The following is a 128,486-nucleotide window of genomic DNA, read 5'->3' on the forward strand; positions in this document are numbered from 1 at the left end:
ACCAAACTTCCATCCGAATGTGGGTGTGCCCTCTCAATTCTTGGCTTCTCCACTGAGACTATAGCAATAGAACCAGCTGGGATGATGGTTTTTGTGTTGTGCACACCACTTTCCTGAGGGCTGGATGCAGACCACTAACCACACAGTAACAACTTTCAGGCAATATGACTTGGTCCAATTTGTGCTAGGGACCTAGAGGAGAATGGCCGTACCATTGCAAGTTCCTTGAATAAGCTAGTTCGCTAACGTCAGGGTGTCCCAAACTGTTTTCATAGTAATATTTCTCTAAGAGGAATAAAAGTATTCTGATGTCTACCCACATGAACAATTTTTTAAAATGAAGTGCTGGACAATGGGTCTTACTGGAAAAAAAAGCTGTGGATTGGGAGTATTGTAATGCTCTGGATGAAGAAGGATGCTCGCTTTTTCTCCTTTCTTGTTCATTTTAGCAGAAGACTCAGCAATCAAACCCATAAATATTCAGCCTGTAATATTCAGTACTGGGTCTGACTCTGGCAAGTGCTAAAAAAAGAAAAAGAAAAAAGAAAAACCTCCTTTTTACTCAAAGAACTGAGAGGGAGGTTGAATTCAAACCCCTCCTGCTCCTGTTTACTTCTATTTTGAATATTATGTATTTGTATTACCATAGCAGCCAAGGAGCCTTAGTCTTGGACAAGAACCTCATTGTGCTTGGAGCCCAGACCACTGAGTTCAATGGGACAAGGCACTGGAATACTTTTAAGCATCTGGGCCCTGATGTCTTCAACAGGGATTCGGTGAGTGGGGCTTCTCCACCAGGAATATTAGAGTTCTCTAAGTATGGATCCTCCTCAACATGAGGCAACTTGGGAACGTAGGCAATTATCCACTTTTCCAGGTAAAGTAAAGGTTACACATCAGAGGAGATGTAAGTTACCCTTCAACAAGTAGGCCTTCCCTGTCTATTGACATATAACATCAATAAGCAGTGGAAGAAGTCTTAGTCTTGAGGCTAAGGCATTGGCTGGGGCCTCAAAAAATAAGGGTTCAATTCTAACTTTGCTACAAGCTTTGTGTGGGGCCCTAAGCATGTCATTTCATTGTGATTCAGTACCCCAGTTATAAAATAAGAAGAGTAATATTTCCCTATGTCATAAATATAAAGGGAAGGGTAAACACCTTTAAAATTCCTCCTGGCCAGAGGAAAAACCCTTTCACCTGTAAAGGGTTAAGAAGCTAGGATAACCTCGCTGGCACCTGAACAAAATGACCAATGAGGAGACAAGATACTTTCAAAAGTTTGGGGGAGGGAGAAACAAAGCCTCTCTCTCTGTCTGGGTGATGCTTTTGCCGGGGACAGAACAGGAATGGAGTCTTAGAACTTAGGAAGTAATCTAGCTAGCCCTTCCCTTTATACTTATGACAACAGGTGAAAGGGTTTTTCCTCTGGCCAGGAGGGATTTTAAAGGTGTTTACCCTTCCTTTATATTTATGACACCCTACCTCACAGAGGTGTTATGAGTATAAAATTTCAGATATTCCAGGAATGGGGCCTCTGAGACAAACAACCTTTACTTTCACATTCCTGTTGCTTATTTTTTCTTGCTAAGGCGGCATTGGGCTATGGACGGAATGGCTGAATACCCATATGGGGAGAGATGTGTCTGAGCTCATAGACCCACATAGCCATAGACTATAGTATCTCCAATTTAAAGTTGGCTAAACTGTCTCCTGAAGCTGGTGGAGCTAGATGTGGGTTAAGGTAGGGACAGAGGTAGATAAGGATGTTTCAGATACTGTAACTGTGAACTTTCATACTTTATAACATTGCCTTTCTTTTTGTGTTTTGTTCTGAATATAACTTCCATTAGAATGCCCTGGCTTTCTCATGTTTAGGTATTTAAAACTACAGTGTTCTCCCTTTTTATCTTTTAAGATATGGTACTTTCTCATCCTTAATTCCAGCTTAATGAAGTTTTTTGTCTGGGAATTGACACTAAGATTTATTCTCTCCCCCTCTAGTGATTCCCACTAGGTTCATTAGTAACACGGTGTACCATAAAAGGGAGATTTTCATTAATTTAAATGGTCACATTGCCCAGGCCAGAGGGTTTACAAGCTTCAAAGATGGGTCCAATTTAAGAGTTTTTTAGGATCTTGTCTCTTTGAAGAGAACAAATGAGCCATATTACAACACTGATATTCATGTTTCTGAACGCAAATAGGACTCATGTTCTTTTAATCAGATTAAAAACATGAGAATTCCAGGAACAAACTCCAGTAAATTATTTATGCTTGTAGTGAGTAGTAACCATGGTTTGGGGCCAGACTGTGGCTGATTGTATGCATATATGGTGACAAGATAAAGTGCAAGGGCCTTCCCATTCTGCCTGGGTCCTTGTGAAGGAGGTGAAGTGGAGTAGGGTGAGACCCAGCCTATAGCCCCCAATCCCTCTGAAGTTGAGAGCAGAGCTGCCTCTGGGCATGGCAGCCCACATTATGGCCTTTATGAGGGTAGCAAAGCTTCTGCTCCAGCACTCTTTTCCATAGAGTCTTAGGAGGAATTCTGCTGAATTATTCCTCCTCAGGCTCATAGTGCAGCATGGTCCTCCTCATCTCTCTGTTCACAGTGGCCAGTGGTTAACTCCACATGCTGGCCTGTCATAAATATACAGGGAAGGGTAAACCCCTTTTAAAATCCCTCCTGGCCAGAGGAAAAATCCTTTCACCTGTAAAGGGTTAAGAAGCTAAAAGTTACCTCGCTGGCACCTGACCAAAATGACCAATGAGGAGACAAGATACTTTCAAAAGCTGGCAGGATGGAGAAAAACAAAGAGTCTGTGTCTGTCTGTGTGATGCTTTTGCCAGGGACAGAACAGGAATGGAGTCTTAGAATGGAGTCTTAGGAAGTAATCTAGCTAGGTATGTGTTAAATTATGATTTCTTTAAATGGCTGAGAAAATAGCTGTGCTGAATAGAATGAATATTCCTGTCTGTGTGTCTTTTTTGTAACTTAAGGTTTTGCCTAGAGGGATTCTCTGTGTTTTGAATCTAATTACCCTGTAAGGTATTCACCATCCTGATTTTACAGAGGTGATTCTTTTTTACTTCTATTAAAAGTCTTCTTGTAAGAACACTGAATGCTTTTTCATTGTTCTTAAGATCCAAGGGTTTGCGTCTGTGGTCACCTATGCAAATTGGTGAGGATTTTTACCAAACCTTCCCTAGGAAGTGGGGTGCAAGGGTTGGGAGGTTTTTTGGGGGGAAAGACGTTATCAAACAACGTTTTCTCAGGAACCCAGATAAAGTTTGGTGGTGGCAGTGGAAGTCCAAGGGCAAAGGGTAAAATAGTTTGTACCTTGGGGAAGTTTTAACCTAAGCTGGTAAAAGTAAGCTTAGGAGATTTTCATGCAGGTCCCCACATCTATACCCTAGAGTTCAGAGTGGGGGAGGAACCTTGACATGGCCTTTCATCTTTAATGTGTCAGTTCTGTGTGGATATTCTGTCTGCTACCTTGTATTTTATCGAACTCACTAGTAGAGAATATTACAGAGCAGAGCATACCTTTGCATATATTATCCTGTAAGAAAGCACCTACCTCCTTCTTCCCTCCCACCAATATACTTTCCATGACCACAGTCCCAAATTGTGTGTATGCTCTTTTAAGCTATCAAAGAAAACAGGTCCTTATGTCTGAAATAAGACTTTGTTTAAAACCTTTCTGAGTCAAAGATTTTGATCCTGGCATTTTGATGTAGCATTTTACCACCAGCATCCACCTTTAACAGAGTTTGTTTCCCTGTTTTGGTTCCATTCTTCAACCTGTTCACCGAGGAGATCTTTAAACATGACATTTATAACTTGTATTTGTTTAGTTAGTTCACTGCTCATCTCTGAGTTTCACTGAAGATCGGTATTGACTGTACGTGAGAGACTTGTGACGGTTATTATTTTTGAATCTGTAACATTCAAATTAAGTGCAAAGTCTGGTGAAAATACACATTTTGTTCTCCCTTTCAACACCCGTCTGATAGGTAATCACACTCTTTGACCTTGACAAATTATTTTCTTCTCTTTTATATTTTCTGGCTGCAGTCTGGATAGAATTAAACTTTTGTAGAACTGTAGTGCTGATTTTGATGCTGTTGATCAAGCAACAGGACCAGATTCCTCTCTATATTGTTCAGGCACTTGGATATTAAGAGTTCTAATTAGGCTTCTAGCCAGTGATGGCTGAGTTGTGTCTCCCTGCACCATGAGGGACTTTCATGTCTAATGAGAATAAATCTCTAAGCAGTTTTTCTACAAGTTCTTTCCAGATTCCACTCTTTAAGGCTTATATCAAGGCCAATAAATCACAGGTTCTTTCACCATGCTCTTTTCAAGTTTTTGCACTGTATTGCAAAATTACAAAACTTTTTTTCTGGAAGAAGCCTCTCCATTGCTTTTTAGAGATTTTCCATTTGCTCTGTAGAGTTTTCCATTTGTCAAGCCTTTACAGGGATTATAAAAAGCTACCTGAATTCAAAAAGAATAAATAGATAACTATCCCAATTTCCCTATGAAATATAGATGGAAGATACTATTGCATAGTTTGACAATGGGATATGATGTTTTGATATAATAGGTGGGCTAAAAATACCCAGTATTTAATGCCCGCAGGAATCAACTCATTTGAAGATTAACCTTCAAGAGTATCTACTTAAGAGAATGAAACAAAACTAGGAATAATTTTACTATTTCCAAATCCAGATAAAACTTTTGACAGGGTGAAGTACATTGTTATTGGGTTTTTCAATAATAAGATATTATCTGGCCCTAAATTCAGGTAATGAATATTGATAAATAATATAATATGCTGATGAGCATGGTATCCAAATAGGTATATTTATGTTATTGAACTGTGGCTTTGTTTGAGATCCAAGATGGCAAATAATAGAGACAAGAGAGTCCCAACAAAAAGGATATTTGGTCTCTGTGATAGTCAAAAACTAAATGTGAGGTAGGCACTAAATGCTTAGCCAAGGAATTGACAAAGGAACACATTTTGAGGCCTTGTCAGAAAAACACGGGAAAGTTTTTTCAATATAACTTAAGGTGAGAATTTAAACCAATAAAGTTAAACTGGTATAACCCATGTTAGACATTCTTATTCCAATATAATAGGATCTTTTTTCAGGTTAATTTATATTGCTTAGGCAAGAGTTTAAGCTAAACTGAAAAATAAAAAAGCCATACTAAAATAAGAGTGTTCAAATAGGGAGTTATGCTTGTATACCTGTATAACTATATTGGTATAACTGGTAAAACTTTACTGTGTAGATAAGGCCTGAGAGGTACTGAACACCCACAACACCCACTGACTTTCATAGGAGGTGCAGAGGCTCTGCAGGTAGTGTTCAATACCCCGCAGCATTGATCCCACCATAGGTAGGAGTTAATATAGAACATAAACTTAGCCTAGAAGTGAAGTGGGGAAGCCACAAAATAGCAGAATGCTTAGTACCAACAGTTTGTAACAAAAGAAGACATTCTGAAGTAAATATCCACAATTGTTACAGAAAATGTCCAATGAATCACACAAGTCAGACTGCTATGAAACATGTGCTACTCCTGGGGGAATTCTATGCCATTGCACAATGCAGAATTTTGCAGAAATTAATGTGTGTGCAGAATTTCCCTTTTCCCCCCACAGAAACGGGCTGCAGAGATGTTGGTCACCACTAGGGGCTGTTGAACCCGGCAGAGCCCAATTTGCAAATAGAAGACAAGGCCTGGGACAGAGGGAGGAAACTGGAGGGTTCCCAGCAGCTGCAATTCCCAGCATACTCTGAAGGAAGGAGGTGGTGTGCAGGAAACTCCTTGCAAGCTCAGGACCCAGCATCAGGCTGTTTCTCCCTCTGGATCCCTGGGCTCGAGGAGGGTAGGGTCTGTGAGTGTCTGAGCGGGGGTGGGGACGGGATGGCTAGGCTCGGGGAGGGGAGAAAGGGGATACTCACACCCTCTCCCCCCTCAGAGCCCAGTCTGGGCCAAGGGGGCCCAATGGCTGGCCTCTGGGGGGTAGGGGTGTGAGTGTCTGGATGTGGGAGGGCGGGGGAATGGCTGGGCTCTTGGGAGTAGAGGTGTGAGAGTCTGGCCACCTGATGGAGCTCTGGGGAGGAGGAGCCAGAGAAACAGGAACTGGGTTGTCATAAGGGGTTTTTTAACTCTCTACTCCTGGGGGAATTTTCGTGCGTGTCTGTATTGTTACAGACCTACTGGCTGACAGGTATTCTGAAATAAATTACCAGAATAATGGAAACTGGTTATATAGTGATTGGTGTGATTATAATGATTATATAGTGTTATTTTGACAAATAACATTTGCAGAATTTTGCAGAATTTTAAAATATTGTGTGCAGAATTTTTAATTTTTTGGTGCAGAATTCCCTCAGGAGTAATGTGCAAAGTCTGGAGACAACCAAACGTGTTACCAGAATACAGGTGCATATACATGTGTGCCCATTTTTTGCTTGGGCTGTGGGACAATATGTATGGTTCTGGAATACTTGGATATTTAGCTTTGCCATAATAAATGTAAGCTGTAATGTGACTTACTTGTTCAAGCCACTCCTGCTAAGGAAGAATAATTAGCCTAGTGGGCGTGTTTAGGGGCCATTGCTGGGTCATATCAGTAGCAAATCTGCAAACACACTCCCTCCCACTTCCGCTCACACTCAGTTTTAAAAAATTCTTAATCTCCTGGGTCACAAAGTGACATAACAGAGCCTGACCTTTACTTAGTCACTCTCTTTCCTGAAACTGAACAATTTACTGAACACAGTTGCCTAGATGCAGTCAGATAGGAAGGAAAAGAGGGCTATTTCGAACAAACAGACTTACACAATGCTATCAGTGAGTGGAGGCATTGTCCTGGAGGGGTTGGGTTGTTTTTTTTTTTGGCTCATCCTAAATGGCTTAATCACCGGGAATTTGAAAACATAACCAGCTCTATGTAGTGTGTCTGTACTATGACTGGTTTTCCTATGGTGGTTCCATTGAGAATGAGTTTGTCCAATAAACAATAAAGTGAAGCAGTCTTTTAATTGGATACTGTGGGCTTTTCCATTTTTCATTATACTTTGCTGCACAGTGCATCCTAGAGTAATCAAATTGCTTTTAGAGATAATGTATATATTTATATATATAAGCTGAGAGCTACTAAAATTTCATCTAGACAGCCTTATAGGTAGTGTTGGGGAGGAGCCAGAGGTCTTGACATATGTAGGTGGTACATGTAAGTACCAGACATAGGGAAAAGTAAGAGAGAGGTCTTGGAGGCCAAATTTAGGTTGCTAGATAAGAGATTAAAGTTCAGGACTTCCACGATAGCATTTCTGAAATGCTTCCAGTTCCATGTGCAGGGCTAGTAAGACACACAGAACTGCAGTGTTTCAACGTGTGGACGAGACAACAGTGTAGGGATTTAGGTTTATTAGGAACTGGGGCATCTTCTGATGAAGGACTGGCCCATATGGGAGTCACAATGGAACATAAAATCAAAAAGGTTGCAGAAGGTTTTTTAAACAAAGGGCTGGGGGAAAGCCAAAAAGGTGTGGAGGAGCACATGGTTCAGGGAGAGAAGTCTGTGAGGAATGAATTTACTAAACAGAGAACTCTATATCCTAGTAAAGAGGACAGAAAAAAACTTGGTAAAGTACAGGTAGGAGCTAGTGAGGAACAGTCAAACAAACTAAAGTCCCATTTAAAAATAACACATGAAGGCAAATAACTGAATATTGACCAAAATGTACCTGTGCTTATATACAAATGCTAGAAGTCTAAATACTACTCGAGGTGAACTAGACTGCCTGTCACTAAATGAGGATATTGATATAATAGGCATCACAGAAACTTGGTGGAATGAGGATAATCAATGGGGGGCAGTAATACCAGGGTATAAAATATTATTGGAATGAGAGAGTAGGTCACCCTGGTGGGAGAGTGACACTATATATAAAAGGAAGCATATAGTCAAAATCAGGAAAAAAATCTTAAATGAAACAAAGTGTACCATAGGATCGCTATGGTTAGAAATTCCATGTGTGAATAAAAAGAGTACAGCAATAGGATTATATTACTGACCACCTCACCAGGAAATGCTGAGGGAGGTTAGAGAGGCTACAAAAGTAGAAAGTCCAGTAATCAGAAGTGATTTCCACTATCCTCATATTGACCGGGTAAATGTCACTTCAGGGTGTGATGGCGAGATAACATTTCTAGACACAGTAACATTTAACTTTAAAAAGGGGAACTACACAAAAATGAGGCTCTTTGTTAGGTGGAAATTAACAGGAGCTGTCACAAGAGTTAAATGCCCACAAGCAGCCTAGGAGCTATTTAAAAACTCCATAATAGACTCTGAGACTAAGTGTATACCCCAAATCAGAAAAGACAGGAGGAAGACCAAAAAAATGCCCCCATGGGTAAACAGTAGAGTAATGGAGGCCATGAGAGGCAAAAAACCCTCATCCTTTAAAATTTGGAAGTCAAAACCTAGTGAGGATAATAGGAAAGAGCACAAATTTTGGCAGATTAAGTGTAAAAATATAATAAGGCCAGCCAAGAAAGAATTTGAGAAGCAACTTGCTAGAGATGCAAAAACTAACAGTAAGAATTTTTTTAAGCACATCAGAAGCAGGAAGCCTGCCAAGCAATGACAAAGGTGCTAAAGGAGCACTCAAGGAAGACAAGGTCATTGCAGAGAAGCTAAATGAATTCTATGCATCAGTCTTCACCTCAGAGGATGTGGAAGATGCCCACATCAGAGCTATTCTTTTTGGATGACAATTCCGAAGTACTGCTTCACACTGATGTGTCAATAGAAGATGTTTTAGAACAAACTGATATATCAAACAGTAATAAGTCACCAGGACCAGATGGTATTCACCCAAGAGTTCTGAAGGAACTCAAATAGGAAATTGCAGAAGGAAAGGTTACTCACCCTTGTGCAGTAAATGTATTTCTTCAAGATGTATGTCCCTGTGAGTGATCCACTTCAAGTGTGCATATGCCCCAAGCGCCCTCAATCAGAGATTTTCATTAGCAACATCCATTCGGCTCACACATGCACTCTAAACATCCTCATGCCCCGTGCTGAAGCTCTATAGGGCTGCATGGGTGAACTGCCCTCAGTTTCTTTACTACTGCGAAGTCCCACCAAGAAACTCTGAAGCAGAGGTGAAGGAGGGCGGGTAGTGGAGCAGCCATAGGGACACACATCTTGAAGAACTACAATTACTGCAAAGGGTGAGTAACCTCTCTTTCTTCTTCTTCAAGTAGTGTTGCTTTGGGTGCTCCACTTCAGTGACTATGCCTGAGAGGAGGGAGCTTCAGAACAGAGACTAGTAGAGAAGTCAGAACTGCACTGCCCACTGCCATGTCAGATCTACAGGCATGGACCAAGGCATAGTGTTTGGAGAAGGTATGTACTGAAGACCCATAGCAGTCATGCAGATTTCAGATACTGGAAAGTCCTTCAGTAAGGTCACAGATGTTGTCTGCAACCTAGTAGAGTGGGGCCTGGTCTACACTACAAAGTTAGGTCGACACATACTGTGTTAGGTTGAGTTAATAATGTATATGTCTACACTACTGAGTCCCTTCCGCCAATCTAAAGGGCTTGTAAAGTCGACTTCTGTATTCCACCTCCGCGAGAGGCGTAGTGGTTCAGTTGACATCCACACATCAACATGGGGATAGTGTAGACACTGCGCTGTGTAATTTGAATGAATTGCTCTTCAGGAGGTGTCCCCCAGAGCTCTGCTGTGACCGCTCTGGAGAGCACTTTCAACTCCACTGCACTTCGGCCAGGTACACAGGAAACAGCCGCCCCCCTGTTAAAGCCCCGGGAACATTTGAATTTACATTTCCTGTTTTATCGGCCCGGAGAGCTCGTCAGCACAGCTGACAATGGATGCTCAAGGCCGCAGACATGCTCCAGCATGGAGCACAAGGAGGTAGTGGATCTTATTTCTGTTTGGGGAGAAGAGTCTGTGCAGGCAGAACTCTGAACCAGCAGAAGAAACACTAACATCTATGCCAAGATTGCGTGGGGCATGGGGGAGAAGGGCTACACCAGGGGGGCACAGCAGTGCCACATGAAGAAAGAGTTTTGGCAAGCTTACCAGAAGACAAGGGAGGTGAACAGTCGCTCTGGTTCTGAGCCACAGACATGCCGCTTCTATGAGGAGCTGCATGCAATTCTAGGCAGCAACCCCACCACTACCCCAAAATGCTCCGTGGATACCTCCCAGGAGCCCCAGGCGACCTGGGGCAACAACTAGAAGGACATTGTTGACGATGAACAGGAGGAGGAGGAGAATGCATGGCAGGCAAACGGAGGATCCATTTTCCCCGACAGCCAAGAACTTTTAAAAACTCTGGAGCCCATCCCCTCACAGGACCAACTTTCGGCTGAGTGTGGTGCCGGGGAAGGCACCTCTGGTGAGTACACATTTTCAATCAGACTGTAGGGGTTACATGCTATTATTTTTAATGTTGAATCTGAATTAAAAAATTGGGATAGAAGTTATCGGCGGCCACTCCAGGTACACAGAGGGTGCTCTCTGGAAAAGACTGTTTATGTGCCTGGGGATGGCCCAGGAATCCTCCCTTGAGATCTCTAGGAAGCTTTCGCTGAGGTACTCTGCAATCCTTTGCAGAAGGTTTCTGGGAAGAGCTGCCTTATTTCTTCCACCACGAAAGGACACTTTCCCATGCCACTCCAGTATTAACTCTGCTGGCATCACTGTGGCACACAGCATTGCAGCATAAGGACCAGGTCTGTACACAGATGCTTGCAGCATCTGCTCCCTTTCTGCCTCTGTCACGCTCAGGAGAGCAATATCGCATATGGTCACCTAGGGGAAATGGGAAGGTTTTAAATGCTAGCCCTTAAACTGCAAGCAATTCGATAAGTAATCTGCCCCTGTTAGGTGAATTCTGGTCAAACAACCACACTTTCCCGAGCGTGCCCTGGTTGTGCTTGGAAGGGATCACTGCGTATTGCAGGGGTGGGAGGCACGACGCTGTTCATCTCCCTGTTTATCTCCCTTCCACCCCAACCCGGTGCCACTTTTGTAACAATCAAACTATTTGTGGGTCTTTACGCTGGTGCCTGTCTTCAAGCACCATCCAGGTTGCTACGGGAAAGGGGGTTGTGCTGAGGTTGCAACCAGTGATCCCAAGGATGTCTTAACAAAAGCTACAGCACAAGACCTCTCGCCCAGGCCTCGTGGCCTGATTCACCATGGCTGTAGCAGCAAACCGACTCTTGCAGTAGCCAGCAGTTCTGCTTAAGTTGTGGCTTGCAGGGAAGTGCACTGAGGGTTTTTTCTTTTATAAAAAGATTTAACCTTGCACCAGAAACAATGTATGCACTGTCAATATTACCCTTGTGCTTTGTATTCTTTGCAGCTGAAACCTTGTCCGTAGGCACATCCTCCATGCTGAAACAGAGAGTTTCCCAGATTAGAAGGTGGAAAAGAAGGCTCGGGAGGACATGTTCAATGAGTTAATGCGTGCCTCCGAGAGTGACAAGATGAAGCTCAGTGCATGGAGGATTGCGCTGTCAGAGAGCCTGCACAATGACTGCGAGGACAGAATAGCATGCAGGGAACACATGCGTGACACACAGGACAAGATGGTACAGATTATGAGGGAGCAAACCGGTTGAGGTTCAAGAAAGGGAGCTGGACACTAGAGTCCCTCTGCAGCCTATGCTGAACCTGCTGCCATTGTCGCCAAGTTCCACATCCTCCTCTCTCAGACGTCATAGGATATGGGGACGGAAAGTCCGGTATCCCTTGCACTCAACTCCAGGGGAGGGTGCAAGGACCAGAAGGTGCCCATTCCCACACTTTTGATTGTTACTGCAGTGCAATTGTAAGCAAGCTGTCCTTGTTCCTCCTCCCCCCCCCCGTGTTATCAGCCCTTTTGCCCCAGGTTGTCTTACTTTTCTTTGCTGTTTCTCAAAGTTTGTGAGCATAATAAAAATCAATGGATTGAGGAGAAAAGACTCTTTATTCATTCAGCACACTGTGGTTAGCGGGGGTGTAATTTACAGGGGAGTACATGCAATGAAGGGGACAGCTAGGTAAGGAACAACACACGTAAGTGTCACATTACTGTGGGTCATTGATTAAACTAGTTTTCAAAGCCTCACGGAGACGCAGTGCACCTCGATGTGATCTTCTTATTGCCCTGGTGTCTGGCTGCTCAAAATTGGCTGCCAGGTGATCTGCCTCCACCCCCCACACTGCCAGAAACTTTTCTCCCTTTGTTTCATGGATATTATGGAGCACACAGCACGCAGCAACAATAATGGGAATATTGCTTTCACTGAGGTCTAACCTAGTAAGCAAACTACGCCAGTGGGCTTTTAAACATCCAAAGGCACATTCTACCACCATTCTGCCTTGTTCAACCTATGGTTGAACCACTCCTTACTGCTGTCCAGGCTGCCTCTGTACAGCTTCATGAGCCATGGGAGCAAGGGGTAGGCTGGATCTCTCAGGATCACAATTGGCATTTCAACATCACCCAGGGTTATTTTGCAGTCTGGAAAGAAATTTCCTTCTTGCAGCTTTCTGAACAAACAAGAGTTCCTAAAGATGCGTGCATCATGCACCTTTCCTGACCATCCTACGCGGGTGTTGGTGAAATGGCCCCTGTGATCCACCAGCACTTGCAACACAATTAAGAAGTACCCCTTTCAATTTATGTACTCTTTGGCAAGGTGGTCTGCTGCCGAATTAGGGATATACATTCTGTCTATCACCCCACTGCAGTTAGGGAACCCCATCATGGCAAAAGCATCCACTATGTCCTGTACATTTCACAGAGTCACTACCCTTCTGAGCAGAAGTCTATTGATTGCCCTGGCAACTTGGATCACAGCAGACCCCATGAAAGATTTACCGACTCCAAATTGATTCCACACTGACCAGTAGCAGTCTGGTGTTGCAAGCTTCCACAGAGCTATCACCACTCACTTCTCAGAGCAACTCTCATTTTAGTATCGCTGCGCTTCAGGGCTGGGGAAAGCTCTTCACACAGTTCCATGAAAATGGCCTTGCACATTTGAAAGTTCTGCGGCGACTGCTCGTCATCCCATAGCTGCATAACTGTGCATCCCACCAGTCAGTGCTTGTTTCCTGGGCCCAGAAGAGGCACTCCACCATGTCAAGGTGATACACAACTGTTGTCCGCATCTGTGAATTGCTCTGCTGCATGGCTTCCAGCAAGACTGCTTGCATGGCACCACATTTTCCACATGGCAGCTCCTGCTTCAACTGAGCAAATAAGCAGGATAAGGCATGAGGTGTTTGTAATGCTCACAACTACTGTGTACAGCTGAGCAGGGTCCATGCTTGCTGTGCTATGGCATCTGCACAGGTAACCCAGGCTTAGGGAAAAGGGCACAAAAAAGGCTTGGTTTGTTTGCCGTTGATTTCAGGGATGGAGGGAAGGAGGAAGGCTAATGCCATGTTCCCATAACTACCCATGCAAATGTTTTGGTCCCATGGGGCATTGCAAGCCCAACCCAACATTCCGCTCACCTCCATGCACTGGGGGATAGCTACCCAGAGTGCAGCGCTCCGTGAGTCGATGCAAGCCTTGCTAGTGAGGATGAGCTCTGCTGATACAATGTGCGTAGTGGGGACATGCAGAATCGACTTGCTTAAATCGGAGGCTCAAACTCAACTTAAATAAAATCGACTTAATTTTGTATTGTAGACATACCCTGTGCCAGAACCCTAGCAGGATATTGGGGGCATTGGCAACCTCATAGCAAGCAATAATACATTCCAAAATTCACTTTGATTGTCTCCAGGTGGAAGTGGTGGAACTCTTTGATCTGTCTGCAATGGATACAAATAGTCTAGGAGACTTCTGAAATAATTTGGTCCTATCAAGTTAGAAAGTCAATGCTCTTCTGACATCTAAGGTAGGGAAAGAAGCTTCCTGACCCAAGTTATGTGGTTTTGGAGAAAAAGGGCAGTAAACACATGGTCTGAGTCAGATGAAACTCAGATGATACCTTAGGAAGGAATTTGGGATGTGGATGTAGAAACTTTATCCTTGAAAATACTGAAAAGGGAGGACCCCTCATCAAGGTCCTGATTTTCCCCAACTCTTCAAGCTGATGTAATGGCTAAAAAAATGTTGTCTTCATGGATAAGTATAATAATGAGCAGATCACTAAGGTTCAAAAGGAGGCCCTCCGACAGCTCTGAGAACTAGTTTAAGATTTCAGATTGAAGTGGGGGCTTTTACTTGAAGGAAGAGGTTCCCCAGTCCTTTAATTAACTTCACACTTGTGCGGTGAAGGAATACTGAGAATTCTTCCACTGGAGAATGGAAGGCTGATGAACTTGATAAGCCTGTTTTCTGCTGTTGTATCAGGTAATCCAGCATAAGTGTCAGCAAGGCAGAATCAGGTGCAATTTGCCAGTATTCACACCAACAGCCAAACCTTTTCCACTTCTGAAGGTAGAACATGGGTAGATTCCTTCCTGCTATAGCTCTACTAAACAGGTGTACTGTAAGCCTGTGAACCATCAATGAGCCATGCTTTGAGGCAGAGAATCTTTAGTCTGGGATGAAGCACTCAGCCCGCATCTTGAGAGAGAAGATGAGGGAAGGATGAAAGATTGATCGCCGGACAAAGACAATCAAAACAAATAAGATACCATGCTTGTCTTAGCCACATAGGGACTATAAGGATAACCTTGTCCTTGTCCTGCCTGATCTTGTTCATCACTTCTAGAATTAGAGGTTTGGGGGGGAAATACATAATACAGCTCCTTCATCTAAGGAAGGAGAAAGCACCTCCCAAGGATTGAAGGCCTACGCATTCCCTTGAACAGATGAAGCAACACTTTTTGTTTGTGGCTGAGGCAAAAAGATCCACCTCTGGACGTTCCCACATTCAAAATATGTCTTCTAGGATCTATGGGTCCAGTGCCATTTGTAGTCTTGGGCGAAGCATCTTCTGAGACCATCAGCTGTGGTGTTTTGTACTCCAGGAAGGTACAGTGTCAAAATGTGAATACGATGGGTTGTGCACCAATTCCATAACTTTTATTGCTTCAGCATACAGAGAGAGGGATCTCGCTCCACCCTGCCAGTTGATATGAAACATGCAGGCCACATTGTCCATCAAGTTCTTTATAGACTTCCTTCTGATGAGAGGTAGAAAGTAGAGACAGGCATTTCTGACTACCCTAGTTCCAGCAGGTTGATGTGAAGACTGGTCTCCTGAAGTGACCATCTGTGCTGGACTACATGAAGACCGAAATGCACCCCCTCTCCCATCCAAACAGCAATACATCTGTCCCAATCCTTCCATCAGTCTAGGGAATCTTTCACCTGACACAAAACAGAAACTTATTTGTCAAAGCTGTGTCCATTTTGTGAATAGACTGTTCTGAGCTATGCTTGAAAGCAGTAAAGGCATAATCTTGCATGATTATGATTATGATGAAAGTGCAAGCTGCCATGTGACCCAGGTGCTGCAAACAGAACCTCACTGAGGTTTGAGAGCTTGCTTGAATAGTCTTGATGAAGTTTAATAAGGTTACGAATCTCTCCATAACAAGATAGGCCCTAGTAGTTAGTGAATCCAAAGACACCCCTATGAAGTAAATTTTCTGCATGTGGGTCAATGCAGACTTGTTGAAACTGAGCAGGAGGCCTAACTGCAGACAGTAATAGGGCCCTGTAGGTGGCTGACAGCACTTCCTTATAAGACTGACCCTTGAACAGCCAGTTGTTGAGGTATGTAAACATGACAATTGCCTCTCAGTGAAGGGGAGCAGCCACCACTGCCAGAACTTTTGAGAACACTCTTGGAGTTGGGGAGGGTATCACAATATGGAAATAGGCATCTTGGAGGTTGAGGGCTAAAAAATAATCCCCTGGGTCCAATGAAGGAATTATCACTGCCTGAGTCACTATCCTGAAATTTTGGGACTTCACTTGTTTAGGAAGTTTAGATCTAAAATCGGTCTCCACCCTCTGTTTTTCTTTGGTTGAGAAAGTACCTCAAGAACCCCTTTCCCCCCTTGTAGAGCTGGGACAAGCTCTAGCACTCCTAATCAAGTTTGTCTCCTGTCTTAGTAGGAGCTCATGAGAGGGGTCCCTGAAGAGGTGGAAGAAAGGTGGGAAGGAGGGGGGATGTGAAGTAGATGACATAGTCCAGTGTAACAATCTCCAAAATTCATTTGCCTGTGGTAACGTGCTCTCATGCATGCCGTAAATCAGAGAGCTAGCTTCCAAATGGCGGGAGAAGGCAAACAGTTGTAGTTGGCAGGCTAAAAAGCGTGGGAGGCTTCAAACTCTTAACCAGTCTGTCAAAACTGATGCTTTGAAGATGAAACTGTGTACCTGAACCAGATAGTTTTGTGTTTCCCTTCCTCTGGAACCTGTGCTTCTTTCTGGGGTTCAGTAGGTCTCTGGAACATGGAGAAATATATCACGTGGGAATCTCTGGGCAGTGGGAGATCTATTAAACCTTCTCTTGCTTGCAAGAATATAGATTCCCAGCAATCACAGAGTGGATCTGTAGTTTTTCAGAGTATGAAGGGACTCACCCATGTTCTCTGCAAACAACTTAGGCCTGTTGAAGGGAAGGTCCTCCATGGTACTCTGGAGCTTCTTTAGGAAGAAGCCACAATGACTTGTACATGACTACTGCTGTAGAGATAGAACAGGCTGTTGTGTCTCCAGCATCCAAGGATGCTTGGAGGGATGTCCAGGCTAATAATTGTCCTCCAGCAACAATAGTTTGGAATTGCTCTCTTTGTTCTGGAAGAAGGTGCTCAAAAAACTCATTAAACTATATAGTTCATGTGATTGTATTTGGACATAAAAGCCTGATAATTAGTGTCCCAAAATTGTAGGGTCACCGATGAATAGGACTTCCGTCCAAAAAGATGGAGATTCTTCTATTCCTTGTTTTATACGGCTGCCTTGGCATGCTGTAGTTTTCTCTGCTCATTTATTGCCTCTACCACCAGGGAATAGGAGACAAATGGGAGAACAAAAATTCAGAGCCTTGGTGGGAACATAGTCTTTCCTATCAGACCTCTTGCAAGTTGGTGGCACTTTCGCTGGGGTCTGCCGAACCATCCTCATGAGATCCAAGATCACCTCATTAATTAGAATGGTGACTCTGGTTGGTGTTGCTGATTGGAGGATATCTAATAACTTGTGTTGCAATTCTTTGACCTCTTCAAGCAGTATCTGAAGGGAGTCTGCCATGCTATTTGAAGAAGAACTATTAACTGAAGTATGTAACCTCTCGCTGAAACAAGCCTCTGTGTCAGAGGACTGGAGAGTAGCTAACGTAACACCGATTTTTAAAAATGTCTCTAGAGGCGATCCTGGCAATTAATGGCTGGTGAACCTAACTTCAGTACCGGACAAACTGGTAGAAACTGTAGTAAAGAACAGATCTATCAGACACCTAGATTAACATGATTTGTTGGGGAAGAGTCATCTTGGCTTTTGTAAAGGGAACTCATGTCTTTGAGAGTGTCAACAAGCATGTGGACAAGGGCGATCAAGTGGATATAATGTACTTGGACTTTCATAAAGCCTTTGGCAAGGTCCCTCACCAAAGGCTCTTAAGCAAAGGAAGTAGTCATGAGATAAGAGGGAAAGTCCATTCATGAATCAGCTGGTAAAAGATAGGAATCAAAAGATAGGAACTAATTATCAGTTTTCACAATGGAGAGAGGTAAACAGCAAGATCCCCCAAGGATCTACACTGGGACCTGTGCTGTTCAACATATTCATTAATGATCTGGAAAAAAGAGTGAATAGTGAAGTGGCAAAGTTTGCAGATGATATAAAATTATTCAAGATAGTTAAGTCCAAAGCTGACTGTGAAGAGTTTCAAAGGATCTCACTAAACTGGATGACTGGGCAACAAAATGGCAGATGAAAATCAACACTGGTAAGTGCAAAGTAACGCACACTGAAAAAAATAATCCCAACTACACGTGTACAATGATGAGTTCTAAATGAGCTGTTACCACTCAAACCATTAGGAAAGAGAAAATAAGACAGAAAATATCATAATGCCAGTATATAAATCCATGGTGCATCCACACCTGGAATAGTGTCCAGTTCTTCCCATCTCAAAAAGAATACAGTGGAACTGGAAAAGGTTCAGAGAAAGGCAACAAAAAGTATCAAGAGTATGGAACGGCTTCCATACGAGGAGAGATTAAAAAGATTAGGGCTGTTCAGTTTAGAAAAGGTATGATGAAGGAGGGATATGACAGAGATCTATTAAAATCATGAATGGTGTGGAAAAAGTGAATAGAGAAGTGTTATTTACCCTTTCTACCATACAAAAACCAGGGGTCAACTAATGAAATTAAAAGGCAGCAGGTTTAAAACAAACAAGAGAAAGTGTTTTTTTCATACAATGTACAATTAACCTGTGGAACTCGTTGCCATGGGATGTTGTGATGGCCAAATGTATAACTGGGTTAAAAAAAGAACTAATAAATTCAGAGAGGATAGGTCCATCAGTGCCTCTTAATCAAGATGGTCAGGGATGTAACCCCATGCTCGGGGTGATCCTAAACCAGGAGGGGAAGTGTGACAGTATCCCCGGGGTACAACCTGGAACTGGGTTACCACTGTTCCCCCTTAACTCTCCAGCCTGGGCTGTTTCTCCCAATGTTTTGTTAGTGACAAGCAGCAAACCCTCCAGGTGCTGTTATCACTCAGCACAACAACATGTGGAACCCCACACCCAGCTAGATTGCATGAAAGCTCCCAGAGCCACTCATGAATCACACAGAGAAAGGCACCAGAAAATCTCCCAAGCCCCCAGACTTGCACTCCAGAACTGTACCGTCTTGCCCTGGTCAGAAGCTTGACCAGTGTAAGTTTATTACCCAGTCTGCACCTCCCTCAATGTGGAGAGGAAATACACAAGCCTTTGTAAACTAAGCTGAGATTTCCCAAGCACTTCAACCACGTAAAATATAAAACAAATGTATTAACTACAGAAAGATAGATTTTAAGTGATTATAAGTGGTAGGCACAAAAGATCAGAGATAGTTACCAAAGGAAATAAAAGGTAAGTGCACAGTCTAAATCTTAAACCTTATTACACTAGGCAGTGTTTGGATCAAGCAGTTTTCTCACCCCAGTGGATTTTATATTTCTTTATACACAGGCTTCTCCCTTAAGCCTTGGACCAGTCTCCTCAGTTGAAGTCTTTGTCTTCCCAGCGTTCTTGTTGCTTCCTGTGTAGGTGAAGGAGGAGAAAGGCAAAGGCATGATGCTACTGTCCTTTAATTTATACCCTCAGTCAATGTGCTGGGAAAATACTAGCCTAGACATGTTCTGGTGGGCTTTGCTGAGACAGAGTTGAGCAATCCCCCTGGTGTGGTCTTGTGCAACTGAGTCACAGAGTTGAGAAGTCCCCATTGTATGGTGCCTGCACAACAACTCCCTGCTCATTAACAGTGATTTAACATCCTTCTGGCCAGGGGTCACCACCCTTGTAGTGGAGACTACAAGTGAATATACTTACAACATATTTCACTAAAATCATATAGCAAAATACCATAACTTCATATACACTAATGAAATACATATTTTGACAGAACAATGTGTTTCGGCAGATCATGACCTTTCACATGATATCCTTCATGGCATGCTTTGTATGAAATATATCATAATTATATATGAATGATGAATATAGGGGTTACAGGGTGCTGCTCTGAGGTACAGAGTGCCACAGAAGACAGGAGTGGAGTGCTCCAAAATTTTACTGTTTTGTAGACTCTCCTTGAACCTCCGGTACTGGCCACTGTCAGAGACAGGAGACTGGGATAGACAGACCATTGGTCTGATCCAGTATGACAGTTCTTATGTTCCAATCATTAATTGGTGTCATCTTAGAAATTGATTACTATTGTTGTTGGCAGCATGCTCAGTACTTTACAAGACACAAAAGTGGAGATGGACTACGCTCTGAAGCATTTTTAGTCTAAAGTGTAGCTATATGGTCTAATCTTTGCATTAGCTGGACCACACATATTTCACTTCCAATCATTTTTATTAAAAATAACATATATTTTACAGTACTACCTGAAGTGACAATAAAAAACCCATAAAACACTGATAACTACTCTGATTAAACCTTCCACAGAGAAGAAGTAATGGCCATAGATTATTTAAAAGGTCTAAAAGTCAGACACCATTATTGTAAGTTTCATTATTACAGTCTGAGCTTGTTTTATTGCAATGTAAATATTTGTTCTCAATGGTACAGTTGATTGTGATGAAAAAAATCTAAGCAAATGTGGGCAGACCCAGCTCCCAGCTCCTACTACAAACCACTGGAGGCTTCTCCACAGCAAACAAAAGGAAATATAAACCTCATTCTCAGGGTAAGCCTTCACAGCAGAGGTAACTTGGGTGATCTGCACACAGGTCTGAGCACCAGGATTAGCCTGTCCCAGGTGTGAGCAGACACAATGCAAAGCAGTACTTGAGTTACTGTCTCTTCACTGGTGCTCACTCAGGGGTGTCACTAGGATTTCTGGGGGCATATCCCCTGGTTCTTTGTGCTGCAGATAGCTGAGCTGCTCTATGATTCTTTCCCAGTGAATTGGGGAAGAATTTGTCCATCTTTCTGGGTACACCCGGGGGGCTGTGGGAAGGCACTGGAGACTATCAGCACTCAAATGATTCAGCCTGCATCCTCACTACAAAGTGGGCAGGATATTAGCTCGAATGAAAGCAGAACCCAGGCTCTAACCCTAACCCACGCCCCCAGCTATGCCAGCTATCCCAGGTTCAAAGCAGACATGCCAAACCTGCAAAAAAAAAAATGCAGAAATTGGGCTTATTTTTGGCTTAATTGGCTTGTGAGTTGCTTGTTGGCTAGTTTTTGGCTTGTAGCTTGTTGCTTGTTTGGCTTGTAGCTTGTTCTAGCCTGTTGTTTCTTTTTTTGATCGGCTCCCGGCAAGGGAGGGCAAGAAGGAGCAAGGTGGTGAGAGAGTCATGGGTGCACAGCAGACCCACGACAGTCCCAGATTGCACGCCGGGGGATCTAGTCATATAGAGTGTTGGGGTTCTTAGGGACTGGCTTGTTTTGGCCTTGTTTTGAAATGGGATTAGCTTGATTTTTGGCTTATTGTGAAAGTTGGGGGTGCTTATTTACCGTGTGAAAATTGGCAACTGTGGTTCAAAGCTCCACTTTGAATGTTTTTTGTATGTGGACAGGAGAGGAGTTAGGGGCAACACCCAAGTAAGAGCCCAGTGCAGTCTCTGCAGTGAAGACATTGCTTGAGAGTGACCTCACTTAGTTGTAGATATCACAAGACCAAAGGAATTGACTTTCAAATGCCCTGGTGATGGATCTGCTAAGTTGGGGATTATAACTCCAATCAGCCTCTTCAATGTACTTCCCCTTCTCCTGGGCAGGTAATGAGATGGGAAAGGTCCTGAACCAGCAAGTTGCCATGCTCTGGGGTGCAGCAAGTGCATAGCTAGCTAGGAGCAGCAGGGAAGCTGGATGCAGGGGCCGCATGCCTAGCCAGGAGCTCCAAGGAATCTGGAGGCAGCAAAGATTCTCCATGAACGATATGCAGAGCCATGTATGAAACAGGAGGTGGCTGACAGATATTACAGCTGTGTGCAGGTTTGTGTGGGACTTTTGGGGGAGAAGTAACAGTTGGGGAGGGAACCACTACAGAGGGGCCCCAATGAGAGACAGTAACTTAACCTGACCTAGTAAGTCATAGTAAGTTTTGGGGAGTTCAGTTTATATGTCACCAGTGCTTGAACCTGCTCCCTTTGAAGTTAATGGCAAAATTCACATAGACTTCAACTGCCTCAGGTTTGGACTCTAAGGCCCCAAACTAGCAAAGCATGTAAGCACATGCTTAACTTTAAGCAGGTAAGCACTCCTTTGACTTAAATGCGTGTGTTTAAGTGTTTTCTGGACTGGGGCCTAAATTAGGGATCATCTTCTATGCAAGTCATCTTACACACACATATGTAAGGAATGTATGTTAAAGTTTTATAAAACAAGGGTCCAAGTGCTTCCTCCAGTGCCTAGCAAGTAACCCAGCCAGCTGCTGCAGAACTCCACAGGGCAAAGCAAGAGTTGGGGAGAACCCTTCCTCAAAGAATCTAGTGGGTCACTACTCCATGGCCACTACTCCTGCCTAGCACTATTACAGAATTATGTCTGGATGATTACCAAAAGATCTGTGTGTGTGTGGTGTCTGTCTGTCTGTCTGTGTGTTGTATCACAACATGGTTAAAAGAACTGCTAATCCATGCAGGATACCTAACTTCCAACTGGCCAAATCAGACCAACCATGGAAAACCACGTTAAATCATGAGAATGCATTTAACAGGGACTGGGTGACCTAACCTCTCAGAACAAGCTGCGTTTTCCGTTTTTAATGACTCTTATAAATATTACCAGACATTACGCCAGCTGTGCCAGTAAAAGAATTCCTCACAAGATGGTCTTTAACAGTGAACATTTGCTTCTGAGATTGCCAAAATGAATATATTTATAGAAACATCTTCTCACTCTTAGAGGTTGAGCGTTCAGAACAGGGTTGAGCCTTAATGGCAGGATAGTGTCAGGAAAACTAAGACTATGATTATTATGATTTATTTGTATTATCATAGTGTCTAGGAGCCCAAAATATGGATGAGGATACCATTATGCTAGGTGCTGTACAAATACAGAACACAGAGAGTCCCTGCCCAAAGAGTTTACAATCTATCTGAACCTCAGTCTCCAGGACTAACCATCCATATCCTTCATGACTGCAGACAACAGTGATCTGGGGAGCTGGATAATTTGATAAAGAATAACAACATGTGCTATGTTTCAGAGTAGCAGCCGTGTTAGTCTGTATTCGCAAAAAGAAAAGGAGTACTTGTGGCACCTTAGAGACTAACCAATTTATTTTAGCATAAGCTTTCGTGAGCTACAGCTCACTTCATTGGATGTGTGAGATGGAATCATATGATGTAATAATGTTCACAGTGCCTCTTGCAGTGCTTACTTACTGCTTGGCTTCACAGTCAGTGGCCAACTAAGATATTTCTATTCATATCTCAGAACAGATTTTAGTAATTCCTGTATAACCATATTAAGTAGTATGAATATGAAAAAATAATCACAAAATTTTCTGTCAGCTAACTTTCTCTTCTACATAGGAGACACTGACTTGATATGCAGTATTAAGCATTAAAGAGGATCAAACAAAAAAAGATCAAAAATTCAAATGTTAGTCTTATTACAGTCCACTTCAGGGTTATTTTCTTGTTTTTCATTTCCTGTCAGAACTTGATTCTCAGATGAATTTGACATATGCAAACTCTCTACACATGCAGTAATCAGATTTAGATTTATGATTAGGATTAGTAGGTGGAACTGGGGCTAGATTGGGATCATCAGGACTTTGGTTGCTAGTCTCCTTAACTCTGGGCTTTGAAGAAAGATCTGGAAGCAATACATATTTAATAGCTATTATAATTCTGTATCACAGAAGTATTATTGAAATAACACATCACTATTAAAAATGAAAGCATTTCTGTTTTCCTGAAAAGTATATAATTATCTCCTGGAAAAAAGGAAAACTCAATGCATGTTACATTGAATGTACACCAAAACTGATATGGAAAATTCCCTTGTATACTAACAGAACGTTCATTTTGAAGGGAAAAAAGCCCCCCAAAACTGCCACCTTTCTGCAAGTTCTGAACAGGACTGTTTCAAAATTGCAGTATAGTATAGGGCCCCATACTTGCAGAAAAGGCCATTCTGAAGGCTGCAGGGTCCCTTTGGGAAACAATGGTTTTATTTAACAACTTGCCTTGATGAACTTCAGAACAAGGATATTTTTTTCTCACACCATTTGTTTTTAAATCATATAGGATGAAAGACTGGAATGTGCCATCAAAAATATGTCATATTCAGTATGTACTTAAAGTCTGTTGACATCTCCTAAATCCATTTTACCAGCATGAATTGTGTTGCACAGTATTAATTAGCATTCTGTGTAACATATGGACTCAAATCATCCCAATGGATGGAAGCCAGAGGGCAAGATTTTCTGTTCCTAAGTGACAAAAAGTATTGATGCTCAAGAATAAATATAATTAACTTTGTGCTGATGTGAGTTATTAAATCCACTCCGTGTCCCTGGTATAAGAGAAAATAAATAATAGTTTAATCCCAAGAATTAATTTCTTTATAACTGAAGTACTACGATGCAAAACAGTGTACCTGCAAAATGCATACTATTGAAATCTTACATTACCCAGTAAATCCAGTGTTCTGGAACCAGTTTTGTTAGTAACATAATAACTTTGAGATTAGGAATGCCAAAGTTAGGATAGTGCTATAAGAGACAAAGTCAGTGAAAGTGCTAAACATCATAAACAGCATATTCAAATTAAGTAACAAATATTCAGGATGCATTGATTTCTCTCTCTATATAAATCAATGCATATATAGACCATAGAATCTTGGAAGTGTAGGACTGGAAGGGACCTCGAGAGGTCTTCTAGTCCAGTCCCCTGCACTCAAGGCAGGACTAAGTATTATCTAGATCTATTAATTATATAGCTCAGCCAATGCAAATATATACATTTGGTTAGCTTGTTACAAATATATTAATTAATTGTTACTACTCCCTTTAACTCTCTCACACACACAGACAAATCTATATATATATTTGAATTTACTCTCCCAAAGACAACATTTAGGATAGACTGTAACTTGGACTCCACATTTGCAAAGAAGTGTAAGAGAGAGTAAGAGCCCTCACTTACAACCCTGCATGAGCTCACTAAATCTTGGGTCTGGGCCCACAGGGCGAAGTGGGTGCTGCACAAATTCCACTCCCACCTCCCAAGCAGGTAGATGAGATGTTGTGGGTGGAACCTTGCCTCTGCTTGCCTAATACACTGGACAGCACAATTATTCAGACATGCAGACAAATCAGAGAAACTATTGCAGCTCTTGGACACAAATCTCTGATGTGGTCCAGATCTGCTCTCATATATTGTATGAGGTGCCCTGAAGCAAGAGAAAACAAGGAGGAAATTATGCCTGCTTTTGTGGTGGTGCAGTTTATGCTTCGCCCTTGCTAAGGATTATGCCTAAAGGTACAATCTAGCCCTTAGCAAAGAAAAGAACACTGCGTTAAGAAAAATCAAGGAAGTTCCAAGGGGTAATTACAGGAGGATGGAGAGATGTGAAGAAACTCTCTGTTTAGGGCCAGTCTTGAAAGTCCTGATACAGGCATTTTTGCTTGTGAAAGGACTGTAAAACCAGATCGTTAGCAGGGTTCTCTTCAGGTTCTCTTTCTATTGCACTGTGTGTAAGATGAGTTTGTTGCTGCTTTTCCAGACAACTAATTACCTAATTCTGAAATATGACACAGTGAATCACATGAATTTGTTAGAGGAAGTAGTAACAATTAATTAATGTATTTGTAACAAGCTGACCAATTACTGACAAGCAGTAGTTCCTGTTTAACAACAGCTGTATATCAAGGAGAAAAGTAGACAGATATAGAAATACTGTATTAAACTTTGGCAACACGTATTCCTGCTTCCAGGAAAAATGAAAAGCAAACAAGTAGGGTGGAACTCTTATGACTATACAAGCTACATACGCACATGTAGGCAAAACAATCAGCTGTACAACTGAGAGCAACTATATACTCAGCATAAAAAAAATTACTTGGATTGTAATAATTATATAATGTTGGAAATATCTGGCTTCCAGGCCTTTTAAATTATTTATGGCAATTACATCTTCCCTGTAGAAGGTTTAGTAAGAGTAGGGTCAGGTTTTTGTTTGTTTGTTTGTTTTTATTATCACCTCTGGTGATATTGGTTAAATATATGTACATTTTTCATAAAATTTTCTAGAGTGAAAGGTGTACGATCCATCCGTGTGCACTACTTGTGTGTTTGGGTTTAAGATTTGCAGCTATTAGAAAGATTAAACCAGTTTTTATTTTCTTATTTTGTTGTTGCTGTTACATGCTTGATGCTTTTCTCATTATTATAGGTGACATAGGTATAGTTAAAGTTGTCCATGGTTTCCATTTGATTGCTCTATTTTCAGTTCCTTAAAACGGCATAAAACTTTTACTGTTCAGGATGAAATTTTCCATGGAGGTTTCTGCCTCAAGCTGATTTTTTTCCCTAAAGTTTCAGCTAAAATAGTTCAGCCATTTTCAAGCACAAAGTTAGGGAAAAAATACCTTGAAATTTGCCTAAACTAAAAAACTTCTTACACTTGTTTCATTGAGAAACTCTAGCACCTCCATGCATTGGAACAGGGTTTTAAAATTTGGCAGGGGAGTAGCCCTGGTGTCACAGATGTGTCTTTTGCTGTTCCTGTGAAAATTCTCCTCCAAATCATACAATGTCTCTTTCTGTTCTGCAGCCAGCTTCTCCTTCTGCTCTTTCCACAGAATAGCCAGTGAGAGTCCTTTCTTTTATAACCTTCGCGGTCCTCTTTGTCAGGTGACCCCTGACCAGCTTCATCAGGTGATCAAAGTCCCCCACCAAGTGATCTATTGCTTAGTTATCAGCTCACAGGGGCAGAACCAGTTTTCTTGATTTTTTTTAATCATAGTCAGTGTCAAAAACCTATGTTAGTGCAGAGTCAAGGTTGCTTGGTGGTATGTTTGCAGAACATTGAGTTGAGCAAAACTCAAACATCTTTAAAACCAGGAAATGCACAGTTAAGGTTGCCCATGCAAATTAACACACACACCCCCACACACTCCCCGCAAGCAGGGAATGCATCCCTCTGAAGTCTTTGCTCCCTGGTATACAAACATTTCTATTGGTCTTACTTCCCTCCCTCCTATAACTGGACTCACATGCAGTGCCTGTAGCAAAGGATGATTATCTTACAGTGGATTGGTGTTCCTGCTCATGTTTCATAATGGTTGGATGGTGAAGTTTGTGGCAAGGATGGCCTTCTGTTTCAAAATACTTAGTTTTACTTTCGAGAGAAAGATCCTCTGACCCCTGATCCAGGAATCGCTCAAAATCCACACAATGGCAAGACAGGGCACACATATTCCTTTTCCACCGGTGGTCAAGGTACCTGCACTGTCAGTTCCAAACCTCCATCCAAGGCACCTTTGGAAACATCACATTCACCTGCCTCAAAATCAGGAAGTAGCCACTCTATTTCCCCCTCTCCTGCTCATCCCATTTCTGCAGAGGCTAGTAAAATGCATTTTTCTCAAACAACAAATGCAAGGCTTGCCTACCACCTGTTCTCATTTCCCGTACCCTCCACAGCTGTAACCCTTCTTCAAGTCCCTGTTCCTCCAACACACACAAAGTCCTGTTCTCTGATTCCTCTGCACCCAAAATAACAAAATTGTTGGCTAGACCACCTGCTGACTAATCTGCTGTGTTCACAGTAAACCTACCCACAAAATAAAACATGTTATATTATAACAGAGACAACTTTCTGTAAGCAACATGAGCTATTAAATCTTTATTGCATAGGTAAACAAAGGTTCAGACTAGAAACATCAGTGGCAAGGTGTTCACCAGGAGTAATGGTGTTGGTATATTCCCTTGGACTACCCAGGCAATCATAAAGTGGCTGCATAGAAACCCTCTCATTTTTTTACTTTACTGGTGCATATGCACTGTAATCCTTCCAGATGGCATATCTACACAAGCAAAGAAGTGAGCATGTTTTTAAATACTATTCTCATTTGGATTTCCCAAAGATTTAGTGGGTAAAACTTGACAGAATGAGACCATTTTGACCCATATCAGATCAATAATTTGATGTCTAGCTCTGCTTAAATAACGATTGACAACTATAACAACAACCCTAGAAACTTTTTTGAAAAATGGCTATTTTGGGCTAGAGGACATATATCTCCACAACCCCTACCTCAAATGAAGCTACATTTGGGTCACTAATCCTATTCCACACCTGCCTGAGGTATACCAAAATTCAGAGGAATCCAACAAAGTTAGGTAGATGAAATTCGCCTTGCGTCGACCTATTCGTGCATGTGTCTACGCTAAAATTTGTCTCCCGCTGATGTAAGCACCCTGTCACAGTGATGCTGTAAAACCACCTCCCCGAACAGCGTGAAGCTATGGTTGACACACTGAAAGTGTAGACACAGTGCAACTTGTGTCAACCCTAATAGTCATCTAGCTGCTGTCCTATAATGCCCCATTCCTTGCAACAGTGACTGTTCTGGTCACATTTATAAACTCCTCTGCTCAGAGGTCATGGAGACCAGAAAATTTCCCTCCTTTGAACTCCACCCCATCCCCATTTTTGAAATGCATTTTTCTGATTGCCCGCCTTGGCGAGCACACCTAGCAACTCTCCCTTCTTGTGTGCAACTACTCAGCTGACCATGCCAGCTTCACACCAGGCATGCCAAACCTGCGGGAAAAAATGCAGAAATTTGACTTGTTTTTGGTTTAATTGGCTTGCGAGTTGCTTGTTGGCTAATTTTTTGCTTGTAGCTTGCTGCTTCTTTTTTTGATCGGCTCCCGGCAAGTGGGGCAAGGAGAGGCAAGCAGGGGCAAGGGTGGGAGAGAGTCAGGGGAGCACAGCAGGCCCACCACAGTCCCAGACTGCACGCCGGGGGGATCTACTCACATAGAATGTTGGGGTTTTTAGGGATTGGCTTGTTTTGGCCTTGTTTTGAAATGGGATTAGTTTGATTTTTGGCTTATTGTCAAAGTCAGGGTGCATATTTACCGTGTGAAAGTTGGCAACTGTGATCCACGAATTAAACATGCTCCTACCTGGAATAAGTGGGAGGTATTGGATCTCCTGGGCCTGTGAGGAGAAGTGGCTGTGCAAGCACAGCTACAGACCAGTCACAGAAACGTGGACGTCTGCGAAAAGATTGCATGGGGATTCAAGCAAAGACATACAACAGGAATCAGCAATAGTGCTACGTGAAAGTGAAGAAACTGAGCCAGGAAGACCTGCCACATTTACAACAAGCTGCACACAACCAGCATCCTGCAAACCACCAGGGATACCTTGGAAGAGCCTAAGACGAAGATCCTTACTGTGAACAGCAAGGCAGGGGAGGAGAGAGTCACCTTGTGTTGTGCATCTTTCTGTTGTGACTGTAAATCCAATGATACATCTGTCTGTTTTTTTCCAGCAGCTGCTGCTGTTACAGCCTTGAAGGGTCCACCTCCGTGCTTGCTGAATGTCTAACTCTGCTGAGGAGAAAGAAAAGGAGTAGGGAGGACATGTTCACTGAGATCTTACAACCTGCGCTGCATCAGACTGCAAATATACGGCCTGAAGTGCCAACATGACAGCATGGAGAGGGAAAGATCAGACAGGAGAAAGGCCCAGGAAAAAGTAAGGGAGATGCAAGATGACGCAGTGGACCTTCTCAGGCAGCAAACGCAAATGCTGCAGACCCTGGCTGCCCTACAGGTCCAAAAATCCCAGACTTCCCACCCTCTGTTCTCCTTAGAGAACTCCATGGTAGAAGCTCCCTGCAGCCCCCAATATTCTATGTGGCATCAAGGGCTACATCAACACCCCTACCATTCCCTGCGATGGGTCACCATGGAAGACTACAGTTTCTCATGAAGTGACCTGTGAGAGCCACAGTTGTAGTTGCATGGAGTGGAAAATACAGTAGGCAGGTATAAATACACAGCACATGAAAAGATGGGAGCTGCCTTACTAAGTGAGGGGTCAGTGCTAATGAGCCAATTCAATTAAGGTGGAAGTGGCCTATTCCCAACTCTGTCCACACATCTATTCAAGGGACACCATAACCACATCAGCTACGCCATCAGGGGCTCGTTCATCTGCACATCTACCATTGTGATATATGCCATCATGTGCCTGCAATGCCCCTCTGCCATGTACATTGGCCAAACTGGACAGTCTCTACGTAAAAGAATGGACACAAATCAGACGTCAAGAATTATAACATTCAAAAACCAGTCGGAGAACACTTCAATCTCTCTGGTCACTCGATTACAGACCTGAAAGTGGCAATTCTTCAACAAAAAAACTTCAGAAACAGACTCCAAGGAGAGACTGCTGAATTGGAATTAATTTGCAAACTGGATACAATTAACTTAGGCTTGAATAAAGACTGGGAGTGGATGTGTCATTACACAAAGTAAAACTATTTCCCCATGTTTATTTCCCCCGCCCTCCCGCTACTGTTCCTCACATGTTCTTGTCAACTGCTGAAAATGGCCCACCTTGATTATCACTACAAAAGGTTCCCCCCCCAGCTCTCCTGCTGGTAATAGCTCACCTTACCTGATCACTCTTGTTACAGTGTGTATGGTAACACCTATTGTTTCATGTTCTCTGTGTATATAAAATCTCCCCACTGTATTTTCCACTGCATGCATCCGACAAAGTGAGCTGTAGCTCACAAAAGCTTATGCTCAAATAAATTGGTTAGTCTCTAAAGTGCAACAAGTACTCCTTTTCTTTTTGCGGATACAGACTAACACGGCTGCTACTGTGAAAGTGGCCAGTGTATGGTTTCATGAGCCAGGAGAGCCAGAAGTAGGCTAGATCCCATGGAATCACTATTGGCATATCAGCATCACCAATGTTGATGTAGCCCTTGATGCCACATAGAATATTGGGGGCTGCAGGGAGCTGCTACCATGGAGTTCTCTAAGGAGAACAGAGGGTGGTCAGAAAAGAACGTCCCTGCTTGAAGCTTTCTGAACAGTGCTGTGTTCTTAAAAATGTGAGTGTCATGTACCTTCCCTAACCTGCCACACTGATACTGGTGAAGCGTCCCTGGGGATCCATCAATGCTTGCCTAATCAGTTGATGTTATCAGGGTTCATGGGTTCCCTGATGAATGTGGGCAGATATTTTCAGAAAACCATACTAGCCAAATCATGCTGTAGACTACCACATTCAGCATGTTTTTATAACTCCACTGTTAGACCAAAAACAGTCAAGGAACCCATGTTAAAATGCTGGTAGCAACAGCAGTGTTTTAACATCAGTATAGCAAGCGCAGTTCTGTCAGCCCTTAGTTTAATACTCCATATTAAAGAGCAATACCTCAAACTAAAGAGTCAGTATTGTAGATTTTCTGATAATGTAATTGATCTTCCAGATGAGAGTGTCTTACATAATAGGGCAATGTATTGTGATAACGTAGCCAACAAAAGAATTATAAAGTATGTTTTCATTTTTCAAAGTATAGTTTTTATCATGCATTTATAGTTTTAGATAGATAAGATAGACAGATGTGAAAGCCAGTTTTAAAAGAAATTTTTAGGAGCTGTGAGAAAAACAATTATATTTCAGAGTGTAACTCTGAAATTAATTTGGATGCTAAGTTTCTCACATTTATAAAATATAAATAGGGCAGATCTAAAGATACCCTCAGATTATGGGCTTCAATAACAGGAAAGATGGGAGTGTTGTCATTAGTGACATAGAACAGCGAGTAGGGAATGTTCAGAGGAAAGATGAGAAGTGCAATTACAGTTAGGTAAGTTTAAACTGATGGATGGTTGGAATTCAAGAGGAGGTGTCAGAGAGAGACAGGCCTAGATATGAAATTGGAGAGAGGGAAACAGGATTAGAGTAGAGAGGTAGATTTGTGAATCATAAGTATAATGAAGCCATATTTGAGGATGAGATCATACAGGAAAGGAATATAGACAGAGAGAAGAGTGGGGCCAAAGAGGGAGTGGGAGAGAAGCAGACTTTTTGAAAGAAAAGCTGAAGGAATGAGAAAAAGGTAGGAAAACCAGGAGAAGATTTGGTCACAAAAGACAAGGTTAACACAATATCAAGGAGAATATGATTAACAATGTCAAAAACATGAGAGAGATCAAGTAGGGTTAGGGTTGACAACTTGGTAATATTTAAAAACCAGACATTCCAACAGGAGTGCTGGAACCTCCCCTGCTCTACCTCTTCCCCTGAGGCCTCGCCCCTATCATGCTTCTTCCCCCGAGGTCCCACCCCTACTCCCAAGGCCCTGCCCCATCCACTCCTCTTTCCCTCTCCCCCAGTCGCTCACTGCTTTTTTCCTCCCCTTTCCCCTCCCCCTCCTGGATCAGGAGCCAGGGCTGGGAGCTGGGAACTACAGCCACCGGATTCAAGAAGAAGGCAGCCCCAGCTGAGTAGGGGCTGGTGTGGACCATGACCCAGTGCCTCCCTGCCTCCCTCACCCACAGTAACCAGACTTTGGGTGTCCGGTCAGTAGATATGACTGGGCTCTGTCAGGTCCCCTTTTTGACGGGACTTTCCAGTCAAAAACTGGGCACCTGGCCACCCTAAGTAGAATAAGAATAGAATGGAGACCCTGAGGCCCTATTTATGGCATGATATGAGATCAGGCATTCAAACAAGCATACTATGTATATCTAGGCTTGCATGTGGATATGTGTATCTGGAACTCCAAACCTGATTATGTTGTTTAAAGGTTAATGGGAAGAATTCTGACATTTATAACCTAGTTTTCTTGACCTTATGAAAGGAACTGAGTCTGCAGCAAAGCTGAGGTGAGGTTTTATAAAGAAGTTGTTCTCCTAGGGTAAAACATGTTAGCCTTGTCCCAAAAATTCATATGAAAAATGTCTTAATTGGTAAAACGTATTATTATTTTTGCCCAGGTGCGTTAAGATATGATGAACAGAATTTTACCAAACTTTATAAAAATTAATCACCTTGAGTTCCAAGAATAGCTCTGAAAATTTAAGACTCAATTTTTAAAAAATTATAATTGCCTTCTCCAGATAACTTACACGTTTGGTAGCACAATGATATAAAACAGTAACCTGATACCTGATACCTAACCTGATATGTCTGAGTTTTCATTTATAAAAATGAAGTAAAGCATTCTTATTCTTCACAATATCAGTTGGATCTGATCATGCACACTGTGTAATCTGTGTTTCTGTTGAGTAGATTTCTTACTTCCTTGAAGTTCTTTTCAATTCACGTTTTAAAAGAAACATGGATTAAAGTCTAATTAAATAAAAGAATAAATTAAAAATATTTTCTTATCTGCTTTTGGCAGGGACCATGGTCTGGTACTTTTAGCACAGGACTGAGTCAGGAGTTCTGCCCATGACTTGGAACCTGGCCCCTCATTATGAGATTTCAATGGGGCTACATACATTACCCATGTGAGTAGTTGTGATAAAGAGGTCTACTGGTGGTTCAGCACTCTGTTTCAACAACTTGTCAGGCCTGACATACTCTCTACACCTAACACACTGTTGCAATAATCTGTATCTAAAGGGTGTCAAGTAAGGCAGTGTTTCCCAACCAGTGTGCCGCATAATTTTTTGAAAAACTACCTGCGAGAACTAATATTTCCCTTGTATTTTAATTAGTGTCAGAACCAGACTGCATTCTGTACTTTTGTTCTCCAGAATGAGGCCCCTTTCAAATATTATGCATGTGTCACATTCCATTCCCCAAAGCAATGCTAAGAGGGATAAAAAGTAAACAAAGATGATGTGCCCTGATGAATGCAATGTGCTGCAATGAGCCTTTGATGATGATGTACATAAAAAAGACATAGAATTCAAGCCTAAGTTTTATATTTACATTTGACTTGGGATAAAAGCCAGAACAAGCCGGACCTGGAATGAATTATAATTAATTATATTGCATTTAAAAGCTGCGGAGAAAGTTATACACACTTGGGAAAACTATTTTGGGAATGAGAAGAAATTATTAATTATTAATTGCTTGTTATCCCAAAATATTATTCTCAAGTGTGTGCCACTTTCTCCACTGAGTATGCTTTTGCCCAGAGTTCTTATATTTAGCTTTAATGTTAGTTTCCACGGTTGAAAATGTTAATTCTAACACAAAAGATAGATCACGATCTAATGTTAGCCACCGTGGTTGTTTTGATTTTAACCCTACCAGCTTCCTTCTGGATTGGCTCATGAATATTCATGAGACAAAATTAAAAGTGGCCTGTGAAAGGCGCAACACTACGCTCAAATGAACTTGATGTTACTGGAGTCATCTGGTGGTCAGTGTGTTTTCCAAATCTTACAAATCTCAAAAGTTACAGCAGTGAATTTCAAATTTATGACCCAAAAATTGACAAATATTTGAAGAAAAAAGATTTTTGCAGTTCCACATGAACTTGTAGTGGTGAAGCTGAACACAAAATTAAGAAAGTGAAAGTGGTGAACCGACACTTCTGTGACAGCTATCTACAATACGGATATTCATCTACGGGGAACCATCTTGCTGTCTTCCACAATGTTCCATGTGTGGGGAGAAACTCTCGAACCATGCCATGGTGCCAAGTAAGTTAAAATGACACTATGCAAGCAAACATTCATTCCTTGCCAAGAAGGACATCATTTTTTTTAAGCGTCTGAGGGATCAGAATGAAAAGCAAGTCTGACTGATGATAGACTGTGCAACTGTTTCTGACAAAGCACTGGAAGCAAGCGACGTGGTCGCTGAGCTTGTAACAAAGGCAAAAAAGCCACCTACAATCTTAGAAACATTAATTTTACCAGCATGAATAGAAATCATGAGAGTAACATTAGGTGCACACAAAGTCAATGAAACTGAAAAACTTCCCCTTTCAGATTCAGTGCTAGGCTTGGATCTCAGACTTGGAGTTTGGCATTTGACGTTGCCCACTTCCAAAGCCATACAAAAAAGAAGTGTCTCAAAGATGAAAAGGTAATATCATAAGTCTTGATACATAATAATATTGTTAGTTTATGTTTCTCGATTGGCACAATTTTTGTATTATTTGTTGTTCATCATATAATAAAATTTGATGTGTTGTTGGTGTGCATGTGTGAATTGACTGAAAATACTTGTCACAGTGAATGGCAAGAGCAGTAAACAGCTGAAACTGAGGCGATAACAGGGTGAGTTCATTTGGAGACAATTTGGTGGTGTTCCTCAAAATAATTAAAGCTATCAAGGTGTGCTCTGGCAGAGAAAAGGTTGGGAACCACTGATGTAAGGTATCATATACAAACTGGTAACATGCTGGTCCTGAAAATCATTGTGTGGTGTATATACAGTGAGTACACAAAGACTTATAAATATGTGCTAAAATTATGTTTCTAAAATGTGTTTCGCAAGCAATACATAAGGCCAGTCTGTCCTAGACAAAGGAATGTGTATTTACTTGCCTGACCAGCCTGGCCATCAGCCAGAGAACAAGGAAGGTATATTTACATAAAACGTAAACAAAGCCGTCAAACTAACAAGTGGGGAAGTTTACTGTCTCGATGGGGGATGAAGACTGCACCCCCAGGAAGCCTTCCTGCCTCTTGAAGCAGAGTCAATGAATTTTGGGAAGACAGAAGGAGAGAGAAAAGGCCATTTTGGCATCCATCACTGGGGGAACTAAAGAGGCGAGAGCTCTTGAAATCAAAGAACATTACTTGGCTCCTTCAACCAAGGGGGTGAAGTCTCTGGAAACTGACAATAATTGAAAAACCTGCTTAGTCAAAGATTATAACTGACTGAAATTAAGTTTTAGTATTAGAAATGTATTTTTACTTTTGTTTGCTTGTAACCCTTTCTGTCTTTATTCCTTATACTTGGTATCACTTAAATCTATGCCTTTTTGATTAATAAGCTTGCTTTACTTTTAATAATAACCAATACATTGCTGTGATTGAAATAAGAATGTTTTTCAAACCACAATTACATTAATGAGCTGCTGTTTACTGTCTCTTTATAGGAGCAGTAAACAACTTATGTCAGTGTTCAGAAAAGAAGCTGGACACTGCAGGGAAATGTCTGTAGGGAATTTGGGAGTTAGAGTTCACTATTTCTTACCTGCAAGACTAGGTTTGGACTGCAAGAGTCCTGATGAGTTTGCCAGTAAGGCAGACAAGTTGGTGTGTCAAGGAGTTGTCACATAGCTCAGCAGTAGCAAAATTTTCACTTGCTGAGGTTGAGGCGTAATATAGTAACTCACAATTCTGGGAACTCCAGCAGGTCATCATAGTAGTGAGTGAGGTTACTCACATAAGGGCTTCTAGACTGCCCCCTTGTTTTGTGACTTTGGGCAAGCCACTTATTCTCTAACCTCAGTTTCCCTATCTGTAAAATGGGGACCATAATGTGTATCTGCCTCAGAGGATACTGTGAGGCTTAATTAGTGAATGTTTGTAAAGCACATTGCAGAGGTAAAGTAGTAAGTGTTATTTTTAATTTATATAGTTTGGGCCCCATTGATGAAAAATGTTACATGCATAGAAAATATTATTATTTTAAAGCCACAGTCCTGCAAGTTTGACAGCCACCATCTTAGCTGACACACACAGGGTTAAACTGGGGACCTCCAGAACTAAAAGCATGAGGTGCTACAGCCTGAGCTAAAGAGCCAAAGCCTCTGTTGCTGTAATAACAACGAGGAGTCCTTGTGGCACCTTAGAGACTAACCAATTTATTTGGGCATAAGCTTTTATGGACTAGAACCCACTTCATCAGATGCATGGAGTGGAAAATACAGGAGCAGGTATAAATACATGAAAAGATGTGAGTTGCCTTACCAAGTGTGAAGTCAGTCTAATGAGACAATTCAATTGACAGCAGGATACCAGAGGAGGAAAAATAACTTTTGAAGTGGTAATGAGAATGGCCCATTTTAGACAGTTGAAAGGTGTGAATAACAGTAGGGAGAAATTAGTATTGGGGAAATTTGGTTTAGGTTTTGTAATGACCCAACCACTCCCAGTCTTTATTCAGACCTAATCTGATGGTATCCAGTTTGCAAATTAATTCCAGTTCTGCAGTTTCACGCTGGAGTCTGTTTTTGAAGTTTTTTTGTTGAAGGATTACCACTTTTAGGTCTGTTATTGAGTGACCAGGGAGACTGAAGTGTTCTCCTACTGGTGTTTGAATGTTATGGTTCCTGATGTCAGATTTGTTTCCATTTATTCTTTTGCGTAGAGACTGTCCAGTTTGGCCAATGTACATGGCAGAGGGGCATTGCAGGCACATGATGGCATGTATCACAATGGTAGATGTGCAGGTGAACGAGCCCCTGATGGTGTGGCTGATGTAGTTAGGTCCTATCATGGTGTTCCTTGAATAGATATGTGGACAGAGTTGGCACTGGGGTTTGTTGCAGGGTTTGGTTCCTAGGTTGGTGTTTTTGTTGGGTGGTGTGTAGTTGCTGGTGAGTATTTGCTTCAGCTTGGGGGGCTGTCCGTAAGCGAGGACTGGCCTGTCCCTCAAGGTCTGTGAGAGTGAGGGACCATCCTTCAGGATAGGTTGTAGATCCTTGACGATGAGCTGGAGAGGTTTTAGTTGGGGGCTGTAAGTGATGGCTAGTGGCGTTCTGTTATTTTCTTTGTTGGGCCTGTCTTGTAGTAGGTGACTTCTGGGTACCCATCTGGCTCTGTCAATCTGTTTCTTCACTTCACCAGGTGGGTACTGTAGTTGTAAGAATGCTTGATAGAGATCCTGTTGGTGTTTGTCTCTGTCTGAGGGATCAGAGCAAATGCGGTTGTATCTTAGAACTTGGCTGTATACAATGGGTCGTGTGATGTGGTCTGGATGAAAGCTGGAGGCATGTAGGTAAGTATAGCGGTCAGCAGATTTCCAGTATAGGGTGGTGTTTTTGTAACAATCGCTTATTAGCACTGTATTGTCTAGGAAGTGGACCTCTTGTGTGGACTGGTCCAGGCTGAGGTTGATAGTGGGGTAGAAATTGTTGAAATTGTATTTATACCTGCTCCTGTATTTTCCACTCCATGCATCTGATGAAGTGGGTTCTAGCCCATGAAAACTTATGCCCAAATAAATTTGTTAGTCTCTAAAGTGCCATCAGGACTCCTCATTGCTTTTGCTGATACAGGCTAACACGGCTGCCCCTCTGAAACCTGTAGCTGCAATAACTCAGATCCTCTGTGGAACATCGCAGCAGGCAATGGAGATGGACCTGTAATGTGAATGGGTTACATATGAACACTCTTACACATAAGCTTAACTTCCAGCCTGTGAGTGGCCACACTGAAATCAATGGGACTACATGCCTACAGGTATGCATGGTTGCAGTGAATATAGGATCTGGGTCTAAATTTGTTAATGGTGATGAAATTTTATTTCTGCTTTATTCCTTAAGTATTTTTCAGGCTGAGAAACTATTGAAATGAGCAGATACAATAGTTTATAAAGAGCATCTGTGAGGTATCCAAGTATGTCATGCCAACTGTATATTTAATATACATATTATTTCTCCTAAATGTGTTAGCATTTCAAGAAAAAGGGAAACTTTTAGTATGTAGTTTGGTAGAATGAGTTGGGAAATTGGTTTCAGCACATGTTGAATTTTCTGTAGCTATTTTGGGGATTTGAAACTAATCTTTATATAAATTAGTTTCTTCTTGCAGGAAGCAGTTCCTCTTGAAAGAAAACTGTCACAGCACCAAAAATTCAAGAAAAGCAAAGAAAACATAAAACATAGGGAAGAAGAGCTTTCACATAAGATGTTACTTTGCAGGGAAGAAGAGGTTTCACTTAAGATGTTACTTTGCAGTTAGTATTTACTGAAGAGCTAGGTCAATGAAACCAGATAACATACACAGATTAAATGCTCTCCCACTTCTCTGTATTAGAAATTAGTATGAACATTTGGATATGAACAGTATTACAATTTATTACTCAATGCACTCTCTTATTTTGTAGAAGCCAATAAAAACACTGATGGAATCATGGAGATTTCCTTTATCTCTGTGTATCATCCCTGGTGTACAGTGGGATCAATTCTATAGTGGAGCAGGAAGGGCTACAATTATTAAGTCCCAAGATAGGGAAACCAGACAAAGGGTTTGTCTGTTTTTCAGAACATGACTGGGTGCTATTGTAGCAAGGACAGTGGGCTACATCTCTAGGCTAAGCCACAGAGCCCACCTGCGGGTGCAGCCCTACAAGCACAGATCCAGCCCATATACTCACTCCTTGTTGCAGCGGTAGACAAAGGCAGCCTGAATTCGCTCCAAGGCCCGGCTGTTCCTCCCATCACCATCATCCTCCCACAATGCAGTTCCACCTGTGTCATCGTTCCCCCCTGGAGGGGTGGGGCTGGCGGGTGGGCTCTCTCTGCCTCTAAGCCCTGCAGCCGCTGGCGGCAATTGACACCGCCCGGGGTCTGGGAGCGCACAGACACAAAAGCGGCCTCTCCCTTCGGACAGCACACCGCTGCGGCTCTCTTGGCGTGGCCCCTGGGGCAGGCCAGGAGATGCTCTGGGCTCGTCCCGCAGCACCTCGCAGGAGGCGGCGGTAGCTGCCTCTGAGCCGCAGTGACGTGCGCACAAAGGGGGAGAGGAGCCGGAGCCCTCGCTCCTGTCTGAAGCCGGCTGGACTCCAGAGGGGCCGGGTTTTAATACGATGAATACAGACACACGCAGCTCGGCCGCGTGGGTGGGTTATTTGGTGCGTGGCTCGTAGCTCTGATGCAAGCTGCTCAGCAGTGCTACAGCCCATAGGGGGAAGAAGAGGAGGAAGCGGCTTTCTCTGGTCCACGCTGCAGCTGAAGGTCGCGTCTAAGCATCTCCCGCCCGCTCCGCTTGCCCGCCTGGCTGCGAGGAGAAGGCGCCGCTTTGACCCTTCCTCCCGAGCGGGACACAACCCACGGGGCCTTCTCCGCACGCGGCGGTGGCCAGCGCCTGCCACGAAGGACAGCGGCGGGGACACCTTGGAGGCGAAGCCCATCCTGGCTGCGGAGGTGAGATGCGTGGCTGCGGCGCGCACTGCTCGGCGGGTAGGGGTGGGCCCCAGAATCGGAACGATCCCGATAAAACCGGGACATGTGGGGTCGCCCTGTCTGAGGGTGGCTGGGACTCAGGGCCCTGCGGTGGGGGAGCTCGCCGATGGCGCCGCAGCCGAGGGGAGCCCCTGTGGACAGAGCGAAGCAGCGTGGTCCCCGCTCTGCCGCGCGCGGGTGGCGGGGCTGGGTTTTGCTGCGGCCCGTGGCGGGGCTGGTCGCGGGCAGGGAGTAAAGAGGAGCACGTTTCCCACCCCCCTGGCTCTCCCCAGGATGTCTGAACCGGCGGGCGGGAGGCGAACGTGCCGCGGGCACATTTCGCGCTCACTCTGCGTTTCCTTTCCGTTCCCGCCCGCGGGTCGGGCTGTAGCTTTTAAATGAAAAGAACAACAATGGGGAGAAGAGATGCAGTCCGGGGGAGGGGCCCTTTGGGGAGAGACATTCTTCGTCCCTCACGGTCACTGCACAAAGGCTGCCCCCCCCCCATGGCCCTTGCCCGCACCCCCACCCGCTTTCATTTGTAATTTGACTTCTGATTTCAGTTTCTATCGCTCCCGCCAACATTTGAAAGCTATAAATAGGGACATTGGGTAGTAAAATAGGGATGCATCTTTTAACTCTTATTGAAATTCATTAGGCTAGGGGAGATTTGGGAGCAGAAACATAATCAGAGTATTCTCTTGAAAAGCAGAGACATCTCTGCCTGGACAGGGACAGTTGGATTGTGAGTATTTGCATTTTAATTCTGCCAGATGTTCATTTTGAATGAAATGTTGGGACGGGAGGAGTTGATTTTATCTTTTGGTTACAGCCACTGCAGTCGTGTATAATGCCCTGGTAGGGTTGCTGCTTTAACAATAAACCAGACTTTGTGTTTGTTTTTAAATATGGCCATTGATTAATAACCTTGCTGGTAGATTGCAGCAGTAACATTTTAAAATTAAGTCTTGGGGGGAAAACGAGTATCAGTCATCTGGGGAAGAAACTAAAAATATGATGTGAATGTGTGTGTGTCGGGTAGATCATATGCATAAATCAAAACCCACAATTACTGGCTTTTTGTCTAATCCTGCATTTCAATCATGCCCAATAGTCTCATTCGGTTCAGTGAGAGTTTTGTGTAGGCAAGAAATGTAGGCTGAGCCCACTATATGTAAATAAATCTAGCACCTTTGCTTTCATCACGATTAAAAGGGAGAAGCTTAGTTGGTATTGTTTTGGGCTGTTTTGTTGGCCTAGTTTCTCTTTTCCCATAATTGGTTTTCTCTAGACCAAAGGTTTTTGTTCCATTTGTTTTTAAAGTTGAGGTTGTAAATTAAAGCAAACTGTAATTATAATTTATCACCTTCATGAAAAAAGAGAGGTGGCATATGTAAAACCCTGTGCTTTGTTTATCTGATATTAGAAGGACAATTGAAATAAAATCCATCCTTTCCAGCTGCTAGCATGATGGTCATACAGTATGAACCTGCCAGATATAATTAGATTATTCAATTTCCCACTGTGCTCATATTGCTCTTAGGCATTTCTACTAACCTATATTTCAAAATATAGTGACTGCTGTTATATGGTGCTCATTCATTTTTTGTGAGGGGTAGTATTACTTGAAAGGCAACATAAAATGAACCTATCATTGTTCTGAAGTTAAAGCACTGGTCAGAATGAGAGACACCCTTAATTAATCCTTTTAACTCAGAAGTGTTTTTTAATTTAACAAATGTTTTTGCAAAAAGAACATTGTACTATAAATCCAAACTTTTACCAATTTCAAAACAATCTGGGAAGAAGTGTCATCTGTCAATGAAAAATAAATAAGTAATAATCAAAAGGGATCAGATTCAGACCTGGGGCTTGTTCCTCTCACTAAAATCGAATGAGAGAACTTCATTACATCTCAGGAATCACTTCAGTTGGAGCAATGGACCCTTGATGTAAAGTGGTGCAGTTCCACGAAGTAGTTCTGATTTGACTCAAACACTTTCTGTGTAAAAACATGTGAGAAAGGAACACTCACCTGAGCCATTACACACCAAGGAGGGTGGCTGAAACCAGTACATTTTCTCTCCTGTACAGTGGACCAGTTTTGGTATGGATGGGCAAAGGGGACTCTCAAGACTGAATAGTGCCCGGGGATCTGTGGGTAGCCAAAGGCAATACCCCATGAACCCCTGAGAAGAAGTGCAGAAAACCGTCATCCCGCGTGCCTCTCAGAACCCTTTCTCCTGGATGTCATAGAGCATGGAGGATGATCTATGCTTTATTACCTAATCCTAGTTTTTACAAGGACATTAATGCACATAGGAGGAGGAACAGGTCATTTAGAGAGGTTGCTCCTTGACTACTCCATTCTGTGTCCTTGCCACTCCCCTTTTTTCCCCACTTCTTTTTCCCATAGGGAAAAGTGGTGACTGAGCAGAGAGTGGGATTGTCCCGTGATACTACATTTTCACCGCATTTTTGCAGTTCTAAGGTGGTTTTGCTCATTCCTTCACAGCAGAAGCTAGCATATAAGCCTAAGTAAATATGATCTTTTAAAATATACATTATGCAGGAAAACATTATTTTAAGTAAAAAGTGTTTTAATTTATTTTTAAGGGACTCTCTTGCACATGATTGACCTTCAGTCCCGTTTACATAAAGTAGTATTGTGAACCAAAGAATCATTGGATGGAAAGCAAATTTGGTCTGTTGCGTAGGGTTGCAAGGCATCTGGTTTTCAACCGGAACACCAGGTCGAAAAGAGCCCCCAGCAGCTCTGGTCAGCTCTGCTGACCAGGCTGCTAAAAGTCTGGTCAGCAGGGCTAAGGCAAGCTCCTTGCCTGCCCTGGCTTCGTGCGGCTCCCGGAACTGGCAGGCACATTTGGCTCCTAGGTGCAGAGGTGGCCATGGGGGCTCCACACACTGCCCCCGCCCCAAGCGCAAGTGCTGGCTCCACAGCTCCCATTGGCTAGGAACTATGGCCAATGGGAGCTGCAGGGGTGGTGCCTGCAGGCGCAGGCAGTGCACAGAGCCCCTTGGCCCCTCCACCTTGGAGCCAGACATGCCGGCTGCTTCCAGGAGCCTCCTGAGGTAAGCACCTTCTGGCCAGAGCCTGCTCTCCAAACCCCGTCCTGCACCCCAACTCCCTGCCCCAGCCCTGAGCCCCCTCCCACACCCAAACTTCCTCCTGGAGCCCGCATCCCATCCTGCACCCTAACCCCCAGCCCTGAGCCCCCTCCAGCACCCCAAACTCCTCAGCCACAGCCCAGGGCCCACACCCCCAACCAGAGCTCGCACCCCAGCCCCCTGCCCGAGCCCAGAGTTCCCTTCCACATTCTGAACCCCTCGGCTCCAGCCCAGAGCCCCCTCTTACACCCCAAACCCCCATCCCCAGCCCCACCCCAGGGCCCACACCCCCAGCTGGAGCCCACACCCCACCCCCTGCCCCAGCCCTGAGCCCCCTCCCACACTCCAAAATTCCTTGGCCCCAGCCCAGAGCCTGCACTCCCAGTCGGAGCCCTCACCTCCTCCCACACTCCAACCCCCTGCCCCAGTCCAGTGAAAATGAGTGAGGGTGGGGGAGAGCAAGTGACAGAGGGGGGGGGATGGAGTGAGCAGGGGCGGGGTCTCAGAGAAGGGCCTTGGGGCAGGGGCGGGGCAAGGGTGTTTGGTTTTGTGCAATTAGAAAGTTGACAACCCTAATGTTGGGTCAGCTAGTAGAACCCTCTGTGGTGTGGAAAGATTTAAATATTCTAAATCTAAATGAAAAGCTAAAGTTACATTTTGTTACATATCTTGTTTTATTATAATCTAAATCCAATACAAGAAGTTTGAACAGCTGATCTTTTTTGTGATGATCTTTTCATTTTCAAAATGCCTTCCAGGCATTTTCCAATTAACCCTCACACTATCTCTGTGAGATCGGCATATAAAAACGATTTTTCCTATATTACAGATGAGGAAACTGATAGAAAGAAGATACAGGTGTACTACAAAAAGAAAACAAAAAATTGAATTAAGAACAGATTTCTGTGCAGACAGATCCTTACTAAAGAGTCTATCAGCACATTTAGCAGCAAATTAAATTTTAAATAACTTTTTCCCCTTTGTGAATCCTCTTGGTACTTACTTCATGTTTTATTGGTGGTATTCCACAATTTATCATTCTGTAATTTCACAATTATTATGGAATCCATGGTTTGAAATGAGATTTTAGAGATTTGTGAGGTTGCATTCTGAGATCTCTTCAGCAAAATGGAAATATTAAGAGGATTTCACAGGAAACAATAATGAGAAAAAAGTTAAAATGTATTTCTGTGCTGAATGCTCCTTATAGCTTGATTGCTGAGGGCTCAGAACTAATCTGTACCTAAATCTATTTTCCCTTTTTTGATTTATCTTTCAATCAGTTGCCTCAGGCCAAGCCATAAGTCAGTGAGAGAGTCAGAAATAGAACTTGGTGATTTTTGAGTTACAGTCCTGTGCTCAAATCTGCAGACTATGGTTTCTCAGTTTGGTGGGGGAAGGTTGCAACCAGACTTCAGGAAGTCATGACCATCCTCCTTTTCTTTATTGCTGGATGAGAAGGAGGCATCCCAAAAATTACGGAGCAGGGGAACCTGAAAGTTTTTCCTGTTGTAACACAAGGTCACAATATGGCAAAGGTTGAGAACCACTTCACTAGTCATAGAGTTTAGGCCCAGAAAGGACCACCTGATCACCTAGTCTGACTTGTATATCACAAGCTACGTACACCACCAGCACCCCCACACTAAACACAACAACTGAAATTAGATCAAGGTATTACAGTCCATGGGAGTCTAGACGATTATGTGACACAGGCAAAGAATAATCTCTATACCTCTGTTCCTCATTATAGCATCTCTTTCCAAACTTTGTTATCATGTCCTCCATACACACAACTTAAAACTCATTGTTTCATTATTTATATCCTTGGACTCTTACTGGTCATATTGCTGTTCCTTTCAAAGAACACCCAAAGGTATGGGCAAAAGAAAAAACACATATCACATCTCAAGTCTTTTTGTACATGAAGCAATTTGTGTGAAACTCGAGCTCTGGATTCTGATAGCTTTAGTAAACTTCACAGAGGAATTCTTCACAAGATTACCAACCATATCTATGAACAGAAAAGTGAATCAAATTTCAGCTTTCAAGCAAATTATCTTGAGTTCTGTAGTTAAAAGTACTAATTGTATCTTAGAGGTTTAATGTCCTATCACAACACGAAAGGACAATTTGATTACTGGGAACTCCACAATGAATCTGTGCAAGACCATGTGACTGCGAAGAAAGTCCTGTCCAGAGGTGAAAGCACACAAGCCACTCAGCTGCAAATACCTCTCAGATACCTCGCCTGCTTCTCAGGAAGTAGGCTCTGAGGTCACCATTTTGAATTATGTTATTTGAGGAAGAACTGTCAGTTAAAGGAGTATTTCAGTGAATGATGCCACAGCATCAAGCAATCACTTTTATCTCTTGCTGTGGTGACATTAATGCCAAAAGTGCCACTTTCAGGAGAGGTATTTTCTGAAATACATAATTTAGAAGAACCACCAGAGCTGGTTCATGCTTCTGTTGGGTAGTGAGATACAATGGGACTCTTTACATTGGGTTTTGTTTTTCCAAATACCTAGACTTTTCAGAAGAGTTAAACCCATCTCTAGTGTTATGATATTTAGACAATCCAGGAAACTGGAGTTGCAGGGATTCTGTTAGAAGACAGTAAAGAAAGTGGCTTGGATTCTTTGCCTGACAGATTTTGACAGTCTGTGAGGTTCTCAATATCCTTGAGAAAAAGAAGGGCATATCCACTCATGCTCATCTGTCAATCCTGCTTTTAAAATCTGACAAATTATAATCCTTTTCTATAATTTTCAAGGCAATGGTGTTCTTCTGTGAGCAGCAAAGTGTAAGCAAATTATCCGTAATAGGTTTTTCAAGATATGTCATGGGATGTCTAAAAACAAAGGCAAGCTTCCAGTCCAGTCACATAGAGACTTCAGGATACAAGTCAGAGGATATGTCTACACTACGAAATTAGGTCGAATTTATAGAAGTCAGTTTTTTAGAAATCGTTTTTATATAGTCGATTGTGTGTGTCCCCACACAAAATGCTCTAAGTGCATTAAGTGCATTAACTCAGCGGAGTGCTTTCAGAGTACCGAGGCTAGCGTCGACTTCCGGAGCGTTGCACTGTGGGTAGCTTTCCCGCAGTCTCCGCCTCCCATTGGAATTCTGGGTTGAGATCCCAATGCCTAGTGGGGCAAAAACATTGTCACGGGTGGTTCTGGGTACATGTTGTCAGGCCGTCCCTCCCTCCCTCCGTGAAAGCAACGGCAGACAATCGTTTTGTGCCTTTTTTCCTGGGTTACCTGTGCAGACGCCATACCACGCTCAGCTCACTGTCACCGTATGTCTCCTGGGTGCTGGCAGATGCGGTCCAGCATTGCTACACAGCAGCAGCTCATTGCCTTGTGGCAGAAGATGGTGCAATAGACCTGATAACCATCATCTTCATGTCCTAGGTGCTCTTGGACGCCTTGGTAAGGTCGGTCAGGAGCACCTGGGCAGACATGGGCGCAGGGACTGAAATAGGAGTGACTCGACCAGGTCATTCTCTTTAGTCCTACTGACAGTCCTATTGCACCATCTTCTGGCAAGCAGCCAGGAGATGAGGATGGCTAGTAGTCTTATTGCACCGTCTTCTGACGAGCAGCCATGAGATGTGGATGGCTAGCAGTCCTACTGCACCATCTGCTGCCAGCCAAAGATGTAAAAGATAGATGGAGTGGATCAAAACAAGAAATAGACCAGATTTGTTTTGTATTCATTTGTTCCCCCCTCCTTCCCTTCCTCCCTCCGTGAAATCAATGGCCGACAATCGTTTCGGTGAGGTTTGTCAGGGGCACCTTGAAAAGTTTAATGGAGACTCAGTCCTGCCTGGAATATGGGGGGAAGGGATAGCTCAGTGGGTTGAACAATGGCCTGCTAAACCCCGGATTTTGAGTTCAATCCTTGAGGGGGCCATTCTGTGTGACAGTTGTTTTTGTTTCTCCTTGATGTAAAGCCACCCCTTTTGTTGATTTTAATTCCCTGTAAGCCAACCCTGTAAGCCATGTCATCAGTCTCCCCTCCCTCCATCAGACCAACGGCAGACAATCGTTCTGCGCCTTTTTTCCTTGCAGACGCCATACCACGCCAAGCATGGAGCCCGCTTAGATCACTTTGGCAATTAGGAGCACATTAAACACCATGTGCATTATCCAGCAGTATATGCAGCACCAGAACCTGCCAAAGCGAAACCGGGCGAGTAGGCAACGTCAGTGCGGTGACAAGAGTGATGAGGACATGGACACAGACTTCTCTCAAAGCACGGGCCCTGGCAATGTGGGCATCATGGTGCTAATGGGGCAGGTTCATGCCGTGGAATGCCAATTCTGGGCCCAGGAAACAAGCACAGACTGGTGGGACCGCATAGTGTTGCAGGTCTGGGACGATTCCCTGTGGCTGTGAAAGTTTCGCATGCATAAGGGCACTTTCATGGAACTTTGTGACTTGCTTTCCCCTGCCCTGAAGCACCAGAATACCAAGATGAGAGCAGCCCTCACAATTGAGAAGAGAGTGGCAATAGCCCTTTCGAAGTTTGCAACGCCAGACAGCTACCGGTCAGTTGGGAATCAATTTGGAGTGGGCAATTTACTGTGGGGGCTGCTGTGATGCAAGTAGCCAACACAATCAAAGATCTGCTGATATCAAGGGTAGTGACCCTGGGAAATGTGCAGGTCATAGTGGATGGCTTTGCTGCAATGGGATTCCCTAACTGTGGTGGGGCCATAGATGGAACCCATATCCCTATCTTGGCACCGGAGCACCAAGCCGGCGAGTACATAAACCTCAAGGGGTACTTTTCAATAGTGCTGCAAGCACTGGTGGATCACACGGGACGTTTCACCAACATCAACGTGGGATGGCCGGGAAAGGTACATGATGCTCGCATCTTTAGGAACTCTGGTCTGTTTCAAAAGCTGCAGGAAGTGACTTTCTTCCCAGACCAGAAAATAACCGTTGGGGGTGTTGTAATGCCAATAGTTATCCTTGGGGACCCAGCCTACCCCTTAATGCCATGGCTCATGAAGTCATACACAGGCACCATGGACAGTAGTCAGGAGCTGTTCAACTACAGGCTGAGCAAGTGCAGAATGGTGGTAGAATGTGCATTTGGATGTTTAAAAGTGTGCTGGCGCAGTTTACTGACTCACTTTGACCTCAGCGAAACCAATATTCCCATTGACAGGTTTCAGAGTAACAGCTGTGTTAGTCTGTATTCGCAAAAAGAAAAGGAGTACTTGTGGCACCTTAGAGACTAACCAATTTATTTGAGCATACGCTTTCGTGAGCTGTAGCTCACTTCATCGGATGCATACAGTGGAAAGTATAGAAGATCTTTTTATACACACAAAGCATGAAAAAATGGGTGTTTACCACTACAAAAGGTTTTCTCTCCCCCCACTCCACTCTCCTGCTGTTAATAGCTTATCTAAAGTGATCACTCTCCTTACAATGTGTATGATAATCAAGTTGGGCCATTTCCAGCACAAATCCAGCTTTTCTCCCCCCACCCCGCACACAGACCCACTCTCCTGTTGGTAATAGCTTATCTAAAGTGATCACTCTCCTTACAATGTGTATGGTAATCAAGGTGGCCATTTCCAGCACAAATCCAGGGTTGAACAAGAACGTCTGAGGTGGGGGGGGAGGGTGCTGGAAATGGCCCACCTTGATTATCATACACATTGTAAGGAGAGTGATCACTTTAGATAAGCTATTACCAACAGGAGAGTGGGTCTGTGTGCGGGGGTAGGGGGAGAAAACCTGGATTTGTGCTGGAAATGGCCCAACTTGATTATCATACACATTGTAAGGAGAGTGATCACTTTAGATAAGCTATTACCAGCAGGAGAGTGGAGTGAGGGGAGAGAAAACCTTTTGTAGTGGTAAACACCCATTTTTCCATGCTTTGTGTGTATAAAAAGATCTTCCATACTTTCCACAGTATGCATCCGATGAGGTGAGCTGTAGCTCACGAAAGCTTATGCTCAAATAAATTGGTTAGTCTCTAAGGTGCTACAAGTACTCCTTTTCTTTTTGCGAATATTCCCATTGTTATTACTGCTTGCTGTGCGCTCCACAATATCTGTGAGAGTAAGGGGGAGACGTTTATGGCGGGGTCGGAGGTTGAGGCAAATCGCCTGGCCGCTGGTTACGCGCAGCCAGACTCCAGGGCGGTTAGAAGAGCAGAGGAGGGCGCGGTGTTCATCAGAGAAGCTTTGAAGACCAGTTTCATGACTGGCCAGGCTACGGTGTGACAGTTCTGTTTGTTTCTCCTTGATGAACCCCCCCCCCCCCCCCCCCGGCTTTGGTTCACTCTACTTCCCTGTAAGCTAACCACCCTCCCCTCCCCCCTTCTATAACCGCTTGCAGAGGCAATAAAGTCATTGTTGCTTCACATTCATGCATTCTTTATTAATTCATCACACAAATAGGGGGATAACTGTCAAGGTAGCCCAAGAGGGGTGGTGGAGGAGGGAAGCACCGTGTGGGGTGGTGGAGGAGGGAAGGACAAGGCCACACAGCACTTTTAAACTTTAAAACTTATTGAATGCCAGCCTCCTGTTGCTTGGGCAATCCCCTGGGGTGGAGTGGCTGGGTGGCCGGAGGCCCCCCCACCGCGTTCTTGGGCGTCTGGGTGTGGAGGCTATGGAACTTGGGGAGGAGGGCGGTTGGTTACACAGGGGCTGTAGCGGCGGTCTGTGCTCCAACTGCCTTTCCTGCAGCTCAACCACACACTGGAGCATATTAGTTTGATCCTCCAGCAGCCTCAGCATTGAATCCTGCCTCCTTTCATCACGCTGCCGCCACCTATCATCTTCAGCCCGCCACTTACTCTCTTCAGCCCGCCACCTCTCCTCGCGTTCATTTTATGCTTTCCTGCACTGTGACATTGTCTGCCTCCATGCATTCGTCTGTGCTCTGTCAGTGTGGGAGGACAGCATGAGCTCAGAGAACATTTCATCGCGAGTGCTTTTTTTTCACCTTCTAATCTTCGCTAGCTTCTGAGAAGGAGAAGATCCTGTGATCCTTGAAACACATGCAGCCGGTGGAGGGAAAAAAAAGGGACAGTGGTATTTAAAAAGACACATTTTATAGAACAATGGGTACACTCTTTCACGGTAAACCTTGCTGTTATCATTACGTACATAGCACATGTGCTTTCATTACAAGGTCACATTTTGCCCCCACCCTCCTCCGTGTGGCTAACCCCTCCCCGCACCGCATGGCTAACAGCGGGGAACATTTCTGTTCAGCCACAGGCAAACAGTCCAGCAGGAACGGCCACCTCTGAATGTCCGCTTAAGAAAAGCACCCTATTTCAACCAGGTGACCATGAATGATATCACGCTCCTGAGGATAGCACAGAGAGATAAAGAACGGATGTTGTTTGAACACCAGCAAACATACGCTGCAATGCTTTGTTCTGCAATGATTCCCGACGACGTGCTACTGGCCTGGCGTGGTAAAGTGTCCTACCATGGTGGATGGAATAAGGCTGCCCTCCACAGAAACCTTTTGATAAGGCTTTGGGAGTACATCCAGGAGAGCTTTATGGAGATGTCCCTGGAGGATTTCCGCTCCATCCCCAGACACGTTAACAGACTTTTCCAGTAGCTGTACTGGCCGCGAATGCCAGGGCAAATTAATCATTAAACACGCTTGCTTTTAAACCATGTATACTGTTTAAAAAGGTACGTTCACCAGAGGTCCCTTCTCTGCCTGGCGGGTCTGGGAGGCAGGCTTGGGTGGGTTCAGGGGGTCCTGGCTCCAGGTCCAGGGTGAGAAACAGTTCCTGGCTGTCAGGAAAACTGGTTTCTCTGCTTGCTTGCTGTGAGCTATCTACAACCTCCTCATCATCATCTTCCTCATCCCCAAAACCTGCTTCTGTGTTGCCTCCCTCTCCATTGAAGGAGTCACACGGTTGGGGTAGTGGTGGCTGAACCCCCTAAAATGGCATGCAGCTCATCATAGGAGCGGCATGTTTGGGGCTCTGACCCGGAGCGGCCGTTTGCCTCTCTGGTTTTCTTGCCTCAGCTCCTTAAGTTTCACATGGCACTGCTTCGGGTCCCTGTTATGGCCTCTGTCCTTCATGCCCTGGGAGATTTTGACAAATGTTTTGGCATTTCGAAAACTGGAACGGAGTTCTGATAGCACGGATTCCTCTCCCCATACAGCGCTCAGATCCCGTACCTCCCGTTCGGTCCATGCTGGAGCTCTTTTGTGATTCTGGGACTCCATCATGGTCACCTCTGCTGATGAGCTCTGCATGGCCACCTCTGCTGATGAGCTCTGCACTCACCTGCAGCTTGCCACGCTGGCCAAACAGGAAATGAGATTCAAAAGTTCACGGGCCTTTTCCTGTCTACCTGGCCAGCGCATCTGAGTTGAGAGTGCTGTCCAGAGCGGTCACAATGGAGCACTCTGGAATAGCTCCTGGAGGCCAATACCATCGAATTGTGTCCACAGTACCCCAAATTCGATCCGGCAAGGCCGATTTCAGCGCTAATCCCCTTGTCGGGGGTGGAGTAAACAAGTCAATTTTAAGAGCCCTTTAAGTTGAAAAAAAGGGCTTCGTCATATGGACCGGTGCAGGGTTAAATCGATTTAACGCTGCTAAATTTGACTTCAACTCCTAGTGTAGGCCAGGGCTTACTCTCAGGGGCAATTACACCACAGAGGATTGTTTTATTCAGCAGGGTGGAAGAGTGCCATGTGAAGGGAAGAAATCTTATTTCTTGGGCTAATTTTCTTTTTTCTTTTTAATTTTCATTAGTACCAATTAGAACACTGCTTTACTTTTTTTGGAGTTTAGGCATGGAGTGGGAACATAGGTAATGGCTGGAATTGGGAATTGGAATTGCTTAGTCACCAATCGGATTATTGTTCATATCTTTGAGAGTTAAGAAAAAGGCCAGGTCTACACTAGACATTTATGCCAGTTTAGCAATGTTGATTAGCTATGTGAGTTTTGGATATTTGTATGCTAGCTAAAGTCCTAGTGTGGATGCAGTTATACCAGCATAAAAGTATTTTGCCAGTATTTCACTCTCCAAACCAGTATAAGATATATCAGCAAAAACACTTTTTTGCTGATATAAGCCATGTCTACCCTAGGAAGATTTTGCTAGTATAACTGTACTGAGATTGTTATACCACCAGCAAAATTTTTAAGCATAGACTAGTCTTACGTTTCTTTGGTTATTAAACAAGGAAGTTCTGGAGTTTGCTTGGGAGAATAATAATACTTTGCCCTTATAGAGCATCTTTCAACTGTGGATCGCAAAGCACTTTACAAAGCTGAATAAGTGTTAGTATTATCCTCATTTTACAGATAGAGATACTAAGGATTAGATAGTTGTCACTTGCCCAAAGACTCACAATGAGTTAATGGCAGTCAGGCCAAGAATCCAGGTCTCCAGACTTCCAGTTCTTATCTGTCCTCTAGAATCCATAGTGCCTCATCACTCTTGTTTGAAAATTCATGTATTTGTTTGTTCTGATGAAAGAAATAGCCCCTTGTCTGAGTTGGAATGAATGACTCTATTTCTGTTGAGTTATTTTGTTGATGTTAATATGAATTTTTATATACTTAAGAATGAACTTCTTGATGAGATACTGTGGTCTTATAAGCATTATGGCCCCAATCCTGCAAGTTACAGCATGGGGTGGACCCTGCACCCATGGGGAGCGCCATGAGGTGCAAGTATATGCCCATATACACAGTGTTGCAGGATTAGGGTCTCTGGGTGAAATTCTGACCCCTCTGAAGTCAATTGATTTCATTGGGGCCAGAATTTCACCCTATATTGTTAAATCAATTTTCCATATAATCTAAATATTCATTTTAAAAAGGTTCTCGGCTTTTTCATTACTAAGAGAACCATCACAAATCAATCAATGCACTTCTGCCCTGTTAGTCCTGATTTGCAGCTCTTTAGCTCAACACTAGCAGAAGCAAGGAATGTGAGCTTTACCTCAGTGATCTGTGAATTCTGTTCCCCAGCACTCTGTTCATCTCAATGAAGTCTTAATTTCATCACTTAGTTGGGATTATTAAATGCTAACTTTATAAAGCACAGGCAATGTAAAGGCAATTCTGCAAATGCTTCAGTGGGACTACTCAGGATACTGTGGTCTGTGCTGGTTAACTAGTATTTGCAGAACAGGCCTTAAGGTCATGTCTGCATGAGAATGTTGCACCAATTTAATTTAAATCCGTTTTTAAATTGATTTTAGTCAAACTTGGGCAAACCTTTGTGTGGACACTTTTCACTTTCAAGATCTTCGTGGCCTATCCCTACCCTACCTGTCATCTCTCATTCAGGATCAGTAGGTTGACTCCTTTCTCCAGTAGGCCCATGGAATAAGGATGTCAACCTCCATTGTCTGCTTGTCAAACTTTCAAACAAGCATCTTTGTGCTTTCTCCTATGCTGCTCCACCCACAAATGTCCCTGTAAACATCTGCAAAGCACTTCACTGTTCTCCTTCAAATCCCTACTTAAACATTCTTCTTTGCCATGATGTCTACCAAAACTCACAATGGTTAGGCTTCTGTTGTGCTGAGACCAATGTCTATCATGCTTACCAATATTGACTCATTGGTGCCTTGTACTTCCCCGTCTGTCTCCATCTGTTGCCTCTGATTTTATCCTTAGGGTATGTCTACACTGGCAGAGTTACATCACCGGTAGTTACAGCGCCACTCAGAGAGCGCTGAAGGGAAACCACTGTTGTGTGTTCACACTGTCATCTGCCTGCGCAATAGCGTGTTCACACTTGTGGCACTTGCAGCGATATTCGGAGCGGTGCACACTGGGCAGCTATCCCACAGAGCATCTCTTCCTCTTCTGCCGCTATGAGTTGTGGGAAGGCGGAGGGGGTCACGGAGCATCCTGGATCCTGTCCCAATACCCCGTAATGCATTGCTTCGCATTCCAACAATCCTTGTTCTTCCGTTTGCATTTGGCACCATCTTTCAATGGTTTGTGTACTGCACGCTCTGCCTCTTCAGTCTACAAGAATGGATCCCGCACTGTTGAGCAATATGCTGCTCGCTCTCACTAACACGTCATGAGTGCCAGTAGAGTTATTCCTTAAACTGCAAAGGCAAGGGGAGTGCGATATTGATCTCGCCACGCGTAGTAGCTACGACATGAGATTGCTTGTGGCATTCACGGAGGTGCTTACCACAGTGGAACACCGCTTTTGGGCTTGGGAAACAAGCACTGAGTGGTGGGATCACATCGTCATGCACGTCTGGGATGAAGAGCAGTGGCTGCAGAACTTTCGGATGAGGAAAGTCACATTCATGGGACTGTGCGTTGAGCTCACCCCAGCAACTACAGCACAAGGACACAAGAATGAGAGTTGCCCTGTCGCTGGAGAAGCGCAAGGCGATTGCACTGTGGAAGCTGGCTACTCCAGACTGCTACTGATCGGTCGCTAACCAGTTCGGAGTGGGAAAGTCGACCGTTTGACTCGTGTTGACGGAAGTGTGCAGGGCCATTAATTGCATCCTGCTCCGAAAGACCGTGACTCTGGGCAACGTGCATGAGATTGTGGATGGCTTTGCACAAATCGGCTTCCCTAACTGCAGAGGGGCGATAGATGGCATGCATATTCCAATTCTGGCATCAAACCACCTAGCCCCCGAGTACATTAATCGGAAGGGGTATTTCTCTATGGTTCTCCAGGTGCTTGTAGATCACTGTGCATGTTTCATGGGTATTAACGCAGGCTGGTCAGGAAAGGTGCATGACACATGCATCTTTCGGAAAACTGGCCTGTTCAGGAAGCTGCAAGCTGCAAGTAAGAATTTTCTTCCTGGACCAGATGATCACCGTAGGAGGAAGTTGATCCTGGGAGACCCTGCCTACCCCTTAATGCCATGGCTTATGAAGCCATTCACAGGGCATGTCATAAATATAAAGGGAAGGGTAACCACCTTTCTGTATACAGTGCTATAAAATCCCTCCTGGCCAGAGGCAAAACCCTTTCACCTGTAAAGGGTAAGGAGGTAAGGTAACCTCACTGGCACCTGACCCAAAATGACCAATGAGGGGACAAGATACTTTCAAATCTGGAGGGGATGGAACAGTTCTGTCTGTCTGTGTGATGCTTTTGCCGGGAACAGATCAGAAATGCAAGCCTTCCAACTCCTGTTAAGTTAGTAAGTAATCTAGCTAGAAAATGCGTTAGATTTTCTTTTGTTTAATGGCTTGTAAAATAAGCTGTGCTGCAGGGAATGTATATTCCTGTTTTTGTATCTTTTTGTAATTTAAGTTTTTGCCTAGAGGGATTCTCTATGTTTTGAATCTGATTACCCTGTAAGATATTTACCATCCTGATTTTACAGAGGTGATTCTTTTACCTTTTCTTTAATTAAAATTCTTCTTTTAAGAACCTGATTGATTTTTCACTGTTCTTAAGATCCAAGGGTTTGGGTCTGTGTTCACCTGTACCAAATGGTGAGGATTATTATCAAGTCTTCCCCAGGAAACGGGGTGTAGGGCTTGGGGGGGGATGTTTTGGGGGAAGACGTCTTCAAGTGGTCTCTTTCCCTGTTCTTTGTTTAAAATGCTTGGTGGTGGCAGCATACTGTTCAAGGACAAGGCAAAGTTTGTATCTTGGGGAAGTTTTTAAGCTAAGCTGGTAAGAATAAGCTTAGGGGGTCTTTCATGCAGTTCCCCACATCGGTACCCTAGAGTTCAGAGTGGGGAAGGAACCTTGACAGGGCACCTTGACAGCAGCAAGGAGCGGTTCAACAAAAGGCTGAGTAAGTGCAGAATGACTGTTGAGTGTGCTTTTGGCCGTTTAAAGGCCCACTGACGCTGCCTATATGGGAGGCTGGACCTGTCCGATGACAATATTCCTATGCTTATAGCCGTGTGCTGTATGGTCCATAACATTTGTGAAGGGAAGGGTGAAAGCTTCACTCAGGGCTGGACCTCTGCGGCTCAGCGCCTGGAGGCTTAATTTGAACAGCCAGAGACCAGGGTTATTAGAGGGGCACAGCACAGGGCCATAAGGATCAGGGATGCCTTGAGGTAACAATTTGAAGCTGAGAGCCACTAATATTTGTTGCTATGCTCGGGAGTGCAGTGCTTGTAATGCTAGGAGGGGATTGTGATTGGTGCAGATAATGCACTGTGAAGGTTTAAGAAAATTGCCTGTTGCTTTGCAGGGCTCTGTTTGCTTTCAATTAATGGAATAAAGAGTGCTTTCAAACCAAAACAATTCTTTTATTAAAAATCAACGACCGGAGGAGAGAGACAACCAAAAAAACACATCAGCACTGAGGGGGATGGGGGAAGTGAGGGTCCCAGGAGGAGGTGGGGTCCTGGGACGGTTAAAGATTTGTGTATGTCGACTTATCATATCCAACCTTCTCCTTTGGAGTACAGTACAGCGGTGTACTGTACTTCAGCAGGGCTAAACTGCAGAGGGAGGGGTGTTGAGTACAGTGGGTACTGAGAGTCTGCAGGGCTGGACTGTGATGGGGGAGGAGTGGAATGCAGTGGGTACAGACTTGAACCAGGAGGTTGATAAGAGTGTGTGTGAGGGCGAATGGGAAAGAGTTTTGCGACAGCGGCTGCAGGGGAGGGTGGGCGCGGAGCTGCTCGATTCGAAGTGCTATTAGTGCCTGGAGTATGTCCGCTTAATGCTCCATAATGTTTAAGAGCTGCTCTTTGGCTTCATTCTGGTGCGCCATGTTCTCCTTTCAGTCCCTCTTCTTGCTGTCCCGCCACTCCTTCAATTCTTGTTTTCCAGCCCCGCAGTGCATCATGACCTCACGCAGAAAGTCCTTCGTGGCCGCTTTCTAATTCTGCGCAGCCGTTCAGCTGGCGATAATGAAGAGGGAGGCTGGGCTCCCAAGGTCATATCTGTGAAGCCAAAATGCAACATTTTACAGAAGCAGTATTGTTTGCAACACACATGGCCCCTTTCTGTCATGCATCGTGAAATCTGTCCATAGGTATCATAATTCCTATGGCTGGAGTGCAGTTGGGACTGGACAGCCTCCTCTCCCAAAATGCTGATGAGGTCCAGTAGCTCGGTATTGCTCCAAGCGGGGGATCGCCTGGTGTATGGAGTAGGCATGGTCACCTGGAAAGATGCGCTGAGACCACTGCACATGTCACCGAGCAAACAGGAAGGGGACTTTCAAAATTCCCAAGGAATTTAAGGGGAGGGGATGACGGTAGGTCACCTCAGGACAGGGCAGTAGAGTTCAAACTGATGACCGGAGAGGTGAGAACAGGCATTGTGGAACACCTCCCGGAGGCCAATAGTAGCGCTGTAATCAACCAGGGTGTCTACACTGGCACTGCGGCGCTGTAGCCCTGGTGCAGAAAGCTCTACGCCTCTTGTCGGGGTAGTTTTGTTACAATGCTGCAACTGTGCAGTTTCTGCGCACTAAGTGGCTTGGCAGTGTGTACACCTCAGGAGTTACAACGCAGAAAGATGCTTTACTGCGCAGAAACTTGCAAGTGTAGACACGTCCTTAGATTGTAAGTTCTTTGGGGCAGGACACTCTTTTTGTTCTGTTTTTGTACAGCTCCTAACACAGTGGGGCCCTGAGCCATTACTGGGGCTCCTACAAGCTATGATAACACAAACAATGAATAATAATAACTCCTTTTAAGAGTGGTTAATTTCATTTTAGCATAAACCTATTTCCAATCTATTTCAACGAAACTGGAGCGAGAGGGGAAAAAAGAGCCTGTTTTAAACCAAAATAAAAGCGTCCACACATGGTTATATGGGTTTAAGTAAATCACTTTAAATTCACACTTTAGGCTGTAACTGATGCAACTTTCTCACACAGATGGAAATATACTGGCATATTTATAATAGAGGAAGGATGGTTCAGTGCTAAGAGCACCACCCTCAGATTTGTGAGATGCTGGTTCAATTCCCTGCTCCACCACTGACTTCATGAGTAACCACATGCAAGTCACTTAGCCTCTCTGTACCTCAGTTCCTTATCTGTGAAATGGGAATAATAGTACTGCCTCAAAGGGGTATTTTGAGGTTAAATCCATTAAGGAGTGTGAGGTGCTCAGATACTGTGTGGCAGGGGCCATATAAGTACCTTTGATAGATACAAGTATAATTATAAGAGTGTCCACAGAGTGAATACTCTTATACTTGTGTAACTACAGAGATATAATTATGTTGGTATATTGCCCTGTGTAGACAGGCCTAAAAAAACAACTCAGCTGGAGTTGAGGTGCTTTCTTTCTAACTATTTTTAGGAGTGTGATTTTTTTTTTTTCAAATCTGAGATAGTTATACCAATACAGCCTGTAGCATGGAGGTGGTTATACTCATAAAAAGTTTTTCATACTGGTATAGCTTATTCCTCTTTCTGTATGGGAATAGCTATACCAGTATCAAAGTAGCTTGTACTGATATAACTTTAGGTCCACGCTGAGGGGTTTGTACTGCTTTAACTATTGAGTTGGTATACCAGAATAATTAAAGCAGTACAACTTTTGTGTGTAGATGCATTTAGGAGCCTAACTTTAGGCACCCATTTTTTAAACTTTTGGCTTTAGTCTTTTTTATCAGGAATTTTTATAGGTAGATCGTACTGTATTTATTAAGTAGCCCTAATTCATGTTTAAATTGTTTTTACTGTGTCATTGTACATCATGGGATAGATGGGTCTTTCTTTAGAATTAGCAAAAGCCACTTCAGCTAGGCCTGTTTACTTTTTCAAGTGCTTTTTTTCAAGGAAATTTGTTTGAATTAGGGGGATTCCTTGGTTTTTTTTAATCTTAAACTTTGCTCTTGAAAATTCAAAAGGCGGATTTTCAAAACCCCAGGGATAAGAAAATTATCTGTCTAACGACACCTGTGAAACTCAATATAAGATTTTATTATACCTTTGAAGAGATTTTGAGAGATTATTTAAAGTGAAGCTGCTAATCTCTGCTAAGTGTTTTCAAATACAATGAGGATGTAGGGTAAGCAGCAGCCTTGGATTCTGTTTATTTGATACAGATAGGAGGCAGTCATAGTTGGACAGGAATTGAAATAGGGCCTCACATATTCATGTAGGGTCCTGCAAAAACTAGGGACAGCCCTGATTCCTTAGTTATGCCTGAATATTCTGAGGGTTGCTTTTTTTCTTTTTCTTTTTTTTTGAGGCAGCTCTGACGGCTTCAGCGATCCCGCCCCCAATATCCTGAGGTTAGTCTGGTATCGTCAGTAACCCTAAAGTTTTGAAAACCTCTCATTACAGAAAAATTGCTGGGTTTAGAGAAGTTGCACAACATATCAGCCATTTACTGGAACTGTTTCTTAATGACACTTTATCTTCAAAAGCTTGTTGGGATGGTGGGGCAGTTGAGTTCCAGAGTTCTTTGATTCTCAAATACATATGGTCCTGGGGTGATGAATTGTAATCATAGAGGCGAAAGTATTTCCTTTCAAATTATCCACATTTCTGAAGAGGAAATGTATTTTATTGTAGTGGATTAAACCAATTCCACACAGGTGTTCTTTTTAGTTGCCTCAGGTGCTGCATCTTCTCCCAGTGGAGAGACTGATTTATTTCTCTCAGTTGATAGCTTAACAATTGCTGGATACAAGACGCAGATTATTCTCTCTTCAGACTGTCCATGAATGTAGGGATTTGATTTCTCAATCAGAGGAGTGTTTGTGGTCTGAATCTTTATCTCCAGATAGTAGCGTACTCAAATAACTGGAATGAAGCTATTTCATGGAAAGAAAACTGCAATGATGATATCCCTGTGTTGCCTTCATTTGGTACTAATGTGGACACTAAATAATGAAAATTATATTGAATGGGACCTTTTATATGTATATTAAAAGCAGGAGAGAGACAACATGAGAAAAACACAAAGGCGTGACAACTAGCTGGGGCTCGAACTAGCACACTAAGGGTAAGTCTACAGTATGAAATTAGGTCAAATTTATAGAAGTCGGTTTTTTAGAAATTGGTTTTATATATTCGAGTGTGTGTGTCCCCACAGAAAATGCTCTAAGTGCATTAAGTGCATTAACTCGGCGGAATGCTTCCACAGTACCGAGGCTAGAGTCGACTTCCGGAGTGTTGCACTGTGGGTAGCTATCCCACAGTTCCCGCAGTCTCTGCTGCCCATTAGAATTCTGGGTTGAGATCCCAATGCCTGATGGGGCTACAACATTGTCGCGGGTGGTTCTGGGTACATATCGTCAGGCCCCCGTTCCCTCCCTCCCTCTGTGAAAGCAAGGGCAGACAATCGTTTCACGCCTTTTATCCTGAGTTACCTGTGCAGACGCCATACCACGGCAAGCATGGAGCCAGCTAAGGTAACCGTCACCGTATGTCTCCTGGGTGCTGGCAGACATGGTACTGCATTGCTACACAGCAGCATCAACCCATTGCCTTGTGGCAGCAGACGTTACAGTACGACTGGTAGCCATCATCGTCATGTCCGAGGTGCTCCTGGCCACGTCGGCCAGGAGCGCCTGGGCAGACATGGGTGCAGGGACTAAATTTGGAGTGACTTGACCAGGTCATTCTCTTTAGTCCTGCAGTCAGTCCTATTGAACCATCTTATGGTGAGCAGGCAGCCGATACGGATTGCTAGCAGTCCTACTGTACCATCTTCTTCCAGGCAGGCAAGAGATGAGGATGGCTAGCAGTCCTACTGCACCGTCTTCTGCCGAGCAGCCATGAGATGTGGATGGCTTGCAGTCCTTCTGCACTGTCTGCTGCCAGCCAAAGATGTAAAAGATAGATGGAGTGGATCAAAACAAGAAATAGACCAGATTTGTTTTGTACTCATTTGCTTCTCCCCCTCCCCCATCTAGGGGACTCATTCCTCTAGGTCACACTGCAGTCACTCACAGAGAAGGTGCAGCGAGGTAAATCCAGCCATGTATTAATCAGAGGCCAGACCAACCTGCTTGTTCCAATAAGAACAATTACTTAGGTGCACCATTTCTTATTGGAACCCTCCGTGAAGTCCTGCCTGAAATACTCATTGATGTAAAGCCACCCCCTTTGTTGATTTTAATTCCCTGTAAGCCAACCCTGTAAGCCATGTCATCAGTCGCCCCTCCCTCCGTCAGAGCAACGGCAGACAATCGTTCCGCACCTTTTTTCTGTGCGGACGCCATACCAAGGCAAGCATGGAGGCCGCTCAGCTCACTTTGGCAATTAGGAGCACATTAAACATCACACGCATTATCCAGCAGTATATGCAGCACCAGAACCTGGCAGAGCGATACCGGGCGAGGAGGCGACGTCAGTGCGGTCACATGAATGATCAGGACATGGACACAGATTTCTCTGAAAGCATGGGCCCTGCCAATGCATGCATCATGGTGCTACCATGGCAGGTTCATGCTGTGGAACGCCGATTCTGGGATGGGGAAACAAGCACAGACTGGTGGGACTGCATAGTGTTGCAGGTCTGGGACGATTCCCAGTGGCTGTGAAACTTTCGCATGCGTAAGGGCACTTTCATGGAACTTTGTGACTTGCTTTCCCCTGCCCTGAAGCGCATGAATACCAAGATGAGAGCAGCCCTCACAGTTGAGAAGCGAGTGGCGATAGCCCTGTGGAGGCTTGCAACGCCAGACAGCTACCGGTCAGTTGGGAATCAATTTGGAGTGGGCAAATCTACTGTGGGGGCTGCTGTGATGCAAGTAGCCCACGCAATCAAAGATCTGCTGATATCAAGGGTAGTGACCCTGGGAAATGTGCAGGTCATAGTGGATGGCTTTGCTGCAATGGGATTCCTTAACTGTGGTGGGGCCATAGACGGAACCCATATCCCTATCTTGGCACCGGAGCACCAAGCTGGAGAGTACATAAACCTCAAGGGGTACTTTTCAATAGTGCTGCAAGCTCTGGTGGATCACAAGGGACATTTCACCAACATCAACGTGGGATGGCCGGGAAAGGTACATGACGCTCGCATCTTCAGGAACTCTGGTCTGTTTCAAAAGCTGCAGGAAGGGACTTTATTCCCAGACCAGAAAATAACTGTTGGGGATGTTGAAATGCCTATAGTTATCCTTGGGGACCCAGCCTACCCCTTAATGCCATGGTTCATGAAGCCGTATACAGGCACCCTGGACAGTAGTCAGGAGCTGTTCAACTACTGGCTGAGCAAGTGCAGAATGGTGGTAGAATGTGCATTTGGACGTTTAAAGGTGCGCTGGCGCAGTTTACTGACTCGCTTAGACCTCAGCGAAACAAATATTCCCACTGTTATTACTGCTTGCTGTGTGCTCCACAATATCTGTGAGAGTAAGGGGGAGACGTTTATGGCGGGGTGGGAGGTTGAGGAAATCCCCTGGTTGCTGGTTACGCGCAGCCAGACACCAGGGCGGTTAGAAGAGCACAGGAGGGCGCGGTACGCATCAGAGAAGCTTTGAAAACCAGTTTCATGACTGGCCAGGCTACGGTGTGAAAGTTCTGTTTGTTTCTCCTTGATGAAACCCCCCGCCCCTTGGTTCACTCTACTTCCCTGTAAGCTAACCACCCTCCCCTCCTCCCTTCGATCACCGCTTGCAGAGGCAATAAAGTCATTGTTGCTTCACATTCATGCATTCTTTATTCATTCATCATACAAATAGGGGGATGACTGCAAAGGTAGCCCAGGAGGGGTGGTGGAGGAGGGAAGGAAAATGCCACACAGCACTTTAAAAGTTTACAACTTTAAAATTTATTGAATGCCAGCCTTCTGTTTTTTGGGCAATCCTCTGTGGTGGAGTGGCTGGTTGGCTGGAGGCCCCCCACCGCGTTCTTGGGCGTCTGGGTGTGGAGGCTATGGAACTTGGGGAGGAGGGCGGTTGGTTACACAGGGGCTGTAGTGGCAGTCTGTGCTCCAGCTGCCTTTGCTGCAGCTCAGCCATACACTGGAGCATACTGGTTTGATCCTCCAGCAGCCTCAGCATTGAATCCTGCCTCCTCTCATCCCACTGCCGCCACATTTGAGCTTCAGCCCTGTCTTCAGCCTGCCACTTACTCTCTTCAGCCTGCCACCTCTCCTCCCGGTCATTTTGTGCTTTCCTGCACTCTGACATTATTAGCCTCCACGCGTTCGTCTGTGCTCTGTCAGTGTGGGAGGACAGCATGAGCTCAGAGAACATTTCATCACAAGTGCATTTTTTTTTCTTTCTAATCTTCACTAGCCTCTGGGAAGGAGAAGATCCTGTGATCATTGATACACATGCAGCTGGTGGAGAAATAAAAAGGGACAGCGGTATTTAAAAAGACACATTTTATAAATCAGTGGCTACACTCTTTCAGGGTAAACCTTGCTGTTAACATTACATACATAGCACATGTGCTTTCGTTACAAGGTCGCATTTTGCCTCCCCCCACCGCGTGGCTACCCCCTCAACCCTCCATCCTCCCCGTGGCTAACAGCGGGGAACATTTCTGTTCACCCACAGGCAAACAGCCCAGCAGGAACGGGCACCTCTGAGTGTCCCCTGAAGAAAAGCACCCTATTTCAACCAGGTGACCATGAATGATATCTCACCCTCCTGAGGATAACACAGAGAGATAAAGAACGGATGTTGTTTGAACGCCAGCAAACATACACTGCAATGCTTTGTTGTACAATGATTCCTGAGTACGTGTTACTGGCCTGGAGTGGTAAAGTGTCCTACCATGGAGGACACAATAAGGCTGCCCTCCCCAGAAACCTTTTGCAAAGACTTTGGGAGTACATCCAGGAGAGCCGCGAATGCCAGGGCAAATTAATCCTTTCACATGCTTGCTTTTAAATCATGTATAGTATTTTAAAAGTACACTCACCGGAGGTCCCTTCTCCGCCTGCCGGGTCCAGGAGGCAGCCTTGGGTGGGTTCGGGGGGTACTGACTCCAGGTTCAGGGTGAGAAACAGTTCCTGGCTGTCGGGAAAACCACTTTCTCCGCTTGCTTGCTGTGAGCTATCTACAACCTCATCATCATCATCATCATCTTCTTCGTCCCCAAAACCTGCTTCCGTGTTGCCTCCATCTCCATTGAAGGAGTCAAACAACACGGCTGGGGTAGTGGTGGCTGAACCCCCTAAAATGGCATGCAGCTCATCATAGAAGCGGCATGTTTGGGGCTCTGACCCGGAGCGGCCGTTTGCTTCTCTGGTTTTCTTGCCTCAGCTCCTTAAGTTTCAAATGGCACTGCTTCGGGTCCCTGTTATGGCCTCTGTCCTTCATGCCCTGGGAGATTTTGACAAAGGTTTTGGCGTTTCGAAAACTGGAACGGAGTTCTGATAACACGGATTCCTCTCCCCATACAGCGCTCAGATCCCGTACCTCCCGTTCGGTCCATGCTGGAGCTCTTTTGCGATTCTGGGACTCCATCATGGTCACCTCTGCTGATGAGCTCTGCATGGCCACCTCTGCTGATGAGCTCTGCACTCACCTGCAGCTTGCCACGCTGGCCAAACAGGAAATGAGATTCAAAAGTTCACGGGCCTTTTCCTGTCTACCTGGCCAGTGCATCTGAGTTGAGAGTGCTGTCCAGAGCGGTCACAGTGGAGCACTCTGGGATAGCTCCTGGAGGCCAATACCGTCGAATTGTGTCCACAGTACCCCAAATTCGACCCGGCAAGGCCAATTTAAGCGCTAATCCCCTTGTCAGGGGTGGAGTAAGGAAATCGATTTTAAGAGCCCTTTAAGTCGAAATAAAGGGCTTCATCGTGTGGACGGGTGCAGGTTTACATCGATTTAACGCTGCTAAATTCGACCTAAAGTCCTAGTGTAGACCAGGGCTAGAACTTTTTCCTTGACTACTAGGTTATAAACCTATTTTTTGAAGTTGTGTTTTACTAATTTGTTCACTATTTTATAAATGTAAACACAGCCAAACCTGTCATAAGTAGTCAGTGGGATTGACAAAATGTTGTTACTTAAAGAGAGGTGTTCAGTGCTTAATTTGTAATGAAAGAGGTGTCAGGGCTCAAGCAATTAGGTGCTGGGGCTCAAGCAAAATTTTTACTTTCATAACTGATGTGGCAAGTCCAGAGATGCCGGGGCTGTGAACTGCCAAGCCTAGAGGTGCTTGGGCTAAGCCTTGGCACAAATTAAGCAGTGGAGGTGTACTTCTGATTAAGATGGAGGAACCTTTTACTCCACCTATACAATACATTTGGGATATAGTCTGGGTTGGTTCCTGCGGACATGAGGTTGCTTGATAAAGGCATTCTTTTATATAGATTTCACTCTAATCTTATTAGAATACTGCATACATCTTGTTTTTCTTACTGCATTTTAGGTTTGTCGAGCTCACGTTGTGTCTACTGTCTACCTACAAAATATACACTATTATTTGGATAAACATTTGGATACTTATACTTCCTAGCTCACGATGCCTTTCAAAAGCGGATTAGAATTAACTGAGTTGCAGAATATGACTGTCCCTGAGGATGATAACATCAGCAATGATTCAAATGATTTTACAGAGGTAGAAAATGGCCAGATAAATAGGTGAGTATTTTTCCACTGATGCTGACTATCCTGTGAAACACACTGTTTAAAAACAGCATTCTAATTTTCAGTATCTCTCTTGCATTATTCATTACCGAGTCATGCTCCATTTGAAGATGTAATTTGAATTTCTTATGTGACATCTGTTGGGCATAGGTTGCAACAGCAGATATAGCAAACAGAGTAGCAATTTATTCACCGTTTTGAATTTTTCAAATGAGTCTAATAAAATGCATAAAATGTTAAAATTTCAAAATATCTACATACACAATACAAAAAATAAAATAATAACATTAGACCGACAGAAACATTTTGGGCAAAGATATAGGATTTTCAATAAAGGTTGTTCCACAGTCTGATGTATGTAACCACAATGGCCACAAAAATGTTTTTTAGGCTTCTGTGAATTTATAACTCATGCTGTTGACAAGAAATGTAGATCATATCTTCCTGTCTATGTTTAAAACCCTCTGCAAATGAGAATGTATATCAAACCTTTGCTCCTAAGTCTAATAGAAAATGCACTTTTAGAAAAAGTGACCGATTTGTAACTAATGTTCAAATTTAAATGTGAAAAAAATATTCTCTGCTCAGCAATTAAAGTAAAATGCAATTATTACATGCTTGCTTAAAAATTATTATAGCATTTATTTTTTTATAAACTTTTTGTTAATTTAGTAAAATAGAACAATATTGTTTCCGTCATAATAAACCCTTCCAAGCTTATTGCAAGGTAAAGAGTTAAATTTTCAGGTTCTGAATAGCCTTCATATTTATGGTAAGGATCTGCTGTTGGACTAGAGTGGCTGGCTGTTTCTGTGGGGTTTTTGAGCTGGAAACAAGAAGTTACCCTCTTCCTCTGAAACTTCATTCAAATTTTGCAGAACAAAGGTGGTGTGAGAGAAAGAAAAGGAGCAGTTGAAGGTTCCCAAATTTCCCAAGTAACTAGGTTAGTGTGGACCCCTGTGCCCACATACCGTCCTGTTGACTGTAGTGGGACTCTGCTGGAGTACTTTCAGGTGTCCACTTTCATGGATCTACTTACAGGATCTGGACCAAAAACTGCCTTATTCTGCCACCCTACTGACAGACAATAGGTAGCAAATGTTTGCAGGAACAGGCACTTAGAGGCTGATTTTACTGCTTAGATCTGCATGGGGAGGAGATTGACCCCGGTGTGAAAAGGGTGTCAGCTGCCTCTGTGGAAGAGTTTTTTCTTTCCCCATACCTTGCCAAAAGCCTTCCCAGTGCTGAGATCAATGCAGGAGGAGGGATCAGGCTGGGGGAAGAGTGGGCAGGCTAGTGGGGGATGCACACTGTCAGCCAGCCCTTCCTGTGAAGCTCAGGGTGCAAAGACAATGCAGTACTGGGTGTCTTATCTTTCTGTGCCATCCACCACCACAGTGGATATACCCCTTTAAGGGGAAGTGCTTGGGGCAGCAGCTGCCAGCTGTGAGAGCTCTGTCAGTGTGACTTCTGCAGGTGCAGTCATGCGAGATACCAGTGATCCAGAGTCTTCACACAGAAGTCCCTGGCCTCCTACTTATTCCCTGGGGTTCTTGGGGTCACCGCTGTTCCACAGTGTAGTGCAAACTCCTCTACCAATGGTGGGGGAAGTCTCTGTGAAGAGAATCTTATGCATGTTTTAAACAGCAGTAGTAGTGAAAGCTGACATTGACCATCAAAGCATATGCTGCAGCTGGAAGGGCAGCAAAGCTCAGGGTGGGGATGGAGATGGGAAGGAGGAGTTCAAATGGTGCAGGGTGCCTGAGGGGAAAAAAGAATAGTTGGGTCAGAGTGGGGGCAAATTAACAAAAAAAAAATGTAATTAAGAACGGAAAAGATTTCCCCTACTTTTCTCAGCCTTCTTCTGCCTCTCATAGTAGATTGAAGCATTCCAGAAACCAGCTCACCGGGCGTGGGGCGGGTTCCAAAATGAAAAATCTTTGAGCCATGGCTCAGAGGGGTAGCCGTGTTAGTCAGTATCCACAAAAACAATGAGAAGTCCAGTGGCACCTTAAAGACTAACAGATTTATTTGGGCATAAGCTTGCATGGGTAAAAAACCCACTTCTTCAGATGCATGGAGATGCATGGCTGTAAGCTCGGCCAGGGGATGCATTCGTAGACAGGTATCCAGAGAGGGCCCTAACAGAAGACGGATGCTACTGTATCACTACAGTGCTTGCATCCCTCATCTCTTCTAAGAGCATGAGTTTCCAAGAGTTCCACTCTTAACAAATGTTGGCCTACCACATTGACACTAAAACCTCAGCCTGCTCCTGCTGGAGTCAGTGGCAAAACTCCCTCTGACTTCAGTGGAAGCGGGATTGGGCCCCACCCTATAAGGGTGGTTTATTAGTTTCTATTTATATAAATGACATGTAGATAGCATTCTATTCAGCAATGCTGTTTTCATGCTTCTTGATAGAGGAGTCATTCCCCTTCTGTTTCATAGAATCATAGAATATCAGGGCTGGAAGGGACCTCAGAAGGTCATCTAGTCCAACGCCCTGCTTAAAGCAGGACCAATCCCCAACTAAATCATCCCAGCCAGGGCTTTGTCAAGCCTGACCTCAAAAACTTCTAAGGAAGGAGATTCCACCACCTCCCTAGGTAACGCATTCCAGTGTTTCACCACCCTCCTAGTGAAAAAGTTTTTCCTAATATCCAACCTAAACCTCCCCCACTGCAACTTGAGACCTTTACTCCTCGTTCAGTCATCTGCTACCACTGAGAACAGTCTAGATCCATCCTCTTTAGAACCCCCTTTCAGGTAGTTGAAAGCAGCTGTCAAATCCCCCCTCATTCTTCTCTTCCGCAGACTAAACAATCCCAGTTTCCTCAGCCTCTCCTCATAAGTCATGTGTTCCAGTCCCCTAATCATTTTTGTTGCCCTCCGCTGGACGTTTTCCAGTTTTTCCACATCCTTCTTGTAGTGTGGGGCCCAAAACTGGACACAGTACTCCAGATGAGGCCTCACCAATGTCGAATAGAGGGGAACGATCACGTCCCTCGATCTGCTGGCAATGCCCCTACTTATACATCCCAAAATGCCATTGGCCTTCTTGGCAACAAGGGCACACTGTTGACTCATATCCAGCTTCTCGTCCACTGTAACCCCTAGGTCCTTTTCTGCAGAACTGCTGCCGAGTCATTCGGTCCCTAATCTGTAGCGGTGCATGGGATTCTTCCGTCCTAAGTGCAGGACTCTGCACTTGTCCTTGCTGAACCTCATCAGATTTCTTTTGGCCCAATCCTCCAATTTGTCTAGGGCCCTCTGTATCCTATTCCTACCCTCCAGCGTATCTACCTCTCCTCCCAGTTTAGTGTCGTCTGCAAACTTGCTGAGGGTGCAATCCACACCATCCTCCAGATCATTAATGAAGATATTGAACAAAACCGGCCCGAGGACCAACCCTTGGGGCACTCCACTTGATGCCAGCTGCCAACTAGACATGGAGCCATTGATCACTACCCGTTGAGCCCGACAATCTAGCCAGCTTTCTATCCATCTTATCGTCCATTTGTCCAGCCCCTACTTCTTTAACTTACTGGCAAGAATACTGTGGGAGACCATGTCAAAAGCTTTGCTAAAGTCACGGAACAACATGTCCACTGCTTTCCCCTCATCCACAGAGCCAGTTATCTCGTCATAGAAGGCAATTAGATTAGTCAGGCATGACTTTCCCTTGGTGAATCCATGCTGACTGTTCCTGATCACTTTCCTCTCCTCTGAGTGCTTCAGAATTGATTCCTTGAGGACCTGCTCCATAATTTTTCCAGGGACTGAGGTGAGGCTGTTTGTCCCTTCCAATCACCATTATGACTCATGCATTTCTCCTGTATAGTAGCAGGTTGATGGCTATATCTGGTGCCACCTTTGGTGCCATCTCACATGTGACCTAGGGCTAAGTGAATCTCTAAAGCCCTCGGAAGTCAGTAGGTGTTTTTCCATTGACTTTAACAGGCTTTGGATCAGACCTATCATTTTCCACAATTTTTTTGTTTTTGGTTTTTTTGGTTGTTTTGGCTTGTTGGTTTTGCATTAAGCCTGAGTTACTTACAGCTCTTTGCGGGGCATATGTTTTCATGAGGGTTCAACACAAAGCAAGGTTTACAAGGATTTTTGAGGGAAGATCTGCCTGAGAGGCAACAGACACTAGTGTCTGTTTTTAAACCAAAACAAAATCACAAAATTCCACTTGAAAAATTCTCCAGACACAGCCAAACATTGCTTTGGGCTTCAACTAAAGGTTTGTAGGCCTAAAAATAAAATCTCATATAAACTTGGATGGGTTTATTCTGTGTTTGAACTTGAAACTAACCACCTGCATTATGACACTGAGAGCTTGTCTACAAATTAAGTTGTTCTTGGTTATCATTAACTCCATGTGTGGACATTCTTATTCTGAAATAAGAGTGCCAAGTACTTGTTTAGCGTAACCCACCAGAAGTTAATCAGGAACAACTCCATGTGTAGACAAGCCCTGAGTTTCCTAGTGAAAGGTCTGTACAGAAATATTCATTACTGCCAACTATCCCCACTTCCAGGCATCCCCTTATTGGTGCTCCATTAACCATGCACGTGGTCTGTATTACAGCACATTACTGTGTCTGAACACAATTGCTAGTGTGTTAGTTGGCATGATGTTGAACACAGCTTGGGCTGTGTAGGCAAGAAAAAGTTGTGTTTCGCCTCTTATCACTAACTGTGATTAAACACTCAGTGAGGTAGCTGGGTTAGCTGACACAATGCTGAATGCAGTTTGTCCTGGTCTATGCCAACCAATAAACCATGGTCATCCACAGGCCAGCTAACATGATAGTTGTGCTCAGACATGGTTGTTTTGTAGTGGGAGCCAGCACAAAGAGTCTTATGAATTCTTGTCTCTGCTCACATTGGAGATCTTTATCAGTGTCTATGCTAGACATCAATTTAGGAGGATGCAGCATGATACAGGATTGTCACCTTTCTATAAGTTAGAAACCCTTGCCAAGCAATTAAGGCACTGTCTAAAAACACTTCTGACTAATTAGGTTTAACACAGTGGAGTCAGCCATTTTGTTTAAGCAGGCTTTAAAACCAGTTTAGCTAAGGGCTTGTCTACATGGTGAGGCAATATGTGCTAACGTGTTGCTCATTAATTGTCCCTTGTAAACCTTACTGGTGCACACTAAAGGTTCCCTACACTACTCACGAAAGCTTATGCTCAAATAAATTTGTTAGTCTCTAAGTTGCCACAAGTACTCCTTTTCTTTTTAGAGACCCTTTAGTGCACACCAGCAGGGTCTACATGGACCAATTCTTGGCGACATATTAGTGCACCTTAGAAATCACACCCCTGTAATACACACTGCTGAACCATGTAGGCAAGCACTAACTCAGTTAAAGGGACATCACTTTTACCAAATGACCACCATCTAAGCTGTTTTTAAAACTCCAAATGAAGACCATGTTTACATGCGGTCCTTTAAACTTCGTTTGAGCCCCAAAATGGATGGAGCCTAAGCTTTAGCACAGTGATAGAGAGAAAAAAAATGGGTTAAGACCTTCTTTGTGAGCCATATACAAATATGGACCTACTACCAGTATGAACTGATTATTTTTAAGTTGACAGATTCTTTTATAAATATATAGAGTTTTATAAAATCTGTTCATGTGCAGTTGTGATGCACTAAGTGTTAAAATGAAGAATGAAAGAGGAGCAGGAATATACAGCAATCAATGGTGTCTTTTGACAATGAACAAACTGCTTGAAACAAAGAATTCCAAGCAGGTTAACAAGTCATAAAGGCATTAAGAACATGGACTGTCTTACTGTGTGTTTGTGTAGCACTTTGCACTATGGTCTCCACTCTCTGTGGGAGCTAATTATCACATTTTATGTTATGGTTCTATTTATAAAGTTTCCAGTTATAAAGGGTTAATAAAAGACTAATAGATGTCTTAAGAAATGAATACTCAATTGTTACAAAATCCAAAAGGTCAGTTGCTTATAACTACGGCTTATAGTTAGCACTGAGGACAAATAGGAATTTTCATCCAGTGGGAAATTCCAGTATTTCAGCATTTGTTTTCATCCCAAATTGGGACAAAAAATTGAACTACCGATTTTTTTCAGAGAATCAAATATTCTGAAAAATTTCAAATCAGTTTGTTGAACTGACCCAAAGTGCTTCATTTCAAGTCAGTTCAACATTAAACTACATTTTCTGATGGTGCCACATTGCCTCGTCAGAGTTGTAGATCGGAAACTCGATGCCCTCATTCTGCCCTAAGGGTCAGGCTCCCTGGCCTGACTACTACTCCCATGATGCACCTACTGTCATGTGATCCCATGATATACAAACAGCTTGGTCAGAGTCTTAGAGGAGTCTGTGTTGCATCATGGGAGATGTAGGCCAGGCCAGGAGCCCAGCCTGTGAGGAAGAATTGGGGCCTGCACTTCAACCCCCTTGAGGCAATGTGGCACAGGAGAAAAATGCAGTTATTATAGAACTGACTCTAAACAAAACATTTTGAGCCAATTCACCAAACCAAAAATATTTCAATTGTGGTCCAACAGCCCTTAAACAAAATAATTAATTTTGATTTTTCCCAATTAAAATTTGCAAAATTTTGGTAAAACTGAAATTTGCATGTGGAGGATTTCATTTTTTATGGGAACTGCATCTTCCATCAAAAAAAAAATCTCTTATATGGAAAATTCCCACCCAGCAGTTCTGCTTATAACTATCTGTAACATCTTCAGTAGATGTGCCTATAACCATCTATAATGCATACTATTCAGGTCTGTAACAATCTTAAAATATGTATTACTCATTTATTAACCCTTTATAAATTATTTTAATGGAGTCTTAATATAAAGGATGATAATGATAATAAACCTATAAACAACAGGATTTTTATTTCTATAATTATTAAATGGACTAATCGCTAGGGTTGAGCAGAGGGGGAGGAAAAAGATGATATTATAGGAAATATTGTCTCTGTCTTAACTCTAAGTCTGGAAAAAGGCAGAATCTCTAACTCGCAGAAGCAAGCACACCCCTCAGACATTCCTAGCAACACGTCCAGAGGAAACAAAGCTCCTCTCTGTGCTCCTTATTACATGACATGCAGGGTTTTTCAGTGAGAGCATCTGAGTGCCATGTAAACTTTTCCCATTCAACAGCCTACATTCAGCAATGTGGCTTAAAAAATACATCGAAAGTATACAAGTTCTAACTCACTAGAAGCCCAGGGCCAAATTCTATTTTAAATGAAAACAAAAAATCTGCATATTGAGCAGTAAAATGTGGGTTCTCCCTCAGAAAGAGGGTGGCTGATTTGCACCTCGTATGTAACTGTAAGGGGAATCTGCTGTCTACCCCCAACAGATCTCAGGACTCTTGGCATTGACACTGCAACTGTTTTTCTGTCTTCACTTGCTGTAACTTTCTGAAAATGGATAGTTTTTAAAATGTATGAGAAATGAAATAGTTGATTCAGATGTAGATAAGCTAAGTCAGACCAATCTGATAGATGTGAGTCAAATCTGTAAAACTAGCATTGGGATTAAGTACATTTTAACAGCAATATATGTGTCTAAGTTTGTCTGGGTTTAAGGGGTAAACTTAAAAGGGAATTATACAGGAGAGATGATGACTAAGACTTTTCAAGATATTTTCCATCAGAGGTGTATCCTTCAGAAACCACAAACAGAGCACAGAAAATCATTTTTAAAGAGAACTGTAAAGTTAGTAGACTAAATGCATCCCCCATATAACACCACTGAAGACAGTGGATATACAGCTATCTGAATATGGCCCATAGTTAAAACAACACCACAGTCTCATCATGTATTGCCAGTAAGAAGGTCATAGCCAGGGAAGTGAGAAGTTTAATAGAACTTTACATTGAAAGGTGCAGAGGTATAATATACTAAGGCGTCTGATTTAAGACTTTAACCAGTAAACACTGATTAACTCCCCCCACACACACACACCCACACACACCCTGGTACTAAAAAAATAAATAAAATGAATAAGTAAAGGAAGTCAGTGTTTATCCAATAGATACCAGAAAACCCCCAGAAACGGTTACTCAGTTCATGCTGATTTCACCCCATGTGCAGTTTGTTTTATATAGACAATGTCCGTGCTCCCTGGCTTGTATTTAAGGGCCTGCCTACGTGGAGCAGTAATGCAAACCATGGGGTGTGATTTCTAAAGCACACATTAATTGGTTTGTGTAGACTCTGCTGGTGTGCACTAAAGGTTCCCTAGTGTGCTCTAATGTAGTGCTGCTTAAAACAGTACTATGTTAAAATGCACCAGGAAACAAACACTAAATGCTAAACCAGAGGTTCAATAACAAGGATGCAAAGGTTAATCTAACACGTAATTCATTTTTATACATATAATAAAAATGAAAATAGATCCTTTGGGAAGTACCTGAAAAAGCTTCTCATTACAGTATCAAAAAGAGCCCCCAAACCCTGGATTTTTGGACATCGACATAGAACTCAAAAATTGTTAAAAATAACTCCCAAAAATGAGCCCCCAAAGAGATAAAGCCCTAAAGATAGCCCACAATACTTTTTGATGTATTAATATAATACATGGTTTGATTCAGAGTTTATTACATATTTACAGTTAAATTAGAACTGTATGTCCCTGACCTGAGGATGTTAGCTCATTGAATGCCTTGAAATGCAGGGAACTGTTGTGGATGATATTTTTTAAGTAAAGCCACCCAGAGTGGTTTTGGTTTTGGTTTGGTGTTTGTTAAAAGAATCACCTAAAATTATCTAAAGCAATCTTTGAAAAGGGGTAGGAACACATGGTTAGGAATTAAATTTGCATAATGGTTGATGCAATAGCTAGGGCCCAGAGATCCATGTGTAAGTTAACAAGGAAATTAGGGACACTGCAAAAACTAAACAACCGGGCCAAGGGTTACACAATCTGAAAGGTTTCAGCAGAGAAAAGAAGTGGGAGAAAATAAATGCAAGAAATATACTCCAAGATGGTGAAGCACAAAGGCAGGGGATGGACAGAAAAATAGCAGGATGCTTTTGTTGTCCTAGTGGCAGTAGATTTCTAATGTGCACATTGTGATGACAAAGCAAAACAGCACGTGTGAAGAGTATGGAGGAAGACAGCTATATCACTCTAAAGAGCAGCTCTTCCGTTAGTGCTTTCCTAAGCTAAACTAAACTGAACTTTATAGGACAATGAGCTAAATCATTGGCTTTGCCAGGGCCCTAGAAGATGGCTTTGATGGAAATACTAAAGCCCAGATTCTTGGCTACACCCATGGAACACCCAATGCAGCTCAGGAGGTGGATGTGCTCTCCCCCATCCTGGGCTGTCTGAATTCAAGGCTAATCCCACAGTTTAACTCCAGCTCCTCTTGGCTTCTGTATGGCAGCCTAGGATCTACAGGGCATAGGAACATCCCAGTCATGCTCATTTCCCTCAGCTATACCCCTTACGCCAAGAGCAGAGAAATTGGGTAGCTATACAACACTAGAAGATCCCCTACTGTGGGATGAGCCTCCCATGACTGGGTTTGTTGTCTTTATAGCTGAAATCTACGAGCAGGCACACCATTCCAGAGAATCTGGACTAATATGGTCTGTTAATGTGTATGCAGATTAATTACCATCCTGTCTACAGAAGCAGTACTTCTCTTTTACTAAAGATCCAGGAATAGCTTTCTATATTTGTTAGGTCTGGTAATGTTCTCACACTAGTGTAACTCCACTGACTCCTGATTTACACAAGTGTAAATGAAACATCATCAGGCTCATTATAACCCTTTAAATAGCTAAGTTTGACCCCCTTTTGCAGTTATCAAATCATGCTGTGTTTGTAGCATTAAAGTGTATATTCATATTCTGTATGTCCTCATGATAGAAAATGTATTCTCCGACTTCTTTTCAGCAAGTTTATTTCGGATCGGGAGAGCCGAAGAAGTCTCACGAACAGTCACTTGGAAAAAAAGAAATGTGATGAATATGTAAGTCTGTCTGTTTGTCTCTCTCTCAATATACTGTCGACTGTGAACTATACAACTCTTAGATCTGCTCTTCAGAGGTGCTGAGCGCCTACAACTCCAGCTGAGCCAGGGGGAGCTGCATGTTCTCAGCACCTTTGAAAATCAGCTCCTGTGGTTAATGGAAGGCATTTTTAAAAATACTGAAAATGTTTAAAGCAATATATATTGCCCACACTATTTCTGTTCTATAAGTGCATTTATCCCTTCCACAAGGCAGTAATTGGAATGTCCATGTGAAAAGGTTCACTAGGATTTATTCTCTTTCAAATCTTGCTTTGTATTTTTCTACTGTATCTTTGCTGTAGCAGTAATTACTTTTACTTCCTATAACGTGAAACTTGGAATTCACAGTATATGTGCATTGTACAATGAGCTCTAAACTATTTATATGTCCATTTTTCCTATGTCCAGATTCCAGGAACAACCTCATTGCGAATGTCTGTCTTTAATCTCAGCAATGCCATTATGGGTAGTGGAATTTTAGGCCTTGCCTTTGCATTAGCCAACACAGGAATCATCCTTTTTGTGTAAGTATCCACACAGTGAATAGCAGGACTAGGCACACTTTCATTTTGATTTTAAAATGTTTGCATTTAGAGAGAATGTGGTTGTTTATAGACTATTCAAAACGCAGTGGGCAGTTTTACTAAATGAAGTAGGCTGCATACATAACTAGCTTGGATTTCATAGGTGCTGGCTTCAGTAGCAGCAGCTAATGCCCAGACCAATGATTTAGGTAACTAAACATGGACTTGGATATTTAAGTTCGATATTTTGGTCATGGGTTTTAGATATGAATGTATCACAATGATTAGTAAAAAAGACATGAGGTGTAATCTTGGACCAATTGAATTCAATACAAGTTTAGCCATTGGCTTCAATGAAGCCAGGATTTCACTTGGAGTCTCCAAGCTGTATAAGTATTAGAAAGAGCATTTTTGGACAAGAAATGGTACGAGAAATGTTAGTTTATAAACAAGAGAATAGTCTACCCAATTTATATTTTAATAACTAATTTGTTATCCTACTTCTCCCAGAGCCCTAAAAAACAAAATTTAAAGAATCACACACCTTTGGGTGAATCTTTGGGTGTTCTATGTCCAGGCCCAGAATCTCACTCCTTTTCTCTACCCATTCCCTGAGTAAGATGCCCAGAAGGGTAGTTTTCTATTAAGACACAAATAGTAGGCTACATTTAGGTATTTTTAATATGTGAGCAGCTAAATGTCAGTGATTATGGACCCGTTCTATTCTCCAAGAATCAATGAGAGTTTTGCCAGTGCCTTCGCTGGGAGCAAATCACAAATCCAAACACTTATTATTTTAGTGATTACATAGTGTGAAACTACTTCTGAAAAGCAAAGCAAATTAAAATCCTTCAGCAGAAGCACTCTATGTAATATAATAATGATAACTTACAAATAATGGGCTAGGCTATGCAGTTTGTACAACTTGTTGGAGGTAGTGTAGAGCCGCTCCACGCAGGGGGAAGCACTAAGACAAATTGTATCTCTCTCAAAACTGCCTGGCGTGTATAGGGATTTACATATGACATTGTCTATAAGTAGGGCCTTACCAAATTCATGGTCCATTTTGGTCAATTTCACGGTCATAGGATTTTTAAAATAGTAAATTTTATGATTTCAGCTAATTAAATCTGAAATTTCACAGTGTTGTTATTGTAGGGGGTGTCCTGACCCAAAAAGGAGTTGTGGGTGGGGGGTATTGAAAGGGTATTGTAGGGGGTTTGCAGTACTGCTATCCTTACTTCTGCGCTGCTGCTGGCAGCAGTGCTGACTTCAGAGCTGGGCGGCCAGAGAGCAGTGGCTGCTGGCCAGGAGCCCACCTCAGAAGGCAGGGCTGCTACCAGCAGCAGGCAGAAGTAAGGATGGCATGGTATGGTATTGCCACCCTTCCGTCTGCACTGCTGCCTGCAGAGCTGGATGCCCAGCCAACAGCCGCTGCTCTCCGGCTGCCCAGCTCTGAAGTCAGCGCAGAGGTAAGGGCGGCAATACCGTGACCCCACTAAAATAACCTTGCGACCCCCACCCTGCAGCTCCCTTTTGGGTCAGGACCTCCAATTTGAAAAACGCTGGTCTCCTCCGTGAAATCTGTATAATATAGGGTAAAAGCACACAAAAGACCAGATTTCACCGGGGGAGACCAGATTTCACAGTCTGTGACACATTTTTTATGGCTATGAATTTGGTAGGGCCCATCTATAAGGTCCCACTGGCTGGTATGACGAGAAGCATGACCATGGTTTCTCCTGGTCCCTACCTCCTTTAAGGTGATTTATTTTCTGCAGTGTGGAGGGAGTAAGTAGTCCCTGCTCTTAGAGACCATTATTGTGCCTATTCTTCAGGTGGATCACACAAGGCATAACCCGCAGTGGCAAGGCAGATCGCAATTTGGCCCCAGACACCTGGCTCTTTCAGTATTTGCCCTAAAAACAGGGTAAGGAACAGCTGGACAGACAAAGCTGAAGAGTTCCAGTTGTTCAAATGCATACAATGCAATCCGAAGACTTGGATGTTTAATTTTTATACAGTTAAAATACAGTTCTTTTCAGCCTGCCACACTAGAGTACTAAAAAGCCAAAAAAATACGGCCAGGACTTCAGTTGAAAAAGAGATTTGAGGTAGAATGCCTTGTCTGCACCAAAATGGAGGCATGTTATAAAGCAGGAGAATGTTATAGTTTAAAAATGAACCATTGCCACTTACCAACAAATCACTGAGATGTGTTGTTTTGGGTTCCAGAATAATACATTTCATTTTCAAAAGTGACTGAGGGTTAATAAAAAACAGTTGGGAATTATTCATAAATCTTAGTGATACTAAAGGGAAATTTAGGGGTGCACTGATGGGAGAAATAGAATAAGCCACATCTGAAAAATGTTCAGTACCAGTATTGAATTGGCAACTCATTCTAAGGCGACTTGGTTTGACCTTGAATGGGTTACTACATTTTGGAATTGGTTGTTCTTTTTCATTTTAAGTATTTAACAGAAACTTTGTATTATGGAATGGAATCTAACTGCTCCATAGTGAAGGTTTCATGTAAAGTCTTGCCTACATTGTAGATTTTTGTACTAGTGTAGCTACACCCATACTTCTGGGATTAGCTGCACTGGTAGAAGTCACCGTTCACATAGTTTTCAGAGCTGCGTTTTGCAAAATCTAAAATCTACGAAAGCCATCAGATTGGCCTGAAATGTGGTAGCTCAGGTAAAGGACCAGAGCAGAATTTGTTGTGAACATTTGAGGCCGTATGATCAAGGGGTGACTAAGATACAGCATCATACAAAATGAGATCTTTTTCAGTGTTGAAGGATTCTTCTGCGGGCTAGTCTACATTAGAATCGCTACGGCGGCACAGCTGTGCTGATGTAGCTGCGCCCCTGGAGCACTGCTGGTGCAGATGCTCTATGCCAGTGGTTTTCAAACTTCAGATCTTGATCCAGTGCTGGGTCGTGGCATGCAAGGCACTGGGTCACCCTGCTCAGCACCCAGGGACCCTGGTGGCCGGCCAGTAAAAACCAGTAGTCCCTACCTGTTCTGACACCGCGCTGTGCCCCAGAAGCAGCCAGCAGCAGGTCCAGGTCCTAGGCAGGGGGGCCATGAGGCTCCACGCGCTGGCCCCGCCCTGAGCACTGGCTCCACGCTCCCATTGGCTGGGAACCGGCCAATGGGAGCTTGGGTGGCGGTGCCTGCAGGCAAGAGCCACGCAGAGCCGCCTGCATGCCTCCGCTAGAAGCCAGACCTGCTGCTGCCCGCTTCCGGAGCACAGCGCAGTCCACGGTGCCAGGACAGCGGGGAAGCCTGCCTCTGCACCCTGGCTGCACCAGTGACCAGGAGCCGCCGGAGGCAAGCCCATGCCCCAATCCCCTTCCCCAGCCCCTAGCCACCCCCAAACCCAGAGCCCCCTCCTGCACCCCAAACCCATTATCCACAGCCCCATCTAGAGCCTGCACCCCCAGCCCAGAGCCCTGACCCCACTCCTGCACCTCAACCCCCAGCCCAGAGCCCCTCCCACACCCTGAACCCCTCATTCCCGGCCCCACTCCGCAGCCTTCACCCCCTCACCCCAACCCTCTGCCCCAGCCCTGAGCCCTCTCCCATACCTCAAACCCCTCATCCCCAGCTCCACTGGGTCGCAGGCATCAACAATTTTCTTCAACTGTGTCGCCAGAAAAAAAGTTTGAAAACTACTGGTCTATGCTGAAGCGAGAGAGCTCTCCCATTGGCATAATTACTCCCCCTCTCTGAGCGGCAGTAGCTATGTCGGTGGGAGAGCTTCTTCCATTGATATAGCACTGTCCACACCAGCTCTTAGGTCAGTGTCTTACATCACTCCAGGGGGATGCCGTTCCACACCCTGAGTCACTTAAGTTATGCTGAAGTAACCGCTAGTGCGTACAAGCCCTCATACTTTTTTGTGCACAGCGGGGGGGGGGGGGGGGGGGGGCGGGGGGGGATGATGGGTAGGAAGCACATGAGATTTGTTTCCTCGATTTTCCTTTCTGAGATCTAGCACATGGTACCAAGACACAGATCTGAAACTTAAAATATGAAAAGATACAAATCAGTTCAGGATGTTTTGAACTGCTTTGCTACTGCAGCACTGACAAACATTTCATTAAAAATAAACTCACTAGCTTATATGTCAAATTAAAAACGGAAGTGGACAGAGCTATTGCTACATCAGTGATTTCTAATTAACATGATAGAAGTGCTTCAAATTTTTATATCAGTTTACAAATATCTGTTTTATGTATGTGCAGTATAAGATTGCCCTGTAATCTGAAACCCACTGAAAAGAGAAAATCATTCTGATTTTCACTCTGGGAATTGATTTGCTTTGGAGAGTTCAGGGTCCTATCTACCCTACAACTGTAACCAAATTAGGAATCAGCTCCTGGTCCAGTTACGCTTTAAAAGTTAGTATGGATGGGAACTATCTGTGTCACAGTGACTGGGTTAAAACCCTGGAACAGTCCAAAGCATTAGTCTAATTACATTCTGATTCCACTGAAACTTTAGTTCTTTGTAAACTCTCACAGCCTTCTCTGCTCCTCTCATCAACACACCTACTGCTATTGAACTCATTAGCACTAACAAGAAGCTAACACCACATTCTGTAAAGCATTCTGTTTCCAGGGTTCAGTTGAGAGATGTGTATCTCCTGAATGCTTACATTTCTCTAAACGAGATAAAAGCAGTTTTATCAGAAGTAGATCACATACATGATACTGAACCCTAGAGAGGCTTATAATGATCTTTGATAGTAGTTGGACTTGTCCTGAATCAAATACTGGGTAGATCTGTGGAGTTACCCATGTTGAACAAAGTATTTAGCTAAGGTGAATGCTGAGTACATTTTTTGTACTATAAAGAACAGAATTATTCTCTACTTAATTAACTGTGAAGATTTAATAGCAGATATTTATTTTAATAGCCATGCATTTGTTAGCTCTGTAATGGTTTTCAGTCATGTTAGCACTGTCATAGACAAAGCCATTAAGAGCAAAGATGAAGTAGCTAGTAATAAGTTAGAGAGTGAGAGGCAAGTTAGCAGGGAATGAGCCATCAAACCAGTCTTTGAGATACAAAATCCTAATGTGACTTCTGGAGCTCTGTGGCAAATAAAGAGCACCGTTTAAAATGTTCCTATGTCCTGCAATGCAGAGAGTTGAATCCAATCGATCAAGAATACATTTTTTTCCTCACAACTTGATCAAATGAATCTTTCCAACAAATATATAGTGCTATCTTTATCACACGTTGCTTTACAAGTGATTAAAGACAGAGACCATGTATTATTATTTTTGCATTTTTGCATTTTGAACAGAATTTGCTGTATTCATTACTTGTAAATTACACAGGTCTAAAATGTTTCTAAGCCTGCTTTGATCTGTGTAGACTTTGGTTACCAAAGAGAACCAGGCACTGTGATCTAAAAGTAAAAAACAAAGATGGAAAAGGAAACCTGTGTGTTAAAAAGCTAATTAAGCAAATGAAGGCCTGCTTTTCCACCAGCATGACTCCACTAACTCCAGTAGAATCAAACCTGATTTACCACCTGCACAACTGAGGTCAGAATCAGGATCATATAGTCTTTGCATACTGAATTCAAAATAAACAAAACAACAAAAACACTATTGTTATGTATTATTTGTGTAACTTAACGCCATAGGTAGGTATGATGCTTTGCAGGTGTAAAATAAGATGAGAGCCCATAGGTGCTTACAGTCTAATATGGCTAATAACTATGAGCTATGCCATAGAAAGACTCTTCCATATCAGCAACAGGGGAGAAAATCCTCATGGCTGCAGAATGTTTGGAAGGCTGCACATGAGCCAGGCCACAGAGAGACCTTTGGAGGAAGATTCTGCAGACTTTGGCACTGGTTGAGCCGAGCTCTGCTGTGTCCTGATCCCCAGTGAAATGCCAAGGGGGATTGTGTGGCAGTGCTAGCGAGTGGCAGATGTGTGGCCTGTTAATCCACCAACTTCACAGATTCTCTGGTCACAAAGCCCAGGCCTCTGCAGTGCAATGGGCCGCAGTAGTTGCTACAGTTGATGAGTGAAGGAAGCAGCTGTGGACAGACAGCATACCTTCCCAGGGTGGGAGGTAGGATTCTGTTCCCCCTAGCTCTGCGTCAGTCCTTTGCAAATAGCTATACACTTGGCTTGGACTGGGGATGAGAATTTTGCCCAGATTTCTTATGTGGTTGCCAGCACTTTTTTAAACTGGACAAAATGTGAAACATGAGAACAATTTTGATACTACAGGGTTGCCAAAGCTTCACTGCTTATGTTTTGAGTTTGCTAAAAGTGAGGGGAACTAATATTTTCATTCCATTCTATGGGATGCTACTAGCACTAGTCTGTCTAAACCACAGCCCTCACACAGAGGTTTTTAATATGGCTTTACTGAAAAAGGACATGTTTCTCATAGCAACTTGTGAGACTCCCGAGGGGAAGTAAGGAAACAGATCAGATCACCACCTGGCTGGCTTGCAGCTGTTATTTTTACCTCCATGAAAACGCCCTTTGCTTGGTGCCAGCAAATTAGGAGTTTAATGTTAAGGGCTCAGTTATGGCTTGCTTCAACAGCCAAGCAATGACTAGCCAAGTGACTAGCTTCAACAGCCAAGCAATAATGGCTGGAGACATTATGCCCACATAGTGCAAAAACATGCATGATGTCTCTGGAGGGAGCATGCTCAGCAGCAGCACTTACTCCACCTTATGAAAAGGTTCAGTGTGCGCTCTCCCAGCACTGCCCTCGAGGCATTACAATGTACAATGCAGGCAAAGTGGACAAGTTCCTTTGGGAAGTGCAGTGCCATTTGTGTTTGATGCCCCCTTAAGATCGACTAATGCTGTCTGTATCATTGTGGCATGTTCTGTACAGTTATACTGAGAAGAATGGGGCTTCTTGTGCCCTCTTCCACTCTACCCCACACCCCAGGCCATGCAATCATGGCAAGAGCAGCCATAATTTTGGCCCCGAAATATATCTAGTCTAAGGAAGAAAACATTGTTTTCAAACTGTCATTCCCGCATGTTCCTTTCAGTGAAAAGACTTGTTTTTGTCATCTATTGTAGCAGCTTGTTTTCTGTTTAATTTTAGATTTGTTTAGATGGTGTCCTAAGACATTTTGTCATGATAGAAATGCCAACAGATTGTTTTAATACTCCTTACACATATCATGAAAATGTGTTGTCAATCAGCCTGTGTAACTGTACATGGAGAAAAGGAACACACAGTGCTTGAATTGTTCCCTGGTCTACAGGAGATGGATCATTGAGCAAAGGTAGTGTTGTGCACTTGGCCCATGGTACTGCCTTGTTATCAGGCGTGCTGCTCAGCCCTTTGCAAGTATCGACTAAGCATTCATTCCCACTTTAATTCCCGAATTTTTCTGCAAACCAGTGATTACAGTGCAGGGGCCAAATGATGGATGCCCCATTGCAGGAAGTACCAACTGTAATGCAGGATGCAGCTAACCCTTCAGCCTCTGCTTCTCTCAGTGCAAGGACAGGGACTGGAGTTGCCAGTGCCATGCAGTACCTCAGAGGAGGGGTGTCTCTGCTGTCTCCCCTGCTCAACATCTGTAGCTCAGAGACCACCACTCTGGGGAGCACACAGTGTGAGGCTAGTGTCAACAGGGATGCTAGTGTCAGGGCAAAGAACCACATCTCCTTCCACTCCAGAGCAGAGCTGGAATGGTGCACAGATTGGGGGAGATCACTCTGCATCCTCTACAATAGGCTGGCAGGGCTACTTGGGGCAGTGCTGCCCCTGCTTTCCCAGTGGCACTGTCAGAGTCAGGCACAACAATATCAGCAGATACCGTTAATATCCACTGGAACTTGGCTTGGGAAGGAACATTGGGATGTGGCCCTCATGTCCTTAGATAAACAGATAAAATTCTGTGCCTCAGATTTTAGAAAGATCATTAGACTAAGTAGTTGGGAGCATAGGGCTCACAGCTGCTCTGACTAGATCATCTTGCTTTGATGGTAGGAGATTTTTATTTTGGGTTAGATTAAAAGTGGGAGGCGTTACTAATTAATAGGCTATAAACTCTGAGCACCATAAGTCGATCTCTGCAGGCCTTCAATATAAGACTTAATGGGCCAGAGCCTCATTTATACTAGGTCCCCTTTTTACACTATAGCAATGTAAAGAAGCCATAAAGCATGTGTCAGTTATATTTATACTTACTTTAGGGCCCCTTTGCACTGCCAGAAATTATGAAGGTGGCTTAGTGTAAATCAGAATCTGTCCCAATATGTACAAAATTGCAACACCAAGGAATTATTTTATTATAATACATTTTATTTTTCACTCTCTTCTAGGTTTCTGTTGACTTCAGTGACATTTCTGTCTATTTATTCAATAAATCTCCTGTTGATATGTTCAAAGGAAACAGGTAATTTGAGATGATAATGTATCAATTTAGTAGGAGGGAAAAGAACAAGAGGTGAAAGATGTTCAGAATAAAGCAAGATGGCTGGGTTTTTTTCTCAGTTTGAAAAGGAAAAGAGAAACTGGGCCAGAAGCCGTCAAATTTACTCCAGATTTATACTGGTATAACTGAGACCAGAATCTGGCCCATTGCTATAAAGAAAAGATATAGTCAAACCAATTCACAGAGAATTCTGATACAGTGAAATTCCATTTAGTGAAGTAGAAGGAAATACTCAAACTGTTTTATTGCATTACAATCTGCAGATTGCAATTCGAAGTATAATGAAACTCTGTAAAGTGAAGCTTATCTGGGATAAGATGACATCACTAAAATAGAGTTGATGTTCCCAACAGTACCCATGGTATAATAATAGGTACTTTCCATATAGGGAAGAAGCCCCAAGGATCTCACAATATATAACTCTAAATACGTATATAAAAGTGTGCCATTGTAATGTTAAACCCTTCACTGTACATAGGCTAAGAATAATGTCCTGAGGTTATAACCTTTTAGTCCAAACTTTCAAAATTACCCATGCATGAGAATGCTTCCATATTTGAACACCTAATTTGTGTACACAATTATCATGACTGTGTATACAATGGCAGCAGTTGCATATTCAAATTAGGCATGCAGATGCACACACATTTGTGTCCTTGAAACGCAAAAAATTTGGGTCCTGGGCTTTAGGCTGCTAAGGAAGATATTGCATTAAAACTCAAACTGCATTTTATTCTTGTTCATGTGAGTTTTAAAGAGAAAATGTCAACCAGGAGAGAATGTGAGGAACCCAAACTGAGAGACACCTCTTTTGGATAATCTGTGCACTGTAACACCTGAAATATTTATCTTTCATTCTCACTGCATATCCTCTTGCGTTCTTAATGCTATACCTTTTCTGTCAGCCCAAGCCACAACTGGGGGGAAAAATTGCTAAATTCAACTGGAACATCTTGTAATTAATAGACAGTCTAGCTACTAGTTGAATTTGACAGACTTTAAACAAAGAATATTTAATTATAGTTCTCATACTTTCCTTCTTTCACAGGAAGTATAGGAGAATGAGAACTCAAATTAATATATTATCATAAGGAAATAAAAATAATAATTTAAATGAACAGTCTGGCCTCTCTGCATTAATCTAGTCAGTTAGTCAAACTGTATAAAATTAGAGCATTGCAGTGTTGTGTCTCTCTAGCTTGTCTGCCAAAGCCTTGGCTTGCAGATCCCTGCTGTGTTGAATATTATCTTCCGTTAAATCTTATATTATTCCTACTGAGGGAGCAAATTTAAGACGTCAGGATGCCAGGTTTTTAAATGTCATGAGGACACTTACATTAAAGGGATATAATAGTCTCATTGTGAGTTCCAACTTTCAAAAAGTGATTGGTAGCCACTCCTGACATTTAAAAATGTGAGGAGGATATTTCCAAATAAGCTTGCTTGACTCCTGTCAGTTACAACAGAGACCCATATTTTTGTGAAAAGGGAAGAAATAGCAGCATGGATGGGGAAATTAGCTGAATGAAGAGGAATCTTAAATGTTTTGACTTGACAGTTGCTTGTCACCCCTGATTTCTGATTTCTCCTCCAATTGGTTTACGCAGGCTGCATGGTGTATGAAAAGCTTGGCGAGCAGGTCTTTGGCACCCCAGGAAAAATGATTGTTTTTGGATCCACTTCTCTCCAGAATACTGGAGGTAAAGGGAGTATAAAAGACAAGAGCAAACAAAGGAATGCACATACATTTGTGCCTGTCAGATTTGTCATTCTCCCAATGATGTTTTGGGGGCCCTCGTGTTCTGTTGTGCAGTTCAAAGTAATATTCTCTGCGTAGTCTGTTGAAATGACATATCAGGGAAAACCCAGCTTGGATCAGTATCTCAGAATCAATTAAACTTCTTTGCCTTAGATCAGCTTGTATTTACTTTGGATTGGCGTGAGAACCCGTGTCCAGTATCCTTCTATGTGCTCATTCCACAAGATATCATGTCTACTTTCTAAAATTGTCTCATTTTCCCCCAGCAATGCTGAGCTATCTCTTCATAGTAAAAAATGAGCTGCCCTCTGCCATAAAGTTTCTTATGGGAAAAGAAGAAGCATTTTCGTAAGTTTAATACTATATTGCGTACTTGACTTCAGAGTCTAAACTTCATGTAGATAAACTACAGTATGGGTTTATAAAAGCACTAATTATTGGCTGTTCCTTATGTTAGTGTCAGATCTTCACAGCAGGGTCCCTAATGGGATTGTAAAGCATGGGAGGGGAAGAGAAAAGAAAAAATAAATGAGCCTTTAGTGATCACTGTCTAGATTTTCCTTCAGAAGAATGATTTCTACAACATTCTTATCATATGGTCTGATCCCACAACATCATGAGCAATACCTGGGGCTATTAAACACCTTCAACACCTATTGAAACCAATGGGCATTGAAAGCACTCAGCACCTCCAGGAGTTCTGATCACCTTGTAGCAGTCAATCTGTAAAGAACTCCCCAAAGTGCAGGGGAGGCCAAACTTACTGACCCTCCAAGCCACATATGACAATCTTCAGAAGTTCGAGGGCTGGGGTGCAGCTGCTGGGGCTTGGGGCTTCAGCCCCATGGGAGTCGCCTGAGGTGCTTGGGGCTTCAGCCCTGCTCCTGCTGAAGCCCCCAGCCCTGGCAGATGCACTCCACGAGGCTGAAGCCCTGAAACCCCCTTCCCCATTGTGGAGAAGCCCCTACCCCACCACCGCACTGCAAGGGAGAAGTCCTGAGCTCTCACCCCCACACCCCCATCTGGTAGGTGGAGAATGGAGGGGGGTGTTGGGCGCTCAGCAAGCTGCACTTTAACTGTAAAAGAGCCACATGTGGCTCACGAGCTACAGTTTGGCCACCCCTGCCACAGTGCCCCAATACTAAAACATGACAGGAGTGGAATACCTAGGGTAGATTTCTGCCACTTGTTACTGCTTGATGGCATCTACTGTCACCTTAAACAAAACAAAAAGGGATATTTCTTTACATTGGTACATGTCTTGTTTGTTACATCAAGTTATATGATGTCTTGTAACTTAGCTAAAAAGTGGAAACACCATCCTGAAGATGTTTCATACAAGACTGGACAGAACACTTTAAAATATGTTGTAGAGAACAATCCTGCATTTCTCCCCTTTCTCTGCAAACCACCAGGAGAGGATTCTAACCACAGACTATGGGAAAGGGTCAAGTGACTGGGGGCTGGTGCATCCCAGCCCCCAGTAGCATGGTCTGTCATTTAGGGCATGTGGCCAGGCCCTCAGTAGGTTAAGCGGGTATACTGCTGTGTGCAGCATATGCTGCACGGCACTGTCTGACCGCTTGATCTGTCTTTTCCTGTGCTGGCAGGAGAGCTTCTATCTAATGCCAACTGGTATTGCTCCATCCCTTCACCCAGGCCACCACTCCTACCAGGAAGGGCAACATTTTGCCCTCTAACTATGAAAATCTGTTGTGGCTCAGATTCCAAAGAGTGCCACTTTTTAAGCAATTACTGATAAACTATTCATTTTACTACCATATGTAACCAGTACCCTAGGAAGTTCAGAAATTGTCCCAGTCTTTGCTTGTACTTGAGCTTACAACATATGGAAGCCAGAGAAAATGCTGTAATTCTGGATGGCTGACCCAATGTTAAAAAACAGTGATAGTGCTTTAAGAAGAGATTTCACTGTATCTTTGAAATGTTTTACAGGGCATGGTATGTGGATGGGCGAATTCTTGTTGTAGCCGTAACATTTACTATAATCCTCCCCTTGTGTCTTCTTAAGAACTTAGGTAAGACTCAAATATTGTTAGAATAAAGTGGGGGTACCCAAATTTTGCTCCCCTCTAGGTCGTATTGGCCATTCAGATATAATGTAGAGGGCAGTGCTCAGTCATGAATAAAGTGGCCTTAGCACAGGAATAAGCTATGTATTAGGCATCCTGAAACAAGCCAGGCTAAATTAAAAGCTAGTAACATGACATATGAGCATAGTATAACTAAACTGATTCAAAATAATGTGTTCGTTATCTCTTCCATTTGCTGGTAGCAACTGATTACAGTTTTTATGACCACCTGCGTGCTTATTCCATTAGGTAAATTAATATTACATAGAACTAGTAATTTTTTTAACTGCAACAGAATTGTCAAAAAATGTTTTTTCCATCAAAATTCAAAATTTCAATAACAATTCTCATTGAAAATTTTTGACTAGTTCTGTCTAGGTCAGAGGTGGGCAAACTACGGCCCGCGGGACCGTCCTGCCCAGCCTCTGAGCTCCCGGCCGGGGAGGCTCACCCCTGGCTCCTCCCCTGCTGTCCCCCTTCCCCGTAGTGACACTGCCACGTGGGCAGCGCAGTTTGCACCCACCCACCTCCCAGGCTTTCCAATAAGGCTGTCCTGCCGCTCTGAGCGGCACGGTAAGGGGGCGGGGGGGGGGGTTGTTGGATAAGGGGCAGGAGGTCCCGGGGGGCAGTCAGGGGACAGGGGGTGGTTGGATGGGGCAGAGGTCTTGGGGGGGGCGGTCAGGAGACGGGAGCAGGGGGCTTTGGATAGGGGGTGAGGGACCAGGTGGGTCCCGGGAGGGGGGGACAGGGAGCAGGGGGGTTGGATAGGTGGTGGGGTCCTGGGAGGCAGTTAGGGATGGGGGTCCTGGGAGGGGGCACTCAGGAGACAAGGAGTGGGGGGGGGGGGTTGGATGGGTCAGGGGTCCCGGGGAGCCTGTCAGGGGGCTGGGGGCGTGGATGGGGGCGGGGCAGTCAGGGGACAGGGAGCAGGGGGGGTTGGGTGGGGGGTGGTTAGGGGCGGGGGGTCCTGGGAGGGAGCGGTCACAGGACAAGGAGCAGGGTGGGCTGGATGGGGCAGGGGTTCTGAGGGGGGCAGTCAGGGGGTGGGAAGTGGAAGGGGACAAGGGCCAGGCTGTTTGGGGAGGCACAGCCTTCCCTACCCAGCCCTCCATACTGTTTCGCAACCCCCATGTGGCCCTCGGGCCAAAAAGTTTGCCCACCGCTGGTCTAGGTAATATGTGTATATGGATATGGATATTCCTTAGATTCCACTAGGCACCTCTCACCCTATATGGCCAGATTTTCAAAGGTCTTTAGGTGCCTAACGTTGCCAATAGGCATCTGTTGAAATTTCCAAAAGCACCTAGGGAGGTTAGGCACCTAACTGCCCTTGAAATAAAAATAAAAATCCTTTGGAAAATCTAAACCATAGTAACTTTTAACATTTAAGCACTTCATTATTTGCGGCATATTTTCCTATTACCAAGTTTATGTGCATTGTGAAAGTCATTCTCAAGAAGTCAAAGTCAAACTGCCATATAGATGATCTGCAAGGAGGCAGGAGAGGAATATTAAATGAGGGTCAGACATATCAGAACAGAGTTTTAATATGTCTGAAATGTAGCAACCTTGTGAAATGACAGATTTACAGAAAAATGAGAAGCACTTTTATACTATCCCGAAGTTCATGGTGCATGTTATATGTAATAATTTTAACTATGTTATAAAGTAACAAGCTATAAAAAGAACAAAAACAAAATAAATGTGACCACTAAATGAGTTATTGATTTTATTTCTTTTGTATTTCTTTTAGGGTATCTTGGATATACTAGTGGATTTTCCCTTGGTTGCATGGTTTTTTTCCTCATAGTGGTAAGTTCTGCTTGCTGTTTTGGTTGGATTAGAGTTGCTCCTATAGTGTCTTCAGTATGCATTTTTATTTTAATAATAGTTTTTACAGTTTACCACGTGACACTTTATTCCAGGTTATCTACAAGAAAATTCAACTTTCCTGCCCAGTACTGGAGCCAAATGCAACATCACCTATCATATCAAATGTTAGCTCAGCACATGAAGATATGTGTCAACCAAAGTATGTTACCTTTAATTCCAAGGTATGTTTCTTTCTATGATATTTATTTTTAATTCAGATAATTTGATATCATACTCCATATTCCTAGTCAATTAGACACATCATTTAGATCCAGTCTCCATGGGCCTTTCACAGATGCGCTGTGATGGAGAGGGCATAATGAACCTTCTCCCTCAGCTTGTGTAAGGGGCAGGTTCCATTGGACTTCAAGGAGTTGAGGCTCTGCCTCTCTTTGCATCAGGCAGCAGATAGGGCCAGCTTCAAAGAGGGAATGAACTGCACTATCAATCAATACCCAGAGGTTGTAATGCCTGGGAACTCCAGCAGGCATTTGCCTCCCTGAAACAGAATGTGTCCCAGTACTCCCTCTGGGACAGTGACCCTCTGCACTGCTCCTTACTATGGGCTGAGCCTAAATATCACAATCCAGCTCTTATCTATCATGATCAGACACCTCTGAACATCCATTCTATGGCACTGAAATAATTTTCCTCCTCATGGCACGTAAAGATCAAACATTTGCCCCTCTCACACAAGAGTGTGTTTGGCAGCAATAGTAGAGGATGTGAAAGTGTCTTATTCAAGGGAACAAACCCGGTGGTAGCAGGGCCTCACAGAGGATTCAGGGGACCTGGGGTCTTCGGTGGCGGGGGTCCTTCCACTCCGGGTCTTTGGGGCACTTTGCCAAAGACCCAGAGCGGAAGAAGCAGTGGCAGGTCCTTCACTCTGGGTGTGTTCGACGGCACTGAAGGACCCGCCACCGAAGTGCCGCCGAAAACTCTCATGGGGGCCCCTGTGGGGCCTAGGGCCTGGGGCAAATTGCCCCACTTTTCCCCCCCACCCCCCGGTGGCCCTGGGTGGTAGCAGCAGCTACACGACTGCTGTCTCTGAACTGAGTCCAAAATATTTGCAAGAAAAATGCATAGATTGTGTCCTCACATTGAAAAGTTATTGTTCCTGATGTTTTGTTAAATACGTGTTATTTGACAGGCGCTCTGCCTTCCCTGCAAGGACTCTCAGTGTTCAGTTGAAGAGTTCAGAAAGTTGGGAGATGAAGTAGTTGAAACACTGATGATTTCTTAATATGTATTTTTCCTAACTGGATTTTCTTCAATTATGTTCAAACAGACTGTTTATGCTTTGCCCACCCTTGCATTTGCATTTGTGTGCCACCCATCGGTCCTTCCAATCTACAGCGAACTTAAAGAGTAAGATGTTTTTTATTGTTTGATTGTTTAAAATGGACTGTTTAGAGTGTAAAATGTTAGTGCAGAGTTGCTCCACATCACCCTTGTAATTCAAACGAAAGATAGTTTAATGAAATCAGAAAACAAAGGAGCACTGCTTGAAGCTAGGTAAATCTGGGTTCCCTATGGGGTAACATGACATCCCAGGGGTTTTCTTTAGAATGACACAGCTATTTTGAAGAGCCAAGCAGTGCAAATTATTATAGTTTACAAGATAGTCTAGTACTTCAGCTAATGCCATTGATTCCAATGTAGCAAAAAGCCTGTGACAGTAACAAGTTATGCTTTTTATATACAGGCTTTCACCCCAATGTGTTTTTAAACCACATCAAGTGTAGTTAAATGATGTGACTGGCACCAATAACTTTTCTTTGTGTAAGAAAGATGAAGAGGAGCCTCCCACACCAGCCACTGTACCTCTGTCCCTAGCATAAGGGGAGCAAAGGGGCATGAGGAGGCAGTAGGTGTGGTGACTTGATTTGCACTGGTGCAAGTTACAGTAGCCCCCCTGCTGCTCTAACATCCATCAAGGCTGAGCAGCCAATGATCAGGGAGCTGCAGCTGGCTCCTTGCAACTGCTCCCTCCAGCATAGCTCAGATCGAGTGGAGAATCAGGGCTGATATTTTTATACCTTAGATGAAAACATTTTTTACCATGAAGCAAAATCTGCTCCTAAATGTCTGTGTGCCATTTTCTCTCTTTACTCTATATTAATGTCTTCGCATTAGTTCTTCAAAGCCAAAAGAGTTCAGCTCCTATTTAAGTACCTAAAAGAAGTTACTGGAATTTCAGCAATGCTCAGCATGCTGCAGTTCCCATCCTTGTCAAAGGATCTGCTGTTTGTTGAAATGCTGGCCACTTAATAAGGTGTCTAACTGGGAGCTGTTGGGCACTTTCAGCTTCCATTGACTTCAGTGGGATTTTTGGGTGCTCAGCTCTTCTAGAAATCTGGGTGTTTCTATTTTGGTATCAAAATATGGATTAAGAGCCCAACTTTAGGCACCCAGGTTTAAGCATTTCAAAATAAGTGTCAAAAATGAAATGTTTATGTTTAACCAATTTTTTTTTAAACTACAGCAGTTCTCCTTACCAGAGGACACAGACCATTTTTTGCAAACATTTAGGATGTTAACAGTCTGTTGTTTTACTGGTCCTTTAATTTGCACACAGAAGCAGTTCCAAACTGACCCCTTCTCTGCTACAGAGGCTACTGCTAGGGGCCATAGCCACCCGTTGTGATTTGGGGAGGGCAGTATTCACAGAATGGTCATTATGTTCCCTTGACTTAAAATCCTAGCAAAACTGGGAGGCTAGCAATGGCTTTTGGGAGACTTAGTCCCCCGGTCATTTTCCTCCTTCAATACAGCTATTGGGGATCACTGATTGAAATGAAGAAAGACACACTCTGGAGTCTCTCCGATGCTAGTTAATTTTGTTTGTGCAAAGATTTATACAGCCACTTATTATTTTTCCTTCTTTTTCCAGTCGCACACAGAAGAGAATGCAAATGGTTTCAAATACCTCATTTTTTGCCATGTTCGTTATGTACTTCATGACTGCCATTTTTGGCTATTTAACTTTCTATGGTAAGTAAGCAGTTTTTGCTGATCTAACATATCTGTCAGAAAGAATCCAGGTGAAATCAATAACATTTACCCGCTGAAAAAGGAGAATCCCACTCACTTATCTTACTAGAATTTTGAAAACAATTTCCCTAAATTTTTCCATAAAGATACAAATCTCTTCTTTACCGGTGCTCTGAGTGACTACACACAGTAGCTATAAGCAGCATTTGCTAATTTAACTTCAAAAATGAAAGAGAAAGGAGCAAAGGCACAAGTTTAATGTATACTAGTTTTATTTTGGGTAACTGGAGCTTAGCAGTGTCATATCAGTAACTTTCAGTTACTAGTTTCAATTCAGCTCAGATCAGTAATGACCTAAAGTGATTAAGTGATATCTGATTGGCTATTCAATTGCCTGTGTAAAATGAGATTGTGATCTTAGGATAGCGCTTAGTGAATAGGTGTCAAAATCATCACCACAGTAATTGGCAGCCTTATTGCCGTTCTCGGCACAGAGGCAATGGATGTGGAGACTGTACTCCCTCTGTTAGCAAGAACTGGTCCCTACCCATTCAAGTTAAATACATTGGTGATGCAGTTTAGGTAAGCTTGGAATGCTGCTGCTTGAAATACTTTCGCAGTTCTGAATACTTCAGTGTCCAAGATTTTCAACCCGCCTCCTTTCATGAACACTAATTCACTTTAAAAATACAAAAACCAAGCAAATCTTATTTTTTTTCCTTATTAAAAGGAATATGCAGAATAAATAAAAATCGGAGAACACAGAGACCCTTACATTGGCAGGATGATTGAGAGCTAATGTTCTAAAGCAGTTTGAGTCTTGAAATTTGGTACATTTGTTCGTTACAGGCCACTAAGTCAATCAGAGGGAGATCACAGATTTGACCTGTGAGTTTTCCATCAGGGGCACCAAAACGTCATCAGTCTTTCTTATTCGATTTCAAGCGCCCTGTTAAGCTACAGCCTTCATGTTTGTTACAGTCATTCATTATGGCAGTGGTTCTCAACCACGGGGACGCGTACCCCTGAGGGTACACAAAGGTCTTCCAGGGGGTACGTCAACTTATCTAGATATTCACCTAGTTCAGTGTTTCTTTACTTGGTGGTTGCAACCCCCAACGGGTTTGCAGGATGGGTTTAGGGGGGTCACAAGTGCAGAGCTGGCATTAGGGGATGGCAAGCACGGCAATTGCCTGGGGCCCCATACCACAGGGGGCCCCATGAAACTAAGTTATAGTCTTCGGCCCCGGGCAGTGGGACTCGGGCTTCAGGTACACTGAACTATAAGTACAGGTTTTCTAGTCTAATCAATGTATTTTATAATTACATGGTAAAATGAGAAAGTCAGCAATTTGTCAGTAATAGTGTGTTGTGACACTCTTGTATTTTTATGTCTGATTTTGTAAGCAAGTAGTTTTTAAGTGAGGTGAAACTTGGGGTACACAAGACAAATCAGACTCCTGAAGGGGGTACAGTAGTCTGGAAAGGTTGGTAACCAATGCATATTTGGATATTGAAGGGTAGGGGAAGCAAATTTGAAATTTTACATTTCTGTCATAGACAGATGAACTTTTGGTGACCTAACAACTTACAAAAAATATATTCGTTTCTACCATGAGGCTGTCATGGTGGGTATGAAGCCTCCAATTTGCAGAAAGTAAGATAATTTGAATTCACCATTTCTGTTTAATGGATTTTGCCAAGAAAACTGAGGAAGGCTGCAAGTGCCAAGACTGGTGGCCACTCATCCAACAGTTGGGCTGCTGCTAGCCAGTAAGCTTGCATAGAAAACGACAAACAAAATATTAGAATTAATGATCCAGTTGTATGGTCCTGAAGAAATAGCCACAATGGGCCAGATCTTCAGCTGGTATAAATCAGTAGATCATATTGACTTCAAGAGAGCCAGGCAGATTTACACCAGCTGCGGATCTGATTCCCCAAGAAGTTTGAGGAGGCGAATAAACTCCCCAAGATTCATTTCCTGGAACTTATTTGAAATTCCCACCTCATGTAGGAGGAGTTTGGAGTCCTGTGATGGGGTTTACAAACCCCGCTCTCAGCAACACAGGGTTAATGAGCCTAGCACACTTGCAGCCCCTCTTCCTGTTCCTCCAGAACCTCTTACTGAGCATCTGGCTGCATTTTTCCTCACATTTCCTGGTCGTGGCACACCTCATCCATGGCCCCAGAAAGTCATGAGGCCTCCTTGTTAATCTCCTCCTGGTGCTTGCCCAAGATTTCCATCCATTATACCAGGAGGAAGAAGCTGAACAGGACTGTGCTCTGTAACTGTGGGGCCTACTTCTGATCCCTCGTATGATTATGCCTCCAGGCAGAGTTCCTCTGAGCAGGGTCCACTGACTCCCTAGACACCTTTGAGGAGCAGTCAGTGTTATCTGGGGTTCTCTGTTCAGTGTCATGCTCCAGATCCCTGATTTTCAACCTATGACCTCACTCCTGCTCCTGTTTCTTTTTTTTTTTTTTTTTTTTTTCTTTCCCATTTGTTGTCCCCAGAAATCAATTGTGGTCTGGGCTTAGTGGTTACTCTGATTAATTGAGGGGGGCGGGCCTTTTAGTTTTGGGTGTGGCTAGACCTGCCGGCCCCAGTATTACAAATAGTACAGGGTTAATGAGCTATTGTGGACTCACTTGGCTGTGCCTTGCTACACCTGTAGGCGATATCAGAATTGGAGGGAGGAGCTTAAAAGAGAAAAACCCAGCTGAATTGGGGGGCAGACCAATCAGGACAGCAAATCTTCAGTTTTAGCTACTGGACCAAGTTCTGGCTAAAGGCTTCCTTAGCTGATACTGCCTGGAAACCCCTCCTCAAAGGAAGGGAGGACCTGTTGTGGATCCACTTATGATGGGACTAATCTTTGACACTAGTCCGTGATCCTACTTGGGGCCCGCTGCTTTACAGAAGATGAAGGGGACTCTGACCCCACACATGGGATGTTTCATTTGCGGTTACTTCATTTGGGTTTATTGACAAACCCTGGAAGGGTTGGACTATCTCTGGCTCAGCTGAAGGATCTGAGCCTCTTAAGACCAAACTAATGCACCAAAACTCCCAGATACCACAGAACAGATATCTGGCTGAGTGCTGGGACTGGGTACAGGGGGCGACCTGGAGCAGGAACCCTGGAGACAAGTCCACACAGGAGGCAAATGGAACCCTACAGATTGCGTGAATCTGTGAGGAAAGGAAACCCAATTCTTTTCTACTTTACCATGTGTCTGAATATTAATAGTGTGTGGCTAATGCTGCATCTGAGAGAGCCCCCCTCCCCAATGTTTGCCTGCACACTATCAGTTGTAGAATCGGGGCGTGGAAGGGCAGCATTACTTTTCTTCTTCCCCGTGGATCATTATTTGAGACTGACAGGAACATGCCTTTTTTAAATGCACTTTTTTTTCTGTAACCCTTTCCACCATCCTTTCATAGACCAGAATAGCATGTTTATTTTGGCCTTCGCTTTTTTAAACGAACACCACTTGTCTGTTTGCTCAGGGTGTCGCGTTATTGCCATAGGTACACTACAAGAATACAGTTACAAAAAATTAGGTGTTGCTAAAGGTCACTTGCTTGGGCTGTGTGGTGTTTCGTGGTCAGGCTGAGTGGGAGACCAGAGGTACAGGAGCAGCAACCTAGGCTTGTAATGGCAGAATGTGCCTCATGTGGTATAAGCCAGGTACAAGAAGAGGCTATGCCAGCCCCCTTTTAAAATTGCACCCTCAAACTGAAGAAGTTTGGGATGATTTCAGGCTTTTTCTGTATATTGATAAGTGATTCTTGCCAGAGAGGGTTTATCCTTTAGGGTCAAATCTTTCTGACAAGCAGTATTTTTGCCTTTAGGAATAGACCAGATTGCACCAAATGGCAGGTATTTTAAAACTATATATCCCCAATGAGCCCCCTGCAAGGTCTTTACCCTCCTGCCTCTCCACTTCAGATTACACAGGCTGACCACTGTTCTGTGCTATCAGTTTTTTCAGGACACCTTTTAGAAACAAAGTCTGAACACCTCCAGAAAAGGGCAAATTAATATACTTTTTTTGTGCCCAGTGCATTTGCTTCCTTTGGTTACAGTTATGTGAATTTTTTAAAGGTGCGGAAACAAACAAATGAATTCTATGTTCTTCCTGTCTGCCAGCGTGCGTACACCTGGTCCATAGCATTTCTCACTGGTTAAGGGAGATAGATGCTTTTATGGGAGGCCTTGTTAAAATACTGTCAGTACACCAGCATGTGGCACTCCCAGTGACCCATATCAGCAGCATTTAGAATGGATCACTTCCTCCAGGAGGTGGTCATTGAGGTGCAGGGGCTGTGAGTGTTGCTGAGAGAGGAGGGTAAGTTCAAGGGGGAAAATGGGGATGTTGGGGTAGCCTCCAGAAGTAGCTGGATGGCAGTTTGTGTGGTTGGAGAAACCTCATGTTGCATGGGGAAAGGGTTGACCTAAAACGGGGTTTGTTCTTCAAGAGAAGATGTTCTGTTTTCTCCTAGCACTCTATTTGCTATTTGGACTTTAGTAAAACCTAATAATTTAGTATAAATTCAGCAGGGACAGTGTATGTGGTTATTTTTATATAAGTTTAAGCTGCCAAAAAATCCCCAGTAGCTATGCTATGCCTCTCTGTAGTCTTCCTGCAATGGACTTTAGCTTAGAGTTAACCTAGTGCTTTCTTGACTAGGGATGCTTTTCGGAAACAGGGCCCCAAAGAGTTAATCTTGAAAAATGGAATCACTAGAGTATGGTTTAAAACCTATTTTAACTCAAGAATGTTTCATTCCCTGCCCTTTTGTTTGTTGATACATCACTTATTGCACAAGAAGGCCCTTGTTAAGTGACGGTTTCTATAAATTAATTGCTTATTTGCAGGAACACTTACATTATTGTCTTCTCTGCAGACAATGTGCACTCAGATCTGCTTCACAACTACCAGAGTAGAGATGACATCCTTATCCTGACAGTGCGTGTGGCTGTCATTTTTGCAGTCATACTCACAGTGCCAGTGCTGTTTTTCACTGTAAGTATCAGGCTCCTTGCAATTTGGAAACAGCTAAGATCTGTAGTAGGTGCACTCTCCTAAAGCAAGGCTGGCTTGTGTGTGGGGCCTGATTTCTGAATCAGTGGCAGACTACAGCGAGTACTTGGTCCTGCAGTCAGTCTTTCCACATACTAAACTCCCATTGGCTTCGTTGGGAGTTTGGATGGGAGAATAAGAAACTATCATACAATTAGAATAAATTATTCTCTCTTGGAACTGGAAGGTGTTAAGTCGATTTAAAATGAAAATACATAAGGGCCCTGTCCTACCCTATTGATCTCAATAGGGGCAGAATCAAGGATGAAATTCATCCAAGAACAGAGGAACCACAGAAATCCCTTTCAGTAACCCTGTTGTAGTAGGGCTCTTCATGAGAGGGTGAGATGGACTGACCATGAGGGCAGCCTCCACTTCCCGGTGTGTTGCAGGGATCAAGGAGCTCTGTACAACATTTGAAGAGTCTGACACAGAAAGGGGCATTGTGGGCAGGCTGCGGGAGGAGTCACTGAATCTGAAATTATGCAGATCCAGTGGATTCAATACCTCCCTGCCCACATGGGTGACATTATTCCAACCTATTTTGTAGGCTGGAATGGCAGCCACAGAGTGGCTGTGTTGCAGCATTGGATGTAGGTGAATCCCATTCCTTCCCTTCGCTGTTTAATTCCACACACAAAGCCGATTACATGAGCTTTCAACCTAGCAGAACAGCAGTTAATTTTGAACTAAAATGTACACGTCAACATACTTCCCCACCTCTGTCAAGAAATATAATCTGGGGGAAAATACACTCGTACAGACACATAGAGATCCAGTTCTCAGATTTTGAATTAAATATAATCCTTATTCCAAAGGCAGTACATTTGAGTCCTCCAGAATCACTGTGGCATCTATGCAAATCTCATTGTCATGCACAGAGTCAATAAAAATTAGTATATGGGGTTGAACATTGTATGCTCCTCCTAATAGAGAACTCTTCCTTTTCCTACAGGTGCGTTCTTCTTTATTTGAGCTGGCTAAAAAAACAAAATATGACTTATGTCGTCATGTTGTGGTTACTCTTGTCCTCCTGGTTATCATCAACCTGTTAGTAATTTTTATCCCCTCAATGAAGGATATTTTTGGAGTTGTAGGTACAGTATTCTGGTTTTATATAATAATAATAAATAGCTGTTGGCAGATGTGAAATTCTACAATAACTAACATATTTATTTGAATGTTACAGGAGTAACTTCTGCCAATATGTTGATTTTCATTCTTCCTTCATCGCTGTATTTAAAAATCACACATCAGGATACAGAAAAATTTACTCAGAGGATTTGGGTATGTTTTTCTGTAGATCAATTTAGTGCTTTGCGTGTTACTCATTAAAATGTATTAGGTTGAGAACAGATCTAATATGGTTGTCTGAACACACGTGAACCTGCTGCTGTTACCCTTGTCCTCCCTCCCTCTGTCACACTCCTGTGCAGTGTTTTGTCTTAAATTAGATTGTAAGACCTTTGGTGTAGGGACTCTTACCTTCTTATGTGTTTGTACAGCACCTAGCACACTGAGGCCTTGATCTGATTGGGGCCTCAAATCTAATTGGGGGCCTTCCGGAAGTACCACAGTTTAAATAGTAATAAGCCCTAGCAAGGTTCTGAGTCCCTTGAAGTTTGATAGCAAAGGAACTGCCACCATAGCCACAACTTATTTTCCACAGCAACATATTACCTGAAAGAGCCTGCAGTGTGTCATGTTTGCAGTGCTTCACATTTGTTTTAAGGGATCACAGTCAAATTTTGGGCGCCCCCTGCAAAAGGAGCCAGCTCTTCACCGTTTGTAAGCATACAGGACTGTGACAACTTGATCTCAGCAGGGCTTTACAAGTTTTTACTGAATGTCAAGGGAGATTTGCAGTTCAGAAGATGTCACAATCCTTCCCATACTGAGATTAGAATAAAAAACTTCTTTGATAAAGGTCAAGGATCCTGTTGACTCTATTCACAACTGGGAAATTATGTAAGATTCTGAATAGTCCCTGTGGTTTGCTGAGTGCACTCAGTGTACTACCAAACCAGCCCTTCTGTTATCATTCCTTTGGTTTTGTTCATATTACAGTAGTGATTTGGATTAATTTTATTTAATTCCTCCATAATCAAGAACTTCATTTGGGCCAGGCTCGTGATTCCATAGTTATTTCTCTGCACTAACATGCAAAAATCTTACATAACATATGTGAGTTAATTCATTAGCTCCATAAGGTGACAATGGCTGAAATACTGTGCAAGTAAACCCTCATGGGATGACTCAGTGCATGTGCTTTATTTCATTCTGCCATGAGCCCTTTAGCTAGTTAAAGAGCAGAGCTGATGGGTACCAAAGGAGAACCCATTCAGTCCTCTTCAGATAGTCACTGAAATGAGCACTTAAGGCAGAGGTTGTGAACGGAGAATAGAGGAAAATTTCATTCTCAGTGCTTAACAAGGAATTCAGAGCTTTGTTTTCATTTGTAATTTTGAAACCCAGTATCAATTTGTAAGTCTCTGTAAGGAAAAAAGTTACCTTAGTTGAAAGACTCCTTTCCTTTTTTCTTTCAGGCTTCTCTTTTCATGGTATTGGGAATATTGTTTTCCCTCGTGAGCATTCCTTTGGTCATCTATGACTGGGTGCACTCAGGAGACAATGCTGAAGGCAACTGAAGTCAACATCATGCTGAAAACGATACATCCCTGTTTGCTACTCATCAGAATCACAACCATTCTGTTTTGTTATCTATCCCATCCGTTATGAGTTTACTCAAATCAAATCCAAATAATGAAATACTGATATAGATGGTATTTTCTTGCAGAAAATGCCCATTTTCCCCAACAGCAGTATCAGTTTCTCCAGTTCCATTGAGTTATCAAATCAATGTTAAGGTTGTGTTGACTGTCTGCAAGGGTTTACATGGCTTTGCCACTTGGTTCCAATCATAATTAATTTTTACTCTTCTGGTCATGAATTAGATTGTTCTAGTACTAGTCTTAAAACTTCCGAACCATAATATTTAGTCCTTTGGAGCAAGCACTGTATTTGTTTTTGTTTTACAAATCCAGATTCTAGAATAGTTTCCACAAATGATGTTCTGTTCTCACCGTCTCTTTTTTTTTAACCAAAACTCTACTCTTAAATTGCATACATTTGATCTGGCTTTTCATTACTATTTTGTGAACCATTTCCCCTCATTTAGTAAGTGTAGCATTCTGGAGTGTTTACATGAAGGGCAGCATGAAAGCATCAGTTGGTATTAGATAAGAGTATGTCCTACACTTGGTGCTGCTCTTCGTTTAAAAAAAAAAAAAAAAAGGTTATGGGAGCAGCCAGCCCAAATGGTTGAGCTGATAGCACATCAAACCACCATGCAGAGACACATACTCAACCATGAGTGACCTTAGACCAAGAGGAATATCAAATGGCACTAACCCTTTTGAAACTGACCAGTAATAGACTTGGTATAGAGCACTGAACATTTGAAACCAACCAGGAGAAGGCAGAGCTGATTTCGGTGTGAAAGGAAAGATTCAGAAATATGCATTTTCTTCCATATACACCAATATTTACTAAATACATCTATGCTTTTCAAGAAAAAATGAAAAATTTCCAGTTATATCGAAAACCACCATCTTTAGTCACACTTAATGCCTTTTCCATCCTAGGATAGTTTTGCATATACCTAAGGCTGACCTTGTAAAGAAGTTAACTTACTCTTTTAGGGTCAGCCCTCGTCCGATTGAAGTCAGTATGAGTTTTGACTCCAGTGGGAACAGGATCAGGCCCTTATGCAAAACTGGATTCTTAATTGGAATCAAGCCAGATTTTTATTTTTAACACCTCTTTAAATAGAACACTTTTTTATATTTAAAAAGCCTATTTCTGTTTCTTCAGGATCAAACAAAAATAGCTATAAATTATTTGCAGAGGCACTCTAACTTTGCATTTATATTGTGGCATATTGTCAGTTTGGAGAATGGCTCAGGTTAGAGATTCAGGTACTAAACAGGTGATCTTTATCGTCAAATACTGAATCATTTTTAGTAATAATGTACTGCCAGGGGGACACATTTGTTCATGTTGTATTGTTCTTGATGTGTGAATTAGAGAGAGTCTGAATTCTGCTGTCAAACTTGCATGCTAGGGATCGGCAACCTTTGGCACACGGCCCGCCAGGGTAATCCCCCTGGCAGGCCGGGCTGGTTTGTTTACCTGCCGCATCCACAGGTTCGGCCAATCGCAGCTCCCACTGGCCGTGGTTTGTCGCTCCAGGCTAATGGGGGCGGCGGGAAGCAGCGTAGGCCGAGGGATGTGCCGGCTGCCACTTCCCACAGCCTCCTGGTGGGCTGCCTGCCAAAGGTTGCTAATCCCTGTCCTAGTGTAAGCAGAGTCTGAATGAGCTCTCCCCTGACATCTAGTGGTGAGCTGTGGAAAAAGACATCAGAAGCTGATCTTGTTTGCATGGACACACCCACCCTGTCTAGGTGCTCAGCATGATGGGATTGCTTGCCCAAATGATCACTTGTGGTTGGTGTTGGATCCCCAGTCTTCTTGTTTTGGGGCAAGAGTAATAAAGGGTTGTTATCCTTGTTGTGTGAACAGAGGGCAGCAGAACTGTACCTGGCATTCCCCGATGGAGGGACTCACCCTCAACTGAACAGCACTTGCTAGGCAGGGGACATGGGTTCCAAAGCCCAATGACTTGAGAGAGGATGGGTCTTGTTTAAGGGTCTTAGACACTGTTTGACCCTCCCTCTCTCCATGGTATAATAAAAGAGCTAATTTAGATTCAATTGAGAGTCTTGTTACATGCTGCAGAGCTGAAATCACTGATACTTAGGTCTAAGTATTAGATCTACTTTAGGACAGCGTCTCTATTGTAAGACACTGCCCAGTGTGCACCAGCAGTGTGGCTCCCCAACTAACAGTTGAAGTCACTGAGAGACATTTTGGCAAGTGGCCAGCAGGGTGGCTGATGGAGAGGGCTAGAGCAGAGCCCCGCAGAGAGGCGTGGCAATTGGCTGTTGGGGTAACAAGCAAGTACCCGAGCAGCAAAGCGTGTAAGGTGCCTCCTTACACCACACCCCCCACTTCCACACAGCGTTGGAGCTGAACTCTGCGAATGAACCGCTGAACTCTGGGGCTGCACTGGCCAAGGACAGCAACTGTGAGTGGGGTACAGAGAAGGGACGGGCACGTTAAAGGGACTTGGGTTTCTGGATTAAGAACCTGAGGTGAAAAGGACACTGCCCAACTTACTTAGGCATGGGTCTTTTGCTCATGGTTTGCGTTTATGAACTCTAGTTGCAGTGTTTTCCCAAATTAATTCTGAGTTCCCTCCTTTTATTAAAAAGTTTTTACTACACTCAGACTCTGTGCTTGCGAGAGGGGAAGTATTGCCTCTTAGAGGCACCCAGGGGGTGATGTGTAATTGTCCTAGGTCACTGGGTGGGGGCTTGAGCCGGTTTTGTGTTGTATTGTTGCAAAGGAACCACTAGATACTGAACCCAGCCCTTGCTGCTGCTGGCTCCACCTGGCAGAAGGGTTACACTAGCAATGGAACTAATGGCTAACAGGAGTCCAGGTGCACATTCAGGGGTTGAACGATGCCCTTTATAAGTTCAAGTGTACCTGCCAATTTGTGAGGACTCTCATTTTCAGTGGCAGATTCATTTTACACACACACACTCTATAACTAAGGATTAGCAATTGTATGTATGGATATTATGTGTCACTGCAGCTTTTTCTTTTTACAGACCTGATAGTTCAAGATATTGAACGTCCTGTGAGCTGTTGAATTGCCTTCACTCCTATTGCCTTGTCCTTACATTGCTTGAAGTCACTGGGAGTTGAGGTCACTTAGCAACTTGCAGGAGGTGCTCAGGACCTGTAAGGTTCTAGCCCTATGGGCTAGTCTACGCTACACAGTTAGGTCAACATAAGGCAGCTTATGTCGACCTAATTATGTCAGTGTACATGCTACAGCCTTGACCCGCCGATATAAGTGCCGTACTACGCTGACATAATAACTCCACCTCCACGAGAGGCATAAAGCTTATGTCGGTGTAGTTAGTGCAGTGCAGTGTTTGTGTAGACACTGCATCTCTTACATTAGCTTTCTTGTCAATTTCACAACAGGAGCCCTGCTGGGAGGCAGGGTGAGAAGCCCAAGCAGCCCTGCGCCAGCTGCCAGCAGGGGGAGGGGTGAGAAGCCCCAGGTGGCTTCCCCTGGCTCCCTGTGGAGAATGTGGGGGCAAAAAGCCTCAAACAGCTTTGTCCCGCTCCCAGTGAGGACTGGGGAGCAAAGAGGGGGGCAGCCCGCTGGGAGCCTATGGGGCAGCTGGGCTCCAGGCAGGGAGCTGCCAGAGGAGCTCAGAGAGCAGGCTCTCAGCTCCCCACACTGCCCCTCTTAGGTCAGCAGAAGTGCTCCTCATGAGGACATGCACCACCAACCCAAAGAGGGTAGTGTGGACCTGCACTACCACATTAAATTACTATGGTGGCTGTAAATTGACCTAATATAGGTCGACTTTGGTTTGTAGTGTCGACACCCTAAAAGACTAACTTTAACCTGTGAAAATTTCATAGGCGACTGTGTTATCCTACAAGTACTCTGAGGTTGTCCTCCTTCCCATTCCCTTTTCATTCTCTCTTCTACTTCTGACAGCATAGATTACTGAGTTGATGGGACTGTGACAGAGGAGATATTGAGGGGGACTTTCAAAGGCACAAATGAATTAGGTGCTCAACTTCCATTGATATTCAATGGGAGTTGGGCACTCTCCCTCTTTACTTCTTCCTCACCCGCTTTGTCCCCTTCTTCAATTTGCATACTGCAGTCTTATTGGATAAAATAAAATGAATTAGCAGGATTTATGCACTGAGTGCAATTTCCCTTAGGCATAGGACCATCATCATTTCTGTCCTGAAAGGGTGCAAGATGAGTTCAGTCCTTAAACAGGCTGTGTGCTGGCCCTGTACACAGGGTGGGGGGGAGGATTTCACTCAGACTGATTTACTGGCATCATATATATATAGCTATTTATGCAAAGGAATAATATGTATGTTGATGTCTGTAGTACAGACTGTGAAATAATATGCTTTTTTATTTTCTCATCAGGTTTATACATTCTTAACAGAATGCAATAGACCCTGCTGTAACTGTCAGAATCACTGTATGAGGTTATCTGTAAAATGTGCTGCTTTTATTCAGTTTGTTTGGAATAGTGAACTTGTAGCTAACAAAAGTCTGAGTCCCACATTTTAGCTAGGCTTTTAAGAGCACTGTAAAATGCTATAGGAGTTCCTCTGTTAAATAAGTAGGATCCAGAGTACTGTATCTACTTAGTAGGTGGCAGCATGCTTTCCTGTTCTAGAGAGCTTGTCACTATTGTGGACACTGCAAATTCATAGACTGGTCATGAACCTAGTTAAACTATTCTGTTATAGTTATTGGAAAGTGGTAGGAGAAGGGGGTGGTGGGTGGGGGAGCAGTTCCAAGCAGGAGTTCCTAATAAGGTTTTAGGAATAGATCATGAGCTAGTGTTATGTTGACTGACACCAGCTACAGATCTGGCCTATAAAATCCTTTACTTTTGGCTTTTGATCTTGACTAGCATTTCACTTACAGTGATCTGTGGAGAGAAATGAAGAAGCTCTCTCTCCTCCTGCCTGTTTATAAACATAAACAAATAAATTACATTACAATTTTGGACCTAGAATCTTGGAAGTAACACTGTTTTGGGATGAAGTGTACAGATGGGCCTGCACAAGACCTGTGTGCCACATAAGCCGTAATTTGAGGATGTAAGTGGGATCTCAGTGGTGCACAGCCCTTGTATTGGCCCCTTGCAGAAGGGTAATTCCTACCCTTCAGGATATCCATCCACTCCAGAAGGTTGATTTTGTGAGCTTAATAAGGATGTGTGTGTGTTCTGTTTTGACCGGTCACACATCTAAATGAAACTTTGAAAACATGTTTGGGGACAGCATGGGATTCGTCTGTACGTCTGCCTCACGACACAAAACACCATACGTATTTATGGTGCTGTACGAATAATTAATTATATATAATGGTATCTATAGCCCATCCTAAATCAGCAAAAACTAATTGCTTTAATCTTATATTAAGACTAAAGAGCATCTTGGCAAAAAGCCTTCTGATTTTGAATGACCCCAATCCAGTTCCACAATCCTATCACTGGTATCCTTAGGACCAACCCACAACAGTATGTATTCTATTCCATCAACAATACCAATAAATGGCTCTTATTTCCTGCTACCAAGAAGCTCACACAAAAGTTCCCAAGAGCACTTTGCATCAGGAAAACCTTTTTCCTATAACATATACAAAGAATGTTTTATTTGTATAAAAAAAAAGGCTTTCTGTTACAAACTGTGAAAATGGTAGCAAATTAATAAATACAGGGCGGAAATGGTCTGAACATTCACATACTGTGCATATGTTTGTTTCTAAAGAAGAATCTATGCAGTTGTGTGGTATTGTATGAAATGTTTCATTTTTGTGTATATATATTGTAAATAAATAGGATGCTGTATATTTTTGCTATTGTTTATCCCCTATGAAAGAGATGTGTTAGTCACTGCGTATTAACAAAAATAGGTGTTTGTATCCAAATTTGAACAGAAACATGAATACCTTAGCTTTTCACGTAGTAAAATGTACATCCCTCCCCTCTACCCTTTATCATTGTTGCCTCCGTAAACTTTAAACCTAAAACTATAATTATATTGATGAATGTAGCAAGAAAATGGCTGCATTTTTTCCAATATAGTCCAATGAATTTGCTAGAATTCAGTTCTAATGCCTGTATTCGTATTTTCTCAATAGCAAATTATTCAAACAATGCTCACGATGGGTGAAATTAGTCCCTGTGCAAAGGGCCCACACAATGCCTAGTCAGCTCCTAGGTTGTTGATAGGGATCAAGTGGAACTAATATCTTGAACAGGCCTTGTGAAAGTTGCTACACCAGGTGAATTTCACTCACTGAAATAATCATGCTTTAGAAACAGGTGCTAGAGACAAAGCGATCAAGTATATTCCATACCATGTTAACTCTGTACAATATAGTGTTCAGTATTTATGAAAAATAGAAGTTGAGAAACGGGTCTAAAAATAAATATTTATTTTCCAAGCTTGCTTTGTAGCCTAGGATAAGGACAGGTCTTGAAGTAATATTTGTTTTAAACATGAGCACAAATTTGAATGAAAATGTATTAGTCGCTTTTACAGAGCTTTTCAAACTGCTGCATGTTTACAGTGTTTCAGCCAAGACACAGACTGTAAAAGGTATTTTTTCATGAGGCTTGAACTTCAGATTGTTTATACTAAATCCATTTTCTAGAGTCCCTATGTAAGTTAAGGTTCACCCAGCTGCAGTACAAACACTACAGTGTGATGTACACTTGATACCAGGTAATTTCCAATGGGGTGTTCAAATGAGTCATGACTCATGGGTGATATTTTGCTCCTGCTAACGTCACTATACTTTGTGCTGTTCATATTAAACATAAGCAAATAGATTACATTGTTTCCAGTTTGTGTGTAAATAAATAAAAAATAATAAGTTCTATAATCTGTTACCAATATAGTTTTTAAACATTAAAAACGTGATCGAAAAGAACGAGAACGTTACATTCATTCTTTCAAGGGGACAAATATTTATTTGTTACAATCTGTTAAACAGCATGAGCTAGCAACTCTTACTCATGTTGAGTAGTACTTATGCAAATAATCCCATTGAACTCAAGGCTTGCAGCCCTAGGTACCCAGTTGTACTAGACTCTCAGGGAATTGATAAGTGGGACTGGATAACATTTTCAAAGTCAACTGAATCCCACTGACCTCCAATGACACCTAGATGCTTTGAAAAAATTCTTTTTCACCTTTAAGTCACTAGTATAACTATAGCTTTGGTCACAGTGAACAGTACTTGTGGAATGAATTGGTGGCTACAATCCCACCCTCAGGCTAAAATCTTCTCCCTGAATAATTCAACTGAATGAAAGGGAACTATGCGGGGAGGTTTAAAATAAAAAGGGATCTTTTCCTAGCACCCATCCATCCACCTCAGGAGGGAGGGAAAAGGACCAGAGGAGCCATGCATTAAAAAGTTCCTTGACCAACCTCTGCCCTGTCTCCAAGCCCTCTCCATGCACAGTAGCCCAGGGAGCCCTCATGGAGCAGGATCCCATACAACATATATGCCTCTATTCAGCCTCTGCTAACCTATCCCCCCTTGTTTGGCAGAAATGCACCATGTCCACTTTCAGAGGGCATTCTGAATTACCATCTTTGCTCCATACATTATTGGGTAGGGGAATGTGAATTAGTGAAACTGAAAATTTAAACAGAGGAGAGATTTTCTCTCCATCTCTCTCCCACCCCTTTTCTTTCCTCATTTGGAGAAACCAGGGCAGGAACATATTCACTCTTGCTCCTCAGGCTGTAGCATAGAATCATAGACTATCAGGGTTGGAAGGGACTTCAGGAGGTCATCTAGTCCAACCCCCTGCTCAAAGCAGGACCGATCCCCAATTAAATCATCCCAGCCAGGGCTTTGTCAAGCCTGACCTTAAAAACTTCTAAGGAAGGAGATTCCACCACCTCCCTAGGTAACGCATTCCAGTGTTTCACCACCCTCCTAGTGAAAAAGTTTTTCCTAATATCCAACCTAAATCTCCCCCACTGCAACTTGAGACCATTACTCCTTGTTCTGTCATCTGCTACCACTGAGAACAGTCTAGAGCCATCCTCTTTGGAACCCCCTTTCAGGTAGTTGAAAGCAGCTATCAAATCCCCCCTCATTCTTCTCTTCCGTAGACTAAACATCCCCAGTTCCCTCAGCCTCTCCTCATAACTCACGTGTTCCAGTCCCCTAATCATTTTTGTTGCCCTCCGCTGGATGCTTTCCAATTTTTCCACATCCTTCTTGTAGTGTGGGGCCCAAAACTGGACACAGTACTCCAGATGAGGCCTCACCAGTGTCGAATAGAGGGGAACGATCACGTCCCTCGATCTGCTGGCAATGCCCCTACTTATACATCCCAAAATGCCATTGGCCTTCTTGGCAACAAGGGCACACTGTTGACTCATATCCAGCTTCTCGTCCACTGTAACCCCTAGGTCCTTTTCTGCAGAACTGCTGCCGAGCCATTCGGTCCCTAGTCTGTAGCGGCATTGGATTCTTCCGTCCTAAGTGCAGCACTCCACTTGTCCTTGTTGAACCTCATCAGATGTCTTTTGGCCCAATCCTCTAATTTGTCTAGGGCCCTCTGTATCCTATCCCTACCCTCCAGTGTATCTACCTCTCCTCCCAGTTTAGTGTCATCTGCAAACTTGCTGAGGGTGCAATCCACACCATCCTCCAGATCATTTATGAAGATATTGAACAAAACCAGCCCTAGGACCGACCCTTGGGGCACTCCGCTTGATACCGGCTGCCAGCTAGACATGGAGCCATTGATCACTACCCGTTGAGCCCGACAATCTAGCCAGCTTTGTTATGACCACTGCAAGAGGCGCTGGAGATTGGGAGCAATAAGGAGGAGTGACAAGCACTTCCAAGCACGGCTCCATGATACAGGATTTTGACTTCTTGTTGTCCTATAACCTGTCCTCTCCCGCATTGCCATGAAGTGGAGCAGCATCAGTTGTGCTGCATAATTCAAAGCTGGCAGCAGTCCCCATTTGGACCATGGGATTTGTGCTAGAGTGCTTTGTGGCAAAAGCAGATGCCCCTGAAGGGTGTGTATCATGGGCTACAGAATTGTTAAATAGAAGCTTTTAGTCTGGCATTCATCACAAGCATTAAAATCAAACACCATGTCTTTCTGTTTCAACTTAGAGAAAATACAGTTTTACTAAAGCAGTTCACATTAAATTTGTAAATGCCATAGCTTTGGCTAGAAACAGCAGTCTTCTTATTGGTTTAATAGTCCTTGGCTTTGCCAAGGTATTTGCTCATCAGGGTTTATTGCTTAAAAAATAGGGGGGTTACCAGAATGCTCAGGAAAAGGAGTTGCTCGAGTTAGATTTAGATAATATGGCAACAAAATGAATTGGAATGGGCAGGAGTAAGAGATGCTCCTGAGGAAGGCCACTGTGCAATCCAGTCCACTGAGCAAGGTAGCTTTATAGGCTTGACTTGGTTCCTTATTGATCAAAGTCCACTTCAGAACTTCACTGAACTGATTCTCCAAGACCTGCAGGCTATTGGCCCAGCTACTAAAAAGATCACCCCTTCTTCCACAACTATGATGACATCTTCACTCCATTAGAAAATAAAACTTGAAAGTCTCATACTGCAGAAACAGAATATTCCTAGATTATATAGCCCCAAGAACATCCACACTCCTGGATTATGCCCTGCCACTTTTCTCTGCTCAACCCTATATCCCAAGCCTGGTAGGAAAGTGCTAACTCTACCTGTCTATCGGTCTCCAACTCTCTCTCAACTCTTCATTTAGGAGTGTGTTCCCCTAGCGTCCATCATCCATCTCAGACAGTGACTTGCTGGTGCACGTTAACTTCAGCCTGGTGAGTTAGTCATGGCCTGGTCATGACTAGAGCAGCACCTGGTCAGGCATGTGGACAGGTTTTGTGCCTTTCTGAAAAAATCTAGCTTGAGGGCTCCAGGCTACACTTGCCCCTACCCATCTGATCCCCTCTCTCACATGCAGGGGACTTGTGTTCAGCTAACAGACCCTTTTTGAAAACGTGTCCCAAATGTGTCCCTGCGATTTTGCCAGCATGTTTTGCTACATGCACCCACTAAAGCTTTAGAAAATTTTGGCCATGGTACTAAGGCTTGGTACTAGCTTTATTGGTAGAGGGATACAGAGAATAGTACCAATGGTGTGGTCTGGCATGAAGGATCCACTGGGACTCATTGGCCATGACCATTACAACTCATTAGTGGTTTTGCCACTGATGAATAATGCATCCAGCTCAAATTCATGCTGAAAGAACCTTTATAGCACACCATTCTGTATTCCCTATGTAACATGCATAGAATGTTTCCAGGCTCTTAGGAATACTGCAGCCAATTGTGCATTTTATGGGTGCCTCTTACAAATGCCAAAGAAACAGCAAAATCTTCAGATAAAATCTCCCACAAACTTGTCAGTTTTGCTGCAGGAACCGACACTGAACTGCAGCAAAATTAATGAGGCCTCCCTTCCCTCCCCCCCGACCCCTCCTGACAGAAAACAACTTTATAGTTTGTAGCACCATAGAAATGGCCATCAAGCAAATCATCGCCTGTGAGACAACATTCCAAAGAGGTGACAGAAGGTACTGCCAGGCAAGGAGGCTAGCATGAGAGCTCAACTAAGCTGTAGTGGGGAAGGTATGAGCAGATAGAACTCAAACTGAAATGGGTTTTAATACAGTTCAAGAGGAGCACCTTGAAGTAAATACAATGTAATTCCAAGCCAGAATGGAACTGTGTGAACACTCCACTCAGAATCATAGCAGGAGCAATTTTAACCATTCAAGGAATTGGTGACTGCATCTGGATAAGACATAAGGAAATAACTTCATATAATCTCTGAAGACCCATACCCTGGACACGCCATATTTTCTGTGAACAGTTCTCTGCATGCACTGATTATTGGGGGCAGCTTCCACATGGTCTAGTCCAGTAAGTTTGCATCTTTTTCTTGGGTGCCTGACAGTCAATGGAAGTTTTGCTTGTGTAAGCAATGCAGAACCAAGCTCTAAAGTTGTACATAATATTGAAAAAATAAATTACAAGCTTTGGCCAAGATTTTCAGAAGTGACCAGTGATTTTGGCTGCCTCGGTGTTTGGGTTCCTGACTTGAAACACTCAGTGAGATTCGATTTTCAGAATCAGAAAAATCAGACTCCTATGGGTGCCTCAAGTTAGCCACCCAAAACACTGAGGTAGCCAAAGTCACAGGTTGCTTTTGAAAATCTTGGCCTGTTTTCCTAGCTCATTAAATATTTTACAAGCCAGTGAATTGTATAGAAAGTGACATGTAAGATGTGAAGAGCATGAACTAAATTGTTCCCCCTGTTCAGCCCCACTGAAGTCACATGTTTAACCCCATAAAGTCAATGGGACTGTACAGATGTACCTGGGGGAGAATACATCCCCACATCTGCAGGTCTTTCAGAAGTTTACAGCTTCTTTGTAAGTAAATCTCTAATTAAATAGAATTGCTCTGGCTACTTCTTAACTCTGCTTGTCTGCACTAAACATGATGGACTCAGCCCTCTCCACTGTTCAACTGGCTTTGAGCAGGTGGGTTTGATAGTGGCTGGAGGCGGGGGCAGGTGGACACAAGTCATCAGGATGCAGTAGTCTTTGTAGTTGCTGTCTGCCTGCCCTCTTCTAGTGGGGGAGAGGAGGTAGGGTTGTGCCTGCAGGATCAGAATAGACATCTCCACTCCAAGCTGCTCCGATCACAGCGCCATGACACACAGGATGTGGATTCCTTATAGCTCTCTACAACCTGCCCTTCTCTCCATCCCCATGCAGTGGAACAGCCCCATTTGTGCTGCAGGTGGAGCCTTCTGCAATCCTCACTTGGGCCACAGGATTTGTGCTAATAGAAGCCAGATTTAAAATACTCTGTGCCCCAGGGTTGGTAGCAGTTATTCTTCCAATATTGAGATGTTAGTAAAAGATTGCAATAGCCTTTGTGGGCCTCTGACACTCTATCTCAGCGTTTCTGCTCTTGTTTCTATAGAAACAAATCTCACTTTAGTTCACTATTAGCAAGGACACAAAGCTACCAAAGGCAGTGGCTGACAAAACCCAATACCGCTATACGGTGTCAATACATTACTGTCTTGTGGGTCATGTGCTCCCCCTCCTAATGAAAATCAGCAGTTTCATGACCCTTGCTGAGCACCCTTGCTGAGTGGGGATGAGGGCATGTTAGAATGACCACTATACAGCACACTGGGAATCTGAACATATGCAACTGATGCTATTTAAATAGCACATGAAAGTTTGGTAACAGTAAATGAATAGAAGTGTATTTTGTGTCTACTCATCTAAGATATCCTTAGCTCACTCTTGCCATTCTGGTTATGTCTGACACAATGGTAGCTGAAGAAAAACTTAAGTACAACTCTTTGCAGAATCAAATGCTGCTCTCAGTTACACTGATGTCACAGAATAACTCCAAGGAGGCCTTTTGTATGTATGTCTATAGCCCTTATTTTCCCATGAATGATTAGTAGAATGACCACACATAGGAAATCTCCATTCTTCTTTGAGCGATTGCTCATGTGTATTCCACGCTGTTTGGGGAAAACCCATCTCAACAATCGCTGCAAGATTTGCAAGTCATTTAAGCCTCGGACCAAGAGAGAAAAGGACATTAGGCTCCAGGCTATCCTGATGGAGTCGGCGCTAACCCCGGCTCTAGTGTGCCGCTCCGAGTCGGCACTGGGCACCGTAGTGGCGGTGCCTGGCAACCCTTGGGCGCCATCAACTAGTCAGCACCGCTCCCCGTCCCTGTGTCGCACCAAGGCGGCTAGGAAGAGGACTTCTTCACTGCGGCACTGGAGTAAACCTGGGACAGAGGCTAGACCCATGTCGGGCAGTCCTTGATCTCCACTGGCCTCTAGGCCTCCAACTCAATTCGAGTGTAGTAGCCTGGCCCATTCGGAACAGGCCTCCCCGGATGTCTGGATGCCCTCCACGCTGGAGGCTCTGCAAGAGGCCCGGGACGTTATATCCAGGCCGGTACTAGGAGCACCGCCGATGTCGGCCCTGTGCTCCAGAGGCAAGCCTCAGCTGGGATCTCCGCAGTCGCCCCCAGCTCAGTACTGGTCTCAGTCGAGGGAATGTTCCCAATGCTGTTTGCCGCCCAGCAACCGTTCAGAGCAAAGTCCACATGGATCGCCCTCAACCCCCACCAGGCTTTCTGGTTGGGTTCCATCCCATCAGGACTCTTGGCACCACTCCGCCTTGAGGAGCGAACTCCAGCAGGACTGAGGCAGACAATGCCAAAGGTCCTCGCCTAGGAGGGGCTATCGCAGCTGGTCACGGCACAGACGTTGACATCATTGCCATTTGTCGTCCTGCTCCAGGGCCCCATCTTGGCACTGCCTCAGCAGCCCCGGGCCTCTATCGCCGGTGTCTGGCCGTCGCAGGTCCACCCGCTGGAGCAGATTGTGGTGCAGCTGTTACCAATGGTACTGGTCCTCCACGTCGGGTTCGCAGTCGGCACCGCCACTCCTCCCAGTCCAGGGACAGCGGCAGGTCATATGTCAGCCCAGCCTCCCTTCGTAGTTGTCCATCGAGGGCCAGGCCAGTCAGGCCGATCAGCCAGCTCCGCCTGTGCAGCAGCAGGAGCAGTGGCACTGGGCCCCGTGGCCAGCCCAATGGTACCAGTGGGCACCGTGGCCCCCGATGCAGCTGGGGTTCGCTCGGTGGCCGGAGCCTCAGAAGGACCATCGGCCTCTGTCTCTCCAGACCCCGAGGAAGGAGTCGGTGGGACGTACATCCTCGGCACGATGCCCAGAGACTGACCAGGTGGTGGACCCTCCGGTGCTGGTGGACACACAAAGTACCGCACTGGCCTCCTCGCCCTCCCCGGATGAGGCGATTACGGCCCCTCCTCCCTCTGTCCCACAGGAGGACTTTAGGGGTCACCCTTTTTAAGAGTTCTTGGTGGGATCAAGCCTCCACCTCCAAGCAGAGAAGATAGAGGAGCCCTCCGACTCCCCATTTAACATGCTCTCCTCCTTGGCACCGGGCAGGGTGGCCTTGCCTCTCCATGAAGGGGTGGTGAAAATTTCAAATGCACTGTGGCAAACCCCAGTCTCATTGGCCCCCATCTCTAAGAGAGCAGAATGCAAGTATTTTGTACCTTCCAACAGGCATGAATACTTATACACCCACCCTGCTCCTAACTCCTGGTGGTTGAGTAGGTCAACCACAGTGAACGGCAGGGCCAACCGGCTCCTACCCCAAAAAATAAAGATTCAAGGAGGCTGGACTCATTTGGAAGGAAAATGTATTCGTCCTTGAGCTTCCAATTATGGGTGGCGAACCACCAGGCTCTCCTGGGCCAGTATGAGTTCAATCTGTGGGGCTCCCTGCCCAAGTTCGAGGACTCCCTCCAGGACCGCGACAGGAAGGAGTTCAAAGCGCTGGTGCAGGAGGGCACAGCGGCTGCCAGGACAACCCTGCAGGCAGCTTTGGATGCAGCGGACATGGCCGTGCAGTCCATGGCCTCTGCGGTGTCCATGAGATGGGCGTCATGGGTCCTGCTCTCAGGGCTGTCCAGTGAGGCGCAGACCTCCCTGCAGGACCTCCAGTTTGACGGCAAAGCTCTGTTTGCAGAACGGATACAAAGCTGCATGGCCTAAAAGACTCCCGCACGACCCTTCAGACTCTAGGTCTCTATGTTCCGGCTCTGGCTAAACTTAAGTTTAAGCTGCAGCAGACTCCCACTCAGGACACCCATTCAAAATATGAGACTGCTTATAAGAAGTCGCGGGACTATATGAGGCGCCCGCAGAGGCAGTCTCGGCCTGCCCCCCAGCCTGGGTCCTCAAAGGCAAGCAGGCAGGGAAAAGGCAGTTTTGACGGGACGCCCAGGGGTGCCCTGCCAGTTCTCATTAGGAATCCACCCTCAATAAAGCTTCCCTTCTCCAATTGGTTGTGTACTTTCCTCCCAGAGTGGTCGCGGCTGAGCTTGGACCGATGGGTCCTCAACACCATCTCCCGGGGCTATATCCTCCAGTTTACTTCCTCCCTGCCCAACCATCCCTCGCCCCTGTCCCTCCTGGGGGACCCCTCACATAAGGCTCTGCTTGAGCAGGAGGTGGGGTGGCTCCTGGCCCTAGGAGCTGTGGAAGTGGTACCGGGGGAGTTCAAAGGCAAGGGGTACTACTCCCGCTATTTCCTTATCCCAAAGGTCAAAGGGGGGCTCAGGCTGATCTTAGATGTGCGAGGCCTGAACCAGTACATGGTGAAGCTCGAGTTCCGCATGGTCTCCTTGGCCTCCATCATCCCCTCCCTGGATCCTGGGGACTGGTACATCGTCCTCGATCTGCAGGACGCATACTTCCACATTCGTATATTTGAAGGGCACAGACACTTCCTCCATTTCACGGTGGGGCAGGAGCACTACCAATTTACGGTCCTCCCGTTTGGCCTGTCCAGTGCCCCCAGGATATTCATGAAATGTATGTCAGTGATGGTGGCCAACCTCAGACGTTGGGGGTTCCAGATCTTCCCCTATCTGGACGACTGGTTGGTCAAGGACAGCTCCCAGACGCAAGTGCGGGATCACGTGGTGCTCCTTCTGTCCACGTGCACCACTTTGGGCCTGTTGGTTACCACCACCAAGTCCACGTTAGTCCTGGTACAACGCATAGGGTTTATCGGGGCGGTCCTGGATGCCTCGTTGGCCAGAACCTCCCTCCCACCGGACAGTTTTGAGACCTGAAGGGGCTCATCGACATGGTCACAAGGTTTCCGGTGACAAAAGCCAGAGCATGCCTCCAGCTCTTGGGTCACATGTAGGCATGCACGTATGTGGTCCGTCACGCCAGACTCAGGATGAGGCACCTCCCGCTCTGGTTGGCTTTGGAGTTCTCCCAGACCAGGGACAGGATGGACAAAGTTCTCACTGTGCCCAAGTCAGTGATCACCTCCCTAAGGTGGGGGTCCTCCCCGAGAAATATGCTCAAAGTGGTCCTGTTCAGGGCGTCGGACCTGGATGGGGGGCCCATGTGAGGAGCATTCAGACCCAAGGTCTGTGGTTGGCTCAGGGCTTGACACTCTACATAAATGTCAAGAAGCTCAGGGCAGTATGGCTGGCATGCATGGCCTTCCGCTCGCACCTGGCAGGCCAGGTGGTCAGGGTCCTCACGGAAAACATGGCCTAAAGTTCTACATCAACAGGCAAGGCGGGGCCAGAGCCTCTGCTGCGAAGCCCTCAGGCTGGGGGACTTTTGTCTAACCCACTACATCTGCCTACAGGACTTCCATCTGCCGGGTGCCCAGAACGTGCGGGCAGATCACTTGAGCGGGGACTTCTCCTCTCAGCACGAGTGATCACTCCACCCAGAGGTGGTGCACAGACTTTTCCATATGTGGGGAACTCCCCAGGTGGACCTGTTCACGACCCCACCGCAGAACTGTAGCTGTCCCCGGTTCTGCTCTGGGGCGGGGGCTGGGATAGGGCGCTATCTCCGATGCCTTCCTCCTGTCCTGGTCAAGCCAGTTCCTCTATGCCCCGTTCCCGCTGATCGGCAGGGTCCTGGAAAAGAAAGACGGACAAGGCCCGGGTCCTTCCGATTGCCCCGACATGGCCCAGGCAGCACTGGTACGGGACTCTCACAGGTCTGGCAGTCGCCCCACTGTGGCCATTGCCGTCCTGCCCGGACCTGCTCTCCCTGGGCCACCTCCTCCACCCCAGGGCTGCCTCCTCCACCCCAACCTAGCGGCACTCCACCTCACAGCATGGCTGCTCAATGGTTAAGTAGGGAGGAAAGAATGTGCTCAGAAGGGGTTCAGCACGCCCTCCTGGAAAGCTGGCGACCCTCCACACGCCGAGCCTACTTGGCAAAGTGGTCTCAGTTTTCCAGATGGGTGGACAAGCGGGGAGTTTCCCTGGTGGCCGCCCCAATCCAATTTATTCTGGACTACCTCCTTCACCTTAGAGCCCAGGGCCTGGTGCCCCCATCAGTCAAGGTGCACCTGGCAGCCATATCGGCCTTCCATCTGCCAGTGCAGGGCCACACGGTATTCTGCCATGCTATGATTGGCCAATTTCTTAAGGGGTTGGATCATCTCTTCCCATATATTAGGCCCCCAGTCCCACAGCGGGACCTAAACCTGGTGTTGGCCTGTCTCACGGGGCCCCCGTTTGAGCCACTAGCCACATGGTCCTGGTCACACTTTTGTGGAAGGTGGCCTTCCTGGTTGTGATCATGTCAGCTATGCAAGTCTTGGAGCTCAGGGCCCTGACTTCCGAGCCCCCGTACATGGTGTTTCATAAAGATAAGGTCCTGCTCCACCCACGCCCTTCGTTCCTTCTGAAGGTGGTTTTCCCCTATCACATGGGTCAGGACATTTTTCTGCCGGTCCTCTGCCCCGTGCATCCAGTGAGGAGCGCCGCCTCCACACGCTGGATGTGAGACGGGCTCTGGCTTTCTACCTGGAGCAGACTAAGCCGTTCAGAAAGTCCTCACAGCTGTTCATCACCTCAGCCGAGCACATGAAAGGTCAGCTGATCTCCACTCAGCGGCTCTCCAACTGGATCACCTCGTGCATCTGTACCTGTTATGACCTGGCGGGACTCCCTCCGCCACCAATTGTGAGGGCACACTCGACTACGGCACAGGCCTTGTCAGCTGCCTTTTTGGCCCACGTCCCCATTCAGGACATATGTAGGGCTGCCACACGGTCTTCAGTTCACACTATCCGATCGTCTTCTAAACCAGGGAGGATGCTGGGTTCGGCAGGCCTGTCCTCCGTCCCAAGAGTTTGTGAACTCCTACCCACCTCCAACAGATATAGCTTGGAATCACCTATTGTGGAATACACATGAAGAATCACTCAAAGAAGAAAAAGACAGTTACCTTTTCCGTAACTGGTGTTCTTCGAGATTTGTTGCTTATATCTATTCCACATCCCGCCCTCCTTCCCCTCTGTCGGAGTTGTCTGGCAAGAAGGAACGGAGGGTGGGGGGAGCACGCAGTGCCCCTTATACCGCTCCATGGAGGTACAACTCCAGAGGTCGCTAGGAGCGCGCCCCTATGGGTACTGCTGGGGGAAAAACTTCTGGCACCGGTACACATGGCGAGTATGCACACCTATTGTGGAATAGACATGAGCAACACATCTCGAAGAACACCAGTTACAGAAAAGGTAACTGTCTTTTTCTCAGTTGGAACAGACTTCTGTGCTACCAAGATTTCAAACCAGGTCAAGAGCAAAGAGTCTGTTGGCCGTATGTTTTGCCTGTCTCCAATACTAACTCCCTAAAATTCCCAGTTGTGTTTCTAGCTGTTCAATTTACCACCGAAATGGGAAGAATAGGATATCGATAATACCATTTGAGAGAACCAAACATGTTAAATAGCACAAAGTTGTTGTTTTATCTACGGCAATTAGAAAGGAGTGTGATGCAGTCAGGGGCCAAAATACTGCAAAGTGTTACAATAACAAAGAAACTTATAAAGAGGATGCAGAGATTTTTATGATGTCAGATCAGATTAATGACTTGCACATGGACCACAGTAAAAGTAGCAGAATACAGATGTCATGACATTTGTAGAACACATTTTTTGAAACCATAATCAAAGCTTGCAATGGAGCTGGCTTTTGCAGAGCACCAAGTCTTTTGTAGATCGATGTATGCAGTGGTTCCCAGTAGTATTTTTATGCTAAAGCTGATGCTCCTAGTAATTCTCCAATTCTGTGTCTAGATAATCGGAAAAGTACCAGATGCTGAGGAAATGGCTTCACAGGCATAACAAGGAATTATATATCTCTTGCAATTAGATCATCATAAAATAAAAGGAAAACAAACATCAGTCTATATCGTTCTTCTATTCAGTGGCATTTAGACAATAGAAGCAGTTCCTTTTTATTACTCCTGGCAGACTTCCAGCAGCACTTTCAAAAGGCAGCGTGGCCCTGATGTAAATTGATAAACAATCTTGTTGAGCAACAAGCACAGGAACATTCAGGCCTAACCCATCTTTGTTAAATTTTGACTACAGTGGAGAGTTAACTGGCATCCTTCCGGTATTAACAGAAAAGGGTCAAATTCCTCACTTCACATAGGCAGATTATTTTAATCAGAATCTACAATCATCACAGTTGATGCAACAAAGCCCAGGAATAGGGACATTGAGAGGCAAACATTATTTGCTTTATTACAGCCTTCTGATTACTATAACAATCAAACTTTGTTCCTGGAAAATCTTTAGCAATTGGGTCTATTTTAGTTTTTGGTTTCACTGCAGCGTTGCTATTAGAATCATCGACTTTAAGGTACAAAGGGACCATTATGATCGTCTAGTCTGACCTCCTGCACAACGCAGGCCACAGAATCTCACCCACCAACTCCTATAACAAACCCTAACTTATGTCTGAGCTGTTGAAGTCCTCAAATCATGGTTTAAAGACTTCAAGGAGCAGAGAATCCTCCAGCAGGTGACCCGTGCCCCATGCTACAGAGGAAGGCAAAAACCCCCCAGGGCCTCTGCCAATCTGCCCTGGAGGAAAATTCCTTCCCGACCCCAAATATGGCAATCAGCTAAACCCTGAGCTAAACCCTGGCTGGTGGGCAAGACTCACCAGCCAGACACCCAGGAAAGAATTCTCTGTAGTAACTCAGATCCCACCCCATCTAACATCCCATCACAGGCCATTGGGCATACCTCCCACTAATAGTCGAAGATCAATTAATTGCCAAAATTAGGCTATCCAATCATATCATCTCCTCCATAAACTTATCAAGCTTAGTCTTGAAGCCAGACATGTCCTTTGCCCCCACTGCTTCCCTTGGAAGGCTGTTCCAGAATTTCACTCCTCTGATGGTTAGAAACCTTTGTCTAATTTCAAGTCTAAACTTCCCGATGGCCAGTTTATATCCATTTGTTCTTGTGTCCACATTGGTACTGAGCTTAAATAATTCCTCTCCCTCCGTGGTATTTATCCCTCTGATATATTTATAGAGGGCAATCATATCTCCTCTCAGCCTTCTTTTGGTTAGGCTAAACAAGCCAAGCTCTTTGAGTCTCCTTTCATAAGACAGGTTTTCCATTCCTATCAACCTAGTAGCCCTTCTCTGTACCTGTTCCAGTTTGAATTCATCCTTCCTAAATATGGGAGGCCAGAACTGCACACAATATTCCAGATGAGGTCTCACCAGTGCCTTGAATAACCATACTAACACCTCATCATCTCTACTGGAAATACCTCACCTGATGCATCCCAAGACCGCATTAGCTTTTTTCATGGCCATATCACATTGGTAGCTCATAGTCATCCTGAGATCAACCAATACTCTGAGGTCTTTCTCCTCCTCTGTTGCTTCCAAGTGATGCGTCCCAAGTTTATAACAGAAATTCCTGCTATTAATCCCTAAATGCATGACATTGCACTTTTCACTATTAAAATTCATCCTATTACTATTACTCCAGTTTACAAGGTCATCCAGATCTTCCTGTGTGATATCCTGGACCTTCTCTGTTATTGGCAATATCTCCCAGCTTTGTGTCATCCGCAAACTTTATGAGCACATTCCCGTCTTTTGTGCCAAGGTCAGTAATAAAAAGATTAAATAAGACTGGTCCCAAAACCAATCCCTGAGGAACTCCATTAGTAACCTCCTTCCAGCCTGACAGTTCACCTTTCAGTGTGACCCATTGTAGTCTCCCCTTTAACCAATTCCTTATGCACCTTTCAATTTTCATATTGATCCCCATCTTTTCCAATTTAGCTAATAATTCTCCATGTGGAACTGTATCAAATGCCTTACTGAAATCGAGGTAAATTAGATCCACTGTTTTCCCTTTGTCTAAAAAAATCTGTTACCTTCTCAAAGAAGGAGATCAAGTTGGTTTGACATGATCTACCTTTTGTAAAGCCATGTTCTATTTTGTCCCAATTACTATTGGCCTCCATGTCCTTAACTACGTTCTCCTTCAAATTTTTTTCCAAGACCTTGCATACTACAGATGTCAACTAACAGGCCTGTAGTTACCCAAATCACTTTTTTTTACCTTTCTTAAAAATAGGAACTCTGTTAGCAATTCTCCAGTCATCCGGTACAACCCCTGAGTTTACAGATTGATTAAAAATTCTTACTAATGGGCTTGGAATTTCATGTGCCAGTTCCTTTAATATTCTTGGATAAAGATTACCCGGGCCCCCCCGATTTAGTCCCATTAAGCTGTTCGAGTTTGGCTTCTATCTTAGATGTAGTAATATCTACCTCCATATCCTCATTCCCATTTGTCGTCCTACCATTATCCCTAAGCTCCTCATTAGCCTCATTAAAGACTGAGGCAAAGTATTTGTTTAGATACTGGGCCATGCCTAGATTATCCTTAACCTCCACTCCATCCTCAGTGTTAAACAGTCCCACTTCTTCTTTCTTTGTTTTCTTCTTATTTATATGGCTACAGAACCTTTTACTATTGCTTTTAATTCCCTTTGCAAGGTCCAACTCTACATGGCTTTTGGCCTTTCTCACTTTATCCCTACAAGTTCTGACCTCAATAAGGTAGCTTTCCTTGCTAATCCCTCCAATCTTCCACTCCTTGTAGGCTTTCTGCTTTTTCTTAATCACCTCTCTGAGATGCTTGCTCATCCAGCTTGGTCTACAACTCCTGCCTATGAATTCTGTCCCCTTTCTTGGGATGCAGGCTTCTGATAGTTTCTGCAACTTTGACTTCCATGCCTTCTCTGCCTTTAGAGTCACAAGTTTCAGTCCAATCCACTTCCCTAACTAATTTCCTTAATTTTTTAAAGTTAGCCTTTTTGAAATCAAAAACGCTAGTCACAGATCCATTTTTGTTTATCCTTCCATTTAGTTTGAACTGAATTAGCTCATGATCGCTCGAACCAAGGTTGTCCCCTACAACCATTTCTTCTATGAGGTCCTCACTGCTCACCAAAACCAAATCTAAAATGGCATCCCCTCTTTTCGGTTCAGCAACTACTTGGTGAAGGAATCCATCAGCTATCGTATCCAGGAAAATCTGAGCCCTATTATTATTACTAGCACTTGTCTTCCAGCTGTACGGGGAGACTTTGGCAAACCAGTAAAGTGCCTGAAACTACTATGGCTTATTGCTAAAAGCAGCCAAGTCAGCAGGCTTAGCTTAATCAAGGCAGGAGGGGAGGGGGGGTTTTGGATGCCACAGAAAGGGCAACTTGACCCCGCGTCCTTCCCAGTAAGACTTGTCTTGAAGTTGCTGACACATACATCTTAGAAGAGCAGGATGTGCCCCAGGAAGGTCTATTGGGGCCTCAAGGCTGCAAACTCTGGAAAAACCCACACCTCGTTAATCGATAATCAGAAGGAGCCTCTTGCTTGCCCATTGGAACTGCTTGCTTAACAAGTTTTCTTTAAGGGACATGTCATTCTATTACTAATGTATAAATAAGGGGGAAAAGTTTGAGGTAGGGGGACTCTTCAGGACTGGACTCTGCCTCTGGATGCATCTTGTGTTCCCCACTAGCAGACGGGCTGCTGCTGTGCCACTCGAGAGCCACACTCAGCTTTGGTAATTATCAAGGGTTGGGGGTGTTTTACTAACCTGTTGCAGACATGTGTATAAGTGCTTGAGACTAAGTAAAGTTTAGCTTTAAGTGAAAGCACTCTTGTGTTGTCCTGTTTGTGCCAGCCATCTATCGGATGGATGGCGGTGTCTCCCCTGATTTATTTCCTGACACCACCTCGCACAGAGTAAAAGTTACCAAGAGCTTTGGGCTGAAAGAACCCCGGGTAACACAGTATATATCTGGGAAGTTAAAGTCTCCCATGATCACACTAGTGATCCCATTAGTATTTACTTCTTTAAAAACATTAAAGAGGTCTCTATCAATATCCAAATCAGATCCCGGCGGTCTATAGCACACCCCAAACACTATCCCAGGGGAGGCTCTAGTAGTTTTCTCCCGCAATGTGATTTTTGCCTAGACAGACTCAGTCTTATCCATTCCATCACTTTGTATTTCTTTACGGTCTACCTCATCATTGATATACAATGCTACTCTACCACCTTTGCCTTTATTTCTGTCTTTCCTAAACAGCACATACCCTTCAATACCCGTACTCCAGTCATGACTACTATTCCACCACGTTTCTATTATCCCTATAATATCTGGGATCACCTCCTGCACCAGCAGCTCTAGTTCCTCCATTTTGTTACCTAGGCTCCTCGCATTAGTGTACAAACATCTTAATTTTTGCTATTTAGCTTCGCTCACAGTCTTTACCTGATTAGGCACAGACATTCTACCGCCAATATTACCTATTAGATTGGACATAAGGAGGAAGGGCAGCATGGATACCATTCTCCTACCCACGGCCGTATCCTTTCTTACTTCGTTTTCTTCCCTCTCAAAGAGAAAAATCCGGCATGGAGATTACCTGGACATCTCCCAACCATCTCCCCTGAATACCAAGTTTAAAACTTTCTTAATCAGTTGTGCCAGCCTCCATCCTAGAAGTCTATTTCCTTCCCTGCTCAGATGAAGCCCATCCCGAGAGAACTGTCTTCTCTCCATGAATGCCTCCCAGTGGCCACACATCCCAAAGCCCTCCTTATAGCACCACTGCCTGAGCCATCTGTTGATAGTCAATCTTGTCACACCTTTGTGGCCCTTCTCTAGGAACAGGCAGAATCCCACTGAAGATCACCTGAGCCTCGATTTCCTTAAGCGTCTTCCCCAGCCTGACATAGTCTCCCTTGATACGTTCCAACGAGAATCTAGCCATATCCTTTGTTCCCACATGAAGGATAATCAATGGATTCTTTCCCGCTCTCATTAGGATCCTCTTCAGCCTCAGGTCCACATCCCGTATCTTAGTACCCGGCAGACAGCACACCCTTCTTTTCTCTGGATCAGTTTTTGTTTCAGGCCTGTCTATTCTTCTCAGTAAGGAGTCCCCAATCACTTAGCCCAGCCTTAGACTGGAGAATCGCACCATCACCAGGAGATCTCCTGTTCCCTCTGGCCGCAAGTCCTCTTGATTCCTATTGTCCCTTGCAATCCTCTGCAACCAATCCCATATTCTCCTGGGGCTCATATTTGGTGTTCTCTCCATTGACTCTTGCCCTCTTCCTATAAGACTATCTGCTCTTGTCTTCTTCCTTGCCCTCTCACCTTCAGTGACTACCTGCTGTGCCCCTTCTTCATTTTCCAACTCTGCAAACCTGTTTCTGAGCTCTATTTCTCCTTCACTGGCCTGTCTTTTCCTCTGCCTGGTTCCCTTAGTTACCTGCTTCCACTGTCCACTTTCCTCACCCAGGAGTATCCCCTCAGAGTTCTTCGGTCCTGCTTCCATCTGCAAGTCTGAGCTTTTCTCTTCAGCCTCCTCATGTCTTTGCTCCATCATCCACTCAAACCCCATTCTAAACTCAACCAGAGTCTCCACCTGCATCTTCTCTTCCATCAGCTCTATCAGGCGGCACTTCATGCAGATGAAACTCTTTTCAGGTATCCCCTCCAGGATCATGTACATGCCACAGCTTGTGCATCCAGTCATCTTCATTGTGTCTTCCACTGCTGCCTCTGTGTCTGTCATAGCCTTCTCACTTAAGACCTGTTAGTCCGGGAAACACAAACCAAACCACGACCCCCACAGCAAAACAAACCCCCAATGAGCACCAAAACACTGCCAGACCACCACACACTCCCTTCACTAGCCCGTCTGTTCCTTGGCCTGGCTCTTATTCTTTCCCCCAAACTCCCCTTGCAAACTCCCCTGTTTACAGCTCTGTTTGCTAGCTCCTGGGCCGCTGCAGCTGTTTGTACTGCTGCCTGACTGGCTGGCTACCTTTAATAGGACCCCTAGTCAGAGAGGCTCCGCCCCTAATCAGGGCTCAGCTTCTCCCCCAGCACACTGCCCCTATTACTCAGAACAGAGCTATCACATTCATGGGGGTACCAATAACTTAGAGTAGCATTTTAAAAATCTGTTATAGACAGGAATGGATTCTCATCAACGTCAAGCAGCACGAAACAACTTGAAAATTGCCCTGCAGGGACAGTTAAGCATATCCCTGATGTAGAGGAATCCTTGGGAAGCATAAAGCTGACATAGAGGGATCTATGCCACCTGTCCATCTTTCTTTTGTACAGTGCTTCAGCTTAATTTTGCCTATTCTAACAGTATAACCTACATTTAAAACGCTACAGCGGGCAGCTTCACTGCTGTACCACTTCAGTGTAGACGCACCAACAGGAGGGGTTTTCCTATCAGCATAGATAATCTACCTCCCCAAGAAGCAGTAGCTAGGTTGATGGGGTGGGGGAGGAGAAATCTACACTGGGGATTTCAGTTGGTTTAACTAAGCCACTTAGGAGTGTGGATTTTTCACACCTCTGACTGACATAGTTAAGACAAACTAATTTTCTATTTTAGCTCAGGCTAAGCTACAACGGGGGCTGTTTCAGCTGCTGGCCAGCTGCAGGACCAGTGAACCAAAAGGAAGCTTAGAGCCATCTCTCCGTCTCGCCTCTTCTCAACCACACTGAGCATGAACTCTGCACAACTAAGGAGACGTCCTAAAGGGATGGCCAAACCCAGCGGGGCAACAAAACTACAGTACTAGTTGAGTGGAACCAAAATGAACCAGACAAATGTTGGATCTGTGTAGAACAGGAAGACTCTATTCTGTAGATTCTTTAATCGTCCTATGGAAAACATTAAACCTCTTCAAACAGGTCCACACCTGTGTGTTGGTTCAATGCTCTCTGTATGGGACACAGAGTCAGCCTTGTTTGCCAGGGCTAGAAATAACCTGCACTTCCCTTCAGGGAATCTGGATGCCAACTAGACTCAGGACAGTTATATAAGAAGGAAAGAATCTTGGCTATAGGTATTTTATGAAATAATTCAGACCTAGTAAACAAAATTGTTCCAAATTGTAGAAAACAGCTTTGGCCATAATGTTTTTCTTTATACTTTTCTGACAGCTGTGAATACACTGTGGTCAGTGCAATTCAACAATATTCACTGAAGCAGCCACAGAGAGGTGAACATTACACCACCCTGTGCCAGGTGAGGCTCCTTGCAGCACAGGGGCATTTACCCAGAAGAGGGCCATGCAGTGATTCTGCCACCACCTCTCCTTGGAGATCCCCCTGAGGGCAGCAGCTGTGACTCTCCTCAGAGGTCCATCAAAGTTCCATGCACAGACACACAACCACTGCACTCCAAGCCACCCTTCCTGGTCAGAATCCTGCTTTTGGGGCGTGCACCTACCCCCTATCACTCCCAGGTGCAAAGAAGATTTCAGTGGCTGTGTGCCACTGAAACCTCCCCCTAGCAAATATTCTGTCTTGGGGGCCTTCTATGTCCAGCAGAAACCAGTATACACTTTCCATGAATCTAGCCCTGTAACTGTAAACCAGATTAGCTAAGCAAGTGTTTGTATAAAGATATGCTGCATTTTGAAGACACATGGACTAACCCATAGCTAACAAGCGTACCAGGTGGGGTGTTGGATTTTTTTTAAGTGTGGAAAATTATCCAGTAACGACTTGGACAACTAACTTATTTCACATAGGACACTAAACAGCCATCAATTGGTAAGAACTTTCAGTCCTTACTGGCCTGCACAAGAGATAAACTAGTGAATCGAAGGTAAAATGCTAGTACCTTAAGAGCAGTCCCCCAAAGTCTCCAACCCTAAAAGCATTGGGGGAAAAAGCACTATGCAGTGCTCCAAACTTTCTAACGCAGGAATGGTAACACTGATCTATGGAAAAGCTGAAGGGCCAGATCCTCAGCTGGTGCAAATTGGCATAGTTCTATTTAATAACTTTATTCATACTACCTGAGGATCTGGTCTATGTGTTTGAAATGAAACAGCAAACCTACTCAGGATTTCTTTTGTGAATTATTTTGAAGGCAATATCTTGAAGCTTTCAACTCTTGCTCCATTTTATCATTACTAGAGAATTAGTACTTCACTGGTGCAAGCCTTTGAAAGAAATGAAAAATTAACTAAGCTGCCTTTGCAACAGACATGGAGAATCAACAAGCAAGCAAGGACATAAAAAGCAATGAAGAGGAAGGTTACTATAGTATGGAAAACATAAGGAAAAAAACTGCTGCTTTGTGGCTATAGCAAAGAAAAAACGTCTACAGTAGTTCTGGGTTGTTTATGTCTATTTCCCACCAAAGCTCAAACTGGGGAAAAATAAAATTAAAGTCAAGCCCAGGTAAGTAGTAACAAGTAGTTAGTGATGACTATTTAGGGGATGGTGTGAAAAAGGCTTGTGACCTTAGTTTAATTTTGTGTGTCCGTAATACAAAAACTCCCTTATAGCGGACAGTCAGTCATTCTGGCAGACTCAGAAGAGAGGCCAGGAAATGACTGAGCATAAAGTTCTCCAGATCAGTATTGACAGAAGTGTGAAGGGATGGTTTGAATATAGCTACCTATGCTGTACCCAGTTAGGCAAAACGCCCACTGAAGTGCATGGGAATTACAAGATTGGGCCTCCTAGGTTTTTATGGTCTTTAGTTAACATTATGTCAAGTGTATCCCATGTTTCTAAG

At 44.1% G+C, this 128,486-nt stretch overlaps 1 protein-coding gene across 3 annotated transcripts; it reads left to right on the forward strand.

Annotated features, from left to right (window-relative positions):
- The first annotated feature begins 38,989 nt into the window (after window positions 1–38,989).
- Window positions 38,990–107,851, forward strand: SLC38A1 (solute carrier family 38 member 1). Of its 3 annotated transcripts, none has more exons than XM_037887676.2 (16): window positions 38,990–39,768; window positions 65,176–65,387; window positions 75,320–75,395; window positions 75,846–75,961; window positions 84,308–84,381; window positions 86,028–86,120; window positions 86,446–86,527; window positions 88,136–88,218; window positions 90,026–90,084; window positions 90,198–90,326; window positions 91,433–91,512; window positions 93,038–93,138; window positions 98,054–98,172; window positions 99,185–99,326; window positions 99,419–99,516; window positions 100,776–107,851. In XM_037887676.2, exons 2-16 carry the CDS (start codon window positions 65,269–65,271, stop codon window positions 100,875–100,877), a joined length of 1,473 nt encoding a protein of 490 aa, XP_037743604.1. In that variant the 5' UTR covers window positions 38,990–39,768; window positions 65,176–65,268; the 3' UTR covers window positions 100,878–107,851. The 3 variants fall into 3 exon arrangements, with proteins under 3 accessions (XP_037743604.1, XP_043404733.1, XP_007064049.1); XM_043548798.1 differs by lacking the exon at window positions 38,990–39,768 and adding an exon at window positions 40,243–40,531; XM_007063987.4 differs by lacking the exon at window positions 38,990–39,768 and adding an exon at window positions 59,750–59,836.
- Window positions 107,852–128,486: the final 20,635 nt, after the last annotated feature.

Source organism: Chelonia mydas, chromosome 1 (assembly GCF_015237465.2).
Source record: "Chelonia mydas isolate rCheMyd1 chromosome 1, rCheMyd1.pri.v2, whole genome shotgun sequence".
Classification (NCBI taxonomy): Eukaryota; Metazoa; Chordata; order Testudines; family Cheloniidae; genus Chelonia; species Chelonia mydas.

Coding starts and splice junctions, on each gene's coding strand:
- SLC38A1 (XM_037887676.2), top strand. CDS start 65,269: ATGCCTTTCAAAAGCGGATTAGAATTAACTGAGTTGCAGAATATGACT. Junction 91,513..93,037: donor ATCTACAGCGAACTTAAAGA/GTAAGATGTTTT, acceptor TTCTTTTTCCAG/TCGCACACAGAAGAGAATGC. Junction 99,517..100,775: donor AATTTACTCAGAGGATTTGG/GTATGTTTTTCT, acceptor TTTTTCTTTCAG/GCTTCTCTTTTCATGGTATT.